Genomic DNA, 131,963 nt, shown 5'->3' with positions numbered 1-131,963 from the left:
AGAGAGAGGGAGACACAGAATCTGAAACAGGCTCCAGGCTCTGAGCTGTCAGCACAGAGCCCGACGCGGGGCTCGAACTCACGGACCGCGAGATCATGACCTGGGCCGAAGTTGGACGCTTAACCGACTGAGCCACCCAGGCGCCCCCCAACACATTTAATCCTGAACATTTCATCAGTTCTACTGGAAAGTTTATCAAGAAAGAAGCTTTCATGCACTTCTCAGTGGGTAAGGTCTCCTACTTTGAAACAGGTGGTTTAAAAAAATCTGGAGAGATTCTGCCTTGTCTGAGGATTGTGCTTAGGTTTTGTATTTTTTTTTCCATGTGGCACTAAACATAAGAAAAATGGGAAAGTGGAAAGAGACTTTCCTCCCCAGGCTTTAAATTGGCTGTTAAGACATTAGGCATTGGAATGGTATTTTCTTAAGGAATCCTTGAAGATTCCATGCGGCTGAGGCTAGTGTAGAGCCTTGGGAATCTCATGAGAAAGTGTAGCAAGGGTGACAATGTGCAACTCACTTCACTCCAACCAGAAAAGCTTTGCTTCAATATGTGTAAATACCTATGTTTCTCTTAGGATTTCTTGACTAGGAGAGGGAGGGAGGGGGCTTAGGAAAGGGAAGAGAGAAGAGCTTTCCACAAGAGTATATGTTGGAATCCAAGGAACTAAATGACTTTATAATTGTCTGGATCCCTAAGAACCTGAAATGAATTCTTCATTCCTGGAAAAGAATCTTAGAAAAACTATAAACCATAAGCAGTTTGTCACCGTGTGCCTTTCTACTTAAACAACAGCTTAGCATTCACTCCAGATACCCATTCAGTGATAGGTAAACAGCAGTCACCCAAAAGATAGACTTTCCTTAACTACTGATGACTCAGGGATACAGAGAGAGACAGAGTACAATGCATGCTCCAATTTTACACACACACACACACACACACACACACACACACACAGGATGATATACAAGAAAATGTAGTAATGACTCCTGATTTAAATAAAAACATAATATCACATTTGGAAACAGAGTGAACAGAAATGAAAAATAATCTACGTGTAATTCACAGTGTTGTGAGCTCAATTTTTCTTAACGCTTCCTTGCATTATATTTTGGGGGGAAACGAAAGCCATGGAAACAAACAATAATCTCTGGAGGGTTCTTCAGCTACATACTTCTAATTCTGAACCCTCATTTTGTAAGTGGAGAGATGGAGCAGTTAGTTTCTCACACATGAAGGTTTTTTTCCTAGTCTCCTTTATCAGACCTTGGATTTACTGATGTTTATGTTTATAGAGAAGAAACTGATGTTCAAGTTTAAACAGAAGTTTTACTCCCCTTAAAACCCCCTTTTCTCCATAAACAACAATTACTTTTACGCTGACCAACACTGTCTCCAGGTCCTCTGTGGTTTCTCACACACCTGGACCTGGAAGCTTCTTTGGACTATGAGACAAGCAGTAGTAGTTCAGAATTTGGCAGAGAGGCCCATCTTCAAACAATTTTGCCTCAGGAATTCTAAACATCTCCAGATATACTGTGTGTGTGTGTGTGTGTGTGTGTGTGTGTGTGTGTGTGTGTGTTTTCCTGCTTTAGGACATCTAGGAGTATTGATACTCTTTTTTTATCCTAGGCAAACAAATGGAAATATCCGTAGAGTATAATAATCACAAAACTATCACCATAAGAAAAAATATCATAAAACCAGTTTTGAGTGCTAAGTCCTCATGTTCCTTTAAGTTGTGGTGAAGTCACTCTTCCCCAGTTCTTTTCTTATCACTTCTTCCTTACTTTATTGAGATAGAGATGTTGCTCTCTGGAGGCCTCATTTGATCTTTGATCACCATCACTCTTAACTAATTTTGCATACAGCATTTCTTTTTAAGATAAACAAGATCATTTGCTATGTTTTCACCGATTTATCCTTAAAAACAAACGAAAATGATACATACTTTGTCTTGTTGGGCAGCTAGACTCTTAACCTTGAAACTGAATAAGCCTAAATATAGGGTAGATAATTCACACCCTAAGGTGCATTACATACCCATTTAGATGACACCACTCAATCATACTTTTCATTCTGGGCAGGTGGGAAAATCTGATCCCAAAAGGCAGATTAGGTGTTCCTTCCATGGGCTCCCTCAACACCCTATCATAGCTTGTGACACTGTTAGATTTACCTGTTTCCTTGTTAGGCTCACTTACTGGGCAGGAAGCCCCTTGGGAACAATAGTCTCACAGCCAAGTTTAATTAAATACCTGTATCTTGTTGACATTGCACATGCATTGGTGGATTGAACTGTTAGCTTTCATTCAATAAACATTTTTAGACAGAAGTAGTGGCCTTTCACCCCTAAAAATCTTGCCTTGCTACTAGGCACAGTGAAAAAATACCCCCCACCACCCCATTTGTGGAGTTAATCTGGTTCCTGGAAGTCCTATATAAACCAAAGTACTACTTTACCCTGTGTTGTAAATTATCTACATTTAAATATTTCTCTGAACTTCGAAGTCTTTTGTGACTCAGTATACTTGTGAGTTATTTTACAAATTAAATAAATAAACAACAACAAAAGAAATCTAGCTGGCACATGCGTGGCTCAGTAGGTTAAGCGTCCGACCAGCTCAGGTCATGATCTCACGGTTCATGAGTTCGAGCCCCACGCCGGGCTCTGTGCTGACAGCTCAGAGCCTGGAGCCTGCTTCAGATTCTGTGTCTCCCTCTCTCTCTGTCCCTTCCCCTGCTTATACTCTGTCTCTCTGTCTCTCTCAAAAATAAATAAATATTTTTTTAAAAAAGAGAAATCTAGCTGGACTGTCTACAACATTTTACTGGCAGGAATGCAAAGTATCAGGCTTAGGATTTATAGACTCTGGAAGCAGGGACGAAAAGACTTGGTTGGGCCTTCTGAAGGACTAGAAGCAAAAACTTGTAATAATGCTACATCTCAGTCAAATATGTCATCTTTGTTTTATAATATAACCACAAAGTCATTAAATTTGAGCCAGAAAAAAAAGGTGCCATCCTCAACACAATATATCTTAAGAAATATATATAAACATTAAGCCTCCTGTTTTTTTTTCTTTAATAAAAAACTTACCCAGAAGACTTCCTTCCTCAATTTTAACTGACTCCACTTTTCAGATACCTTGACATTTTCTCAAATAAGTCATGTTCCAAAAGCAACCAAGTCTCTGTTCTTAAAATGCTTCAGTATGACCTACTGTCTACTTATCCTTTGGCCTCAGGCCTTATGTTCCCTAACTCATGCTCTATGTTCTGGTCAGAGTCAAAGTTTTTTCAGCCCTGAAATATATCACGACCCCTTCCACATCTCACCCCATCTTTTTCTGGCTGACTTCTTCTCACCCTTTGCATAGGAGCTGTCTATGCAGCTTTGTGAGAGATACAAAGCTCTCACACAAAGGAGGAGTCCTCCCTGGCCCTTCAAATCACATTGGGTACCTTTATTATCTGTCCTCATGACACACTTGGCTTTACCTGCTGTAGCATTTTTCACATTGAAATGTTAATGTTTATTTAGCTGCCCATCTCCCTCTTGGGAGCTCATAAGGTAGGTAGCATGTGTAGTTAATTTTGTATTTCCGGGGCTTAGGAAGAGTCCATGAGGCTCAGAAGAGGTACATTCTAAAGTAGGAGAAATCACACATGGACAGCTTTTGTCTTTGTCCAAATTGTGGCTCAGATTTTTGTGCTCGTATATCTTATAATCCTCCACCATGTCCATCTCTCCAGGTCTCCAGATGTGCGTTGGTGAGTCACTGGCCAAGATGGAGCTTTTCCTGTTCTTCACCAGCCTCATGCAGAAGTTCACCATCCATCCATCCCCTGAGGTCTCCCATCTAGACCTGGACCTAACCCCTGACATTGGCTTTACCACTCAACTCATGCCTCACAAGATATATGTTCTGCTCTGAGCCTAGGCTCTGCAATACAAGACGCAGCCCTAGTTCTTGATGTGCCAGCTTCCCTTTTCTGCATTTTGCCAGCCATGATATTCTGCCAAGCACTTCAGCTTTATTTAAATCATCAGCCACATTATCACAGAGGGTTCTGAGTTCCTGTGCTAATCAATGTAGTGGAAACCACCTTACTGCCATTCTCTAAGACAGAACATTGGCACCTAGAACCTTCACTTCCTGCTCTAAGGTCTTTCAAGTCAAATCTGTCCTTTTCTTCCAGGGGATAGGACACATCTAAGTATCACCAATCAATCGTTTTAATTGGTTTGCTCAGGAAAACAATATAATGCTTTGTTCTAGAATGCCCAAGAACACCTTCAAAATTGCAAGGAAGAAAATTAAACTTAAAAAATTTTTTTTTAATATTTATTTATTTTTGAGAGAGAGAGACAGAGCATGAGCAGTGGACGGGCAGAGAGAGAGGGAGACACAGAATCCAAAGCAGGCTCCAGGCTCTGAGCTGTCAGGCACAGAGCCTGACGCAGGGCTTGAATTCACGAGCTGTGAGATCATGGCCTGAGCCGAAGTCAGACATTTAACCAACTGAGCCACCCAGGGGCCCTAAGAAAATTCAACTTTTGAGTGAGGAGCACACTAAGCATAAGACATTGGCTTCATTCTGTGAATAACCAAAAAGGGAGGATTAATAGCAGATAATTGCTTACGAGTACTGCCAGTTTGCTGAGCTCAGAAAGCGAATTCCCCTGCTCTGACATAACTGGAACTTGCAGACCCCAGTCCCCTGTGTTCAGTGCTCTGAAGTCCCAGTGAAGGCACATGCAAGCAACACGGCTGCAGAATAACAAAATCATCGGCAGTTCCCGAGACACAAAAACCATCTTCAGTTTTTATGGAGTCAAATGTATGTCCCCATCATCAACATAAATGGTTCTCCCCTGCTCTTACCTGATCCCTGTCAGAGCAAAACTGGCACTGGATAAAGTTATGCCATGAAGCAAGACTTTAAGGCTACTGCAATAGAGAAAAGATGCCAGAACTTAGTCTGAACTCAACTCTGCTGAAACAAGGCGGGGAAGAGTTTTGAAGTGTCCTGGTGAGCGAGTAGAAGAGCACAGGTGATGTTTAGTGTGGAGGCTGACCAATGGCATGTGTCCCCTACTCTGAGTTACTTCTTAACTTGCACATTTTTTCTCTAGGATTAGGCCATGAGTGTTTGCTAACTAACAGCATCCGTTGAAGCCAGACTTCTACCCTCCCATGGGGACTGGAGACAGGGGTGCTGTCTTCCTTGATAACTGCATTTCAAAGAGATGGGTTCCAGGTCCTTGCAAAAGACATCCTTGGGTTGTAAATCTGGCAGGAGGCTCTTTTTTTTTTTTTTTTTAATAATTACAACTCAAAGAGGGCAGAGAAAGAATTGATGTGAAAGTTTTCTAAAGTAAATGCCCTAAGAAAATGGAAGGCAGGAACTAAAGTCAGGAAAAAGCTGGTCTAAAGCTTAGTCAAACTGAGAGGAATGTTACGTCCTTCTTGGTCATCCCCCAAGCAGCACTGTACACAGAGTCCTTTTAGAAAGAGTCAGATGGGGAATATTCAGGTTCCCCGACTTTGTTGAACTAAATAAAGCCGCCAATGCCAAAAGAAATAGGACCTGTTAATTTTAACTTATTGTTTGAACACATTCAAGAAGTAGCAGCATTTTCTGAGTTACACTTAGTACCTAACTGGTGTACAATAATATATGTTAAATCTCCATCCAAAGTCAAAATTAATTTGTGGACTGCTTTCACTCATAGAGGGGAAAGACACAATTTTGATTAGAGATCAGGAAATATGAGCTTCAATTCCAAACCTTTAGTCCCCCATGTTTGTGACTTTATGACCACATGTTGGCAGTGGCATACTTAGTGAATCTGGCACCAAAAAGAAGTTAATTTTTAAAACCAGCATGAGTTGGGAGAACTGGACAGCAACATGCAGAAGAATGAAACTAGACCACTTTCTTACACCATTCACAAAAATAAACTAAAAACTGGATGAAGGACTTGAATGCGAGACAGGAAACCATCAAAACCCTAGAGGAGAAAGCAGGAGAAAACCTCTCTGACCTCAGCCGCAGCAATTTCTTACTTGACACTTCTCCAAAGGCAAGGGAATTAAAAGCAAAAACGAACTATTAGGACCTCATCAAGATAAAAAGCTCTGCACTGCAAAGGAAACGATCAACAAAACTAAAAGGCAACCAATGGAATGGGAAAAGATATTTGCAAATGACATATCAGACAAAGGGCTAATATCCAAAATCTATAAAGAACTCACCAAACTCCACACCTGAAAAACAAATAATCCAGTGAAGAAATGGGCAGAAGACATGAATAGACATTTCTCTAAAGAAGACATCCAGATGGCCAACAGGCACATGAAAAGATGCTCACCGTCACTCCTCATCAGGGAAATACAAATCAAAATCACCCTGAGATATCACCTCATGCCAGTGAGAGTGGCTAAAATGAACAAATCACGAGACTATAGATGCTGGAGAGGATGTGGAGAAACGGGAACCCTCTTGCACTGTTGGTGGGAATGCAAAATGGTTCTGCCGCTCTGGAAAACAGTGGGGAAGTTCCTCAAAAAATTAAAAATAGATCTACCCTATGACCCAGCAATAGCACTGCAGGGAATTTACCCAAGGGATACAGGAGTACTGATGCACAGGGGCACTTGTACCCCAATGTTTATAGCAGCACTCTCAACAATAGACAAATTATGGAAAGAGCCGAAATGTCCATCAACTGATGAATGGATAAAGAAATTGTGGTTTATATACACAATGGAGTACTACATGGCAATGAGAAAGAATGAAATCTGGCCTTTTGTAGCAACAAGGATGGAACTGGAGAGTGTTATGCTAAGTGAAATAAGTCATACAGAGAAAGATACCATATGTTTTCACTCATATGTGGATCCTGAGAAACTTAACAGAAGACCATGGGGGAGGGGAAGGGGAAAAAAAAAGTTACAGAGAAGGAAGGAGGCAAACCATAAGAGACTCTTAAAAACTGAGAATAAACTGGGGTGCCTGGGTGGCTCAGTCGGTTGCGTGACCGACTTCGGCTCAGGTCATGATCTCACAGTTTGTGGGTTCAAGCTCTGCGTTGGGCTTTGCGCTGACAGCTAGGAGCCTGGAGCCTGCTTCGGATTCTGTGTCTCCCTCTCTCTCTGCCCCTTCTCCACTCATGCTCTGTCTTTCTCTGTCTCAGAAATAAACATTAAAAAATTAAAAAAAAACCCTGAGAATAAACTGAGGGTTGATGAGGGGTGGGAGGGAGGGGAAAGTGGGTGATGGGCATTGAGGAGGGCACCTTGTTGGGATGAGCACTTGGTATTGTATGGAAACCAATTTGACAATAAATTCCATCTTAAAAAAATAAACAAATAAAGTTAAAAAAAAACCAGCATGAGAAAAGAATGTTCAGCAATAGTCATAAAGTAAAACAAAGAACTTTGATCCTTTGGTTAGTCTAATGATTTGTGTAAATAATTGTCAAGTAACCTTTAATAAAACTGAAGTATCTGCAAAAGAAACAACTACTAAATTACACCACTCATGCAATGTTTTATTTTCTTGACTCATTCTTTAGTTTTAAAATAATGAATAAAAAATAAATTTAATGTTAAATACATTATCCGAGTCCAGTAAAAGTTTATGTATGAACTAAATTTGCAGTTATCAAACAAAAACTATTACATTTTACTGTTTTCTTATTTTAAATTTTACACATAATATCACATGAAGTGTCAGAACTGAAGTAACTCAAGTTCATTTTCTTAATCACTATAATTGCTCTGTTAATGTTTATATTGAATCTTGAAATGCAGGAATATATAAGGGTTGGAGACAAAACGTGCACTCCCAGTGAGCTGAAAGTATTCAGAACCCTTAGGAATTTACTCTCAAAATGAACACATGTAGTTGATACCACATGCATGTGTGAGAGAGAGATATTAGGGGGACAACATTGAAGAGTTCTTTAAATGATCTTCCTCACAAAAAAAAAGAAAACTTTTAATGTGTTCATTTCAAGCTTACACTTGTATTATTCAAATTCAAGCAGTAATCAGGAATTTTTTAGAAGTTAGATCAACAATAGAATTTTTTTAGAGAGGGGTATTCTATCACTAAACACTTGGTGATGATAAAAAGCAGATAGACTTTTAGTTCAGGTTTATCCCTGTTTTAACAGCTCTAAAGATGACACACAGCTTTTGTTTTGCTCCTCAGGCCAAGTCTTTGGCATGTCATTAATTACAGGTCACAGAATCTCCTTTCTTCCACTCAAACATGTTTTTAAGTTCACTTATTTATTTTGAGCGAGAGAGAGGAGCAGGGGAGGGCAGAGAGAGAATCCCACCAGGCTCCACACTGTCAGCAGAGCCCAATGTGGGGCTCGAACTCACAAACTGTGATATCATGACCTGAGCTGATATCAAGATTTGTACGTTTAACCAACTGAGCCATCCAGGTGCCCCCTTCCATTCCAACATTTTGATTATAGAATTATTTCACTTGTACATTTGCACATTTTCCCACTCAGTTATGTTGGGATGGAAAGACTGCATAACCTAGTGTAATACTGTATGCTAATTATACTACAATTAAAAAAAAAAAAAAAAAGAAAGAAAGAAAAGAAGGACTGCAGAGCCTGAACCATATAACCTCAGGGATCTGCATTAATACTGAGGCTGGCTTGGAAAGTCTACAGGTACTCTCATGGCTTCTCTGAGACACGGAGACCAGCTGTCAGAGAACCAATCTTTACAGAAATTGACTGTGTACCGAAGCCCTTGCTGAGAGCTGTCTTGGTTTCGTAAAAAGTATCTGGTGTCCATTATACTCCCCCACCCTTCTCCCAAGTAAGCTGAATTTGGGAATTCAATTATATCCACTTTTCCAAAAACCTAGTAAACTTTCGAAACAACTTCAAAGTCGTAAGATTTTTTTTTTTTTTTTTTTTGAAGTTGGACGTGTGCCTAAGGATAATAGAGTGGGTATAGAATCAGCTTTAAGACTCAGGGTTTTGGGCCTGGGGCAGGTTGTCTAACAAACCAGGCTTAAGATCAGGCTTATGCACCCAGCAATCTCAGTGACCACTGGGAAATCCACATGCCCAGGTAGACTTCACACAGCCCTTACCTCAGTAAGGAGGCACTAATCCATTATACAGCATTTTGGGTCCCAACAGTCAGGGCTGAACTATGCCAAAGCATATTTCACCCCCATAAAGAAACTACTTGCAATGCTGTACTCTGAATGTTTCTAAGAAATAAATATAATGTGATTATCTCCAAAAAAGAATTCTGTGACTGGACCTTCCAGAATTCTGTGACTAGGTCTTCTGGTGTCTAATTCTGTCTTCAAGATTGTCCTAAAATTAATGAGAGACTGAATATAAAAGTGGACAATGACCAGGCCATGTATGATAATATGTGAAAAAAGACAGAAAAGCATCTTAGTAAAAGCCACTGGTTTGGTTTTGATATGATTTCTTATGTTGTATGTGTTCTGTTGTGTTATAAAAGACTGAAGCCTGGGTTAGGATAAAAAGTGAACTAAACGGTAATAATAACACAGATAATAGTAATATTATTCTAATAGCTAATATTAACATTTTTGTTGTTCCAAGTATTTTTAACTTACTCCTGGGGGAAAAAAAAACAAACCTTATGATGTTGATATTATTTATCTGGTTGTAGAACTATGACCACAATTTGTAAAGCAAATAGCTTGGGAACCACAGCCTCAGCAGCAATCAGCCCAGAAAGATCAGAACTTGGTCAGTGACTGCCAGCTTCCCTTTTTTTTTTTTTTTTTTTTGGTACCCTTCTAGCGCAGGATACACCAGAGAAAGCCCCAAGCCAAACATACAAGAAGTCTCTCTAAAAATAATTTATTTAATGTTTACTTATTTATTTTGAAAGAGAGAGAGAATAAGCAGGGGAGGAGTAGAGAGAGAAGAGAAAAAATTCCAAGGGGGCTCCAGGCTCAGAGTGGGGGCCAGACTCAGAGCTCATTCTCACAACTGTGAATCACAACCTGAGCAGATATCGAGTCAGTGGCCAACTGAGCCATCCAGGCGTCCCAAAGAAGTTTTTTTAGATAGCTCACCTCCAGCTTCTCTATGTTAATAGTTTCCAATCAGAGCATATATGAAGCCTTTTTTTCACTACTGTCAAAGAAAAATTGTACCGGACAGAATGGAACAGGCAAGGAAGAATTTATTTAACACTGATAAATAACTTTAAGAATTTATTGCAATAGGAGAGAGAAGATGAACTGAAACTCAACTCCTTTGAAATAAAAGGTGAGAGTTTTTAAGCACTGGCGTAGGTTAGTGGAAAAGTACTGGGGGGCACTGAGAGGAGGGTGGTCAATTCAATTAGGCCCTCTTGTTTGCTAATTGATACTTATTAAGGTAGGCTCTTACCTTCTCCCAGACACTGGAAGTTAGGAGCCCTATCTTTTTTTTTTATTACATTTCCAAGAGATGGCTCCCAGATCCTTGAGAAAGATGTTCCCCAGATGTAAAAACAGACACGAAGTTGAGAGATTTACATGCCAAAGAGGCAAAGAAAGAATTGACAATTTCAAGTTTTCTAAAGAAAATGCTCCAAGGAGGGGCACCTCGGTGGCTCAGTCGGTTAAGCGGCCGACTTCAGCTCAGGTCACGATCTCGCGGTCCGTGAGTTCGAGCCCCGCGTAGGGCTCTGGGCTGACGGCTCAGAGCCTGGAGCCTGCTTCCGATTCTGTGTCTCCCTCTCTCTCTGCCCCTCCCCCGTTCGTGCTCTGTCTCTCTCTGTCTCAAAAATAAATAAACGTTAAAAAAATTAAAAAAAAAAAAAAAGAAAGAAAATCCTCCAAGAAAAGGGAGGTCAAAAGCTTACACTCAGAAAGCAAGCTGTCTGGTTTAGTCAAGCTGGGGGTAACATTAAGGTCATGGTGGTTACTGTAAAGCATTCCCACTGCCTTGCCTGTCTTTGCTTCCCTGCCCAGTGCCAAGTGAGGCGGGCTAATTCCTTTCCTACACCGAACTCTAAATAAAGAACGTCTGCCCGTCCAGTTTTGCAAAGGCTGCAGTCTCCCCAAAAGTATTCATTCTATCATAACACTTTGAAATCTGAGTTTGAATTTAAAGTTAATTCCAAGCCTCAAAGCAAGCAAGTCTAACGTTTCGTTGGTCACTATTGGCAGAACAGTGCCTAAGAATGGATTATAACTTCTTACTCTTTCCAAAGTAAACAGTACTGTGTCACCTCTTATCTTCATCTGGAGAAGTTACAAAGATTTGCCCTCCTTAATTAAAGAGCAAAGTACCCACTAGAGTTCTAAACAAATCAGGGTGTTCAAGAGTCAAGGCCTTTGTTTTCTTATCTGAATCACTGATTCGTGGATTCAAATTGAGGCTCCACCTTCCTCCCCAACCCCTTGCAATTCATTAACAGGAGACCTGACTCAGCCTGTAGAAGTGTTGAAATTGTGTTTTCCTTAATGACTTCCTGCCCTTCCTCCCTTAAGGGGTTTTTTAAGTACTGTCTCACATTCTTAGGTAATAAAAGAACCACATTTCTGAACTCTAATAATCAATGTTTCATTATGAAAACCTCTAGACTAATGACTCTTTAAAAAAAACCACAGATTTTTAGAGATCTCCTTGCCAATTCACGAATCAATATATACCTCACTCTTTTGTAATCTCTAAATGCCTTTGTAATTCTACAAAGTGTTATTTCCATGGCATTGTTAACAATTGTTAATGGGGAATAGAGAGAAAATGAAAACGTTTTGGTTTTTGTGACAAAGTAGGACACAGAACTACATACAGCATATATATCAGTACTTCTCAAACTTTAATGTGAGCCACCCAGTGGTCTTGTGGGAATACAAATTGTGATTAAATATTTAGACTGGGGCCCGAGATTCTCCAGGTCTAAAAAAAAAATATTCTTAGAGATGCCCATGCTTCTGGTTCACCCTGAATAGCATCACTATATCTTAGTTTATGTAATTGACAATACTCAGATTTTATAATTGCTTATGCCAAGAAAAGTATAGTTCTGTAGGTATGGATATACACATAAAAAATAAAGTAAATAAAACAAGACTGGAAATGTATCAGATATGAACAGATTTGGGGTCATGGGTGAATTTTTGTTTCCTTTTACTCCAGTTTTCTTTTTCCTTGCAAACTATTTCCTCAAACTTTTCTGCAGTGAATATAACTTCTTTTAACAGGAAGATTTGTCTTTCTTTCTCCTTTTTATAAGCAAAAAGGCACATAAAGTATTGGTGATAAAGAACAAGAATAAGAACAGCAAGTCAAATGTAATGCATCTCAAAGTTGGCGAAGGATGTAGACAAAGGTTTTAAGAGAGGACAACACTTGCCTAATGGGGACAAAGGTTTTAAGACAGGCCAACACTTGCCTGATGGAACTTATGTGATATTTGCCTTATGGTCACTTGAGTGGCCACGGGGCTTCTGGAAGTCCTTGCTATGATTCATCCACCTGAGACAATTATAGATGATCATATTTTCCAGCAAGGTGGTGGTAAGACCAAACAGCCAACACCCAGCCATTCGCAGAGATTTCTTAGTATTGAGAATGCTCAAATTTCACTTTGGATTCACTCCCAGGACACTGTGAATGGGAAAAGACTCAGGCTCCTCACTCAAGAGGGTTCTGTTTGGATATTGAAAACCTGTGCAGCTAATTCAACAGTGCTTCAACTTACTACTTCGTATCAGGGAGACTTTGGTTTAATTAGAAAATCTGTAAGCGCATTGTAGGCAGTCAACAAGAAGGCTGGCAAGTGCTTTAAAAATAACCTTTATTTTAGGGGCACTTGGGTGGCTCAGTTGGTTAAGTGGCTGACTTCGGCTCAGGTCATGATCTCACAGTTCATAAGTTCAAGTTCCACATTGGGATCTGTGATGACAGCTCAGAGCCTGGAGCCTGCTTCCGGTCTGTCTCCCTCACTCACTGCCCCTCCTCTGCTCACACTCTGCCTCTGTTTCTCAAAAAAATAAAAATAATTTTTACTTGAGATAAAATTAACGTAAGTATACTTGGACTAAAAGAGTTAAGCTGACTTGAATAAATACATTTTTGTCAGAAAGGAGGTAAGATTAAAACGGGTATCTATTCTGCTTCTCTGGGACAATAGGGCATCAGATTTAAAACTCTAAGGGGAAACTAACCTGACACCTAAAGAAAGCATTCAAAACTCCTACAAAGGGGAACTAAGCAGACTTGAAACCTCTTCAAAGACTCTGTCAAGCATGATGCACCTTAGGCCTTTGAATCAAGATGTGGAGGTCATTTCTAAGAAATTTAAGGATGTACCTGAGATAAGTTTAAGCAAAAACCAGAGATAAGTTTTTTCTTTCAGGAATGCATAAGAGTCAATAAAAATCAGTGGTTTGGATCACAGGATTCCTGGTGTTGTATACCTTCAGCTGTTTTTCTTATTAAATAAAAGAATGGTTAGGATGAAAGTGAACTAAACAATCACAACACTAATAATAACAGCTAACTCAGCATTTTTACTGTGCCAAGCATTATTCTAAGGTTTCTTCATTTAACTTAATCCCAGGAAAAAAACTTTATTATGAGATTGATGCTATTTATTATTCCTACTTAACAAATAAGGACACAGAGGCACATAGAGATTAAGCACTTGTCCAAAGTCACAGTAAGAAATGGGACAGTTTTGAACCCAAAAGCTGAACTTCAGAGTTTGCCGCCATACAGAAGGCAACAAAATGACATTTTGGTCAATGTTGAGGAGGCTTTCCTTGTGGACTGTAAATTCAATGTTCAGTCACCTGGGTCACATAATGACTCACAACCAAATTCATTAAATTAATTTTCAGTCCTGAAAACTGTCTACCAAAGAAATTTAACCTCACATAGGGGCCAGACAAGTTTGTTGGAGTAAAGGATAATTCACTTTATGGGGCTTATATTACCCTTTCTATCTACCAAGAAGCTTTGAACCGAGATGAGGTCAGGTGCTGAATTCTTCTCTCCAGTGTGGGTCTCATGGTCCTAAGAACTGCCAGTGGTGATCCTCCAGCCAAAAGACCTTGTAGGACTCTGGGGCATCAAGGTGATTCTAGCACCTTCCATAAACATGAGTCAGAAAACCCAGGATGCTCTGTCATGTTTTGACTCCCTACAAGTTAAGTCCCTCTGAAGGCCATTCTCAAACCTTTAGAAGGGAGATTGTATTCTTACCTACTTAGTAAGTGTATGCAATTACTAGCTGTGTGACCTACCCAAGCCACGTGGTCTCTATACCTAGGTTAGGTCATCTGTAAAACAGGGATGTATCTTACCTATCTTGTCTGCCAGGAGGCAAGAGGATCAGATGATATCTGAGGACATTTCAAGCTCTAAATTGAAAATAAAGGGCAAAGAGGGAGGAATGAGGTAGGGGGCACTGTTCAACAGTTTACTCCTCAAAAGCCAGGAGTCCCATTTGTTTTGTTCATTCTTGAAGTAACCAAAGACTCCTTCAACACAGCTGAAGTCCAGCAGTACATCTTTGCTTCTCACTGATCTCCAAACCAGGCCACACTACTAAAGAGTTCATGACAACAGTATTTAATAAAAAAAGAGGAACAAATAAAATGAGTTATTTCAATAGCACCAGAAAAAATTTCTTTCTTTTCCAACACATCAAGAGAGACGTATTTTCAATCCAGTCTTGCATACAAATGTTATTAATAAGGAGCTAAGGACATGAGTAAGACACACAAATCATGTAAAGCAAACTATACATTATCTACCTTGAGATCCGATTTATCTACCGTATTTAAAACTTTAAAATAAATAACAACCAGATAAAAAGTATTTTTACTAGACTAAATACTTTGGAGTATAAAGCCCATTTAAATGGCATCTCACCTTCAAAGCTGGGCCTTCTGTTCTCCCTCTTCTTTTCCTAGTTTTGTTTTTTTTCCCTAACACTTAATGAAATAAAAAAGAAAAATGTGCACATCAGAAGAAAGTAAAAAGAAAATATTTTGTTTACTTGGTACTTTAATTTTCCCATTTCTTTTTACTTTATTTTTCAGCTTTAAAAGAAGCCGCTCTCCTCTTCTACTCCCACCCCCTTTAGGGGGCAGACCTCAAACTGCACTTCTGGTTTTAGTTCTTAGAGAGATCACGGAGGCAGCAAAGAGATCAATTGAGATGTATTGCAAAATGAGACTTAACAAAAGCATTTTCTTATTTCAAAAGGCTCACATTTTACCAATCTGAAAATACCTTTCCTGCCCCTCTTCTAAATGACTTAGGTCCCCAGGCCGTCACAGTATTTAAGACACAAAGGAGGTATTATGTTGCTCACTGTTCTTCATTCTGTGTGGAGTAACATCCGCCTCCCAGAAGCGCTGCCTCAGTCTTTCAAACAGTCCTTCCGTTGGATAACTACAGGCTGGCGTTCCCAGGAGAGAATTTTTCTTTTCTTAAGGATTATTGCTCAACCACCTGCTCGCAACATTCCTCAGGCTCTCCTTTCCTGTTTCATATCCTCGGGCAATCAAGTCCTCGGGGACCGCGAAGTGACCTCTCCGCAGCGTGGACGCGGGGTGCCTCCCCCCCCAGGGGAGAGAGCCCGGGGTTCTCGGGGGGCCTGGCGCCCCACAGCCGGCTTCATTCCCTGTTGGTGCGAAACGTGATCGCGGTCATGGAGTGCTCCTCCGTGCGCCTGGTCATGCGGCCCTGCGTCCAGGCGGTCCACAGGACTTCCTCTGTTACCTGATAGTCCACGATCCGCACGAGCACGGACTTGGGCGGGGCTGCGGGGTCCTGCGGCGGGGCTCCGAACGGAGCGTCTACACGGCTGCCAGAAATTCCCTTTTTTCCCGGAAAGAGGGAAGGGCAGTTGGGTTCCCGGTAGTCTCCGGTCGCCTGGAAGAAGTCCTCCTCACCGGCCGCTTCTTCCCGCGCAGGGTCCCCTGGAGTCCCCAACCATCTCTCTGGGTGCAGAAGAAAGAGCACTTTCTCTCTGACCCAGGGCTCACAGTCCAGGTTCTCCGCCACCGGGTGGTTCTCGGGAGCGCCGCCCTGGCTTCCGCTCGCCCCCGCAGTCGCCGCGGGATTCCGGGAGCCAGGAGCCAGGGGAGCCCCGCGCCCCACGTCTCGCGGGAAGGACCCGGCGCGCCCCAGGCTGCGGGGAGCGTCCGCGAGATTCTCAGGCCCGCGAGGCCCCGGGGCCCCCCAGCCCGGTGGGAGGCTCATTCATCCGTCGGCCCTTTCAGCGGTTCCGGCGGCAAACTCCCGCTGAGCTGGGGAAAGCGCGGGCAGCGCGGGCGCTGGGTGTGGTCCCGGGGCCGCCCGCCTCGCCCCGCCCCGCCCACGGCCAGCTGGGTGCAGACCCCGCCTCCTGCAGCTCGGCACCTCCCGGCGCGTCCACCTGGGGCCGCCTAGCTTGACCTCCCCGCAGGCGCTTCTCTTTCTTCTTCTTACTCTCGGCCCTAGCCCTGCTGCTTTTTTCGTACTTCTCTACCCCTTCTTACATCCCAGTTGTATTCTGGTTCCCACCTTCTGCTTTTCTACAGGGCAGAGGCGCAAAAGACACCCTCGCACAGCGCCCCCCTGAAGTGCCCGCGACGAGGCGCCCTCTTCTTTCCAACGACACGCCTCCAGGTGAAGGAATAGGGAAGGTTGTTTTGGTTTTGCTTTAATTATCTGAGTTAATCAAATGCTGTGAAAACCGTTTCGTGTCCACTCCAAATCCATCCCCATCATGCTGCCAACATTATTGAATGTGGATCTAGGGATCAGGCTAGAAAAGTTGAAGCCTTTGAGAACGCGGCTTCTGGTGGGGTTGTTCTTCTTTTGGGATGCCAGGATCTGCAGGACAGTGGTCGCTTCTATCTTCATTTTGGCTATAATCGATGCTTATCCTGCGAAGGGGGTTAGTGCTTTGCATGGAACAAAAACAAAACAAAAACATCACTAAATGAACGTCTTCAGGATTTAAAATTTGGTGTTTGCGTCATTTTTGTATTTTTTTATTTTTGTAGAACAAAGATCAAGGTGTCTTTTTTTTTTAAGTTTATTTATTTGTTTTGAGAGAGAGAGTATAAATGGGGAGGGGTAGAGAGAGCGAGAAAGGGAATCTCTGCACTGTCAGTGCAGAGCAGGATGCAGGCTCGAACTCACAAACCGTGAGATCATGACCTGAGCTGAAATCAAGAGCCTGAGGTTTAGCCAACCAAGCCACCCAGGCACTCCTCATTATTTTTTAAATCTATACCTTTACTCCTCCACTCCCTTTCTCTTTCACCCCAGCGGTTAAAAAAAAAAGTATATATCTGAAGTTCTGAAGGAAAAAAAAAAAGTATGTATTTCTGGGTAGACTTTTGGAATCTTCTCATTGGCCACCTGCTGACACCCTCATCCTTGACTAGGGTTAATGGGGGAAACTAGCTCATGGAGAAAGGGGAGGTCAGTTTGTGATTGCCAGTCCATCCTTAGTAACAGGTGCTTGTTTTACTAGAAAGTGCTCACTGTTTTCCTGTCTACTTAAGTAAAAATGACTGGGATGGTGGAAATTTCTACCCATATCTGAAGAACCAAGTGGTGTGCTTAAAGAGATATTTTGGAAAGAGAGGACCTTCTGCTGTTTATGAAGTCATTCATATGTATATGAGTGTTGGAGGAGTGAGAAAACCTGAGTCAGATCTGGCTGAAAAGATGCCTGACCTTGGGCTGGTTACTGCTAAATGACAAAATTTTTAAATGTTTTAGACAAGAATTGTTCTAAGCACTCTATATATTTAAATTAATTTATTCTTCACGATAGACTAAGCAAGTAGTACTATTACTCTAGTCTCCTTGAGAACTTTGAAGAACAAGGTTAAATTTTTGTCCAAGGTCAAGCACCAATAAACAGTGGAACCAGGATTCTAGCATGTTTTAATGCTTCTTCCTATTTCCAGTTACTCCTGTTTTAAGCCTACAACTTCATGTTCTTTTCTGTTCATTTACTTAACCACTAATTACTGAGTGTGTGGGAAATGTCAGCCAATATTCTAGGTGATGGGGACATCTGGGGGAACAAGCCAAATTGCTTGTCCTCTTGAAGCGTTCATTCTTCAAACCCTATGTCCAAAAGTAGGATATAATACCTTAACTTTAATGTACATGAAAATCTCCTGATGATTAATGTCTTACCCTACTCTCAGCAATTCTGTTCTTATAGAGTTGGATAGCACTCAGAATATGGATTTTGAGCAAGCCCCCCAGTAAATCTGATGCTCGTAGTCCATGGACAGCATTAGGAGAAACATTACCAAAAATTCATATAGATAAGCTCTAGGCCTTTTTTGCTGCTTTCAAGTGGCAATAACACTGAATTTCCCTTCCCTGCAGGAAATTGAGAGAATTTCAATGAAAGTGTCTGTATTCTTTTTTCTTTTTCTTTGTAGTTTATTTTTATTTGTTTTGAAAGAGAGAGAGAGCAAGAACTTGGGGTTGGGGGGCAGAGAGAGAGAGAGGGAGAGGGAGAGTATCCCAAGCAGGCTCTGCACTGCCAGTTCAGATTCCTCCCCGCCCCGTTGATGTAGGATGTAGGTAGGGCTCCATCTTATGGCCCTGAGATCATAACCTGAGCCAAAATCAAGAGTCAGAAGTTCAATAGATTGAGCCAACCAGGTGTCCCGGTGTCGGTATTCTGAGGGAAGTGTAGTGGAAACCACAAGTTTTATGACTTTTTATTTTATTTTATTTTATTTTTTGCCTTTGGAGATTGGGTGAGGGATTAGAATGGGAATGTAAAAGGGGGAAAACTTAATTGCTGAGAACTGAGGCAGATTCACCCAACATGTGGCACCTGAATTTCTAGATGTCAAGAAATATGTATTAATGCATAAAAGAATATTCACAGGAAATGCAGAATAAATTAAACTTCAAAGAGATAAAGTCTAAAAAGAATATAAAACAGAGAAATAGGCACTCTGCCTCCAGAGTAGTGGTGTCTGCTCTGTTTTAATATCTCATAGTGCCTAAAAGACTGAGAAGGGGTGCTAAAGTGAACCCATTTACTTCCTCTCTGAAGTGCCTACAACACTTGCAAATATACAGCCATGGAGGGGTAGTAAAACAATTTATATCCTGGGGTCTGAAAAGTGGTGGCATACTCTATACCGTGGTAAGGTCAAAAGAAGCCTGTCATTACTAATCCAATCTCCCAGGCACCTCTCATTTTGCCTGTTAGATTCAGAAGTTATTTTCAATACTAATGATATAGTATCACTCTCAGTTATTGTACTACTTCTGCTGTTAGAAGCTTTACCCTCCACTTGCAGGCTTAACCCCTAATGTTTCTATCTCAAGAAATGGGGTCTTTAGGAAGTAATTAAGGTTAAGTGAAGTCATAAGGGTGGGGTCTGAAAGGACTTTAAAGAAGAAGAGAGATCTGCCCACCTCCCCACCTTCCCTGTGAGGACACAGCAAGACAGTGGCCATCAGCAAGTCAGGAAGAGAGCTCTGGCCAGGACCTGACGGTGCTGGCACTCCAATCTTGGACTTTCAGCCTCCAGGACTATGAGAAAATACATTTCTATAGTTAAGCCACTCAGTCTATGGTATTTTGTTAAGGTAATATAAATTGACTAGTATATCTACTTCAAATGATTTAAGGAAAATAGGCTTTATCGTAAGGATACCGTTGTGTTTGTTTATATGAAATTTATTGTCAAACTGGTTTCCATACAACACCCAGTGCTCATCCCAACAGGTGCCCTCCTCAATAGCCATCACCCACCCTCTCCTCCCTCCCACCCCCATCAACCCTCAGTTTGTTCTCAGTTTTTAAGAGTCTCTTATGTTTTGGCTCCCTCCCTCTCTAACCTTTTTTTTTTTTTTCCTTCCTCTCCCCCATGGTTTTCTGTTAAGTTTCTCAGGATCCATATAAGAGTGAAAACATATGGTATCTGTCTTTCTCTGTATGACTTATTTCACTTAGCATAACACTCTCCAGTTCCATCCAGGTTGCTGCAAAGGGCCATATTTCATTCTTTCTCATTGCCACGTAGTACTCCATTGTGTATATAAACCACAATTTCTTTATCCATTCATCAGTTGATGGACATTTAGGCTCGTTCCATAATTTGGTTATTGTTGGAAGTGCGGCTATAAACATTGGGGTACATGTGCCCCTATGTATCAGCACTCCTGTATCCTTTGGGTAAATTCCTAGCAGTGCTATTGCTGGGTCATCGGGTAGTTCTATTTTTAATTTTTTGAGGAACCTCTACACTGTTTTCCAGAGTGGCTGCACCAGTTTGCATTCCCACCAACAGTGCAAGAGGGTTCCCGTTTTTCCACATCCTTGCCAGCAAGGGATACTGTTGTTAAGAAGAGCTCACAGGGGGCGCCTGGGTGGCTCAGTCAGTTAAGCGGCCGACTTCAGCTCAGGTCACGATCTCGCGGTCCGTGAGTTCGAGCCCCGCGTCAGGCTCTGGGCTGATGGCTCAGAGCCTGGAGCCTGCTTCCGATTCTGTGTGTCCCTCTCTCTCTGCCCCTCCACCGTTCATGCTCTGTCTCTCTCTGTCTCAAAAATAAATAAAAACGTTAAAAAAAAAAAAAAAAAAGAAGAAGAGCTCACAGATTTGTTGGGAAAGCGGGAATACCAGACTTTAAAATGGGTAGGGATCCAAGCTGTTGTGGAGGGATAGGAAGTTGGTACTGTAGGAACAGTTTCCATTATTGGGTTGAATGAACAACTCTGTCACTTGGCCTTGTGGCATTCACTCAGGAGTCAAAATCTCACTCAGAAGTAGCCAACTAGCTGAGTTTATGCAAAGTACTTACCCCTTGACAATACAGGACAGTAAAAGGAAGGATATAATCAGAGAAGCCTTTGGGCATTGCCTCACCTTCTACATTGGGAAAGCAAACAGCTGGTCTTACCACCTACCCAAACTGCACAGTTGGGAGAGGTAACACTCCAATAGAGACGTCAGTGTGTTCTTAAGAAGAGGTAAAAGAGTGCCTGGGTGGCTCAGTCGGTTAAGTGTCTGACTTTGGCTCAGGTCACGATCTCATAGGTCTGTGAGTTTGAGCCCTGCGTCAGGCTCTGTGCTGACGGTGTGGAGTCTGCTTCAGATTCTCTCTCTCTCTCTCTCTCTCTCTCTGTCCCACACTCCCTCCCTTTCTCTCTCTCAAATATAAATAAGTAAACATTTTTTAAAAAAAAGGGGTAAAAATATTGCACTAATGTGTACCATACTATTATGAACAGAATTTGGATATGAGAGTGACAAATAGGGCACTCTGGATAAGGGAACATTATGAGCAATGGTGCCATGGTATATACGGGGGCATATGTAGAGAATAGTTTTATTCTTTGCACTTTTCTTCTCACAAGTCTAAAATACTCTCTGTGACTTTATTCTCATGGCTTCAACTGCAACCTGGCTGCTAATGATTCTCAAACTTATATCTTTTTTATAGACCATGACCCACTTCCAAACTTGTGGTAGAGTGAATTATTGTCTCAAATTATTTACTTCCTCTTCCTGAAAGAGGATTGTTATTTCCTGGCTTGTTTACCATATGACTTGCAGTGCTTCCTCTATGGGGGTATACTTCCCTACCCCACTGATGTTGGCTTTGGCCATGTGACTTTTTTTCAGCTTATAGGATGTAAACTCCTGTGACATCAGATGCGTCTGAGCAAAAACTTGAAGAGTCACTGTAAGGTTGGCTCTAGGCATGCCCCAGATGAGGGCTGCTGTCTCCACCATGGTCAGAGAACAAAGACAACAAATAGGACAGAGCTGCAGCTAATACATATTCTCAGTAAGAAACAAACTTTTGTTGTTAAAAAAAAAAAACTGCAAATGTGGGGTTTCTTACCACAGTGTAATCTGGTGAAATATATTTCTCTTCAGTTTTCTATTGGACTCATCTTCTGAATGTTCCATGATTCCAAAGTACCTAAAATTAGACTCCTCATGTATTCTCTTAAATCTGCCCACTTTTTCTGTGTTCCTTGTTTCAAAGATGAGTAAGACTGGCAATTCTGTTATCTTCCTTTTTGTTCAGAAGCTAACCCTGCCCCACATAACTAATATTGAACCAAGTTTTGCAGAATCCACGGTTTTTTTCCTTTCTGACTCTTCCTCTCCAATTCCCCAAGCTACAAAAATAAAGTCAGACTCTTATGCATGGCATAAAAGAGCTTCATAATCCTACTTATCACTGTACACAGTTGAGTGAATTAAAAAAGACGGAACAAACATGCTGCTTAAATGAACACAAAGCACAGGTTTGAGAACAGTGTGAGGTTGGTTATTCTAATTCAGTAAAATCCAGCCTGGATCTTGAAAACTATCAGCCTTTTAAAAGAGACTTCTATCATATTTCGTTTGAAAACTGAGATTCTCATGACCCAGAGAACTTAGACTATGCAGAGATCACCACTGGACTGAGTCAGCAGACTTTGGTGGATCATGTTATCTTGGTCGAGTCTCCCAGTGTCTCCAATCCTATGTTCTCATCTGAAGATATGAATAATGTCTGTCTCACTTGTTTCCCACGGCTGTTGTGGAGATCAAATGAAAGGATTCCTCTGATAACATTTTGAAAATTATGAAGCCTGAAAAATATACTTTTAAAAATTTAATTCCAGCATAGTTAACATACAATGTTGTATTAGCTTCAGGTGTACAATATAGTGATTCAACAATGCTACACATTACTCAGTGCACATCAAGATAAGTGTACTCTTTAATCGTCATCACCTATTTCCACTGTCCCCCCCCCCCACTCCCTCTGGTAACCATCAGTTTGTTCTCTATAGTTAAGAGTCTGTTTTTTGGTTTATCTTTTTTTTTCTTTGTTTGTTGTGTTTCTTAAATTCTGCATATGAGTGAAATCATATGGTATTTGTCTTTCCCTGACTTATTTCACTATGCATTATACTCTCTAGATCCATCCATGTTGTTGCAAATGAGAAGATTTCATTCTTTTTATGGCTGAGTAATATTCCACCATCTATACATACAACATCTTCTTCATCCATTCATCTATGGATGGACACTTGAGCTGCTTCCGTAGCGTAGCATGGCTATTATAAATAATGTGACAATAAACACAGAGGTGCATGTATATTTTTAAATTAGTGTTTTCATATTCTTTGGGTAAATACCCAGTAGTGGAATTACTGAATCATATGTTAATTCTATTTTTAATTTTTTGAGGAATCTCTATACTGTCTTTCACAGTGGCTGCACCAGTTTGCATTCCCACCAACAGTGCATGAGGGTTCCTTTTTCTCCATATCCTTGCCAACACATGTTATCTCTTGTGTTGTTGATTTTAGCCATTCTGACAGGTATGAGGTGATATCTCATTGTGGTTTTGATTTGAATTTCCCTGATGATGATTGATATTGAGCATCTTTTCATATGCCTTTTGGCCATCTGCATGTCTTCTTTGGAGAAATGTCTGTTCATATCTCCTTCCCATTTTGCAGTTGGGTTATTTGTTTTTTTCTGGTACTGAGTTCTATAATTTCTTTATATATTTTGGATACTAAACCTTTATCAGGACATGTCATTTGCAAATACCTCCCCCCATTCAGCAGGTTGTCCTTTAGTTTTGTTGATTGTTTCCTATGCTGTGCAGAAGCCTTTTTATTTTGATATAGTCCCAATAGTTTATTTTTACTTTTGATTCCCTTGCCTCAGGAGACATATCTAGAAAAATGTTGCTATGACCAATGTCAGAGAAATTATTGCCTGTGCTCTCTTCTAGGATTTTATCGTTTCAGATCTCATGTTTAGGCCTGCAAAATATTCTTTTTTTTTTTTATTTTATTTTTAACGTTTATTTATTTTTGAGACAGAGAGAGACAGAGCATGAACAAGGGAGGGGCAGAGAGAGAGGGAGACACAGAATCTGAAACAGGCTCCAGGCTCTGAGCTGTCAGCACAGAGCCCAACACGGGGCTCGAACTCATGGAGCGTGAGATCATGACCTGAGCCAAAGTCGGACGCTTAACTGACCAAGCCACCCAGGCACCCCTAGGCCTGCAAAATATTCTTAAATTAGTTTTTTAAAGTTCAGTTTTGTTCTTTAGTACTGGGTACCTAAAGCAAAGTTTTTAATGAGGTCCTCAGAGAAAGATGCAAAAGTCAAGGGCTAGAGGTAGGAAATGAGAACCAGGCTCATCGTCCTGGGATACAGGAGCAAATGTTGGTAGTGATGAATTAGTGGGGGGAAAGACGAAGCGTGGGAAGGTGGCAATTCTGTGGATATCAAGCAGATTAGCCCAGTGGTCTGAGGCAAATTTTTAAAAGAAATCTTTGTCTTAAATTTTGAGTGACCAATATTTGTGTTCCTGGGAGAAGAAAAAAGAGCCTTAAGTTTACCTAATTTGTAGCTTGTGTATATATATATATATATATATATATATATATATATATATATATTTTTTTTTTTTTTTAATTTTATATTGTATATATATACTTAAATGAAATATTTATGCATGTTCCTTTTTCACTCCATAGAGAGCTGGTGACCCCTAAATGCTATTGGCCAGGTACTTTGAGATTTGGAGTTAAAAGACAAAGCATGCTAGGTTTGCCAGTTATCTGCAGGGGCTGACTCATGTAGCTCTGAGTAGTAGCTACTTAGAAGAGATGTAAATATTGCAACTCACTGTCAGCTGCCTGCATCATCCACAGTTTTAAAGTATATTCATCATCATTCTGTCCTGTCAGAGATCAAGATATAAGACTGAGCCCTCTCATTGAGTATGAGTAAACAACTTATTAAACAGGAAATTGAATCATTAGTGGTTGAGTCAGCATCTAATGATGATAATAAAGAACTCATGTTCTTTACCTTATATCCATCTTGAGCATAAACAAATTTGACCTGTTCAGCAACACGTGGTGTTACTCCAGAGATAATTTAATCTTTGACTCAACAGGGGTGAATTAATGTTTATGAATTATTTCAAATAAAATAATCACTTTGATTAGTAAAGGTTATGATCTTAACACCTAATCTTGATTAGGTTATAATAAAAACTTTTAAGGGGGCAAGGCAATTTTCTTCCCATTATGTGTAAGTCATGTATGTGCTATCTGGTTAGGGATATAACAGCTGTGGAAATCCTCAATATTGTGCATCCAGAAAGCCTGCATTCCCCATTTATATAACTGTTATAATGGTGCTACATTATATCAAGAAAGCAATAAGTGGGTAGAAAACACTGAGTCTCTTGCTTAAGCAAGTTTGCAAACAAGTTGACCTGGAATGTTCATGAACTCAAAGAAACTGTTAGTAATAATCTCTCTTTTTCTTAAACATACTTCATAATTCACCTCTCAAGGGCAAGGATTGGCTTGGGCAAAGGTTGAGTTAGTCATTGGTAATCCCAACACCTCCCTCCACTCCCTGCTTTTCCTCAGCTCTTATATTAAGGACAATCTTACGTTTTTATTTTCAATGCCATGAATTCATTAAGAAAGGTATGGAATTTCATCCTCCTTCAGTTTAATACCCCTGATAGCATACTTTCCTCTGACCTTGCTTTGTGGCTCTTTTACCTTTTCTGTGCCCTTTCTCCTCCTTTGTTTGTTTGTTGTCTTTTATGCAAGTAAATTCCTTCCTTTCTAATGTGATAAAGTGCAGAATCAAAGAGTTTGAATGCTGGAGTTAACACCCTGGATTTAGTTCCTACCGCTGCTGTGTGTAGCAGAGGGACTTTAGGCAGCATACTTACCCTTTCTTTGCCTTCCTTTATCTACCTGAAAAGTGGGGTAAGATTAGCACCAATCCCATAGAGTTGTTGGGATTGAGTTAGCATGCAAAGTCCCTAGAATAGTGACTACCACATAGTAAATGTCATGTCCTCTAGAATGAATGCAGGTTGGATTTTCCTTTATTTTGTTCACTGCAATGTAACTATCACTGCTATCTCCCCAATACCTAGAACAGTGCCTGACACCATTGTTGAATGAACCAGTTTTTTCTATCACATTACTTCCACATATTTTGCCTCTCAGGATCCCATCATCTACTGCTGACCTAAATTGTCACCTATCCCTGGGTTTAAGGATTTTGAGTAGAGTAAAACATGGCAAATTTGAAATTATAATTAGTAGTCATGGAATTACCAATGAGAAGACTGTCAATGTAATACTCTGTATGAAAATATTATATTTAAATTTGTGGTGACTTGTGTTTCCCATTTGTGCAGTTTGAGCTGCCTATAAATCTGCCACTTATTACCCGTAGTTTTGATTCTATAACAAAAATAGTTGAAAGAATAGTATAATAAACGGCTGCCATACCCTTCACCTGGATTCACTGACAACATTTTATCATATTTGATCTCTTTCTTTCTGAGCTAGATTTTTTTTTTTTAAATCCCAGGTTGCTACATTGTTTAAAAGACAAAAGTACGCAAATGGGATATATTCAAAAAAGTCTTATCCTCATCCCTGTCTCCATTGTTTTTAGGTCATTTAAGAAAAGTTAGTTTCTGATTATTTTTCCTGTGTTTCTGTTTGCAAAATAAGTAGAGATCTATGTTGACATATACTACTTTTCTCATTCTCCTGCATGTATAGTGTAAATTTTAAATAGTTTCTCCTAGTTTGTCATTTCTATTTTGACTATCAAACTTAATTTATTTTTCTTTTATTACCTCTGATTTTGGAGTTTCTGAGTTTTGGATGGTTTTTCTCATGTCCAGGTCATAAAGAAACTAAACCATGTTTTCTTTTCTTTTTTTAAAGTTTATTTATTTACTTTAATGTTTGTTTATTTATTTTGAGAGAGAGGAAGAGACAGAGAGAGAGAGAGAGAGTAGGAGTGTCTGCCTGTGAGCAGGGGAGGGGCAGAGAGAGAGAGGGAGAGAGAGAATCCCAAGCAGTCTCTATACTGTCAGCATGGAACCCAACTCGGGGTTCGATCCCACAAACCGCAAGATGATGACCTGAGCTGAAATCCAGAGTTGGACACTTAACTGACTGAGCCATCCAAGAGCCCCACCATTGAAAATGGCTTAGGATATGGCCACATTTACAGTTTTGAAAGAGCACTCTACTCTGGAAAGAGCACTTTCCTTTTTAAAAGTTTATTTATTTATTTCAGATCAGTTTGGAGTTTATTTTGGTATAAGGTGTGAGGTATGAATCCAGTTTTATTTTACTTTTATGCAAATTGCTATCCAGTTGTCTCCTTAAATAAATTGCCATTTATTTAAAATTTCATCTTTACTTCAGTGATTTGAAATGTAATTTTTGACGTTATTTTAAACTTTCCTAGGTACTTGTTATTTCTGGAACTTTTTTTTTCTATCTCATTGTTCTGCATAATCACTTACCATTACTATACTATAAATTATATCATCTTCATGGTATGTTTTATAATGGTGGGGTTAATCTCTCATTTTACCTTATATTTTCAGAATTTGTATTGCTATTCTTATGTATTTATTTTCCACATAAGCCCTATCATAAACTTTTCTAGCCCCAAGAAACTGCTGAAAGCAAATAGAGCAAAATGCAGCAAAAATTCTAATGAGACAACTGGCAACAATTCAAGTGTTGGCTCTTTGTGCAATAATCTGGAACTAAAACCTGACATCTAGTGTTCACTGAAATAACTTCATGGTACTAACCAAACATCTGATATTCTTATACTATAAGCAATGCTTTTTAAAACCTAGAACATATTTTGCCTTGGAAAAATGTAGATGTTAGTGAAAGAGAAAGCTTAACGTAAACTAGAAAGAGGAATACTGAGACACTATTCTCTCTTTATAATTTTTTAATATCACAAGGGCAGGAATAAGAGAAGTGGAAAAGGGGCACCTGGGTGGCTTAGTTGGTTTCGTGTCCGACTCTTGATCTTGGCTCAAGTCCTATCTCACGGTTCCTGGGATGCAGCCCCTGTATCGGGCTCTATGCTGGCAGCACGGAGCCTGCTTGGGATTGTCTCTCTGTCCCCCTCTCTCTGCCCCTCCTCTGTTTGTGCTTTCTCTCTCTTTCTCTCAAAATAAATTAAAAAAAAATTTTTTTAAAGAGGAAGTGAAAAAAATGCACTTAAGAAAAAAAAATTCTCTTGAGAAGTGAACAAAATAGAAATAAGTCTGATAACATACATGATTCCAGCACTGCTGAAGTAAGAGGGGGTGAAGAAAAGAGGAGAGACTGAGTGGTTACTTTCCCTCTTTACTTTCATTTTTCGGTGTAGTAAGAGCCACAATGAGAAAAGCAAGAGGGAAGTGATTGTTTTTTTTTTTTTTTTTAAGTTTATTTTGAGAGAGAGAGAGCAGGGAGGGGCAGAGAGAGAGAGAGAGAGAGAGAGTGGGAGAGGGAGAGAGAATCCCAAGCAGTCTCCACGCTGTCAGTGCAGAACCCCATGTGGGATGCCAACTCACGAATGGTGAGATCATGACCTGAGCCTAAACAAAGAATCAGATGCTTAACCAACTGAGTCACCCAGGCACTGCCAGTGATTGGGTTTTATAGTTGGAGCAAAGGTTTCTAAGAGAGATTGAGAAACATGGGCTATTACAAACTTGGGAAAATGGAACTATGCTGTTAATTCTAGCCGCACTAAGAGAACAGTGTCCCCACTGAAATAATTTTAATGCAAACATGCCAGCCTGAAAGGAAGAAATCATTTCTACAGTTGGTGCTACACTCTTCCATTGTACGTTCAGTTTTATTTTTCTCCCTGTCCCTAGTGTGTACTGAGGGTAGAGAACAGATACAAAACTTCAGGTTTTGTCACAGACAACTTAAGGACATTTAATTCATAGTTACTTCATATTCTTTCTCAAAATTCAAATCACCCAATAAAAACTAGTGATTAAAAATGCAAAACGAAAAGAATCAAAACTTGTAATATTAAATGAGATTCTGTTTTAGAGGATGTATAAGTGTCACCCCAAATTGCACTTCCTTATGTTGTTCCGAAAATTTGAGATTAAATTCTCAATCGTCCTTCTGTATTTTCCCCTAGTTGTTCTTAGGCAGGGTGAATATTCATTATTGCAAAACTACACAGACCCTTGCAAAACAGGACAAGTACCTGTCTTAGGAGAGCTGAGCATGTTACCCATATTGACTCCTTTCACCATGTGTAGCCATGGGCACACCATGAAGTACTTGCTACCATTCTTCAGACTCCTCTTTTCCCAGTAAAAGCCTTTATGCTGCTTTCAGAACTATTTGCCTACGATTTCCTCTCTTCACAGTTGAATTTTAAATAGATGATACAGACTTTTCTGTGATTGCTTTGCATTTGGTGTTATCATGTACATCTTTTCCATATCAAGCAGTTTTCTGGTGTTCTGTAGAGTTTCACTGAATGGCTGCCCTGTATTTAATCAGTGAGTTACTTAAAATATTTAGTTTACTTTTTAATCTTAATGAACAATGTATAATGAAATCCTTTTATTAAATCTTTGTAGACTTGCTATTATACCGGTAAGATACATTATTATTATTTTTTTAATGTGGACTCATTTTTAATGTGAACTCATGAGAAAGAGAGAGAGGGAGAGGGAGAGAGAGAGAGAGGGAGCAGGGGAGGGAAAGAGAGAGAGAGGGACAGAAAATCCGAAGCCAGCTCTGTGCTGACAGTAGAGAGCCAGATACGGGGCTCAAACTCATGAACCGTGAGATCATGACCTGAGCCGAAGTTGGACTTTTAACCAACTGAGCCACCCCGGTCCCCCAGTAAGATATTTTTAGAAGTGGAATTCTTGGGTGAAGGGAATATGTGTCCCCCTGCCCCCCGAATTGGTCTGTTTTCTGTTAATAGGTGTTTCAGATGGCAGTGTAACATACATACAGAAGAGTGCATAAATTATAATTCTATAGCTCAGTGAGCTTCCCAGAGTGAACATACTTTCATGACCTACCTGGGTCAAGAATCAGCACATTACCAGAAATAGAAGCCACTTCCATCCTCTTCTTGCTGCCATCCTGAAGGGTAACTGCTTCCTAAATTCTAAGGCTATAGATTTATTTTGCCTGGTTTTGAACTTTATACAAACAGAATCATACCGCATGTCTTCTTGTTTCTGGCTTCTTTTTCGTACATGTATTTAAAATATTTGATAGGGCAATGTAAACTTTTCATTCCTTACCTATTCTTGTCCTCTCAGCATAATTTGACACCATTGACCATCCCTGTTTTGATATTTTTCTCCTTTCTGTTTGGTGACAGTCACCTCCTGGCTTTCCTCCTGCCTTTGCTACTCTCTTTCCCATTCCAGAACCTTCCCCTTCACTCAACCTTAAATTGTTGATGTCCTCAAGGCCCCTTCCTAGGCATGCTCAGCCAAATACATGGCTTCAGTTACCATCTATGATCCTACTACTCGTAAATTTAAACCTCTGTTACAATTTCCCTGAGACACAACTTGAACCTATCACTTAATAGGTTTCAAAACTCAACATCCCCAGACTGAACAAACAATCCCTTCTGCTCCCAGTTGCTTCACATCTGGTGCTGTTTCAGCACTTCTTCCCTCAGTGAAAAACACCACCAGCCACGGGTTTCACAACATAGACACCTACCGTAGACACCGTAGACACCAAGGAGGCATTCTTGACATGTCTGTCTCAGTATATCCTGTGGCCATGAAATCCTGACACCTTTTCCTCCTAAATACCTGTGGTAATGGTTCGCTTCTCACCAACATCATTACCTACATCAAAGCCAAACTAAACTTGGATCACCTCTTGCCTAGACTATTGCAATACCCTCCCGATTGATTTACAAACAGATGAATAGTCTGCTTAAAACTCTTCAACACTTTGTATGTCATACTGAAGTTTCTTAAGTCAGCATTAAGGACCCAGTCCCTTCCTACTTCTTGAGTCTCTTTCTTCTTGCCGTTCTCTCCTTACTCCAGATATTTCTCCACACATTCCTTAAAAGAGCTAGAAACAGGGTTGAAAGTTGAACTATTATATCCAACATGGTTATCTGGAAAATAAAAGTAAAAAATATATATATAAACTTGCAGTGAAAATTGATGGAAAAAAATCTCTTTCAAAATACGGAGCCCATTTTGGGGCGGGGGTGGTGGTGAAAAATTCAGAAAGCAATTAGATAGATAAAAGAGTAATCGCTCCCAAAGAGTTTCAAGCTGTTTGGGGCCAATTAGCATAATGAGTAACAGTACAGGCTTCAGAATATGACAAAATCTGGATCTGATCATGATGTGGCCACTTAAAACCTATACAACATTTGCCGAGTCCTAACACCTCTGAGCCAGAATTCTCAAAATAAGATAATTCCTATCCTTCACAAAGATTAAGTTATATATATCTACATTTGGCACAACCATCAGTACACCGTTAAATTTTAAATAAACTGTAGGCAATTATTATTAAGAATAAAGTAAGGCTATAATATTATTGCCATATACCAGATAGGAATAACCCTTGTTTAATCAATGCTGAACATAATAAGCATCCCTGGGGCAGAACCTAGACCATATTCCCCCAAGAGCTTTATGGACTCTGATTCCTTGGTGCTCTTCCCTTGGGACCAAGGATAAGTTTCCAGGTAACCAGTCACTCAGGATGGCTGAGTAAAAATAAGCATATATTTACTCCCAAGGAGTCTTGTTTTTTTTATTAAAATGATTTCAGTTTGTTTACTTCTCTCAGAATAAACACTTAAAATTGAATCTCCCTTTATCTTTGTAGTTGGGATTCTATGACCTCTGTTGGGATAAGAAAATAATATTTTCTGTATGGCTAAATCAACTTTATACAGACTAGACAAATCCAACTATTGTATTTCTGCCTGCTTGTATTGCAAATGGGAGAACACAGCTTGTGATGCTTACCTCTTCCTTTGCAGTCCTTGGAAGATTTATATTTATGTATATATATATATGTATACATATATATATATATATATATATATATATACACACTCATACATACACACATACACACACAAGTAATTGGAAACCAAATTAAAAAAAATAATGATAAAAGACTAATGAAAGTATTTATTTAAGCATTTAAATTTCCTTTACGAAAAAGATACATGATTTAGTGAAAAAAAAAATAGATTGAAATCAAAATAAGAGGATTCTGGTTTGACATCTAACACTGATTATATTATCTTGAAGATGTAATTTATTTTCCCCGATCCTTAAATTTTTCATATTCAGTGCAAGTTTATCATCTTATCAAAATTCTATGAGTTTATACATATGCATATATAAATATGAAAGGAATGTATATATAGATGTGTGTATCTGTGAAAATGTTTATATGCGCATCTGCGTTCACACCCACAGACATCCTCTGTTTCTAGTATTTAAAATGCCCACATCTTCATTCCTCAATCCAAGACAACTGAGCAGTGGGAACTTTTTAGAAACGCAAATTCTCAGGCCCTACCCCAGAGGTACTGAATCAGGGGTTGTGGGGGAGACATTCCACCATCTGTGTTGCAACCTGCCTTCCAGGTGATTCTGAAGTGCACTAAAATGTGAGAACCACTGCATTCGAACATTCCCAGGGAAGAACCATAGGCTAGAGCTGTAAGCAGAAATGGAGAACCAGTAATTAAAGGGGGAAAAGCAGGATATTCTACAGACAACTTGGGTGAGAAGTGATAGGAACGGTTTAGGGAGACACAGCAGAGGCAGGCACAGGGGAGTGTTCTTTATGGTAGTAGGGAATTGGTATGGCTGTAAAAATACACTGCAGAAGCCGGAGGGGCAAGAATAGAGCTGTAGCCACATGCTCACATGTTAAATCACTGTTCTCATGCAGTCATTTCTGCAATTGTGCTAAGAATTGCTGGATTTAGAACCTTTTTCCTGCAGTGGGTCCCAGAGGAAGATAATGATCCTGTTCTCAGCCATAGCTATCTCTGACCCCTAGTTATTTACTGTAGAAACCTGAGACAGGAAGATTTAAGGCTTCTCAGGTTGATCCTGTGTATCTTTTCCAGAATGTTTTCAATAACCCAAGATTCTTCTGATTCCAGGTTGAATTTCCCCCTCATTGGCAGCTTGGGAATATCTGTGTTCAGGGAAAGGAAGAAAATTCCTGGAGTTTCAATGGGCTAGAGGTAAATTTGACCAGAGAAAGTTGCAGGGGTGAGAATAAGCCTATGAAAACGACAAGGCAAGAACTCAGCATGGACACTCTTCAGGAGGCTTATAGATGCTATGTTGTCATCCAGGACATTACCCTGAGAGGGGAACCCCTGGCTTTGTAACTTCCTGGCCAGTGTGAGGGCCACCAGCTTGCAATAACCTTTTCTGCGATGCTCTGGCAAGGTATAGCCATGGCACATGGTGGCAAACTGATCTGTGAGAGACCAAGAGACTGGGTTTCCCTTGTCATCGCGGACACATACACTGGGGAAGCAAGAGATGAGGTTCACGATGTACCGGAGACACTGTTCATTGCCACCCCGCGACCAAGTCCTGTTGAGAAGATCAGCGTCAGCAACACTCAGGTAAGTCAGTTGTGGGGAAGAACCCATTCTAGAAGAAAACAACATGAGAAGGAACGTGAACTTGGGATCATATGAATACAAACAGCTGCTTCACTTTCTCCACTGATTCAGACTGAGAAACCATTCCAGAGATCGTGCTTAACAAATACCAAAATATTTTCAATGAATTAGAATCTGTCACTTCCCACTTATGAACATCATTTAGGGTTTCATTTCTGATAGGGCAAAATACTCATATCAAATTTAAGTCTTTCCTTTCAAATTTATGCCTATTTCTTATTGTCTTCAGTGTAGATTAGGGCAAGTATTTCATTTTTCTGTAAAACAATTCTGACTTGTTCTTAATTTTTCTTTAATGTTTATTTATTTTGAGAAAGAGACAGATAGAGTGAGAGTAGGGGCAGGTGGAGAGGGAGAGGGAAACACAGAATCAGAATCAGGCTCCAGGCCCTGAGCTATCAGCATAGAGCTTGACATGGGACTTGAACCCACGAACCGTAAGATCATGACCTGAGCTAAAGTTGGATGCCTGACCAACTGAGCCACCCAGGCACCCCAGCCAACTTGTTCTTATAAAGTCCTAAGTCTGTTGACACCCTTCTGAAACCTGAACAACTCCAGATTCTTGGGCCCCTAATCTTTTCCTTGGTTAAAAAAATAAAGTAGTAGTATAAAACTTACATCTTTCTGCATCCATGGCCAGAAGAGAAATACAAATTGCTGAACATTCTAGGAATATATAGATGCTCAAGAAATGCTAGTTTTTCTTACCTTCCCCTGAAAGGTCTGGAAAAATGTCTAAAAGTTCATGGTATTGAGATAAAAAGATAGGAATTGGTACAATTACTAAGGACTGAGATGGGATTACTTAGTTAAGCCTATGGGGCTGGTTTTGCCTCAGAATTTGTTTTCATTCTTGAAGTTATCAATGTCATAAGACCATCCTGTATGTTCATTAAGAGACTGCTAATGCCATTCTTGATATGATCTTTATAAAGTACAAGTTTGTGTTTTCTTTTCATTAGTGGCTCTGCAGTGTTAGCTCACATTTTAGGCATACTACGGGCTCTGGAACTGGGCCAACTGTCAAACCACTAAGCTTGGGTAAAAAATAAATAAATACAAGCAATAACTGGCTTAATAGAATTCTTAATTTAATTTTTGAAGATGAACTTTATTATTTTTTTTAAGTTTATTTATTTTGTGAGAGAGAGCAAGGGAGGGGCAGAGAGAGAGAGAGAGAAAAAAAAAATCCCAAGCAGGCACCACACTGTTAGCATAGAGCCTGAACTCAGGTCTCAATCCCATGAATCGTGAGATCGTGACCTGAGCCGAAATCAAGAGTCGGTAGCTTAACCAACTGAGCCAGCCAGATGCCCGGAAAAACAAAGGCTGAGAAGCCTAAGGCAGAGAAGTCACTGTAAATAAAAACATTGCTAAGACCAGTGTTTTAGGAATAGTTGTCTTAGTAGTTACATATATGACCGTGTATCTGAAGGGCAGGGTATCCAAATTAAGAGTATATGAAGTTTGATAATGACTTAGGTGCTAAAGACAGTATCTTCCTAATGCAGAAGGGAGCAATTGGTTTAAATTTAAATTAAATTAAATTTAATTTAATTTTAAAGACAGCGAGCATGAGCCCGTGAGCATCTGTGCACGAACACCAGGTGAAGGTGGGGAGGGAAGGGTGGAGGGAGACCGAGAGAGAGAATCTTAAGCAGGCTTCATGCCCAGCATAGCACAGAGCCAGATGTGGGGTTTGATCTTACAACCGTGAGATCATAACCTTAGCTAAAATCAAGAGTTGGACACTTAACCGACTGGGCCACCCAACTGCCTCAGAAGGGAAGCGATTTAAATCAAAATCCGATTTTAAAAGGCCTGAATGGGGATGGAGAAAATTTTTAAATAACATTTCAGGGATATGACAGTAAACAGACTGGGAAACTCTAAAACTCTAAAGGAAAAATAGCCTTGTTTCTTCAGTAAAAAGTAATGTAAGAAATAAAAAAGATGAACGGGGAACCCATATATCAAAAAAAAAAAAAAAAACAACAAACCTAAAGAGAGATTAATCAATTGCAATATATGAGCTTTATTTAGGTGCTTATTCAAAACAAACTGCTAAAAGTATTATGATAGTTTGGGAAATGTAACTACTGACTGGTTTAAGGAAATACTGACAAAATTTTAAGATATTGTAGAGCAAAGGGCTGGTGCAGCAGACCTAAGGACTCTATCTTTAGAAAAGCCTGCTTGTGGGGCGCCTGGGTGGCTCAGTCAGCTGAGGGTCTGACTCTTCATTTCGGTTCAGGTCATGATCTCATGGTTTGTGAGATTGAGCCCCATGTTGGGTTCAAGACTGACAGTGCAGAGCCTACTTGGGATTCTCTCTCTCTCTCTCTCTCTCTCTCTCTCCCTGTCCCGCTCATGTTCTGTCAGTCTCTCTCTCAAAATTAATAAATAAACATTAAAAAAAAAAAAAAAAAAAAGGAAGAGAAAGAAAAGCCTGCTTGCCAGGTTGGCCCTTGGCTGGTATCTGGCAATTTGGATTTCTGCCGGTGTCCTGCCATTCCCAGACCTGATAGGAGTTGAAACTCACTGTGCCTGTTTGTAACAGTCAATGTGATTTATGATGAAAACCTGCCTTCCTTCTGGAAGTCTAAAAAATTGGTATGTGCTAGACAGAGGGTGCCTCCAATAGAAATCCTGTATATGTTGTGACAACTTACTGCTGGGGAAATCAAGTGTGTTTTGTGTGACTCCATTGGGGAGGATTCTGGAAAGCTTGTCCCTGGTTTCCTTTGGACTTTGCCAATGCACCTTTTTCTTTGTTGATTTTGCTTTGGAGTGTATGTATGCTGAGTCCTATGGGTCCTCCTAGCCAATTAGTGAGCCTGTGGGTGGTCCTGGGGACCCCTGACACAGAAGTGATATTAGTATAGTGTGTGTGTGTGTGTGTGTGTGTGTGTGTGTGTGTGTGTTTTAAATAATCCTTATCTTTTGGAGACATATATTAAAATACTTAAGAATTAATGGGCAAATCTCTGAGGTATTTCCTTCAGAATAATTAGCAGATGGGGTATGGATGAAACAAGATTAGCCATATATTGATGGGAGGTTCGTTATAGTAGTCTATCAGCCTTTGTATGTACTTGGAAATTTTCATAACTGAAAAAAGTAAAATAAAAGTAAAGTCCAGTTGCTTTATGTGATTTAAAGTGCTCATTCTTCTTTAGGTTTTGTCTTGTTTTGCTCAAAAATTCCTTCACTATACTCCATAGAAGAAAAAGTAACATTCACTGAGGTGGATACTTTTTCAATATATCATGTTTCATTTCTTTACATAGTACATGTAAGGAAGATATTATAGGTTAATTTTCAAAAAGAAGAAATTGATTGAGGCTCAGAAAGATGAAGCAGAAAGGAAAGTAACTAGCAAATGGCACAACAAGGGCTTCCCAGTGAGAAAGACAGAATATAGATACAAAGTAACAAATCTTTTGAAGACTGGATTCTGGAGACAGAATCAGGAATTATTTCCTGGCTCTGCAATTTACTCCTGTGTGTTACTTAAACTCTGTTCAAAAAGGGAATTCCACAGTTAAAGGGATCTAGACATAATATACATAAAACATTTAGTGCCTGGCATATAAGAGCTCCACACAAGTCAGTTATTTACCCTTATCCTTGAAACATGAAAAAAAAAAAAAAAAAAAAAGCACTTTGGGCTCAGACAACAGAAGCTAGTTAGAATTATCTGCAGGAGGAGCATACAGGAATGATTTTTCTGTGTATACTGTGAAAATACAGGACTCCTGAGTCTGTTTATCACTAGGCACAAAGACTCCGGTTTGATTTTGCAAAAAATTATGAGCAGTCAAGCACAGCAGAAACAATTAAACACACACAGATCCACAGGCGCATACACACACAGACAAATCTAGACCCCGTGGCTCTAATCCAAGGTACCCAAATGTTCCTTAAAAATACCATGTATTCTAGGTACTACTATTTGTACTCCTATATAGTAAGTCCCATCCCACATGTAGAAACTTAGTTTACATACAGGGAACTGGTGTTCGGCAGAGTTGAAAGACGAGAAAAATGAACGGCTTTGAAGGAGGTTAGCTTTACATCTAACTGCTTTGAGTTGGCAACAGCTTTGGAAACATCATATAATTCACTCTGCAGCCCTGTACATGGTAAGAAATAATGAAAAATGTGGGTATTTTATTTGAAAACACAAAAAGGAAATTTGTTGCAGTATTTTTATACTAATTATCATCACCACCACCAGTTTGCCACCTTGCATTATCCTAACCACTATATACTTACATATGAATTATTACAGTTACTCCTTGCCTGATTTTCAAACATTGTGTGGGATTTTCAAATCCCCATCATATTGTTCATCACGATCATGGTCTCCCATTAATATTTCTGATGAGAATATCCCTTAGGAATTTGGAATTGCTTGTGGGATTTTCTTGATTTTTCTGACTTTCCAGACTGATCTTACACTCTTTAAGGTAAGAGAAATTTTATAACTATGAAATTCTACAATCAAATATACAGCTAGAAGTATAAAAGAGCTCAAATTGATTTGGCATGTCATTCTGACTTAAAGACTCTTCCAGCCTCTTGTCCTAGATTCCTGTTACAGAAATATCAACGTATAGGGGCGCCTGGGCAGTTCAGTCAGTTGAGTGTCTGACTTTTGATTTCAACTCAGGTCATGATCTCACAGTTGGGGAGAGGGAGCCACATGTTGGGCTTTGCACTGACAGTGTGGAGCCTGCTTGGGATTCCCTCCCTCCCTTTCTCTCTGCTCCTCCCCCACTCATGCTAGCTCTCTTTCTCTCTCTCTCTCAAAATAAATAAATAAACTTAAAAAAATATATCCTCAATAACAAATCCCCTCCCCCAAAAGGAGTATCAAGGTATAAACTATACTCCTAAGGTATAAACGTAGGAGTATCAAGGTATAAACTTACTTGTATCCTACACATTTATCACAGCTATACTATATTATCTATAAATCTTTATTTAGTACTTGTCATATGTAAAGCCCTATGCTGGGCACTGTGTCACAGTGAGACAAGAATGGTACTGTCTCTGTTCATCAACGATGAAGCTCATTGCTTGGAATGTTAGCTTCTGTTTACTGAGAACTGACTTGCTCTCCTTTTCCAAAATCCTGTTGGCTCTCTCCTTTCCAGTCTGGGTCTTCATTAGTCGGATCCCCTCGAAATTGACTTTCCCACTTCCACCCATATCTAATGGCTTTTTCCCTCCTTCCAGTAAGTCACTTCTTGAAGAATACATAAATGCAGGAATGGAAAGCCATGTTGAACACAGTCTGGTATCAGAGCCTTGGCTTCTCCCTCAGGGAGTTAAGTCTAAGAAAAGATAAGCAGGTCTTCAAGTTAATGCTATTAAAAATTATAGATGCTGTGGCTAGAATCCCATAGAATAGCCCCAAATTACATCTAAGTAATTCAAAAGACTATGAGGAAAAAAAACAGCTTGTGCTAACCAAGGGTATGGTAGTTCAAACAGAATTTCTTTTTCCTAAATTAGACTGAACTAATTCTTTATGAAATTTAGACTAACATTTCTTTGAAAAACCTTTTTAAATTATAAGATGCAGCAGAGAAAATGATATAACAAACGCTTAGCTTAATGATTATTTTAAGTACTACTAATGCCACAAAGAAATTTACTTACCCCCTTCTATTTAATACTCTCCCAATCACAATTCCCTCACTCTCCTCTAATAATAACCATTATCATTTTTATGACAATCACATCCTTGTTGTAAGTTTTACTATGCAAATGTGAGTCCTTAAACACTCTTAGATTTTGTCCACTTTTTGTCTGGTAAATAATTTACAGATTTTCTTTCAGTGCCTAGCTCTCCTACACCCACCTTTAAAAATTCTTTCAATTTATTTGTAAAGAATCCAGTTTGCTGGGTAGAATTTCCATAGTTTGGATTCTGCTGATTATCCTTCCATGGTATTGTTGACCATGTCCTTCTGTCCATTGTATAGACTACCATTTTAACAAATGATTTTCTCCTTTCCCACAGAAGGAACTTTCACTAATTGTCCTGCCTTCATCCATCCTACCTCCTTCGAAAGGCAGGAGTTGTTCATTGGGTAAGACAGAACTCAGGCCATTTAACCACAGTTGATTGGAGTATAGTAACAGTGGGCAGGCTTCTGCAACTTTTAGCTCATGTCAACAAACTCTCTCATGTGCATGCAGCTAGTAGTGAACAAAAGGGCCTGGTCTGTCTGTCTGCTATATACTTCTTTATTCCTGGCCTTTGCAAGGCCAACACAAGGAATTTGGCTCTTTCTAGTAGGTTAGTGGGTTAACCGTCATTTAATATTGTTTATGGATGGCTCTTAGATTAAAAATGACAAAGGCATTCCTGGGCAGAGTGTGCTGTTGCTCTGAACACCCACCACTAAGGTAGCTACGCTGCCTAATGTTTAATCTATCCAGGCAGCCCAACAGTGGCTCTGTGGCATAAGATAAAAGATTGACCATTTCTATGGCAGTAGATAGGCTTCTGAAGTTGTTCATGATTTGGGGATGTTATGGAAGCAGCACTTTTTTAGATGCTTTGATTAAAAATAGATAAAGAGTGGATCCTGAGAAACGTAACAGAAACCCATGGGGGAGGGGAAGGAAAAAAAAAAAAAAAAGAGGTTCGTGTGGGAGAGAGCCAAAGCATAAGAGACTGTTAAAAACTGAGAACAAACGGAGGGTTGATGGGGGGTGGGAGGGAGGGGAGGGTGGGTGATGGGTATTGAGGAGGGCACCTTTTGGGATGAGCACTGGGTGTTGTATGGAAACCAATTTGACAATAAATTTCATGAAAAAAAATATAGATGAAAAAAAATAGATAAAGATACTGATGACTTCTCAGAAGCTATTCAATATTCTAAAGAGAGGGGCACCTGGTTGGCTCAGTTGGTTAAGCGTCTGACTTCAGCTCAGGTCATGATCTCACAGTTGATTTAAGCCCCGCGTTGGGCTCTGTGCTGACAGCTCAGAACCTGGAGCCTGCTTCAGATTCTGTGTCTCCCTCTGTCTCTGCCCATCCCCTGCTCATGCTCTATCTCTCTCAAAAATAAATAAACATTGAAAAAAATCAATATTCCAAAGAGATTATAGTTCGTACCATAGAAGTCTACAGCCAAGAGGCCACATCAGAAGCTAAAGGTGATGCCTGCACTGATTACATACTAAATGAGGGGCCTTTACCACTCCAGTTATTTTAGGTACTATTAACTTACATCTGTCCCCATCAAACTTCAGGAAAGATGGTTGTGTCAATTTAAATGACCATAACTGACTCATGATTAACAGCTCAGCCTTCTGGAAAAAAATACTGGCAAAAAAAAAAAAAAAAAAAAAAATACATCCTTCTGGATGTTCTCTTCCTAATGATGGGTTCAGGTGATTTAAGGATAGTAGGCCTATAACACCATAATGTATACAGTTACTGCCATGATTTTTCACACCAAGGAAGAGATACTCATTTTCACATTAAAGTAATAATGATGAGAAAATTTTCCTAGGTTGGCTAAGTGAGTGGTAGAACCATGTCTCACTTCTAACCAGCATAATTGGGGTAAGTCTGTAAAGCTGGGAGACAGTTTAGAACTTCCACTATACGGTCATTTTGAGCACTTCCAAATGGATTTCACAAAACACCCCAAGTCTTTAGGTTATGAATATGCATTAGTCATTGCTTGTAGGTTGAAGGGAGTAGTTAAGATGGCAGAGTAGTAGGGAGGCCCTGGGCTTGCCTTGTCCCTCAAACATAGCTAGATCAACATCAAACCATTGTGGACACCTAGGAAGTCATTGTTTGCAGGTAGATAGAAACTTTTCCTATGAGAGGGCTTCAGCTATTTGTTGATGAAAAAAAATTACCAGACTTTAAATTTCTAACATGGGGGACCCCGCCTTCCTGTCACATGATCAAGAAACTCATTTTCAATGGAATAGTTAGAAATAGTAACTTTGTTGATTGTATCACCCACCAGTCAGTATGAAAAGTTGAAAAAATGATATACTGAAGCTGAAACTGCCCATCTACACTATTAGAAACTCTTTTTTTTTAAATGTTTATTTATTTTTTAGAGAGAGAGTGAGCAGGGAAGGGACAGAGAGAGAATCCCAAGCAGGCTCCATGCTGTTAGTACAGAGCCCGACACGGGGCCTGAACTCATGAACGTTGAGGTGACGCCCTCAGCCAAAACCAAGATTTGGGTGCTTATCTGACTGAGCCACCCAGGTGCCCCCATCACACTGTTGGAAACTCTGAATGTATTTTTGTCTTGGCTAAAAGTTCTTCCACTAGCATTGATAACCATGCAGTTGTCTCCTCAGAGCTCAAATATACTCTTATTTTAATCATGTCAGGATAACCTATGCAGATCAGTTAACTATCTCTTTCTAGAATCATTTGCTTCAGAAAGAAGAGAAGACCTACCTATTGGCTTATACTTAAGTTAGAGTCATTTTAAAAGATTGTGACAGGAAATGATTAAGGGTAATAAATAAAAATATGCTGATATTCATTGATATCCATATTACAGTAACATTGAGGGAAAAAAAAGTCACCTAAAAGCAGCCTCATTTAAATGGCCTCCACATACCCCAATGCCAAGCCTCATTAGGAGTAAAACATGAGTTGTTTTTTTTTTTTCACAAAACTGTAGTACACAAATTGTAACTATATAAAATGTATATATGTATATATATATATGAATTTGTGTACTTAATATAGGTCATATCTATCTAACATACATGACAAAAATGAGAACAAAAAAGACTGCTTAGACTCACACCTATCTCACCTTGTATTTGGAAAACTTGATCCCAGTTGATAACATCATGTTCTTCCAACAGCCGTCGGTAAGCCCTGATATCCTTGTAGAACACAGCATAGGCATTAGTATAATGGTCCAGGTTATCCATCTCAGCCTAGGATGGAAGACATAATCATAAAAACATAAATATATCCTCTAGGTAACCCAAATCCTAGATAGATTAGATACCATTAGCTGCATATGTCTAGATAATTCCCATTACCAGAGTTAGCCATCTATAAACAATGGCTAGATGGGAATGTGGCTAATATACTGTAGAAAGGGAAGAAACAGAAATTTTGGAACTTTTGCTTGAGAATTCTTGTGGTATTTGGGAAGTGTTAAGATATTTCACATTTTTCTGGGATATTATTTATTTACAAAAATGAAATGCATATAATTTAATGGAGCCGCCTACAAGAATCAAATGGAACTCTCAGAACTTTCCTAGTGTGGTCAGAGCAGCACACCTTTGATCACGTGAGCTTCTCTTTGGTCTTGAGGCAGAACAGGGCAGATGTCATCCTTTTCAACCTTCTTAGATATTTATCCACATGACCCAGAGTCATCGGTCACAAGGAATCATCTAACCAGTGGAAGAACTAGTATGCACAAGTATGTATGCTTCATGCTTCTAGAGATTATGAAACACTAAAGAAGCACTTAACACATTTAGAGTAGTGGTTTTCTATGTCTGATACTCCAAAGCCAGTAAAATTAGAAACTAATGGTGACATGTGTAGCGTGTTAAGCTAACATACATGGCTATGATAGTTATAATATCCCCTTTACCTAATCTTTTCTTTCTAGTTGATGTCAACTCGTATATGTTTTGGCGTTTCAAAACTGTACCTCTTTCTGTCGCCGGGTGATAACAGCTTTGAAGTCTGGCCATGAATCCACTACCACTTCCTTTTGAAAGGGATTCCCACGATTTATGTTCATCACAGCTCCATAAACCTGAGCCAGAGAACCCAGAGAGACAAGCCAATCACATTACTAACTATTCCAGTTACATGTTACAATTTTCACTTCTTTCACTGAAGCCATGAGAAGGGAAATTATAAACATGTACACACACATATATATACAACACGCACACATACAAACTTTTCTCTTGTTATTTCATCACTGTACATGAAAACTGATAGTCTGTGAAAGCCTATGAAAACACTCCCCAAACTTAGGTTTTTACCATACAGCAGTGAGAAGTACCAAAACAACGGGGAGTCGATGGGTGCTTGGCACATAGGCCATAATAAATACTTAGAGAATGCATCAGAATCTGATGTATGGATTTAGGGATTATATATCTTTTAAAAGTTCCACAGATAATTTTGATCCTCAGGTACTTCTGCTGCTTATTATACTCTCTGAAAATAACCTGTTAAATGCAATGACTCCTTCAACCCTGAATTACAATTAAACATCACTGAGGGTAACCCCCTCTCCGAATAAAAGACCCCTGCATTTCAGATTTGATGGAGCAAGGCTCTATAAGCATTCCCGGAGGGTCATAACTATGTCTCATTCATTATTATATCCATGGAGTCTGATACAGTGGATCAACTACTTGTTGACTAAACGGTACTGAATATTCGAATTCCCTTCTGTGGCCTTTCATATTTAGTCTCCACTAAGAATCAAAGATGCCTGCCCTACAAAACAACTTCCATATGTTATGTGTGTTTACAGAGAAGAGAGAGTTGTGGAGACTGAGGAGAGTGAGCTATAGGCTAGTTCTCCTAGCAGCATCTTCATAACAGATAAAAACTGGAAATAATTGGAGTGTCCACCAACAGTGGAAAAAATGAATACATGTTGGCACATTTATACTTTGGATTACAAAAAAAGAAACTTAATGTTGAGCAAAAGAAGGTAGACACCAAAAGATACTTACTGTGATCCAATTTACATTATATTCAAAAACAGACAAAACCAAATTATGGCTTTAGAAGTCAAGATAGCGGTTACTCTTGGGGAACAGGGAAAGGCAGTGTTTGGAAAAGAGCTTTGCAGGGTAAGGAGAAGTCGTGCCTGAAGTAATGTTCTTTCTTGACTGGAGTGCAGGTTATATAGATATTTGTTCTATGGAAATTCATTGAGCTACATAATTATGTACACTTTCTAGTATGTGTTATACTTCAGTGAAAACCAATTTAAATTCTAAGGGCCTACATTTTACCTCTTTCATCACATCTTTATTCAAATCACTCACCTCAATGACAACAACATTATTCAACTGTCTTCTGTCTTACCCAGCCTGGGACCTCACTCAAGTCTTCTCATAGACCATCTCTTTCCAAATTTAGTCTGGCTAATACTAATGTGCAACATGGATCACAGTGAAAATCTGAGAAGTAAAGCCACCTGGAAGGGTCATGCTTGTTTCCTTAATCATTAAATTCTGGGGCTGCTGATCCTACATATATATAGGCATAAGCTTATTAAAATGTCTATTCCCATGAAGACACCATACATCTTTATTCAAAAATGGAACTTAGATGTGCTTGGAATGCTTAGAAGAATAGAAGGGAAAAAATCTTCCCAATATTCAGATTGTGAAAGAAAAAAGGCAACCAACATGACTTGTTTGTAAGAGATTTGCAACCAACTGCAAGATTTCGCATTGGTTGAAAACTAAGAAACAAACTCTTCTAACAGCTGTTCTGTTTAAAGGGTGAGTGTTGAGAGGAGAGGGAAGTAGCTAGGGGAAGTAAGGATGCTGGAGGAATGAACAGTTGGAGTTTGTGGAGAAAATTTGGAGGAATATTTAATCACTGAAATACTATGATGAAGTAGGTGGGGGGATGGGTAAAATAGGTGATGGCACCAGGCCAATAAGGACGGCATTTGTGATGAGCACCGGGTTTTGTATGGAAGTGTGGAATCACTAAATTGTACACCTGAAACTAATATTACACTGTATATTCACTAACTGGAATGTAAACAAAATCTTAACAAAAAGAAAAAAAATGAGATTATAGAATACAGAGCCATGGCCTCCAAAAAATGGAGGAAGTGTGTACAATAAGACTATTTTTTATCTTTTTTATTCTTTAAAGGCCGCGTGTAACTGAAGGGGTATTTTGAAAGTATGGTCACAGAACCCAAGTCAGGCATTACATAACAATGAAATAATTGAAGTAAGATAAAGAGTGTCAAAGAAAAAGAGACTTTAGTGTATAGAAAACGAGTAATTGAGAGTGCCAAGCTAAGCAGCTATGAAAGAGAAGATTATACAAGGAAGACGTTGATTTGTGCCTACATGCTTCATTTCTTTAAGTCTTACTTCAAATGGTGTTATGAGAGGCAAACATTAAAAACAAACAAACAAACAAACAAACACCACACAGTTTAGGATCTGATAACTTGGATTTAAATCTGAACTCTAGCACTTAGATATAGGGAAGGCATTTAGTAACATCATCTGTAAAATCATAATGTAAACACCTGCCTATTCAGAGTATTAATATTCTAGAGGGATTAATAAATTTTTATAAAGCTCAAATGAGATAGTGTGAAAGATATTTTGAAAATGATTATATACCATTCAGACCAACTCAACTAATCCGAATTCAGAGGTCTTTAAAAAATAAGATTTGAAAAGGTGGGGATTAAGAAGTAATTATTTTATAATGCTGCCAGTGACCAACCAACAAAAGTTTATTGAGTAACTATTTTGGGCAGAGCCCCATGGCAAGCACTGTATGAACGAGGAGTCCAAAAAAAAAAAAAAAAAAGACAACATGTGCACTTGGGCATCTGGTAGCTAAGTCGCTGTGGGAGAAGCAGTAGATATGAAATCAAAGGAACTAAGAACCGAGATTTAACTCGATTCTTTCCTTGCTTTAACCTTTTTGGACTCCAACTTTTGGAGTCCAACTTAATTTAAGTTTGGACTCCAACTTAAATCATTTTTAAAATGGATTAATAGACATCTTACAAAGCTGGTGGAAGGATAAAATAAATTGAAACTATCTGTATGCTAAAGTACTGTCCAAATATAATATTTATAATGTAGGGGCCCATTATTTGTCTTGATGATCATAACATCTTAGATGACCCTGTGAAGGTCACCAAAACCTTTTTAGTTCTCTCCGATGAAAGAGTTGGCCAAACATTTATTCACTTTTGTGTCTGCATTCAGAATGGGAAATTTTGAGTCAGATTGTCCATTTGGTACTCTTTTAGTCATAAGATTTCAAATTATCCCTCAGATTTTCTCTACCATGCACAGTTTAAGCATGATTGGTAGGGCAAGATGACTAAATTTAATCAACCCAGTACGGTGCTCCAGATCACTTTTGTTAAAAGTCTAGTGTAAATAAGGATTATCCAGCATGTGTGCTAAAAATACAGCTCCCTAGTCTCCATCCTTAGAAATCCTGATTCATTATATCTCTTCTGGGTTATTAGCATGCCACTCATATTTGCAGTTAAATGCTCTACCACTGAACTATAACCCCCGCCACTCACATTTGAAAACCACTATTGTAGGGCTATCTCCTTGGTCAAGAAACTCAGCCCTCACAGACGATTTCTTTGTATTCTGCATTTTTTTTCTCCAAGTGCTTAAAGTATTTTTAATCTCACATTTATTTGTAATCTTTGATTAATGTCATCTTCCACAGTAGCTCTGAGTTATCAGCAGGCCCTCATGGACTTTGAGAAGACTTCAACAGATAGAGGCTTAATGACCAATAAAGCCACTGAAAAGAAACTTCAAAAATAAAGATCTTGAAGTAATCGGAAAAACTTTATAATGACCCCTGAACCTCAGCTTCATCGTGAACCTAGATTATGTTCTTATGAGCAATACCACTTAATCCATACCCTTGTGCCATTAAAAAAAAAGTTCAGTTCAAAACTCGAGTTTGCTTTAGAAATAATCTAGTCCAGTACCCCCTAAATTTTCCTAGACATCATCTAAAGTGGCTGTCAAGAATATAATTACCTGGGCCGTATCTACAATGCACGGGATCAGTCTCTGGCAGGAGGGGACTGGGAAACAGTATATTTAATAAGGGCTCTAAGAAAGTCTTGACATCAGGAAAATTTGGGAAACAGCTATAAGTCTGACATTATTTCACAGATAAATAAAATAAAGAAATAAAATCAAACTCTTAAATGTGTCATACCTTGAGTGACTCAGGAAAGTGACTCTTCAGCATTTTTTCCAGTATCAGTAATTTGGTAGAACAGTTTAGCACCGACATCTTCTCCAGGGCTCTAGCAATTATTCCACACCTAATTAAAAACTTGAAAGTATAGTTTTAATTTTTGCTTATTACCATCTGAAGCTCCTGAGGAATATCCTTGAAATCCTCTTTTCACCAGGTGTAGTTCGGAATGCTGTGGCTCCCTTTGAAGAGGGAAGGAAACGATGGCAGTGGAATGGGTTCCCACTCAGGGAACACGTGGGAATAGAGAATGTTAATGACCTAATCCTGGAAAGAGGTGAGTATCTACAGTGGGTTAAGTCTTGCTATTATACACATTCTGTGTACACTCAACTCTTCCTTTAAGACACCATAGCAGTTGTGATTTCACATTTGTTTGTGTTTTAATTAAGTCTGTCTCAAGTAGACTGTGAAGGAAGGCAGTGTGGGGGCACCTGGGTGGCTCAATTGGTTGAGCGTCCAACTTCGGCTCAGGTCATGGTCTCATGGGTCATGAGTTGGGAGCACAGAGCCTCCTCTGTCTCCCTCTCTCTCTCTTTCCCCCTTCCTAGCTTGCTCTGTCTCTATCAAAAATAAATACACATTAAAAAAAAAAAAAGGAAGGAAGGGTTCATGTCTGCTTTGTGCTCCATTGTACCCCCATCACCTACAGGGCCTGGCATATAGTAAAGGGCATTCTAGGTAGTTGCTGAATGATAGGAAGCTCAGAGTAAGAGTCTTAGGGTTAAGTAGGGAAACTTCTTTTTACAATGTGGGGCAAAGACCAGAGAAAGACTTGAGTGGGTCAAGTGTCAGGTGGTTATGAGGAACAGCTTGCATAGAAACATCTAGATTGAAGATGAAGAATCACATGTGAGCAAAGGCTGAGGCTCATTTTATTAGTATTATTTTTATTTAAAAAAATTTTTTAATGTTTATTTTTGAGAGAGGGAGAGAGAGTGACTGAGCAAGCACAAGTGGGGGAAGGGCAGAGAGAGGAGACACAGAATCAGAAGTAGGCTCCAGGCTCTGAGCTGTCAGCACAGAGCCTGAGGCGGGGCTCGAACCCACGAACTGTGAGATCGTGACCTGAGCCGAAGTCAGACACTTAACCGACTGAACCACCCAGGTGCCCCAGTGAGGCTCATTTTAGTGAGATAAAATTAAGGAATGAAAAAAGGGTCTTAATATAATGTATGTAATCCAACCATTCATATACAATTATATTTTCTAGATTTGGGGGCTCCATATCACGTGATTTCTGCGTGCAAGAAAACTTTTTTTTCTCAACATCCCAATCAGGTCTTGACTGAATTAAAAAATATACATATTTTCTGTTTTTCTATATTCAATGTAGTAGAGTTTATCCACTTACTCTTAGCAGTCAGGCACTGGGATGGCAAAGATAATTCAGCTAGACAGGAGAACCTGGTGCTTCTGGGTTGTGGTGGACTGTTCCTGCACAACACATTTCCAGATAGAGAAAGCTACTACTTGATTTCCTTATGTGGCAGCTCTGTGTGACTATAAGATACTCAGAGTTTGATTATGATTTACTTAAAATCCACCATAAAACTCTACATATAGTTTATGTGAGTCTGAACTAGAATCATATTTCTTGTGACCAGGCCCCGTGGGCTCCAGTTAGCTGAGTGGCACACCTGAGGTATTTGTATTCTCTGTGGGAGTCAGAAGAGATACTGAGTGCCAGTACCAGAAAATCAGGCTTCTGGACCATAGCTTAGTACTCATAGCCTGGGTCAATATTAGAAGCTTTGCAGAAACAGTTTCCAGAGCTCAGGTTGAGCAAAAGAAGAAGTTGAGCCATCCTCTCTTCACCCTTGTATCTGCTTGACTTTTCATTCACTCATGCTATCTCTGAGTAAAATTTTAACTTCTTAATAGATCTTCAAGTTAAATATATCACTTTACTGTAATGCAATATTTTTTGAGAAAAGGTGAAATAACATATTTCATAGAGAAACTGATCATGTAGCTCTCATTACATTTGATGTCTAGAGATGTTTTTGTGTCCTGATACATAGCAAAGTAGCTAGTGCAAAGAGTAGGAATTCCAAGTACTTGTTGCTGATTTGCTGATTTATTGTCTGGTTTATTCCCCAAAGCATCTAAAACCCTTATACACATAAGTAAAATACATGAGGAAAATTAACTTTAAATGAACATTCAGGCAAGGGGAAAATAGAGGTATAAAAGTAATATGGGGTCAAGAGTGAGGCCAGTAGGCAAAGCATATGGAGTACAGTTCTCCATATAGAGTTGATCCTCTTTATTTGTGGATTCCATATTTATGAGTTTACCTACTTGCTAAAATTTATCTGTGAACCCCAAAATCAATATTGACAGTGCTTTCACAGTCATTTTTGGTTATTCCCAGAATGGTGAAAAATTTGAATTTCCAATGCCCACATTGTCAGCTGAAGTTGCAGAAACTGACTTTCTGTTCCAACTCTCATACTCTAAACATGTCCTTTATGTGATCTCTTTGTTCCACATTCTTTTGCAGGTTGTGCTTTTTGTTTTGGGAGTTCACTGTTTAAAATGGCCCCAAGCAGAGTACAGTAAGACCTTGGTTTATGAGCATAATTCATTCTGGAGACATGCTTGTAATCCAAAGCACTTGTATATCAAAGTGAATTTCCCCATAAGAAAGAATAGAAACTCAGATGATTCATTCCACAACCCCAAAATATTCATACAAAAATGATTACAATACTGTAATATAATACAAAACAATAAAGAAGATACAAAATATAAAGAAAAATAAATACATTAACATCCACTTACTTTGCAAACCTTTGTGGCTGGTGTGAAGGAGATAAGAGAGTGGAGGGTTATTGTGTATGACAACTTTCACTATCACTAACAGATGTTGACTACAATACAGTATTAATAAACTTGTCATATACTGTATTTAATGTAACTGGCAATAAGGCAGCAGAGGAAAGGGTCTATATCTGCAGGCAGCCTGACCTAGAATGAAGCAAAGAATTCATAAGCTTCTTATATGGAAAAGTAAAGGACTGTCCATAGGTGCTTTGAAGTAACAAAAAGTATACTAGTACCAGTTGGGGGCACCTTCCAATGTTCTGAAAAATCACTGATTTCTGCCAAACACCATGGCCAGAGACCGAGCATCCAAGCCATGGGAGACGATCACACACAACCCCACAGTGAGCGAGAGAGAGAAGAACCATTGGCTCAGTGGTGATCATGTGACATTTGGGATCCTGTACTACTTGTGTTGCAAGACATCGCTTGTTTATCAACTTAAAATTTATTACAAATGTTTGCTTGTCTTGTGGAATGCTCACAGAACAAGTTACTCACAATCCAAGGTTCTACTGTACTTAGGTGCTGTGTTCCTGAGTGCAAAAAGACTGTGATGTGTCTTACCAAGAAAATACATGCTTTACATATGCTTTCTTCAGGCATGAATTCTAATGTTCTTGATTGTGAGTTCAATGGTAATAAATCAACAATACATATTAATGTCTTTAAACAGAAATACATAAAAACCACGTTATGTGTTGGTCTGCTGATGAAAATATTGTGACCAGAGGCTTTCAGGAACCTAATCTTTTATTTTCCCTGGAAACGATGGTTCAGAACTCACTAAGACAGTGTTCCCTGTGTTTATTAAACATAGCTACCACAAATAATGAGAATCAAGTGTACTCGCAGTAGGTGATTTGTACTGTAAGCTTTCGAGCAGCTAACACAAGAGAAACAAATGTGAGTAGTTATGTGATTCAGTTTGTCCATAAAATTATCCATATGCTCTTTACCATAGCATTTGCTTGACTTTTCACTTGTAATATCTCGAAATGAATTTCTCTAAGTTCTACATTATCAAAACCCTCCTTGATCCGGCTTCAATATACCTTTATAGGCTAAGGAACTCTTTCAATCCACAAATTTTGCAGGGTGACAAATACTGGTGATATTAAAATCAGAGAGACATTTCTCCTTTGGGTACACACAGAGAGGGTACTATATTTGTTAATGAAGAAAGAGATTTTTTTAAAGCACTTGTGATCCAATGGTAGTAATTATTTTTCAGACGATAGGTTTTCTGTTTAGAGATTCCTCTCTTATCTGTTTCTCTAGTAGTGCCCCTATCAGTGCAAGTAATTTAATATTTTGCAATGCTTGTTTTCCACATATCAAAATTTACAACAGTAAAACAAAAACAAAAACACCAAAAAACAAAAACATCTTTTCCTGTAAACTTGATTATGATTTATTCCTCCTATATAATGCTGAATTTCACCTTCCCCCTCTATTTCTCCCATTTCTTCTTTCAATTATAATTAATGATTTGGAAACTTATAATTTTAACGAACAGATGCTTACCTGCTATGGAGAGTTCAGTTTGCATCAGGGTAGTGGTTTCTTTTCCGTAATTGGTGAGTTTATTCTTCAAGCCTACTTCCCTAATTAGTCCTTAGTGGAAAAAGGAGGTAGTGGAAAAAAAGTGTCCACACCTGTAGAAGGGGAGGAGCTTATGGTGTCAGGTGAAAATCATCACACATACAGCATGAGTATTTTTACTCCGTCTCTTTTTTCTATCACATTTAGACTTACAGTGTAGAAACCAGTGGATACTTATCTTGATTTAGAGATGGACATTTTCTAGACACAAAATCTATCTATCTGTTAAGATCCTGTGAAACAGAATAAAAAGGAATGGGACCCAGGTGAAGGGGGTACAGTAAGTAAATGACAGAGAGGCACTGACCCCTTATATATTTTTATCCGTTTTGAAGAAAATGATTTTGCTTCCCTAAACTTCCAAGGCTGACAAAGGGGTAGTCTCTAAAAAGGATACTTGTGGAATTGAGAGTACTTTTGGAAATTTTGATACTTTTACCCTATTCTTTTACATGAAAAGTCAGAGTTTACTCCCTTCTCTCAAATGGCTGCAATTTCAAGCGCCATATAAAACTTACACAGGCATGTCTTCCCACAGCACAATTCCTGAGCTTTGGGATAATAAATAGTACGAATGTCTCAGTGGTATATGAAGAATGTTTCAATCTGAATGTGGTCACATGGGAAGATACTGGTTACCAACTTATGTCTTATAAAGTCAAGATTAAATGAGGGGAAAATCAGGGCATTCTTTACTTAAAGATGCTTATTTAAGTAACACAATGGTTAGCTGGTACTTGAAAATGACTGGAGAAGTTGTATTAGATGACAGTTACTGGATGTCAAAATCAGACTGTTTTTGATCTGGCTATATTGATAACTTTTTTTCTTTTAAGATATTGACTGATGGCAATATATCTGTTCATGGCTGTAAGGATACTATATAAATCTAATCTCTTCTAAATATTATCTGAGGAAAATCAATTTTAAAAAAGGAACAGATACTGTTATTTGTCTAACGGAAACTGTTTTAGATGTGATGTACAATGTCAGGAAAAAAAAACCTTAAAAAGGATCAAGTGATTTATAGCCTCTGAGAGACATATAAATGTCTTCCCAGATTTACACCTCATCCTGTTCTCAAGTGTATCTGAAATAGAAACTTCTATTCTTTTTTCAAAGAAAAAATAAAATAAAATAAAAAACTAAGCAGAATAGGTGTTTTTTGTTTTTGTTTTTGTTTTTTGCCATAAGTAAAAATATCCACAGCATATTACCTTTCCAGGAAAACTACATTGGTTGAAGGTAATTAAATTTGAAATGTGTCCATCAAGCTAAAGTGAATTGTTAACCTGAGACTAAAAGGAAAAAGAAGGGAGGAGGAAGCTTGCTTACTAATATAAGATAAATTTAAAGAGATTTTCTTCTGCAAACCCACATTCATACATATTATCATTATAACACATAGTATCATTATACCTAGGAAAATAGAGGGATTTTTACGTTGTTGTAAACAGGATGCGCTCATCAGCCTCAGGAGCCTCTTCTATTTGTAGCTTATCAGAAAATCCCTAAGTCAAAATTACTATTTTTCACTTCTTAGTTCTATCACTTACTATTTGAGCAAGAGTATTTGAGGCAGGTATTTAGCCTCCCTGAGCCCCAGATTTTTCATTGCAGGATGGGGTAATAGTTGCCATTATAGGGTTTAATCGCTAGTGTTATTAGGATTAAACATTGGTATAAATGCACGTATACATCCAATTGGTTTAGAAGAGTGCCTGGCACACAGGACACATCAATAAACGCCATTTTTGTCATTGCTATTATCGTTATATAGCCCTGTTTCCCCATTTGAAAAACCTACCTTAATTTTAAGGTCTTCTTTAGGGCTGGAAATGGGATGAAATTGACTAAGGCACATTTACTTCTATTAAAAAATGAAATTGTTGGCCGGGTCGCAGCAGCTCGGGAGGCAGCAGGAGCGACAGCGGCCAGGCAGCCCAGCTTCGCGAAGGCTCTGGGCGTGCGGCGGCCCACAGGCACCTGCACGCACCGGCCGCGCCACCAGGATGCCCAGGAGGAAGGTCAATTCCCCCGAGGGGGCGGGAAAGGAGGAGCCCAAGAGGAGGTCGGCATGGTTGTCAGTTGCAAAACCTAGGGCTGCAAGAGTTGAAGCCAAAAAAGGCGGGAAAGGATAAATCTTGAGACAAAAAAGTGCAAAGAGGAAAAGGGGAGCAAAGGGAAAACAGGTTAAAGTGGCTCAGCAAGAAACAAAATGACTTACCTGCAGAAAACGGAGAAACTAAAAATGAGAGTCCAGCCTCTGATGAGGGAGGAGAGAAAAAAGCCAAGTCTGATTATCAGATCCCATGTCTTATCAGTGGCCACTGTCTCCCTTCCTGTACAGATCACAGGAATACTTTCATCAACTATTTTGTAAATCCAAGTTTTTTAGTAGCTCTAGAAACTACTAAAATATATATATATATATTTTTTTTAAGTATTTTTTTAAGTATTAAGAAGGAGGGAATCCCAACTTAGCCCATTTTTTAAGTGTAAATGCTTTTTTTTTTTTTTTTTTTTTTTTAGCAGTGAAGTCATTTGCTGGTTGTTTATTTTTTGGTACAACCAGGAAATAGTGGGATATTGAATATGGGAGGCTCTGATTGTCTTGGGTTTCAGCTTAACATTCCATAGATGGGGTAGTTTTTATATACTACAAAAACAAGCATCCTAAATGGCAATTTGGAGTCAGTCATGCATTTAATATGTCTTGAACATTTTAAATTATACTTCTATTACCATGTTGTTTTTGGTAGAATTGTTTCCTAAAGAAAGCCACTCCTTGATCTTGGCTCTCCCCGTCAGGATTTTGTGAATTCCGTAACATTCTTGGTCATAGTAGTCCAGTTTCCTAGTAACTTTGTTAATGTGCTGTGCAAGATTAAAAATTTGAGTATGTAGTATATCAAATTGTGAATTAATGGGACTTAACAATGTAACAGCATATCAATATTTGAAGATATTGGTACTTGATATACTGTTAAGGAAAGTTTGGCTCCAAATTTTAAGCTGGAGGGTCACTGGCATAACTTAGAAAAGAATCACAAGTACATGATTTTTTAGATTTTCGGTACATACATTCAGAAGTGTATACAAGTTGAATTGTCGGTACTGATCCTCAGAACAAGCAATAAAAACTGAAATATGAAAGAAAAAAATGAAATTGTCTATAGTAGTTTTATTGAATTTTGAAAATGTCATCTCTTCATCTTCCTCTTTGTCCAATTTTAGCAGCTATCAACCCATCTTTGGATATAGTTGCTACACAATTTCATAGCCTTGATAACAGCAGGTCACTTTAATGAGAGCAAACATCTAAGTCAAGATAAAGTGGTTGTATGTTGGTCTACTAGCAATGAAATACATTCAATGGCAGCAACTCTTAAGAAAAGCTGGTTAGAATACAAAAATGGCTCAAGTTACTTTGTACATGATGAAGCCCAAATGGGAAATTTGAACTTCTCTCTGCTCTTTTCCTTCTCTCCTCTCCCTTCCTCAAAGTTGAGTATTTCTTGACAATGAGTGAAACATGAGAGGATTTAGAAGACTTTTGTTTGAAAACTAAGCCAACCTGAACGATTTACATACTAATTTTGACAGGTGCACCTGCATTTATCTTTTGGTTGAGAATGCCAGGAAATTCTATCCAACCAAATAAAGAAAGTAAATCCTATAATTTTAGGTTCCAGTGCAGGTGAGTCATATTTAAACAAAACTTGTTTGTTAAACATATGCCCAACTGAAAGTTGAGGAAAATAGAAGGGCTCCTATAAGATAGGAATTTTAAATGACAGTGCACTAAGTTCTGCCACATATCTGTATAGGCTACCCATTCACCTTCCAAATCATAGTTTACCTTGCTTCTTTTATGCTATATATGAACACTATCTGCCATTCCAAAATATATATGTTTTAGCCTTGAAAGTTTGTGGCAAGTGGCACTCTCCACTTGTGGAGAGGAAGTGTTCCATAGCTGTCATGGTCTGTGCATATGAAAACTTACCTGAGTGAGGATACTACATAGGACAGTCATCTGAATTATTGGGACCCCACACAGTTAAATTTTACTTTTATTTGGGTCTGTGATTAACTCTTGAATTCGTCACAAAGGGTATACCAAAATTTAGTCTTCGAAGAAAATATTGTGTATGTTTTCGATTGCCTGCCACGTGCCAGAAGATACTGTAGACCTCTCAAAATTAGATCACATACTTTTCAAAGCTGTAAGAGGGTAATATGACCAGTTCATGCATGGTGAAGAACTGATTACTCAGTAAAAATGGTGAATAAAAATTCCAGCAGACATGCAATAACCTTGAATGGATGCTCTGAGATAAATAGCAGACATTTAATTAACTCGTCTTTCCCATCAAAAGCTATTATAAACATCGTGATTAATGAGAAAGATCTGTAAGTTGGGGCTCTATTTGTCACTCTAAAAGCAAAAGTTCCAAGTTTCCAAGTGAGGGGCTTTACAGATTTTGTATTACCTTGCACTTTTAGTTCCTTTGCCTGGCACTTAGCAGGCAGTCCCAAGTATAGCGAAATGTTTTCTTTAAACGCTGCACCGCAGGTTTCCTTTCTTGAAGACTTCCTCTAAGATCTATTAATGTTCTCCTTGACCATTATTTCCTAAAAGGATATTGCTTTTGACTCTTTCACTAAAGCTCCCTAGGGTTCCACATGACAGTGTGGTCTCCCTTACTGCAATGAGCTTTAGTTGGAACTTGTTTAACTAAGGTTGTGTTTCTGCCTGGAGGATATCAACACAGTTATGGCACCTTCTACCTTAACTGACAAGATCGTCTAGGCTAGAAAGAAAATTAATGAGAAATTGCAGTTATTTTAAAAAAATTTTTTACTGTTTATTTATTTTCGACAAAGAGAAAAAAACAGAGCATGAGTGGGAAAGGGGCAGAGAGAGAGGGAGACACAGAATGTGAAGCAGGCTCCAGCCTCTGAACTGTCAGCACAGAGCCCTATGTGGGGCTCAAAGTCATGAGCTGTGAGATTATGACCTGAGCCAAAGTCGGACACTGAAACAACTGAGCCATCCAGGTGCCCCAAGAAATTACATTTATTTGTTATTTTATTTTACAAATAAATAAAAGCAAATCAGACAATATACTGTAGTGTACAGAAAAGACTTTTAATATATTCAAATGATAATTTACTCATATATATATATATATATATATATATATACACACACACACATATACTTATTACTACAATGAGAAAAGGTTTATAGAAAGGGTTTTTTGTTTGATTTTTCTTTTAAGGGATAAATGTGCTTAGGTTTCTTTTAGATAAAGTATGCTTTGATGACAGTGGAAAATATTCTACATCTAGTCAATAACCCAACCAAAGAAATATGGTCATGCTACCTCCAAAGGCAAAGACACCTGGCAAATCTTAATTATGCCACAAAACTCCAGGGAGTTATGTAAAAGAATTAAGGCATTTCGGGATTTCTCAAGTTCCAGATAACCACACAGAAAATGCAAGTCATGAGCTAAAGGATAATAATGCTAGCAAACAATTGTGTTTCTATGTACCAGCTACTACACACACCTTATATATGACAGTACCACATTTCCACTGCACTAGCCAATAAATGAGTTCAATTCAGTCACTGTAAATCATTAGATTGTGACTGTTCCTTGTTTCATGGCTTCAGGCAAATAACCAGAGATACAGCAACAGAAATGTGAGTTCCCAGTTTTGGCAACTACTCAAAACAGTTTTTAGGACATTAGATGCTAACAGATCTATAAGGCTAATTTTAAGTGTGCATTGGAAATACATCCTGAAGAAGACTCACCCTCTGCAATATCATCACAAGTAACAGTTTTATAAATTCATAGACATTAAATTAATATGGACCAGTCTAAAAAAAAAAAAACCTCATTAAGAGGCATCCAGTCTCTTATAGGCTTCTTCAATGAAAGTTAACATATTTTTCATCTGGGATGAATTATGGAGAACATCCAAGTCCTTCAGAAGAGCATTATGGTTTGGAATTAACGTCAGAATTTCTTTCTGTGGGTATAACAGAATTAGTTTAAAATTAAAAAAAAAAAAATTGAGATATAATTGACATAGAACATTAATTTCAGGTATACAACACAATGATGTAGTATTTATATATTCTGCAAAACGATCACCACAATGAGTCTAGTTAACAATTATCACCATACATAGCTACAAATTCTTCCTGTGATGTGAACTTCTAAGATTTACTCTCTTAGCAACTTTCAAATATACAGTACAGTATTATTGACTAGTTACTGTGTTCTACATTATATCCTCACATTGATTTCATAACTGGAAGTTTATACTTTTTGACCATATTCACCCATATAATTAGTTTTTAATCTTTTATTATAAGAAATGTCAAATGTATGTTAGAGAAAATGGTACAAAGCCTCATATATCCATCATCCAAACTTCAGTACTCATCAACTTATTTCTGCTCTTTCAAATTTGTATTATTCTGTTTTCCCTCTGCCCATTTCCTCTCCTTTCACCCTAAATGGATTATACATAAGCCTATTTTAAATTGTTATTTTTTAAAGTTTATTTATTTTGAGAGAGAGAGAGGGAATGAGCATGCGTGGGGAGGGGCAGAGAAAGAGGGAGAGAAAGAGTCCCAAGCAGGATCCGCCCTGACAGGGGGCTTGATCTCACAAATCATGAGATCATGACCCGAGCTGAAATCAAGAATTGGATACTTAACCGACTGAGTCACCCAGGTGCCCTATTATAAACATTTACACTATAATACCTACTGGGAACCTGTGAAGGCAGATACCAGCGTATAGTCGGCTACAAATAACACAGCACTATTTTATGAAGAGTTATAGGCCATTTTTAGAAGCATAAACTCAACTATTGGAATTTACTTCCAGAAATCTATCCTACACTTATGACCACACAAATATGTAAAGATGTATGTATAAGGGTGTACTGAGCAAATAATTGCAAATAGTCTTCATTTTAGTAATTCACAAATTATGGAATGGTATATTCATATAATGGGATGTTATAAAGCTATTGACAAGAATGAGACAGATCTACAAGACGCTCACAAAGAAAGATGTTCAAACCATTTTGTCAAATGAGAAAAATAATGTTTACTAAAAACTTATGTATTTCATTTGTTTAAAAAAAAGAAAAGGATATTATGGTTTTATATATGCAATTCATAACTGGTGACATAGTTGATATGGTAAATTGGCATTTACCTGAAGTGTGGGAGCTTTGAGACTCTTCTGAGAAAGTTCTGGAAGACAGAGTACCCCACTATCTATCTGAAATTTCTAAAGTTGAAAAAGAAAGCTACAGATTATTTCAAAAGGCTGATTTCTCTCTTCTTACATTCAAAAGTTGTCTTGGTGGAAAGTAAGCATTAAAACTTTTATCCACACTCTAGCAATACATTATTAAGCAATTACCTGTTTTACTTTCTCTTCCTCTTCTTCCACCTCACTTGTCAGAATTTGAATTTTGTTCTTTAGGCTGTGAATACTCCCAGTCATTGACTCTATGGTCTCTAGTATTTTATCTATTTCCTCCTGAGTCCGAAATAAAAAGTTAATATTTTAAACTGAATATATTATTAATTGAAACCCAAATAGGTATTGATATACATATACATATTTAAAAAAAATATCTCATACACTGAAACACTTTTGGAAGAAACCGGTATATTTCTTTTTTTTTCTTTCAAAAAGTAGACTTCCTAGAAACTAATTTACCAATATAATAATGCATTGTAAGGAAACTTAATTTCCCTGGAACAAGGAGATATATATACCCCATGTACAAGAGTATTTCCTCAAAAACTAGGCAAAACTGCTACAATCAGAGATCCTGGAAGATCCGTGCAAATGTGGCAGAGCCCCAGGACTGATGGCCTAAAAATCTGTGCTTTGCCTGTTCATCTCTATCCCCACCACACAAACCTGGCAATCACTCATCTTTCTATTCTCCAGTTTTCCCACTTCTGGAGCACTGTCATGTTATATAGTTGCAATAATACAGTATGTGTAGCCTTTTCAGTTTGGTTTCTTTTATAATATGCATTTAAGGTTCCTCCATGTCTCATTAGGGCTTAATAGCTCATTTCTTTTTAGTGGTGAATAATATTGTCTGATGTGCCACAGTTTATCTATTTGCCTACTGAAGGACATCTTGGACTTTTCCAACTTTTGGCAATTATGAATAAAAGCTACCACAAACACCCATATGCAATATACCAAGGAGCGTGACTGCTGGATTGTGTGGTAAGAGTAGGTTTCATTTTGTTTAAGACGCTGCCAAACCGTATTCCCAAGTGCTGTACCATTTAGCATTCCCACCAGCTAGAGTTCTGTTGCTCCACATCCTTGTCTGCATTTATTGTTTTCCATGTTCTAGATTCTGGTCATTATAATAAGTGCATATGAAGGAAGTCTCTTTTCATCTCTTGTTTTCCACTCCAATTTTTTTGGTTACTTCCAGTTTACTTGTACTAGAAACTAGAGAGTTTGCTTTCTAGCATTTGCTGGTCAAGTTTCACCTGTTCCTCAGCCCTGAATTTCCTGTGACTTGGCTTTTGGATTTTGAAGAGTGCTGTCCAATACCACTATATGTAAGGTGCATGTATTCCCTTCCTGCCATAACAAACACAAAGTTGGTGGCTTAAAACAGAAATTTATTCTCTCACAGTTCTTGAAGGCAGATGTCCAAAGCAAGGTGTTGGCAGGGCAGATTCCAGATCCCTCTGGAATATCTAAGGGAGAATCCTCTCTTGGTTCTTCTGGCTTCTATGGCTACAGCACTCCAATTTCTGCATTTTTTTTTTTTTCCCCACACAGACATTTCCTCCACGTCTCCGCATAAGGCCACTTTTGTCTCTTTACTAGACAACTGTCTTTGGATTGAGGGCCCACCCAAGATAATCCAGGATGATCTCGAGATCCTTAATTATATCTGGGAAGACTCTTTCCAAATAAGGTCACATTCGCAGGTTCCAGGGTTAGGACTTGGGCATCTCATTTTGGGGGCCACCATATGACCCAACCCAGAGGAAATGAATAACAGCACTGAATACAGAAAACAGTATTAATAGGACTACAAATTTCCATTGTAATTAAAAAATTATTTTGTTGCATTGCTTTGGTTATCTTCTTTGGGTATTCCTACCCTACCTATGCCATATCTTCTTTGCTGAGCTCTTACATTTGTCACTTTTTCTCAATACCTTTAAAAATTTCCATGTTTCTTTTTGATTCTTAAAATTTTATCTTTATTTTGTTTATTGTAAGCATTATCTGTTGTGTTTAATTCTCCTTCTAATTTAGTCTGTACACCTGAAAGGTTTCTTTCTTTTACTTACTTTTAATTCTTCCCTGAATTCTGTAGCTGCAGTTTTTGGTATCTCTAATCCTGATTAATCATTTTTTCCATACCCTCTATAGTTTTTCTGAATTTCTTTGTTTGCTTGACAATTAGGTTAGTGTTCATCTGTTTTGTGAACACATGTTTTTGGTATGCTTTTGTTATCTGTGGATATTTTTTGTCCTTATTTGTATATTTTCTTACGTTAACTTTGGTTGTGAAATTCTATGGTTCTGTTCTTAGGCAGAGATCCACAGAGATTAAAACACTAAGGCCCAGCAGATCTTTTACCACCTTCTCAGAGTCACTCCAAGACTTTGCTGACTGCCTTTTCCCTAGTATCATCACGGAGTGAGAGAGCTCAATGAACACACTGTTGTTGCATGAATACAACTTGTTACTCATCAGCTGATACAGGTTTTGGAAAGTCACCATCAAGAATAACTCTAGGCTACAGTGGGGAAAAGCAGCGGTTCTAAGACACACAGCGGAAAACTGATGGATACAGACAAAACCTACAAACTCCTAGTTCAAAGGCTCTATTATATCAATGAAGAACTCTTATACCAAAATGCCAACAGTGCTTCCATTGAGTAACTGAATATTAAGCAAGCAAAACCAAGACTGTTGTAATGTTGTGATATAAAAAATATGTATTTGGTCTTCATCCCTGGTTTCTGGCACAGAGCCTCTAAAATCCTTGTAATCTGCTGAGTGATTGGGGTGACAGTAGCATCTTTTCTATTCATAATAAGCCCCTTTCAACCTTACCTGAGTTTATGCTAATAATGAATGATTTAGAGAGGACAGAGTCTGGTTGCCAGAGCAACCCATCATGTCAGTACAGGGTTGGAACTTTTAGCCCCACTCCTCGATCTCCTGAGAAGGGGAAAGGGGCTGGAGATTCAGTTATGCTCACGTGATGAAGCTTCCATAAAAACTGTAAACACTGGGTTCAGAGAGCTTCTAGGTTAGCAAACACGTTGGGGTGCTGGGAGGGCAACACCCTTCCCCTATACCCTGCCCTATGTATCTCTTCCATTTAGCTGTTCTTGAATGTATCCTTTATAATGAACGGGTAATAGTAAGTAAAGTGACTTCCTGAATTCTGTAAGCTGTTCTAGCAAATTACTGAAAGTGAGGAGAGGGTCATGGCAATACCTGATTTGTACTTGGTTGGTCAGAAGTACAGGAGTGGATGGCAACTGTCATCTGAAGTGGGGGGCAGTCTTGTGATACTGAGCCCTTAACCTGTGGGGTCTGTACTAATTTCAGATAGTGTCAGAATTGAATGAAATTGTAGGACACCTAGTTGGTGTCTGCAGAGAACTGGAAAAGTGCTTCGTGGAAAACCCACGCATTTGGTGTCAGGGGTGCTGAGTACAGAGAAAACAGTTTTTTCCATTTAACTCTATTTACCCTTTTGGCATATGGAGGTCCAGTTTTTGCTGTAAAACAGAAATGCTTCTAAGTATTATAAAAATCACAGTATCATTTACTATGTTTGATCACTTTCAAGTGGTTTATGCAAATATTAAATGTTAAGATAACATTTGCCATCATTTACTTTAAAATCACCTTAAAAAAAAAAAAAGTCAAACTCACAAAAAAGAGTAACAAAGTGGTTACCAGGGCCTGGGGGGATGGAGGAAATGGGGAGAGGTTAGTAAAGGGTACAAATTTTCAGCTATAAGATGAATGAGGTGTGACGACCTAGTGTGAAACAAGGTGATTATAACTGACAACACCATACTGTACACTTAAAATTTGCTGAGAGAACTTAAATGTTCTTACCACACACAAAATAAAAAAATCATGTGAGGTGATGATGTGTGAATTTACCAGATGAGGGAATGAATGCTTTCACAAAGTGTACATATATCAAGTCACTATAATGTACGCTTCAAATATCTTAAGATTATAGGCCAAGAAAGCTGAAATTAAAAAAATAACCTGTATAAATGTCATCCAGGTGCTCATTACATGGTGGAACTATATCAGTAGTGAAAATATACTCTTAAAAAGTAGTAACAGTGGGATAAAAACTTGGTTATCATCTCACACCATGAAGGAAGTGGAGTTTCTATTTAAAACGTATATAATTCATTAATTTATAATATATGTAAATTATATACATTTCATTAATTTATAATATATGTAAATTTGTTGCTCAGAATCAAATCCATCCAATGTTGATTGTATGGAAAAACCAGAATAAAATGTGAATTCTGAATTATTAGAAATCCTTGGACATGCACATTCCTTGCATAAACTACCACCCAAACTGTATTTTCTGAATTGCTAACAAAGACCTATGCGCCATTACCCACGAACTGCTCTGAAGTGGCTAAGGGATATAACGTCTAACTATTTAATAAGCCCCCTAAGTTTGCTTTTCTTAAATGTTCAAATATCGACTAATTAAAAGTCTGAAGTTAATCATGATACCCAATGTTATCTCCCATTACCTTCTACAAGAAAATGATCAAGAATCAGAATTTGAAGTTGGGCTAAGGTCTACATCATAACTTGAAGCAATATGTGTAAGTTTTAGCTAAAAGTATTGGATGTCTCCATTTTTCACATTTGTAAAATGAGATCACATGGCATAGACCTCTTTAAGTCATTTTTAGAATTAAGGGATATAACTATAAGTGCCTAGAGTAGTGCCTAGAACATAGAGAGCCCTCATTACATGTTAGCTATAATGATAATAAACAACAATAATAATGATGACCATGCTCTTCTTGTCAATAAGTACCATATACAGAATGGAAAAACTAATATGTTTTGAAATTCTATAGCATTTAGTGATGACCTCCTGTAATTTGATAATCCAAAGTAGTAGTTCAGTTAAAGTCAGATAAAAAAACAGAATTGCTAATCATTAATATATTAGAAGTACTTTTAACTTTAGAGGCCCAAAGTTTAGGCAAAGTTTCTGCTTTGACTAATAATAATAAAAATAATAATAATAATTTAATGAATTACTTGTTCTAATATCAGTATTCATTACTCAGAGAATATCATGATAATTAAAAAAATTTCTTGTTTTCTTCCCCTTTCTCCTAACTCTCTAATTACGGACTCCCTGTTCAAATATCATACCTGCAATAATGCCAGACCTTCTTCATTAGCTCTGTGCTCTGCCCTTTCCATTTTCAGTAGACTTGACACATTAGTTAAATCTTTCAGCTTTTTGGGAGGGACTTTAAGATTTTCACACAGTTGTAGCAATCTTAGGGATAAAATAAAAACATAATTATATTTACTTTTTTAGTACCATTATTTTTGGTTTTGTTCTGTTTGAAGTACTGTTGCCATCTCTTCTCTGACCTCATATTCCCAAGGGCTATAATATTCTTTTATTAACAGTGGCTAACATTAGCAGTGAGTCACCCATAAAAAGCCAAGACATCATCTTTAAACCTTTCAATTTATTAAGATTTATCTCAAATCATAGGGCACTTAAGCTGCTTCATAAAAGGAAAAAATTCTATTTTACATATTTAACAATTAATTGTATTATATACATTTATTTATACAATTTAATTTTTATACAATTTCATTTATACATATTTTAAAGTAAAACTTTCCTTGTATCTTCTGAAAGTGTTTCCTGGACTATTATAGCACATAATTCTATCGGTTATTGTGATTGTTGGATAAAAGATGGAACACTACTCTGTAAGTCATAATTATGACCCTGGATGCTATATTTCAGTTGTCTCAGACAATGTAACCAATGAAAAAGAACTTCTATATCAGTTACTCTAACAACGGCTTTGAAGATAAGTGAGTGCCATAGAGTTTAAGGCAAATAAAACATTAAGATTAAAGTGCTTTGTTCAGAGGCGCCTGGGTGGTTCAACTGGTTAAGTGTCTGACTTTGGCTCAGGTCATGATCTTGTGTTTCATGAGTTCGAGCCCAGTGTTACACTCTGTGCTGACAGCTCAGAGCCTGGAGCCTGCTCTGGATTCTGTGTCTACTTCTCTCTGACCCTCTCCCGCTATGTCTCTCTTTCTCTCAAAAATAAATAAACATTCAAAAAATAGAGTGCTTTGTCAAAAGTACTATCATCATAAATACTATTCAATATTAAAGTTAAGAAATCCTTTCTAAATATATAAAGGAAAAAAATTAAAGAACAAATTAAAAACAAAAAGATAAAAAAACATTAAAAACAGAAAAAAATTAACAAAACAAGGCTAAGAAAGCCTCCTTCAAACCAGGTTGATTAGATCACCAATAGAAACTAACCTATTACTACCCTCACTTGTAGCAGGGAGCAATACAGCTTTCCTAGATTTGATTCTTGAATTCGAGGAAGAAATCAAGGAGGAAAATCTAAATTTGGTTGCTTTTACCTAGCAGCAGCATTTTGGCATTCTCCAAAACCCTACAACTTAAGATTTGTAGGGTTTTAACAAGAGTGGAAACCAAAACTCATCTTCCAAAAAATACCAGATAAGAACGGTAAACTGCTAACTTCGAATTGCTCAACATGAAGGGAGTTAAAATTGACAAAATATTTTTTCAAATCCCAATACAAAACAATGAACTGTAGAAGTAGGCATTTTGTGATTTTCAGACTCTTCTTAATAAATTCTCTTAACTTCAGAATTACATGCAGCAGCAGTTTAGAATATACATTTCCAAATTGTTCATCTTCTTAAAACAATAGAAGCAAAAACAACAACAACAACGAAAACTCAGTATGAAAGAAAAACTTTATATCCCACAAATGTCTGTTCTGGTAACATAGGAACAGATCAGATTTTTACTAATTATGTTCTAACAATTTTCTATTGCATAACTATATTACCTTTTCTTTAGATAGTTAAGATGATACTGAACTTGTTCATGTTCTCTAATATTGTTACTCAAAATTGTTCTGGAAAAGAAAAAAGATATTGAATAAGTAGTAGTTTGAAATACAACTAATACAATGTTTACTTTTTTCTCTCTGATTTCTTTCATGTGTCTCTTACTAGCCAGGAAGAATCAATCACTTTTTATTTTATGTTAAATACATTTTAAGCAGAGATAGAATCAAAATTCTTTTTATTACATTTTATTATTGTAATTAATTTAGATGAGTTCAGTTTCTTGATGGCAGAATCCATCTTTATATCCCCTTTAGCATGATGGTAGCTTACATATAGTGCCAATTCAACTCAACTTCTTCCTAAATATCCCTAGTGAGGGAACAACTTTAAAGTTTACAAATAACAAGTTATGCCACATAGGCTTTGTTTTTCTTTCTTTGATGGAATGATAAGCTTTTGAAATTAATAAAGACTTCTTGCTTAAGGCTAATAGCATCACAAGACATTACGTGTATCTTCTTCTGAAAGAGAAAAATACCCTACCACCATAAAACAAATAATGACAGTTAAAAGGATACCGTTTGTAGGAAACATTTGAGTACAAATCAGGAGTGAAAAAATTTCATACTTACATTATTACTGATTCCATCATAGCTTGTAAATGCTCTCTGCTCCTCTTTGAAAGAGGCTGCCAGGTTTTTCTCTTGTTGAATGCTACCTTTACCCGTTTTAGATTAGTATGCTCTGTTTGTCCTGTTACTGGTGAGAAAAGAGACTCTGGTCAATCTCAAAGTTTTATGTTTTTACTTAGGAAGAGTTTCAAGTATAAATTTACTTTAAAAAGCTAATAGAATTACAAGAACCAAAATATTATAAAACTGCAGGAATCGTTTAACTTCTTTTTTATTGCACAGCCATAATATGTCAAGTGTCAAATATGAATATGCTGTCTATTATTATGTTAGCTAAAATATTAGTAGCTGACATTGCAGATGCAAACCCAAGACAATTCTAAATGAAGAACCAGGCTACACTTATTAGGATTCAATATAAAAGTCTGGTTCCCAGAAATGATATAAATTAAAGAGCTTCATTGAGAAGACTAGAAACTATTTCTACCAAATGTTGAATGGCAACTGGAACAAAATATTCAGGGTCTCCTAGGTTGTTGATGTTGTTCTACTTATAAGGGATAAACAAAGGAGATATGCTACTGGCTCCTCTGAAGATTAGTTCTGGAGAGAAGGGAGATAAAATAATTATAATTAGAAGTATGCAAAACATTACAAAAGAAAAAGTTCTATGTACTATGTGCACTACAGTAATATAAAACCAGAGGACCTAGCTTGGTCTTGGTGAGAAGACGCAGGGAATTCCTCAAAGAAGTGATGCTTAAGTAAAGATGACTGCTCCAAACTAATTTACTCCAAACAAAATTGGACAGTAGCTCCAAACTAATCTATACAATGGTGGTAGGACAGAAGCATATCTGTTTTAAAGAGAAATCAGTAGAGAAATCATGTGTCTCCATGTCACAAATCAGTAATAATTCAGACTATGGGACACCGGTTTTTTCTAGTTCCTATCAATTTAGAATCCTACACAATATTTTGCTAGAGGTGGTAAGTAAAATTTCAGTTGAAGAAAATAACTGACTAACAAGTACTACTTATTCTTGCAAAAATGAGAATGCAGCTGTTTATCACTATCTTTTCCAGAACTCATAAACAAGATGCTGAGAATTTTTTCATGAATACAGATAGTATTGAGACCGACAGACAAGTTAAATAAGCTAGAGAAAATAAATACCTTCAGAAGGCAGATGCTTTGGATTTTTATTTTTTGCTGTGTTTCTAACCTAAAGGAAAAAACACATGCACACATAATTAAGCATCAGGTAAAAAGATAGCGTTTTTGATATATATTTGTCATGTACGTCGAAGAGTATCCATATATCTTCCGACAAGATGGAAAAAAGTAGATTGCCACTTCTGCAGAACAAGAGTGTGTATTTATCACAGGCAGCAGATATACTAAAGCAATTCCTGGACAATGGTGATAATGTACAGCAGAATTCCATACAATGTCAAAGAATGTTTTAAAGAAATTGTTAGTCATTTTGCCTGTGAAATAGTGTTATATACTTCACCTACAAAAAAACATAGGGAAAAATACATTTTTAAAATTATTTTATAATAAAAATTTTGGAAGAGAGGGGCACAATGATGGTAGACAGAAGCTAATTTCTCCCAAAGTAATTTTTCTCTATGATTATAAATATATCTTCTCCTAACTCACAGATTTTCCTTTTAACATAGAATCTCTATACACTTTATTCCTAGTCTTCACATTTAAACCTTAGCAATGCCCCATTACCCCTTCCTGCAAATAATTCTCTGATCAATATCTTTGGAAATTGAAATACATAATTTTCATCTGAGAACTTTTACAAATCATATTGCAACAGCTCCCACATAGTATGAATTACTACAATTTGTAGTAAAACTGCCTTTTAGTCTTCACATATTCCTTCACATAGAACAGATGATACTTTCAATCACAAAGTTCTAAATGATAAACTCAGTATTTTTATTACCTTTCTCTCTGGTAACTCCACTTCTTCATCATCAGTTTTTCGTTTTGGGTTTTTTTTTAACTGTTGAGATCTTTTCTTGGAAGCCCCTGCTTTGTTAGACATCTTGATTAAACAGAACAATCATAACAAAAAGTCTGGAAAGATAAAAGGACACAGAAAAGCTTAAGCCTACATAACAAATTTTGTTAAAAAGAGCTACCTATACATGTTCCAAATTTGCTTTAAAAAAATCGTAATGGGGGCGCCTGGGTGGCGCAGTCGGTTAAGCGTCCGACTTCAGCCAGGTCACGATCTCGCGGTCCGTGAGTTCGAGCCCCGCGTCAGGCTCTGGGCTGATGGCTCGGAGCCTGGAGCCTGTTTCCGATTCTGTGTCTCCCTCTCTCTCTGCCCCTCCCCCGTTCATGCTATGTCTCTCTCTGTCCCAAAAATAAATAAAAAACGTTGAAAAAAAAAATTAAAAAAAAAAATCGTAATGAAAGTTTTGGGACAGTATTGTTTTTAGAACATTTAAACATATTTCAAAACAAACATCAGTTATTATTAAAGTAAGTGTGTCTAATTCAATTTCATTCTTAAAAATATCTTCCATTTTTATGGCTTTACAAAATTATGTGAAAATGCTTTTGCATTTCTTACTTTATACTTCCTCAATACAGTAACATTATCTCCATGTTTAGATCCAAGAAAATGGAAATATAAGGTATTAAATTGTCTTACTCTAGTCACAGATATTCTCCATTCTCCTTATGAAAGGAGATAATCTTTAGGATCATATTATGAATCTATGTTGTGGAAATTCAGGTGGAAAATTCACTCATAAGGATTTAAGCTCTAACTCTGCCTGGGCTATTTGCCTTTTAAAAAAGCACAGAAGTATACTGATTACCCTGTCCTCCCACAAATTACAAACAGGCACAGAAGTGGATGAAGATGTCAATGACAACATTTAGAATGACTCCTTTTCCCTATCTACTAACTAGTAAGTCACCAAACTTTTCACTGTTAAAAGGAACAGAGGAATAGGATGTTTATTCTTGCATTAGACCATAAGGAGTAGGTAGCATAGAAGTTAGGTACAGTATACATGGAGGGGTGTGTGAATGTGTTTGCAGACATACCTGGGAGATATTGCAGATTCTGTTCTAGACCACTGCAATAAAATGAATATTGCAATAAAGTGAGTCAAATGAAATTTTTGGTTTCATTTGGATGTAAAAGTTATGTTTACATTATACTGTAGTCTAGTAAGTGTGCAATAACATTATGTCTAAAAAAACAACCAATGTACATACCTTAATTAAAACATACTTTATGGCTGAAAAATGCTAACCATCATCTGAACATTCAGCAAGTCAATCACTGATCACCAAAACAAATATCATAATAGTGGAAAAGTTTGAAATATTCCAAGAATTCCCAAAATGTAACAGAGACAGGAAGTGAGCAAATGTTGTTGGAAAAATGGAGTCAAAAGACTTGCTGATGCAGGATTGCCAAACCTTCAATCTGTAAAGAACACAGTATCTGTGAAGTATGATAAAATGTGTGATAAAATGAGGTATACATATATGTGTGTGTATACATTACATATATATGTTTTCTAGGCATATACAGTTAGATATGTATCGGTCACCATTTAAAATTTTAGAGTTTAAATATACACGCAGATTGAGAGATAATAAAGGAGGTACTTCGGATAAATCTATTTCTTCAAATTTTAAAAGGTGGAGTTTCAAGCTTTTTTTCAGTAAGATTAACACAAATAGTGAGACATAATTAATTGAACAATCACCAACTACACTTGAGGACTACTTGTAAAATCGTTGACAAAAAGCCGTGGAAGTTAAAATACACTTTACCCTGCTCTTGAACAATGTGGTGATTTACACCTAGTCTCTCGTGTTATATTTCTGAGATGCCCGATTTTCTCAACTTGTCATCCATGCCCTTATACTTCCCCTACTTAAAAAAGCCAAACCACGTGAGAGTTTCACTTGTGGACCTCTCCTGGAAGGCTGCCATATATACAGCAGTACAGGTTGTTCACTGAAGAGTATCTGGGCGAGGGAGCAAGAGAGGGCTGGAATTTAGTACTCACTTCATCCGATAGGTCAAAAATGGTGCAAATTCCTTCTCACTCCAATTATTGAGAGATGGAGTCTATGTTCCCTTATCTTAAATCCTGGCATTCTACTGTTTGAACAATAGAATACGGTGGAAATGATTCTGTACCAGTTTCCTGGCCTAAACATGGAAAGAATAGCAGCTTCAACTTCATCATGTTTAGGATATTTGGTCTAGGAACCCAGCTACCATGCTATAAGGAAGGCTAACATGGGGAGGAACTGAAGCCCCAGGCAAAATCCCCAGCTGAACTCCCAACAAGCAGCCAGCACCAACTTGCCAGCCTGGCATGTACCTGAGCCAATCAATATGCCGCAGCTGATCCTGTATGGAAAAGATATGAGTCAGTCCTACCAAGTTGTTTCTGATCCCAAATTCTGGAACAAAATAAATTATTTTCTCAAGTTAAAAAAAAAAAAAAATCCTTCCCCAATACCTAGCATACCACACCCAAACTCTTTACCATGCCATTTACAGTCCTGAACAATCTAGCCCTGCCTAGCTCCATATTTTTCTCCCACTACTCCTTGTAAGACTCTCTCTCTCTAGTACATTTGAGGATTTCCTGAACACACTTTGAGTATGCATGCACTATGCCCTCTACCTGAGCTGCTCGCTTGCCTCCGTCCACCCTCCCAGAGCATGAACCACCTGTTCTCCATGCCTCCTAACCACACCACTCCACTCTAAAAGTCTGTGGGCTCTTATGGTCTCTAACTTTCAGCTGGCACTTATGTATAGTTTGGTTCTGTTTATCAATTTTTCTTGATATTCTTTATTCAAGAACATACAATTTACTGCTACTCCAAATTTAACTCACAAACTGTGACAGTCCTTTTAAATATAGAAACTGACAGTATCCCTTTAGAAACTTTTATTGCAATTTGGCAACAATTTTATGTATGCTGAACTTGATTATAAAATAATTGGCTGTTTTTTCTTTTTAAATGTCATTTTCCCAGTAATTTATTAAAAACAAACAAACAAACAAACAAACACCACTTTCTTTTTTAGAGACGTTTTAGGTTCACAGCAAAATTAAGCAGCAAGTATGTAGAGTACCCATATACCCTCTGTAACCACTCACTACCCCCAGCCTCTTCCACTACCAACATCCCACACCCGAGTGGTACATTTGCTACAATTCATGAACTTCCACTGATATATCATATCACCCAAAGTTTACTAGCATTCATTCTTGGTGTTATATACTCTACGGGTTTGACTAGTAATTAATTTTGGGTTGTACTGTACAAAAGAATCAGTTGTGACAGATTAAAAGTAAATAAATAAATAAATAAATAAATAAATAAAAGTTGGTCTTTGACTACTGGCAAGAGGAGATGCACCATTTTCATCGATACCTATTTGAGGCACTAAACCATAGCGCAAAAAGTTTCTCAACCTCCGCACTATCAACATTTTGGATGGTTAGGTAACTCTTTGTTGTGGGAGATGCATTGTAAGATGTTTAGCAGCAGTTATGGTCTCTACTTGCAAGCACCCTTTCTTTGCAGCCCCTCAAGTTGTGACAACTAAAACTGTCCCCTGGTGGGAATGGACATCAGATTGAGAACCACTGCCAAGAGCAAGTCAGGGATAAGGATAAATGGCCTAGTTCCCAATCTTGACTCTGCCATTTAACTAGCTGTACAATTTTAGGCAAGTAAAGTTGTTCAATTTCCCCACTGGTAAAATGGGTTAAGGTTAAAAAGCACCAACATTAAAGGTTTTTGTGAAGCTAAAATTTTGTACAGAATACGTAAAATGCGTAGAACATAGTAAGAATTCAATAAAGAACTGTCATAATTTTCTATCACTTTTGGGCTAATTGTAAAGGAACTAGAATAGAAATTTTAATATAAATGTAAAAGGAATAGAAATTTTGCCGTTTTAAATTTTTTTTTTTTCAACGTTTATTTATTTTTGGGACAGAGAGAGACAGAGCATGAACGGGGGAGGGACAGAGAGAGAGGGAGACACAGAATCGGAAACAGGCTCCAGGCTCTGAGCCATCAGCCCAGAGCCTGACGCGGGGCTCGAACTCACGGACCGTGAGATCGTGACCTGGCTGAAGTCGGACGCTTAACCGACTGCGCCACCCAGGCGCCCCCGAAATTTTGCCGTTTTAGATCCACAGGAAACCACAGCCTAGCGGTAGTGGGTAGAGACAGATATGAAAACAATTGCTATATAAAATTACATACCATGTGAAAAAGCTAGAAAAGACAAATAAGTGAATGACTCGAATTGATGTGTGTGGGGGTGGGGGAAGAATGCTACATGCTATGCAGAAAAAAAAAAAAAGTAACATGTGAGTTACATTTTGAAATATTTAGCCAGAAGGACCAGGAATGAAGTATTTGAGAGAAAACAGCAAAAGCCTGATGGTAGAACAGTTTAAAAGAAACTGGTCTGTTCAGGGACAGGGAAAAATGCAGCGATATTTTAATGTGTATGGGAGTAATGGACAGAAATAAGACTGAGTAATGGGACAGAAATAAGACTGGAACGGTGGTTTGCGGCCAGACACTATACTGCAGTAAAGAATTTACCCTTACTCTGTAGGAAACAGGGAGGCCTCCTACGCTGTCCTGTTTTCCTTATCGGTTTGCTGAAATTCGTGGAAACCAACTCTCTCATCTAGGGCTCTATATAGGCACAAAGGGCGAGCGCCAAGTCTGGCAAAACACAAAAATACTCTATGTTTACCTCCTGACAAATGCCTCGGGATAGCAACGCTGCCGACCGAAGTTACCTTAGTGCCCAAAGATACTAATCTCTACAGCTGCACTTCGCCCCAAGATGCGCCGCAGGATATTGTGGAAAACGAACGAGGAGGAAGATGAACTGGGGAAAGGAGGAACTGAGGAGCCAGGCGTGGCTTCACTCCGGCCTCGCCAGTCACAGTTCAATCCTTGGCCCCAAAAGTGATTTCCCTCTCACTGGAAAATCATCTCACGCTCCCGAAATACAAGCCGCGGAGACTGCCATAATCGCACTGGCCACAAAACTCATTCCGCAAGCTGGACGCACCGGCCGATAAAAAGCGTTCATTACTCACCAAAGGTGCCTACTGAATGCTCCAGGAGGCCAAGCTCTAAGCAATTGGCGCCAAAACCGTTGAGAATCAACAAGGCCCGGAAGTGGGCGGGTAGAAACCGGAAACCCGGGAGTAGAGAGGCGAGCATTCTAGCCCCCCCTAACGTCATCAGAGGCGCGCCCACGGGAGCGCGACGAGATTGGCTGCAGGGTGGGCGGTGTCCGCCTACACCCCCTGACTCCTCCAGCTGACTTTTGCGCAAGCTCCGTGAGGGGCTCAGCTGTGTGGATCTTTGACTTCTAGGGCTGGGTGGTCCGAAGCCCAACCGCCGTCTCTCACAGCCGAGGTCTGAGACAGGCAGGCCGTGAGTAAGACTGTGTATTTAGGGATGTCACCTTTCACTGCCCTCTATTCTTCTGACTCCTCTCTCCCCATTTATACTTGTCCTCTGAGCCTGTCCTTTTTCTCCTCCCGACTTCCTTATTTACCTTCCCACTGTGACGGCATCCCGCTCTCCCCTATCTTCTTGGGTTTAAAGTCTCGACCGACTTCTCTTCAGCGTGATCAGTGGGAATTCGGAGGTACTTCCGGAAAGAAGGTGTTAGTTCGCCTCGGGGGCCATGTCGCCATCTTCCCCCGGGTACCCGAAAACCCCGAGATGCCGCTAGGCAGAGGGCGCTTGCAAGATTGCAGAGGGGTGCGCGGGCGCCACAGCTGTCTCTCTTCTAGGCTGCAGCTCTTGTTACTGTGAGGTTGTTTGTAAAAGGTGGAGGACTGAAAGTGACTTTGTGTATACTTGTGGAGTTAAGGGTAAGAGGAGAAATAGGAAAGAGAGGTCTAAATTAGCATAAAATTATAGTTTACTAACTTGTTCTGTTTTATCTTGAAAGAGCAATCTTTGAGACGCTGGAAACCTTGGATAGTGTGTGTATGTGTGTAAAGTTTTAAATCACTTGATGATTTTCTCCCATCATTTTCTAATATTTAATGATATACTTATGCTAATATTAAATACAATTTGCATGCTGTGTCTTGTCATCTCCAACCCAAATTGGTTGAACATTGATTGAAGGTGGTTAGCCTTTCCTAAAGTATTAATGTGGAACCACATATTAACAGAACTTGAGAGTTATTTGATTCAGAACGGTAGGTATTTTACCCATATTTTGGGAGGGTCAGTAGGGATGGGCTTCATCATTACTCTTTAACATATTGTAATCATCAGTAACTTATATTTGTTTTACATGTTTTTTCTTTGGATCCTTGAAGCCTCTTTATGGCGAGAAAAGGTCAGAAGTCCTGTTGCCATCAGTAGTAGTTGTGATGTCTGTTTCCAGCCTTTGATTTTCTGGAATTTGCCATGTGATTTTCTGGAAGTCACTAAATAGAGGGCTCTTTCCTATCATTTGTCCAGGTTTGGAGAACCAGTATTTTAGGCAAATGAGTGTGATATATTTTGTCTACAATCTCATATCAGGCAGTTTTCAAATTACCTTTTATGTCATTGCTGTAATGTTTCAGTTATAAATTATTTCTCTCACCTATTTTTAAGCTAGTACATGTAGTTTATGCTTGCATTATGCTTGCAAGAAGATGGATGACAAGGACCCCATGGATATAATAGAGTAAAAATCATAGTAGCTTTAAAAGAATAAAGGGAATTGTTTTGTTGTATTTCTTTTTACATTTTGTTCTGTGTACTTTGTACCCAGTTGAACATACTGCATTTACAATGTTTTATCCTGATTCTTTCACTTAATACTTTTTTTTAAAAGATTTTTTTTAATGTTTATTTATTTTTGAGAGACAGAACATGAGTGGGGGAGGAGCAGAGAGAGAGGGAGACGCAGAATCCAAAGCAGGCTCCATCTAGACTCTGAGCTGTCAGCACAGAACCCCATGCAGGGCTCGAACTCATGAACCGTGAGATCATGACCTGAGCCAAGTCAGACGCTTAACCAACTGAGCCACCCAGGCACCCCTCACTTAATACTTTTTGAGCCTGTCTCCTTTTTAAAGAAACTGCATAACATATTTTAAATTTGACTTATGTATAATAGTATATTATGTATATATAAGTGCATATAATTGTACAATTTGATGAATTTCCACAAACCGAATACATCTATATAATCAGCATTCAGAGCAAGACCATCACCCCAAAGCACCTCTTTTGTTTGCTTTCTGCACTAGCTGCCATGAGTAACCACTCTTCTGACTTCTGACATTAAAAATTGGTTTTGTCCATTTTCTTTTTTTTTTTTTTTTCAACGTTTTTTATTTATTTTTGGGACAGAGAGAGACAGAGCATGAACGGGGGAGGGACAGAGAGAGAGGGAGACACAGAATCGGAAACAGGCTCCAGGCTCCGAGCCATCAGCCCAGAGCCTGACGCGGGGCTCGAACTCACGGACCGCGAGATCGTGACCTGAGCTGAAGTCGGACGCTTAACCGACTGTGCCACCCAGGCGCCCCGTTTTTCTAAATATATTTTAATAGCTATGTAAAATTCTATCACTTGTATATACTATTATTCACTTATTCCTACATTGTTAGACATTGAAGATGTTTCTAAATTTTCTTTATTACAAATAAAACTATAGGAAACATGCATTTTTATATGGTAACTTTCCTAGGAGTGTTGTTCCTCAGTGGAATGGCATAATCAGTCCTGACACTTTTTGTGCATATTGCCAATTTGCTTTCCAAAGTAATTAAAGCAGTTTATATTCCCACCAGTGGTTTCTCTTTTGTTTCACAACCCTCTAACAAATGTTGAGTATTCTTATTTTCCTTTAAGTTTCATTAAATTGATAGGTAAGAGATGGTATAGAAAATAGAGTTTTAAGTTCACTTTACTTGTTACTTTATACATTATAGAGCATGATGAATATATTAATAACATTTGCATCCCCAAACCTTTTAAAATACTAGGCTCTATATGTTGAAGCTGTATGACTCTAGCAAGTATTTACGTAATTCAGATGAACAGTGGAATTTTGATCCAATTTCTTTACTCATTTATTTCTCTGGATCTTAATTTCTATGTGTAAAATGGTGAAATCAGACTTAGTCACTTAGTGTAAGACTGTGCTAGTTATTAGGAATATACAGCTCTAATGTTGGGTCAGTTAATAAATTAGCAGAGAAATATGTATATATGTGTATAATTTTATACACCTTAATATATTTTATATAAAAGTTAAAAACAGTATTTTAATATGTTGTAGTGTGGGAGATGACAGATGTCTAAAGAGAGAAACAGTGCTGTGGTATGGAATACTGAAGAGGTCATTTAGCCCAGCATGTGAGTTCAGGGAAAATCTTTGAATATATTATTTAAATGCTAGGACTTTGAAACCTAGTGCTGCCTAGGTTTAAATGCTGGCTCTTCTGTGTCTCAGTTTTCTCATCTGTAAAATGGGGATAACATTAGTACCTATCTTGGTGGTGTTGTGAGGATGAAAATTGCTACTCTGTGTAAAGCCCTTGTAGCAGTGCCTGGCATGTAGAAAGCCCTGCGTATTGGAGATGATGCCTTAGCCAGATTAGCCAAAGAAGAACATTCTAGGTAGATGGAAGAGCAAGAGCAAATCACGGAACTTTGATACAAGCAGGGAGCTATAGGTTATCCAGTATTTCTGGAAGAGTGATGAGTCTGAGAAGTAAGCAGTGATCAGGGCATAGAGACCTTGAATGCCTATTTCTCTTGTTCTCCACTATTATCTCCAGCACCCAACACAATGAGTGTCATAAAGTAGATGTGAAAAATGTTTTCAATGGAGAAATAAGGAGGCTGTATGTTATCCTCTAAATAATGCAGAACCTTTGAAAAATCCTAAGTGAAGTGTGACATGACCATATTTGCATTGGTGTCAGTGTGTAGAATGGACTAGAGACCCTAAGGCTGGCCAGTAAAACCAGCTAACAAAGTATTGAGTTAGAAGACTAGAACAATGATAGTAATTGTGGAGAAAAAGATCCAACGTTACGAATTATCAGGTATAGGAAGCAGGAAAGAAGAGATGAAATCATACTAAAATGCCTTTTTTTCCCTTCTCACCAATAGTTCCCATTTGGCTTTTGTAAACACATATATACTGTACTTCTTTTTCTAGGCCAGTTCGTGTTCCTTTTAGGTGTTTTCCATGCTCCATCATGTTGAGGGCTAAGACTTGGCTTCTTTTGCTTTCACCTCATCACCTGAAGCAGCTCAAAGAGTCATCAGGATCCAGGCTTATATGGCGGAGACTTCTGCACCAGCAACAACCCCTTCATCCAGAATGGGCTGCCCTGGCCAAAAAGCAGTTGAAAGGCAAAAACCCAGAAGACCTGATATGGCATACTCCAGAGGGGATCTCCATAAAACCCTTATATTCTAGCAGGGATACCAATGACTTACCTGAAGAACTTCCAGGAGTGAAGCCATTCACACGTGGACCGTATCCCACCATGTACACCTTTAGGCCCTGGACCATCCGCCAGTACGCTGGTTTTAGTACTGTGGAAGAAAGCAATAAGTTCTATAAAGACAATATTAAGGGTGAGATTTTTATGCAAAACATTATATTTATGATCAACCATACATTTCCTGTTCCTGGCTTCTTTTGAAGGGAGACTGGTTGATCTCTGTAAAAATGATAGTCACTTTATAATTTTGTAGTTAAGACTATACTCTGAGAAATATGAATGTTTTTCAACTTCCGTGGTCAAAAAAATGAGTGATCCAGAATAGGGTGCTAAATTCTTGAATGCCAATAGCAGTTACATACATGTTACATAAAAAGGAATTAGTTAAACTCATATGACATGAGAGACATTGGCTTTTTCTTTGAGAAGCTTTTTTAAAATTAAAGTTTATTTCTTTTTATTTTAAATTTATTTTTATTTTTTTAGAAATAGAGAATGTGTGTGAGCAAGGGAGGGGCAGAGAAAGGGGAAGAGAGAATCCCAAGCAGGCTTCACGCTCACTGCTAGTGCAGAGCCCAATGCGGGGCTTGAACTCACAAACCATGAGAATGTGACCTGAGCCCAAATCAACAGTCAAATGCCCAATGAACTGAACCACCCAGGCATCCCTCTTTGAGTTTTTACTTAACATTGTTAGGATAGGAATTAAAGAGGACATGGTTTAAATGGTTTAAAGAAAGTAATAAACAAATGATAATGTACAAATATATTTAGTGCAATCTGGCACTTAGGTCTCTAAAAATCATATTAACTACTATTTCTTTCTGATCTATATTAAAATTATATTGTTTGCTAAATTTGAGGATCTGTACATTTATATTGCAGATGGAGGATCTCATATTTAGTGTAAACTATTTTTATTGTTTTTTGCATGGTGTTTATAATTCTGTTTTCCAGAATATTTGAATAGCCAAGACATCTTGTTATGACCATATTAAACACAAGAATAAAAATAAGTGAGCATACAAATACCAAGTTATGTTAACTATTTGTGAACAGCCAGATCTTTTCATGAATCTTAGAAAGTATTTTTACTGAGGGGCGCCTGGGTGACTCAGTTGGTTAAGCATCCAACTCTGATTTCGGCTCAAGTCATGATCTCAGATTGTTGAGGTTGAGCCCTGAATCTGGCTCTGTGGTCACAGCTCAGAGTCTGTTTGGGATTCTCTCTCTCTCTGCCCTTACCCTGCTCATGTGCACATGTGCTCTCTCTCTAAAAACAAATAAATAAACTTAAAAAAATATTTTTTTACCTAAAATTGTTAAGATAAGGGCAAAATAGGTTAAGGGGATTAAGATATACAAAGTTGAAGTTATTAAAAAAAACAAGGTTAAAAAAGTCCTCAAATAGACATAAGATAGTGAGATGTTTTGTTCTTTTTGTTCTGGAACCCAGTTTGTACATTTTGCCATATGGGAAAACAGTTTAGGAGATGAAGTGTCTTTATTTAAATTTGTTCTGACATGTATAAGCATAAAAATAATGTTTGTTATAAAAGTATCCTATGATGAGCTGAATCGACACCGTTAGTAGTGTTAACATAAATCAGTTTACTTTGATGCCAGACTCTTTAATTCTACATTGTTTTTCCTTTGTGTGTTTAGCTGGTCAGCAGGGATTATCAGTTGCCTTTGATCTGGCGACACATCGTGGATATGATTCAGATAATCCTCGAGTTCGTGGTGATGTTGGAATGGCTGGTGTTGCTATTGACACTGTGGAAGATACCAAAATTCTTTTTGATGGAATTCCTTTAGAAAAAATGTCAGTTTCCATGACCATGAATGGAGCAGTTATTCCAGTTCTTGCGACTTTTATAGTAACTGGAGAAGAACAAGGTGTACCTAAAGAGAAACTCACTGGTACAATCCAAAATGATATACTAAAGGAATTTATGGTCAGAAATACTTATATTTTTCCTCCAGAACCATCCATGAAAATTATTGCTGACATCTTCCAATATACAGCAAAGGTATTTTCTGCTTCTTGTGGGTTTTGCTTTCCTTCTTTAGATGCAGGAATTTTTATAAAATATCATAACCTAATTTGAATTTGATAAGTGAGTCTGAATAATAGTATAAAGTCAGAGTGTGGGTTTTATGTTTATGTGTGTTGCTAGTTCGTCTTTTTTGCTTTCAATGTACTCATAGTGTGTTGTTACCTATAGGAATCTTGGCATTAGACATTTACTGTATTTTACTTATTTTTAAATTTGTATCCTCTGATAGTTGTTAGAATCAGGGAGGGCTCATAATTTATACTTTGTTTCTTACCAGAGTTCAGATTCAGTTTTGAAGTGCATACTTGTGTCTGACAGTTGGAGATCAAAATATCAGCTGTATTTCTATTAGAAACTAGATTAGAAGATGTCATTTATACCTGCATCCACAATGTGGTCCCTGATATTTCACTCCTGTGTTAGGTTTATCTTCCCCAATCAGAGTGGTGGAAAAAGAAGGTTCTTGCAGTGTTCCTATCTTAGCAACAATCCCTCCACTGGGAAACATAAAACTTCATTTTCCTCCGAGTAACTAATATGTATTTTCCCTCATCATTTACACTCTGCTTCTTGCTGACAATGCTCTCTGTTTCTTTACCTACCTTAAAGTTAGACTGTATTATTTCATGGCAAAAGGCCAGTCTCTCCTCTACCATGAAACCTTTTTTTAAAAAATCTCTTTTATTTCTTGTAATTGCTATTACCTCAGAACTCTTGCAAGCATTGCCTACTCTTCTCATTTGATATTCAGCTTTTACACTTTGCAATTTTATGTCTTTTCATAGATCTCGTTTGTCCCTGTGAACTATATTGTATAGAATTGTATATTTTTATCGCCCTTTTCAATTTCAAGACCATATGTGCAGGATTACATTTATTTTTTATTTTTATTTTTTCAGTTTTCCCAAAACTTTTTATTTTGAATACTTTAAACCTTACAGAAAAGTTAGAAGAATGGTTTTGTGTGTGTGTTTTTTATGTATTTATTATTTATTTAATATAATTTATTGTCAAGTTAGCTAACAACAGTGTATACAGTGTGCTCTTGGTTTCGGGGGTAGATTCCCATGATTCATCGCTTACATATAACACCCAGTGCTCATCCCAACAAATGGCATCCTCAATGTCCATCACATTTTCCCCTCCCCTCCTCCCCCCATCAACCCTCAGTTTGTTCTCTGTATTTAAGAGTCTCTTATGGGTTCACCTCCCTCTCTGTTTGAAACTATCGTTTCCCCTTCCCTTCCTCTATGGTCTGTTGTTTCTCAAGTTCTACATATGAGTGAAAACATATGATATCTGTCTTTCTCTGACTGACTTATATGACAAACACACGTACAAAGATAGCAGTAGCTTTAACTAAACAGGAGTCGATTCTCTTTCATATGAAAGAAGTTGGAAAGTAGGTTATCAAGAGCTTGGTTGTAGGGTTGCTCCGCAGTCATTAGGGTTCCTTTTACCTTGTGCTACCTTACGGTTGAGGAAGTAGGTGGGCTGGATGTGTTTGGCATGGGGAGGGGGGCAGCTCTTCTGATTTAAGGTGAATTTCCAGAAGGAACAAATGAAAGTTCCACTATCTCAATGGACACACACAGTAGTGAGAGGAGATTGGAAGTACAGTTCTTGCAAATCGGCACTCTGCATTTACAGTTCAGGTATTACGGGAAGAGAGGAGAGAATTGAATAGTTGGTAGCAGGTTGCTTAGTTTGTGCTATTATGTACTTGGGCATTTCCCCTTTTGGAAGGTCCTAATGTCATCTGCAAGTTCAAAATTGTTTTATATAATCCTTCACGTAAGTGTAAAAGTTCTGGTTTCACATACTGATCAAATAATGTTACATTGAAGTACTTTGTAAACTGTAAACTTTTCTATTTTTAAAAAATTTTAATTGTAGAAAAATACACAATGTAAAATTTACCATCTTCACTCTTTTGAAGTGTACAGTTCAGTGGCATTAAGTATATTCACACTGTTGTGCAACCATCACCACCATCCATTTCCAAAACTCTTTTCGTCTCGCAAACCTGAAACTCTGTGCCTGTTAAATAATAACTCCCCATCCTCCTCTCCCTCCAGCTCCTGGAAACTGTCGTTCCACTTTCTATCTCTGTGAATTTGACTACTCTAGGTACCTCATATAAGTGGAATGATAAAGTATTTGTCTTTTTGTGACTGGCTTACTTCACTTAGCATAATGTCTTCAAGACTCATCCATGTTGTACCATGTATCAGAATTAACCTCCTTTTTAAGGCTGAATAATATTCTAATATTCCAATATTTCTATTATTTTTAAAGAAATTCTGCTACTAAAATCTCTTTGTAGAGAGGCACCTGCTTCTGTCGTTGCTTCTTATTTATAAGCTCTAAATGCACTCAAATTGTCTCTCAATTCCATGTAATTCAGTTCCCTTACTGTTTTTGCAATGGAACATTTTTCAAGACCTTTTGGTTAATTATAAGTATTAAAAAATGTAAATTACAGATAGTCCATAGCATACATTAGCAACAGCAAGTAACATTTTTTGAATGCTTCCTCCGTACTGGAATAATACTAAGTGGTTTAGGTGAGTCATTTCATTTAATCCTACAGCAACTCCATGAGGAAGTACCTCTATTTTATATTTTAAGAAACCAGGGAATAACTAGGTTGAGAATCTTGCCTGTAGCCTTATGACTAGTTAACTGACACTAGCCATCAACTAGACTTTGAGTACTTTGACTCTAGAGCCCATGTTCTTAACTACCATACTCAGTTTCTGTGATTTAGCTTTTATTATTTTATTTGGCCAATTCTTGGGAAGGAGGATAATTTTGGGGCTTGGCAGAATATTTGTGCTATGTACCCTCTCTAATAAATTTTAGGGGAATGGTAGAAATGCCATCTTTTTAGTGATTTGGCAAGAAAGAACCTGTCTGGGATATGCTTAGCATTAAATATCACAGTAAATCCAATTGAAGTCTTTGATTTCTAATCCATGTATCTTAATCCTGTTTTATTTCAGTATGTAGTCATTTTCAGTGACTTCAAAAAGAACTTCAAACAAGAAAATTGATAACTAGTAAAACTTAAATGTATTTATCCTTAGAAGATTAGCCCAAAGTTATGAGATCTTAGGATCTCTTAAGAGGTCACAGTCCTTGGTTTGGAATTAAAGATGTTTATTCAGTTTTCGGACTAAAGGTTCATTCCTACTTTTAGCTAATTAATTTCAGAGTTTAAACTTTGACTCTAAAGAATGGTTACTGCAAATTCTTTTTCACCAGAAAAATAAAACAGGTGCAAATTTTACAATGGTTCATTGAATCACCACTCAAATTGAGGAGTGAATTAAATATAACAAAGTAAGCATTAAATATTTACAGTTAATGGTAAAGACTACTTAGTGTATCTGAGTTGAACATCATTTAGAAAATAATAGTCTTTTAGAAAATGAGTTTAATAGAGAACCTTTAAAATTTTTTATTCACTGTTGTATTTTTTATTATTTTATGTAGCACATGCCAAAATTTAATTCAATTTCAATTAGTGGATACCATATGCAGGAAGCAGGGGCTGATGCCATTCTGGAACTGGCCTATACTATAGCAGATGGGTTGGAATACTGTAGAACTGGACTCCAAGCTGGTCTGACAATTGATGAATTTGCACCAAGGTGAGTAAATTGACCTCAGAGATTGTTTCAGTGTTAGGAAAATTTTTAGGACCAATTTATGAGTATATAGTAAATATATTGATAAAATGAATTTGTGTATATAAATGTCATACTAGATTCTCTTATTTTTTATTTTTTTTATTTTTTTATTTTTTTCTCTTATGTTTTATTGGAGTAATAATAAGAGAATAAGCCAATACTGTTTACAATTAAAAATTAGAATTAAATTTTACTCTACTTCTTGGTAAATGAGAGGAATCTTGTTTTTCAGTTGTTCACAGAACACAGTTAACTGGCGTATTTTGACAATTAAACTGTAAACATATAAATGATATTGACTTTTATTCTTTATTTTTCCATTTTAAAAAGAAGTCATCTATTACATTTTTTTCTGTTGCACTTGTAATTTAAGTGTTTTGGAATTCACAGTGCTATTAAACATTTCTGTTTTAAAACAGCTTATTAATAAATTTATATAAAAAATATACTTGATTGAAGTTTAAGAATTGTTTAAATTTGGTGATTAAAAATTGGACATATGAGTAATTGCTAAGTTTTGCTCTGGGCCAAGCACAAACTTACTTACGTGCTGGGAATAAAATTTGTAAAAACATGACTTTTGCCCTCAGCGAGTTCATAGACTCTATATCAGAGGTTGTTGCATACATATTATGACAGCAGTTCTCAAAGTGTGGTCTAAGGACCCCTCAGGGTAACTAACCCTTCCTGGGATCTTTCAGGTCAAATTGTTTTCATGATTGTATTAAACTTTATGTGCCTTTACCACTTTCATTATTTCAAGAGTGTACATTATTTTGCAGAAGCTACATGATATGTGATGTTGCAATAGATTGAATGTAGAAAGCAGATACTTATTCCAACTGTCTTCCCTTAAGCCACACATTAGATTTGCAAAAATGTAAAATAGTGACTTTTTTATTACAATTTTTTTTATTTTAGCAAAGTAATTGCTTTTCATAAAAATGTTACTTTTGTTAACATGTATGTTTACTGTTTCTAAATGAATTAATATATACAATATTGATAGATATTATCCAAATAAAAATTCTTTGGGATCTTTAGTATTTTTAAGAGTGAAAAAGTATCCTGAGACAAATATTTGAGGAGTGCAATGTTAACAATTTCTTCCAAGGGCATATCAAAAAATTTTACTAGTTTTTAGCTTAATTAAGGCTCACCTTGTTTTATTTGAAGAAACACAGCCTTTCTGCCTTTCGGCATGGGCAAGTAAACTAAATGTGTAAATCAGTGACAGAATATAAGATAAAAAGGAGTAGTGGGTTTGGGGGCAATTGGAGAAATACATTCCTAGACCAAATATACTATAATTCTTTCAAAACAAAACAAAACAAAACAACAGGAAAACTTTCTTGCTATCCAAAACCACAAGTTTGTGGTTTTATTCCCTTCATGGGTTACCCCTGACTTACATATTGGTTATTCTTGAAGTATTTATTTTTGGATAGTGATTCATTCTATATTTAAAGACACAAGAGGAACTTCTTTTCTATAGAAGACCAACTGTGAAGTGAATAATTTCTACCTGAAGCAGATAACCAGAGCTATTTCTTCTGTGTGCCTAAAACTGTACTTTTATCTGTTAGGTTTAAAGTTACTTATGTATATATGCTTATGCTTTGATTTTAATTCAGATTAAGTTGTTTGAAATTAAAATGTGGATGCTGTTTTGTTTAGTGTGTGGTACAATTAGTTTTATTTTCCATTTTAGATTGTTAAGTATAATCAAATAATGGACTTAACATTACTATTTTAGGTTGTCTTTCTTCTGGGGAATTGGGATGAACTTTTATATGGAAATAGCAAAAATGAGAGCTGGGAGAAGACTCTGGGCTCACTTAATAGAGAAAATGTTTCAGCCTAAAAACTCTAAATCTCTTCTTCTAAGGGCTCATTGTCAGACATCAGGATGGTCACTTACTGAGCAGGTATGTGTATAATTTAAAGTGTAGAATTTTAGTAAAGTCATATATTGTCTTACAAGCAAGATAGCATAGTCAGGAAGTAGGTTTAAGAAGCTATCTGTTAATATTTGAAAATTATAATTTTTCTAAAGCATAATGCACATTGATGGTTTTTACGCATGTATTATAATAAATGAAGTTGGCTCCCTCTAGTGGTGAATAATATAAAATCATTTAAACGTTAGCTTGTATGCAGTGCTGTTTTACCTTTTTAAAAGTAAAGAAAAAATATGATGAGGAAGAAGTAAAAACCACAACTTAGTTAATATCGCCTTAAATAATTTTAAGAGTTTAAATTATTTTTTTAATATTTATTCATTCAGAAAGAGAGAAAGAGAGCATACAAACGAGGAAGGGTCAGACAGAGAGGGAGAGATAGCATCCCAAGCAGGCTCCCCACTGACAGCACAGAACCCACTGTGGGGCTTAATCTCACAAACCGTGAAATCATTACCTGAGCCGAAATCAAGAGTTGGATGTTCAACCGACTGAGCCATCCAGGCACCCCAAGAGTTAAAAATTCTTAACATAAAATCACCTAATTAAAAATTTGTGCATCTATATTATTTATTTTAGTTATATTTATTTTAGTTTAAATAAATATGCATGCAAACATACCATTTAAATGCTATTTTCATTTGCATAATTTAATTTCATTCTATTAAAAAACTGATCTTTTTTCATGCATTTTCTTTACATATAAAATTATTTTGATATATTAAAAATAATTCATAACTTTAAAGCTACATTTCTTTTATACACCTAAAAGTAAATAAAAACTAATATATCTATTAAATATTGCTTCAGGTCCTTATAAATGGAGAAGTAGAGATTTCAGGATTGGAAGGAACTTTAATAATCATTTTTGTCTTAACCTCCTCATTTTTACAGCTAAGGCAGCTAAAGTTCAGAAAGGTCCAATGCCTTGCCCCAATCATAATCAGGAACAGAATGAATCCAGATTTCTTATCTGGATTCATTGTTCATCTGTTTATTAATCACTTATTAATAAATCATTTATTGAGTGCCTATTAAGTCTGGCTTGTTTACTAATTCGTCTTAATTTGTTGGATATTCTGAAGCCTAATGTAGGCATTGGCAAAGTAAGTACACAGTAGCCACTGCTTAATCATAGCATCCTTTATCAGTTGTCCCCTTGTTTTGACTTTTTGCTTTTCTCTAAATGTTTTAGGACCCTTATAATAACATCATTCGTACTGCAGTAGAAGCAATGGCGGCAGTGTTTGGAGGGACTCAGTCTTTGCACACAAATTCTTTTGACGAAGCCTTGGGTTTGCCAACTGTGAAAAGTGCCCGAATTGCCAGGAATACACAAATCATTATTCAAGAAGAATCTGGGATTCCCAAAGTGGCTGATCCTTGGGGAGGTTCCTATATGATGGAATCTCTCACGAATGATGTTTATGACGCTGCCTTGAAGGTCAGTTTCTCCTCTTTGAAATTTTGGTTTTAAGATTTACAGATTTATAAAGGTTTGTAGGTATTTTGATATGTAAATCAAATCATAGATTTATATCAAGATTTATAAAATGTTCGAGAGAAAAAAATTTTAGGTTTGACCTTCTAGTATACAAAACTGAGACATAATTTAAAAATATAATTGTATTTGTATTAAAGTATTTTATTCAAAGAGTTAAAAAGAGTATTAGTATTAAAAGGCTGTAACATAAAAAAGCAGTCCTTTGTCTTCTACTTGCTTTTTTTCCTGCTTCTTTGAATCAAATACATCTTTTTTGTTTGTTTTTATCTCCATATTTAAAAATTATACATATACAATAGTTCTAATTCCATCAATTTTAGTCATTACCTATTGCTTTGTAGTATGGTAGTTTAGTGTTTTAGCTGATTCTTACCTCTTCTTTCTTTTGTCTCATAATACTACCAATATAATTACATCTCAATAGTATACATCCTTCTGAAGTCCTCCAGTGCTGTCATTTGATTTAGACTAGTTTCTCTCTAGACCTGCTGACCATTGCAGTCCTTTGACTAACCTTTGTCATTATCCTGGGAATTCTTTTCACCTCTGCTATGTTGAATCTGTATCCTGAATGCTGTGTCTATCTCTGTTGATTTATCCCTTGTTATTTTGAACGATACCTCATAGGAACCTCTCAGAAGTTGTACATAGGTGATGAATTATATGAAACTTGGGATGTTTGAAAATGTCTTTATTCTACTCTGGTATTTGGTTGATAGTCTGTCTGAAATTATTTTCATTTGAGAGTTTGTAAACATTGATCTGTTTTTTATTCTAGCTTCTAATATTTCTGTTTAGAAATCTGATGCTATTTCTACTCTCAGGACCTTTCTTTCTAACAGTTTTAGGATCTCTATTTTTGAGTTGGGGGACATTGATGTGTATATTTTTCCTATATTGGACTAGACCTTTGGTGGGCATTTTTTATCTGGCCTATTTTTCATATTCTCATAACTCTGGAAAATTGTCTTGTGTTATTTTTTTGATAGTTTTGTCCCTGCCATTTTTTCTGTCATTCTCTTTCTATAACTCTATTCTCTATTCTCTATTCTCTGTTCTATAACTCATCTTTGAGATTCTGTTTTGTTTTCTTAGGGAGTCATCAACTTTAAATTTTTACTCACTTTAAAATTCATATATCATATTTTTAATTTCCAAAAGCTCATTTTGTTTTCTATGTTTTATGTGTTATGTTACTTGTTTCATTAATATAGAATATAATCTTTTTTTCTGAGGATATTATATTTTTTGAAGTTTTCTTCTCTATCCTGTATTGTCTCTTTTCTCTGTGTGCCTTTTGTCTTTAATCTTATTATTCAGAATACAGGTTTTTATATCAAGATATCTTACTCTTGCCTCTCTATGTACTTGGTGTTTGATAGCCCATTGCTTTTCTACAGAGATAAACTTTGGTCTGTTTTTTGCAGATGTAAGCTTTGGTTGTCCTGACAGAATGGGAGAGGGATCGTTCTAAATTCTCAAGTAGTCTTCCTCTTTTTAGCTTCCTATCTTAGCTTTGGCTTCAACACAAATTCTAATTTCTTGAATTCTTCTGGAAAAAAACAAGTTTTACTTTGTTCCTTTCTGCTGTGTCATATACCATTCCACCATTCATTTTCCCACCACCTCATGTATAAATAAGGCTGTGATTGAAGGTTTAGATGTATGCTGGTGTCAGGAGCAGTAGAGTTATGTTATTATTGTGCTGATCAAATAAAAAATGAAGTTGCATTTTGAAATACATTCCTTAAAGAGTATTTATTTATGTATCCATGAAAACTTAAGTAACTAAAAATAAAGACTATTGACGTTATCTTTAGTTTTCTCCTAAGACCTGAGTGACAGGTTTTGTGCTTCCAGATATACATCTTAGTTTTTCTGTTGTCTTTTGAACTTTAAATATATAATTTCTATCTTTTTTGAGATATAACAGACATATAACATTGTATTAATTTAAGATATAAAACATGATGATTTGATATATGCATGAATTGTAAAGTGATTACCAGAGTAAGTTTAGTCACTTTCCATACCACACAGTTATACAATTTCTTTTTTCTTGTGATAAGAACTTTTAACATCTACTGTCTTAGCAACTTTCAAATATACAGTACAATATTGTTAACTCTATGGAACTTTTTTCCTCTTTAAAAAAAAAAACAATGTTTATTTTATTTTTGAGAGAGAGAGAAATAGAGACAGCACAAGCAGAGGAGAGGCAGAGAAAGAGGCAGACACAGAAGTGAAAGCAGGCTCCAGACTATGAGCTGTCAGCCCAGAGCCCGAGGTGGGGCTCAAACTCATGATTTGCGAGATCATGACCTGAGCCGAGGTCAGACACTTAACCAACTGAGCTACTCAGTTACCCCATTTTTCCTTTTTTTTTTTAAAAAAAATTTATTTTATTCATTTAAGTTATGTCTACACCCAACATGGAGCTCAAACTCACCCCAAGATCAAGAGTTGCATGCTCCCCCTGACTGAGCCAGCCAGGCACTCCTAACTATAGAAAAGCTCTTGATGTTAACTTAATTCTTTTCTTATGAAACATTAAACTTACCACTAGAATAGTTTAGGATTTTAGTAATATTGGTAATTATGTAACATAACAAATTTGTATAGTTTATAAAAATATCATTATATTCTTTTCCAGTTTTATTAATCTATTTTTCTTAATAGCTTATTCATGAAATTGAAGAGATGGGTGGAATGGCCAAAGCTGTAGCAGAAGGAATACCTAAACTTCGAATTGAAGAATGTGCTGCCCGAAGGCAAGCAAGAATAGATTCTGGTAAGATAAAATGAAAATGTTTATATGTGAAATCCAGTACTGTATTTAAAAAGAAATATTAATTTCTGTTTAAAGATAACATACATAGTTAATAAAACAAAAATAATAGAAAAATGAAACTTAGATGTTTCTTTATCTATCTATCTATCTATCTATCTATCATCTATCTCTTCCTGTTTGTATTTTTGCATGCATGTATGCATATGGGCAAGCATATGTACAGAGTATGTGTTGAGGTATGCCCGTGTGTGTGTGTGTGTATGTATGTATATGTGTAAGTGGGTATCTCCAGTGTTTTGAAGATGGTATTATTAGTCATTGTGCTCTGCATTGGAGTATTTATTCATTCAGTCAGTGAACACTTTTTTTTAGTATTTACCATTTGGGGCACTGTATTATGTCTGGGATACAACTGTGAACAGGAAAGACATGATCTCTTCACCCTTAGAGTTTACATTTTAGTGACAAAGAGACAGAAAATGGGCAAGTGAACACATAATAAAATAATAGATTGTGATGAGTTCTGAAAAGGAAATAAGGAGAAGAGTTGGGTGGCAGGATGTCTTTAAATGGTAATAATCTGGTAGTTTGAGGCAAAATATATTCTTATTATGTTAAGGAAATATCTTTATAATTTTGGTTTATTACAGATTTTAAAAGTACTTTTTGTTAAAAGCTATTGGCTGTAAGAGAATACAAGAATATATTGAAAACATTATTGGATGTTAATTCTCTCCCTTATAAATCTTTATTTGCTGCTATTATTTTAATTTTGTAGTTGTAGAAGAGGATTTATCAGAAACTCTGGGAAAGTATATAGTTTGAGAGAATAATAAAAATCCTCCCTTAAAGAGATCTGATATATACCAGTTCTTTCCCCTCTCACCCCCATTTTGTTGTGATTTGCTGATCTATATTGAAGTTTCATTAAGATTTAAGAATACTATTTAAAAATATTAACCTTATAAGCAAAGTATGTGATGATCAGAGCATTACTATTATGGAAGTATTTATGAATAGAATCTACATATTATTTTCCTCTGGGAAATTGATAGGTTCTGAAGTGATTGTTGGAGTAAATAAGTACCAATTGGAAAAAGAAGAATCTGTGGATGTTCTGGCGATTGATAATACATCAGTGCGTAACAAGCAGATTGAAAAACTCAAGAAGGTAATGATAGCTATCATTTTTTGAGTGCTTTCTGGGCATTGTGTAAACCCTTACATTGTCTTGTTTAATCCTTACAACAACCACATGAGGTGGGTATTATTTCCCAACATTTTAAAGTTAAGGAAACTAAAGATAAGGGAGATTGAGAAACTTGCCCAGAATAAATAATTGAACAGCTAAGACTCAAATTCATTTTAAACCAAGACAGCTGCCTCTGTAATACTTATATGTTATTATTAAAAATCTCACTGTAATAACACCTCACATAAATTACAGATTAAAACAAAGGCTTAAATGATTATATAACTCACTCAAAACTAAAAATTAAGTTCAGAGTATATGAACCCAGGGCTTCTCACTGATTTGTTTCCATTAGCCCATGGTTCCTGATACCACTATGAAAGAATCATTTGCTTTCTGTTTTTTTCTTTTTTTTAATTCAAATACATTTTAATAGTGCTTTAGTAAGATACCATTTGTAAATGAAATAATTTATTTTAATTGAAACTAGATTATTGTCTTAGCTTTACTGCCAATTTCTCACTGAGCTGAATCAAAATATATGAAATACTAAAATAGATAAAACATTCTTATAGTTATAATCTATGTATTTATTTTGTATGAAGCTACCGTGGTCTTTTAATCTCTGGCTTTTGTAATTACTGTTATTTCCAAAGCAAGAAATTGAATTTTTTTTCTTAGATTGTATTTAAATTCAAGTTAGTTAACATATAGTGTAGTATTCATTTCAGGAGTAGAATTTAGTGATTCATCACTTACATACAACACCCAGTGCTCATCCTAACAAGTGCCCTCCTTAATGCCCATCACCCATTTAGCCCATCCCCCACCCACCTCCCCTCCAGCAACCCTCAGTTTGTTCTCTATAGTTAAGAATCTCTTATGTTGTGCCTCCGCCTCTGTTTTTATCTTACTTTATTTTTCCTTCCCTTCCCCTGTGTTCATCTGTTTTATTTCTTAAATTCCACATATGAGTAAAGTCATGTGGTATCTGTCTTTCTCTAATTTATTTTGCTTAGCATCATATACTCTAGTTCCATCCATGTTGTCGCAAATGGCAAGATTTCATTCTGTTTGATGGCTGAATAATACTCCATTGTGTGTGTGTGTGTGTGTGTGTGTGTGTGTGTGTGTAAATATGTACATCTTCTTTATCTATTCATCAGTCGATGGACATTTGAGCTCTTTCCATAATTTGGCTATTGTTGATAGTGCTGCTATAAACGTTGAGGTGCATGTGTCCCTTTGAATCAGCATTTTTGTATCCTTTGGATAAATACCTAGTAGTGCAATTGCTGGGTCATAGGGTAGTTCTATTTTTAACTTTTTGAGGAACCTCCATACTGTTTTCCAGAGTGGCTGCACCAGTTTGCATTCCTACCAATAGCGTAAGAGGGTTCTCTTTTCTTGGCATCGTCACCATCATCTGCTGTTTCACAAGTTGTTAATTTTAGCTATTCTGACAGGTGTGATGTGGTATCTCATTGTGGTTTTTGATTTGTATTTCCCTGATGTTGAGTGATACTGAGCATGTTTTCGTGTGTCTGTTAGCCATTTGTATGTCTTCTTTGGAGAAATGTCTGTTCATGTCTTCTCATTTCCTAACTCAATTACTTATTTTTTTGGGTATTGAGTTTAATAAGTTCTTTATAGATTTTGGATACTAGCCCTTTATCCGATATTTCATTTGCAAATATCTTCTCCCATTCCTTAGGTTGCCTTTTAGTTTTGTTGATTTTTTCCTTCACTGTGCAGAAGGTTTTTATCTTGATGAGGTCCCAATAGTTCATTTTTGCTTTTGTTTCCCTTGCCTCCAGAGACATGTCTTATAAAAGTTGCCGTGGCCATGATCAAGGTTGCTGCCTGTGTCCCTCTAGGATTTTGATGGCTTCCTGTCTCACATTTAGGTCTTTTATCCATTTTGAATTTATTTTTGTGTATGGTACAAGAAAGTGGTCCACAAGAAACTTGAAATTCTTTAGTTATCATTAATGCTTTTTCTGTGTTTACTTTCTCTGTGATAGTTTAAGATACGACTTTTTTCTCTATTCTGTTTAGATATTCTTTAAGAATCATGGGTACCTTGGTGATTCAGTCGGTTGAGCGTCTGACTCTTGATTTCAGCTCAGGTCATGATCCTAGGATTGTGGGATTGAACCCTGCATCGGGCTCCACACTGAGTGTGGAGCTTCTTAAGATTGAAAATCTCTGTCTGTCTCTCTCTCTCTCTCTCTTTCTTTCTCTCCCTCTCTCTCTCCCTCTGCCTTTCTCCCCCACTCCAGTGTGCTCTCTCTCTAAAAAAAAAAAAAAAGGAATATAAGAGTTTGTTCAGTTAGACTGCATGCAGCACTATCATTTTCCATTTTTCTATTACACTTAATGGCATTATTTCCATTTTCACCCTCAAGCAGAAGATAATAACTCCTCTCTCACATTTTTATCACTTTTTTAAAAGGTCCTCCTTAGGATATATCATTTTATTTTGAGTCATCACAAAAGTCTCAACATATATTATATTTGGAAAAGCCCTTTTATCCCCTCTTATACTTTACACTTTTATTAACTCTGCACTCTTACAGCTTGAGGCGTTCCATTTACCATAAATGATGTTAAACTTTATTTCAGGCAAGAGAGAAATTCGGTAATGTTAATGGAGTTGGGTTTTTCCTTGCCTTTAGTGTAAGATTTTTGATCCATTTCTGCTTATAGATATTATATGATTTTAGTAGCTTCTTGAGTAGTATCATATTTAGACTCTTTTATAGGTGGTGCAAACTTGTAGAAAATTGGATTTTAGGTAACTTTGTTTAGGCAGATTGTTGGCAGAGCAGAGTAGAGCTAGGATCTGAGGGGAGAAGGTTTTGACTGTGCTTTTCATGGTCTTTCTGTCTCCACTGCAGTATTTCTCATCATCTCTCTTTTTCTTTGAGAAGAAGAAAAACAATATACATACATATTATTACCAATATATTGTTAGTTAGCTAGGGAAAACAATGTATAACAAATATTCTCTATGTTGTAATCTGTTATTATTTTTTCTTCCTTGTCACTATTATTCTTTAGTGTGCCTTCCATATAAAAGACCTACTTGTTTTTGATGTCTTGTTACATTAGTAAAGCCTAAGTAGCATGTACTAACTACTTCAGAGAGGCTTCAGTATTATTTATCATTGCCCTGTGTATTTCTGATTTATCAGGGCTATGCAGAATTCAGTATTGTTTTAAATGTTTATTGAATGAGTAAATGAACAAATTGAATGAATATCAGACCTAGGATACATATTATTTTCTCCTTTTGTTTTATTTTGTTTTTGTGGTTAAGATTATGGAACAATTTCCATATGACGTATATCAGTGTCTAATCTCCTGATCTCTGTTTTGTTCTTTTTTTCATGTAAATTGACCCTTTTCTTGACCTTTTCCATAAGGTCAAATCCAGCAGGGATGAAACCTTGGCTGAACGATGTCTTGCTGCATTGACTGCATGTGCTGCCAGTGGAGACGGGAATATTTTGGCTCTTGCAGTGGATGCAGCTCGTGCAAGGTGATGATATTTAAGTTCGGAGATTTCCAAATACCAGAAGTTGACCAATTTAGGGGTGCCAGGGTGGATCAGTTGGTTAAGCATCTGACTCTTGATTTAAGCTCAGGTCATGATCTCAGGGTGGTGGGGTTGAGCCCCTTGTGCTCTGTGCTGAGTGTGGAGCCTGTTTAAGATTCTCTCTCTCTCTCTCTCTCTCTCTCTCTCTCTCTCTGTCTTTGCCTCTGCCCCCCTCGCAGTCTCTCTCTCTCTCTCTTTTTCTGAAATAAAAATTTTTAAAAAGTTTACCAGTTGAGATTTTCAAAGTGTACTTAAATAAAAGGTTGCTTCTATAAACCTTGTGAGCCTAAAAGAAAATATTGGAAATGCAAATGAAGTTAATTTTTGTTTTTCTTAAATATCTGTGCACTTGCGACATTCATATGTTTTTTTAAACATGTAAACATTACGAGGCTTTAATCCTTCTAAATAAAGTTTAAAAAAATGAAACATTAATACTTAAAAAAATACCAAGCACACAGATGTCAGATTTTGAGAAAGTCCATCTTACTAGTAACTAGCTAAATAGATCTAAACATTTCTACAGTTAGATGAACAAAACAGAGCAGAAGTGATCGATTTTTGTCAAATTCAGTTACTGGCAAAATAAGGTAGTGAGAACTGTTCAGGTGTGTGTGCTCATTTCTCATCTCCAGAGTAAAGCTGAGGTCAGTCATCTCAGCAGTTAGATGGTAATGAATTATAAGTGAAGTGACGTATGTTCTTCACCAAGGGCATCATGAAACTTCTCTGAGCAGGAGACATGGGTAAGCCCTCTCCTTTCCTTCATGGGATGAAAGGTAGTGGGCTCACCACCCCAGGAACTCGAGTGCCACGATGTGGTGCAGGGCGCAGTGCAGCCGGTAGGCCAGCTAGCCCAACAGCGGGGCCACCGAAGACTTTTTATTCATTTGCAATACTTGGATGGCACCAGGGTTCGAGCAGATAGAGCATTCGTTATTCATGATACTCTAGGGTCCAGTGGTGTCCCGCCGGCCTATTCTGGAAGCATGTGGAGCTATTAAAGGTGTATAAAAATCAAACAGATTTTGATTTAGAGTTCATTAATGCATAAGTACCTAATTTTCCGTTTAGTGACCAGTTACTGAAGCTTTCTAACAAGGTTTGGGAAAGGGTTAAAAGTATTCATAGATGAGAAAGGATGAACCAGCCTTTCAAGAATTTCAGCAAGTGATAACAGAAAAACCCACCGAAGCCCTTCAGAGGCAGCTAAGCCTCCTTCATCACCTCCTGCAGGATGGGTAGAGTGTATTAATCCTGTGTATTTCCCCTGGCTCAGGACGTTTCAAGCTGTTGTAGTGAATCCATGTCACTCATCTGCAGGTTGAGAAGTTTGATGTATTTTCAAGCATAGGCATTTTTATTTTTGACAGTACACAAAACTACTCTTTGTCCAGAGGTAAGCAAGGCTTCCAAAATTATTCATAGATATCTTTGAATGGATACCCCAAAATAAAGGTCAGTCAGTACTTTGCCTCATAGGACATACAGAAAAGCAAGTGAACCACAAAAAATTTTCTCTCCATACATGATGTCATTGGTGAATTATTTTTGCTTTTGTTATTTATGAACTTTTTTTTTTAACATGTTGTTTTAAGTACTTAAGAAGTAGGATAACTAGTATGTGGGTTGGGTTTTTGTTTTTATTTTTGTTTTTCAGTTTTAACTTCTTAAATAAGGTGATTTCTGTGCTTAAAATCCTCCAGAGGTTTCTCATACTTTTAAATTAAAACCTAATCTTACAGTGGTGTGCAGGATTGTGTGAGATGTGACTCTGGTTTCTCTCTCTGACTCAACCTTATTCTACTTCCTTCATTATGCTGTGTCCCCAGTGTCCTTCTTTCTATTTTTAAAACATAGAACATGTTTTGGTTTTTTGTTTTGTTTTCTTTTTTTACCTCTGAGAACATTTGCACTTAGTATTTTCTTTTTCAAACACTTTTCCATTTTCCTTTATGTTCCTTTCAGTTTCTCCTTTTCACTACTTAGATCTTAGTTCAAAAGCTTTATCTTCATTATCTTCAGAATAGCTTTTCCAGACACCACATTTCACCTTTTTAGTGTGTTCATAGTACTTATTATCATATGAAATCCATATTAATTGATTTGAGTTCATATGTATTGTCTGTATCATCTGACTAGATGGTAAGCTCTGTAAGAGCAGGTTTCTTTTCCCCCTCCCCCAGTCTTGTTTATCACCATATGTCTGGCACTTACCATGCTTGCCCTATATTAGACACTCAATAAATGTTGAATGAATTAATAAACAAATGAATGGAATATGCTAAAATTCTTTTTATCAAAAAGTATCAATGGGAATCTTGCTCTTTGCCCAGTAGTATTTAAAAAAAAATTTTTTTAATGTTTATTTTTAAGAGAGAGAGACAGAGTGTGAGTGGGGGAAAGGCAGAGAGAGAGGGAGACACAAAATCCGTAGCAGGCTCCGGGCTCTGAGCTGTCAGCACAGATCCTGATGCAGGGCTCGAACCCACAAACTGTGGGATCATGACCTGAGCCAAAGTTGGATGCTTAACCAACTGACCCACCCAGCCCTCCCCAAGCCCCCCACCCCCTGCCCTAGTTGTATTGTTAATTGGTGAATTATTCAGTAATCTTTACATGCTTGTCTATTTATAATTTTTAAGTCAACCATTTTTTGTTTCAAAAATGTTAAATTCCCTACTGTCCTAATGTTAATGCTGTGCTAGAGGGAAAAACAACCTTAGGTTGACAATGGCTAGGCCCCCTGTGATTCTTCTTTAGCATATGAAAATCCCTTTGGAAACTTCCCCCTTGACTTTACCTCCCCAACTCCCAAGTATATAATCAGTCTCTCTTTACTATCCCAGGGCAGCTCTTCCTGCCCATGGGTCCTGTCCCCATGCTTTAATAAAATCACCTTTTTGTACCAAAAAAAAAAGGGAGGGAGAAAGATTACTATGTATAGAGGCATCCAGAATCATTTTTCATAAGTATTCTGAGGAAAGAAGCTTTCATCAGTGCAGTAAAAAACATTTTTATTTAAGTGAAATAAATCAGTGAGAGAAAGACAAATACCATATTTTTTGATAGCCTACTTTTTACTTAGGTAGTAAATTGTGTCTAATTATATTGAATATTAAAGTAAGTATTTTTTATCTCAAATAATGATATTAACAGAACCTCTATTTTATTATTTTAATATTTTAGATGTACAGTTGGAGAAATCACAGATGCTATGAAAAAGGTATTTGGTGAACATAAAGCTAATGATCGTATGGTCAGTGGAGCCTATCGGCAGGAATTTGGAGAAAGTAAAGAGATATCATTTGCTATCCAGAGGTAATAAATGAGATTTCTTAAACCAGAATGCCATCTTTTCTGTGAACATAATCCCAATGAATCAGTTGCAGGCTTAATTTTCTTACGTACCATTTGGAAAACATTTTAATGGACTTTCCCGTTAGTCTGTAGGTTTACTAAAATAATATATTCAATTTTCACTATAGTTCCCTTTAAGAGTTTCTAATTAAAACAAATGTTTGTTCAACTAACATTGATACTGCTTCATACCCCCAGGTACTTAAATTTCAGTCTCCTTATTATAGTATACTTACATTCTTAAGTTTATTCAAATTGTTTAATTGTCAAATAGTTATAAAATAATTTTCATGTTTGAAAATAAATAATTTGGTTGCCATCTATGCATAAATTAAAAGCAGTCTCACTGAATGGACAATAAATAGTATTGTCAAGCATGATTAGGAACTATAAATTAATACAAATTGATCATGCTTTCCATGTGTAAATGTAGCTTCCTGATGATTGTTTTTCTCAACTTTTATAACAAATTTTCCACTTTTTATGTCACTACTTATAGATGAGATAAATACCAAAACATCCAAGGTGAAAGTCATCAAAATGGATTTTTTTTTCTTTTAACAAAAGCAAATGTATTTTTTCATCTGGGCTGTAAATTTATTGGTTTAAGTTAGAAGGTATTTTGATTATATGTCATTAGAAATCACCACATTGCAGTCAGCTTGAAGGAGTTCACACTTGTGATGGGTAGGTGAAATATGGACAGCTCAAAGCAGCCAGTGCTACATACATACATACATACATACATACTACATTCATACATTTGTATGAATGACTCTGAAAGGCACTTTTAAGCTTCTTTTTAAATATTTATGCATATTATACGCTGGAGACTTGTTTAAGAAGGCAAAAAATTGTCATTTTCTCATCTTCGCTGTGATGTTCTCAAGTATTATGGGCTTACAGGCTGGGCCATCTTTCAGACTTTCCTCTGTTGGGGAAGGTGGTAAGCATATCCAGGCTTTAATGGAATTCTCAATGTAAAATAGAGATATTCATAAAATGTAAGTAATGGATGTAAGAAGGTATTTTTACATAAACTTGAAAGATTTACTGTGAATACATTATAGATTTTATATCTTACTTTTGGACAATTAATATATAACTGTTGTATTTTATTTTATTTTATTATTTTTTTAATAACTATTGTATTTTAAAATGTTCTTAGGGTTCATAAATTCATGGAACGTGAAGGTCGCAGACCTCGTCTTCTTGTGGCAAAAATGGGACAAGATGGACATGACAGAGGAGCGAAAGTTATTGCTACAGGATTTGCCGATCTTGGTTTTGATGTGGACATCGGTCCTCTTTTTCAGGTACTGAAAATGTTGGGATAACTTCAAAAAGAATGTCGTAAATCACTTATATTTAGAAAAAATAGTAAAAAAGACGATAAACCATGATGATGTTTTTCAAGGTGTAAAAGAAGAAAATGAATTCCACAAATTCCTTAATTTATTTTTGAATGCATATAATCCAGTTAATTATGACAGAAATAAGAAAGAAATACAATTTATATTCATGTACTTGTTTCTCACACTTTGTAAAAATCAGTGTCAGTAACTAAACTGTTATTAGGTTTCTAAAACTGAAGATTACTTTCAAAGATCTCATCGTACCATTTATTGAGATTTGTCTGATAATTTGTGGAAAAGGTAGCCCACGTCAGATTGATGAAAAATGTTTTGAAAGGGAAATCAACCATCAGAGTGAGAGCTTGATTCATAGTTAGGTTTTCTTTTTAGTTACTCTCTAATAGTATTTTATTTAGTCACAGAATCTTTGACCCAACAGGATAATAATTTGTTAGAAGTAAATGAAGCTGAAATTCTCTATAGAATGATACAACTTTAATCTTCTCTACAAAATATCTTTGGTTGAGTACATTGTAATAACTTCCATAGTAAAAGTTTTATCCACTACATACTTATTGATCATCTACCAGAGGCTAGGTTCTGAGTTGAATAAGATATGATTTTTGTCTTCAGGGAGGTTACAGGCTTCTAACAGAGAAAGATTTACTTATCAGTAAACACAGCAGAGTAATAATTACTGTAATTAACATTTGGACAAGGAACTTACCCAAGTATCCTAGGAACTTATGTTTGAGCTGTGCCTTTGGAAGTGTAGAGAGCAAGGCAGGGAAAGGCATGCTAGGAAAAGGGTTGGCTTGAGCAGAGGTGCAGAGGTAGAGAGCCGTGAGAAGGCATGATGCCTTCAGGTAACTGTAGGACGTTCAGTAACATTAGAATACAGTGCTTGGGGTGGTGTGTAGATTATAATGAATATAGCCTTGTATGCCATTCTACGGAGTTTGAACATTATCCCAAAGGTGTCTAGGTAGAGTGACAATCAAATTTATACTTTAGAAAGCTCACTTTCCAGGAAAATCACTTTCTTAAGCAGATTGAGAGGAGCTTCCTAGATGCAAGGAGTCCAGTTAAGATGTTCAGTAATGAGTGAGAAGCAATGCAGGCCTTACCCACAGGCAGTGTCAGGGTCTTAGCAGAAGTTGGCCAGGATCGTGAAGAAAATTTAATAAAGGGGTTATTTATGGGGAATGGAGGTAGGCTTAAGAGAATCAGCTTATGGAACATTCAGATGAAGACAGCTATGTAAATTGGATATACATGTCTGGAGCATAGAAGAGAGGCCTCTGTTATAAATAAGATTTTGAGACTTCTCAGTATGTAAATAGTACTTGAAACCATGATAACTCATTTAACTTCTCATGAAGAGTGTGTGTAGCAGTATGAAAACTTGAACATTAAAAGGAAAAAGAGAAGGAGGCAGCAAAGGAGAAAAAGGAAATGGAGTGAGTAGTGGGATGAACACTAAGGAGGAAGGAGAATTTCAAGGAAAAGGAGGTACTATTATTCCATGATGTGGATGAGTCAGCTAAGATGAAGACTAAAAAATTGATTACATTTTTGCAAGTAATGAAATAACCTTCCTGAAGAGGCGCGCCCTTTGTAGAATCTCCCATAAGAGTTTTCCCTTTTGAATTTTTAAATAATACTCTAGAGTGTCTAGAAGAAATTCAGTTAGCCTGAACTTATGGAGATATGTCCTTGAACTGTGTTCATAGGTAAATTTATAAATACATTTAAGGTAGGTTTTGTTAAGCATCTCAAATATATTTTAAATTAAGTAAATACATATATTGAGATTGCTTTCATTCTTCCTTTAAGTTGACTACTTTCTCATTCTAGTTTTTTATTTATATGCTACTTCCCTTTTACTTCAGCTTTTTGTTTGTTTTAAATATTGACCAAATATAATACATTTCCAATATTTAAAAATTAGCTTTTGGGAAATATATATATATTTTTTTATAAAATGAAAGTAATTAAAAACTATGGTCATTCATTGGCACTTAAAAGAACTTTTCAAAGAGTTAAAAGTTCATTTCCCTATTGCATGCCATCTATAAAAATATAATTTGCCTTTTAGTACCACAAATTTGTTAATATAATACTATATCATTTAAAAAAAAGAAAAACTTATCTGTGGATGAAGGTAGAATCCTGCAGTTCTGTGTCTGATTTCATTAAAATTAGATCTAAAGTTGGGGCGCCTGGGTGGCTCAGTCGGTTAAGCGTCCGACTTCCGCTCAGGTCGTGATCTTGCTGTCTGTGAGTTTGAGCCCCACGTCGGGCTCTGTGGTGACGGCTCAGAGCCTGGAGCCTGTTTCGGAATTTGTGTCTCCCTCTCTCTGACCCTCCCCCATTCATGCTCTGTCTCTCTCTGTCTCAAAAATAAATAAACGTTTAAAAAAAAAATTAGATTTAAAGTTTTAAAATGTTCACTATTTGTTGACATAAAATACAGTTTAGTGTATCTAAGCATAAAGCAGGAACCGAATTAAGTGGAATTTTAATCTAATACGTTTTGGTAACATGATCAATCATATAAGTCAATTAGGTTTCTTACTTTTAACAACTCAATATCAACAATATGCACATTTTCTTAATGGTTTTAATTTCATAGGCTATATTTCTCACAGACTAGGTTTTACCAATCTGCTGTGTGATTTTCTTAGAGATACTCTTGCATATGGCTTCATTACCAAGAGTGTAGAATCTTTTGTTTTCACACTGAAATTATGAGGCTTAAAATATTGCCAAACTAAGAAAATTCTCAGATTTTGGTAATTTTTTTGAGCTTATTATTGTGCAAGTGGTTTCTGAGATAGCCTTCTCCTTCCCCAATTTCTCAGTTTACAGTGTATTTACAATGAGAAACTTGTATGTGTCTTTTATATGAAGTGATTTAAATGCATGTAAATTATCAAGAGCAAATATTACAGACTCATTGCAGGGAATGAATATGGTTCTGGGTAACTCAATTCATAATTGAATACATGAAAATACCCTTTATGACTGTGTATGCACACTGGTTAATGCGTGAAAAGCAGCCTTCTTGACACCATCTTTTTTCTTGCTTATGCATTTGCCTGGGTATTATAGCTCCTTAACTAATTTCTAGCGTTCTTACATTATTTCGATTCATATGTTGCTGTCAGTTCAGTGTCTCCGTGGGAGACGGAGGTCCTGGAGCTTCCTAGTGTGCCATCTTGCTAACATACCTCTTTCCCATTCTACTTTAAAACCTGAGATTCACTTTTCACATTGAATCGTATGTTTGGTCTTTTACCTCTTCATAGATACTATAACATGTTGTCTTTTACTGCATCACCACTCAATAAATGTTGATAATGAAGACAACAGATGTATTTTTCAAAAATTGTAATGAATAGATAATGTATTTCGCCTATATTCTTTGTCTTAAAAGTTTTTTGGGGGACCATATTTTGATGTAACAAATCTAATTGATTAATTCTAGGGCTAGAAGCGATACAGCCCTGCTGTTTATTGCATCAGTTGGATGAGTTGGTATTTATGATTTGAGAATGGTGAAATATGAGGTTATAGTCACTTCAAGATTTTTAATGAGGAAAACCTTGGAATGCTAATTTACTAGGTAACAGTTTTAAAATACTTTTTGGAATAACTTGATGATTTGTCTCTTTACTTTATAATTGTTTAGACTCCCCGAGAAGTGGCCCAGCAGGCTGTGGATGCAGATGTGCATGCCGTGGGTGTGAGCACGCTCGCTGCTGGTCATAAAACCCTAGTTCCTGAGCTCATCAGAGAACTTAACTCCCTTGGACGGCCAGATATACTTGTCATGTGTGGAGGGGTGATACCACCACAGGTATTTTTCATCGCCTGTATTTTTCTAGTGCTATGATGGGAATCCTGAGTAACATTAGTTTATATAGTTTATATGTAGTTCCAATTTACTGTATACTTTTACTAAAGATAAAATTGTTGTAGATTTTGATCTAAATTATTTCCTGGTGATTTTACTAAGTAAACTGTAGTAAGAGTCCAAAAGTGGGCAATGTTATTTTCTGTTCAAACTATATTGTAATTCATTATGTATAATTTAACTTAACAGTATGCAAAGCTTCTCTTTATGAGAGAATTACTTCTTTGCAAACTAGTAACCTAGATAGAGATGTACTTCCTTCATATTTGGTATAGAATGATGGAAAAGGAATAGGATAAAAGTAATAAAATTTCACAGCTAGAATAGAGAAGAATGGTAAACACACAGTGCATATATTAACCCCTAGCCACAGATAGAGTGAGCACTCTTTGTCCTGGTAATGAAGTGAGTCCTTTAGTTAACCAGTCAGCAGCACTTGCTTCTGTTGTCTTAGAGTAGCTACCTTGTTCATTTTTTTCATGTTTCCATCCATACATACTGCCTTAACTCAGAGCTGTATCATTTACATGGTCTTATAAAACCTCTTTTTCATTAAAGCTAATTTGATTGGGGTATAGTTTTCTTAGAGCCAAAAATACCCTAATTCAGAAATAAATAGAATCAGCCTGGTCTGAAAATTATTGGCTGATTGGGGAAGAGGTGGATTCTTGAACAAACATGTGGATCCTCTTAGAAAAGGAGAAATGAATGCTAGGTAACAATCAATGATGTCAATTAATTTATTAATGGGGTGGGGGGATACTTTCCACATATTACCTTATATGTCAGTTAAAATAATTAGTTAAGATCTAAATTTGGTCTGTTTCCAATCCAGCTTTTCATTATGTCAAGTTTTCTTTTTTTATTGAGAACAGAAAACATACAGAGGTAGAAGATATATGTGATTGCTCTAAGTAAATAATTGATAGATGCTACAAAGACAGTAGCATAAATTCTTGGTGAAATATGATCTTATGTTGAGGTCTACTATTTTTTTTCCTCCATACCACTCAGAATATACAATAGTTACTTATATACTACTTATGAAATCAGAAAATATATGCATGAAGTTGTGACACTGATAACGTAGGACTAGCAAGCAAGCTGTGTTATTTATTCTTTCTAACAACACTAAAGTGATATAGTCAACACAAAACTGTTTTTGTTAATTGCCTATTATTTTCGCAAATATAGTTGACTATTTGGGAATATAAAGGACCTTTATTCTTTATTGTCTGTGTATGGAAACTTACATCTGTATTGCAGTTTTAGAGTCTATAATATCTAAGCTCTTAGACGTGATATTAAAACTTAAGAACCAAAATAGTTAAGCTGCACAAAATATTGAAATTGAAATATGAGTTGAGAAAAAACAGAAACCTGTTATCTAAATGAGCTGATATTTTCAAGAAATATATTTCACACAAGTTGTATTAACCCTCTGGATATTTGAATTACTCAGAACATTTGTAGGTATTTTACACACTTTTTTTCCCTATGAGTTTAAAGACTAAAGATTATTTTCTGTAATGACATACTTGTGTGTTAATATGAGTATCCTTTATAATATAATTGTAGCAATCAACATTTACACACTTTTTTCACTATTTGCAGTAAATATATAAAATAATGTTCTTACTCAGTTGAAAGTCATTTAGATTTTAAATTAGGAAACACTAATATATAGTAGTTAATCAAGCTGACTTAGCCACTGCCACTGTGGAGCTCACCATTTCTGCAGCCCAATTAAATAAATATGGTCTGTCCTCACCAGTGTGTGTTAGTATAGTCTGGATTTTCTAACCTTCTTAAAAGCAGTGGCTTCCAAGTATTTTCAGCAAGGTTAGCAGCCTTATGATGCCTGCTTCTTTCATGAAGGAGGCAATATGATACTCCTGGCCAGTTCAGTGGAGGATGTTTTAAAATACCAACTTTTTTTTTTTTTTTAATGTTTATTCGTTTTTGACAGAGAGACAGAGACAGTGTGAGCAGGGGAGGGACAGAGAGAGGGAGAGAGAATCCAAAGCGGGCTTGAGGCTCTGAGATGTTAGCACAGGGCCCAAAACGGGGCTCAAACCCACAAACCTTGAGATCATGACCTGAGCTGAAGTCCAACACTTAACTGACTGAACCACCCAGATGCCCCTAAAATAACAACTTTTTATTTGAAAATAATTCCAAACTAATAGATAATAAAAATAGTACAAAGGACACCTGTATACCCTTTACTCAGATCTACTTGTTTCTCACATTTTATCCCCTCACTAAAGTATATTTTATAAGACTGTGTTAAGGCTTAGGTAAGTCAAGAAGCCTTTCTCCATTTGCAATATTTCACGGTCCTCTTCCAGGTGAGTTCACCTTCCAAATCCACAAGTCAGGTGAGAGAATAAATGGTGCATAGCATTACTAGGAAAGATAGAATGAAATAACTTACCCATTTGGCCATCCCCAATTTGGAGATCATTGTTATTATTTCACAAGTTTCTTTATGAAATCTTAAATCTATAGCACCTGCCCAAGAATAATGATGTGTTTGGGGTATCTTTAATGTGTCAAATGTTGAGGTTATAAAAATGATTAGAAATGTTCTCTACCCTTAGAAGTTCAGACTTAGAAGAAGAAAAGTTAAATAAGATGTGTTAAGTACCATTGAAGAATTATAATATTGTAAGAGTATTACAAGGAGATAATAGAAACAGCAAAAAAGTCATCGGGGATAATTAGCACAACCATTTAATTTATCATCTAAATGTGACCACTTTTGAGAACAAATATGGGTGCTATTAAAAAGGGTGCTGTAAAAACAGGGTAATTAAAAAAATGAGCAGAGGATCTGAATAGACATTTTCCAAAGAAGACCTACAGGTAGCCAGCCAGGTACATGAAAAGATGCATCAGGGAAATGCAAATCAAAACTACAATGAGTTATCACCTCACACCTGTTAGAATGGCTATTCTTCTTTCTAGAAGGAAAGAAATAACAAATGTTGGTGAAGATGTGGGAAAAGGGTACCCTTGTGAGTTGTTGGTGTGGATCTAAACTGATGCAGCCATTGTGGAAAACAGTACGAGATTCTTTAAATTAGAAATAGAACTGCCATGGGATCCAGCAATTCTATTTCTGGGTATTTATCCAAAGAATATGAAAACACTAACTCGGGGCACCTGGGTGACTCAGTCGGATAAGCATCAGACTTCAGCTCAGGTCATGATCTCTCAGTTTGTGAGTTCGAGCCCCACGTCAGGCTCTGTGCTGACAGCTCAGAGCCTGGAGTCTGCTTCGGATTCTGTGTCTCCCTGTCTCTCTGCCCCTCCCCCCACTTGCACGCGCGCACTCTCTCTCTCTCTCTCAAAAATAAATAAACATTAAAAAAATTTTTAAAAAAAGAAAGAAAACACCCAAAGAGATACATGTACCCTCTGTTTTTTCCTGCATTATTTACAATAGCCAAGATATGGAAACAACTTAAGTGTCCATCCACAGATGAATGGATAAAGAAGTGGTATGTATACACCATAGAATATTATTTGGCCATAAAAAAGAATGAGACCTTGTCACTTGTGAAAACATGGGTGGAACTAGAGGGCATTATGCTACGTGAGATAAGTTAGACAAAGATAAATACCATATGATCTCATTTATATGCAAATCTTAAAAAAATGCAAAAACCGAAGCTCTTACATACAAAGAACAGATTGGTGGTTACCAGAGGCAAGGGGAAAGGGGATGGGCAAAGTGAGTGGAGGTAGTCAACAGCTACAAATTTCTAGTTATGAAAATAAATAAGTGATAGGGATGTAACATACACCATGATGACTATAGTTAATAATGCTGTAGGGCATGTTTGAAACTTACTAAGAGTAAATCTTAAAAGTTCTCAACACACATACACATGCACAGTTTTGTAGCTATGTGTGGTGACGGATGTTAACTGGACTTACTGTGCTGATCATTTTTCAGTATATACACAAATACTGAATCATTATGTGGTACACCTGGAGCTAATACGTTAAATGTCAATTACACCTCAATAGAAAAAGGACTCCTAAAAACAAAGAGGGTACTGCAACAATAAGCACAAACCAGAATGTCCTAGGATATGTGATCACCCTTGTGGATAAGGATCAGGGATTTAGAGGATATCCTAAAACTCAATGTTATAGCTACAGATACTCCAACTTTTAAACAGACTACAGCCTGGAGCAGTATTTGTGTCCTGGGAATCTTTTCACTCAGACTGTTTAAAATAAATTAACAAATAGCAACAGCAACATGGGAGAATTTGTTTTTAAATGAGCTAATCTTTGTTTACAGAAAATCTGATTTCTTCACAAAGCCAAATTTAAAGCAGCATCATTCACCCAAAGAAAACAAAAACACTAATTAGAAAAGATATATGCACTGCTATGTTTATTGAAGCATTATTTGCAGTAGCTAAGATATGGAAGCAGTGGGGTGTGAAGGGCTTCATTTTCAAAAGAAATCGTTATGACACCTAAATATGTCACATGAGTAATATATGGCTGTAGTCTCACTGAAAAAGATTCAAATTGTATTGAATATGTGTGCATGTATGTATGTGTATATTAAAAACATGGAATATTACACAACCATAAAAAGGATGAGATTGTGCCATTTATGACAACATGGATGGACTTAGAGGGTGTTATGCTAAGTGGAATAAGTCAGACTGAGAAGGGAAAATACCATATGATTTCACTTATATATGAAATCTAAAAAAATATGTGAGTGAGTAAAAAGCAGAATGAGACCTATAAATACAGAGAACAAACTGGTGGTTGCCAGAGGGGAGGGAGTAGGGGTTGGGTAAAATGGGTGAAAGGGAATGGGAAATACAGGTTTCCAGTTATGGAATGAGTAAGTCAATGTAATGAAAGACACAGACAGCATAAGGAATATAGTCAATGATATGATAACAGTGATATAACAGGACAGATGATAGCTACATTTGTGGTGGGCATAGCATAGTGTATAAACTTGAGCCACTACTTTTTACATCTGAAACTAATATAACATTGTGTGTCAACTATACTCAAAAAAAAAAAAAAATTAACAAAATAAAACACTCTCCAAAAGAAGAGTATCACCATTCACAAGTTGCAGACAAAATACCTTAGAGGAAATAAATAGCCTTGTAAGCTCAAACCTATAATGTGATACTGAATTAAACACAAATAATGACAAGTAAAAATTTAGGTGAGAGAAAATTATACGGCTTAGGGCTCAGAAGTTCTCAATCAGTGGGGCATACAACTTCTACCACATACCACACACTGGGGTATTTGGAAAAGGGGCAGAGTATGCTTTGTTCTTTTAATGACTTCAAGTACAAGGGGTGCTGGCAGCTATTATTAGCTATCCCAGTGAAGGAAGAATTTTTCAACCCCAGATGCCATTAGTGTACCAGTTGAGACAGTTGGGGGCATCAGGGACAAAGAAAGGGCAGCATTTATTGCCCTTTAGTTTCATTTCCTTGAAATTAAATATTGTCTCTTTTATTAATTAAACAAATTCTTTCAACAGGATTATGAATTTCTGTTTGAAGTCGGAGTTTCCAGTGTATTTGGTCCTGGGACTCGAATTCCAAAGGCTGCCGTTCAAGTGCTTGGTGATATTGAGAAGTGTTTGGAAAAGAAGCAGAAATCTGTGTAACATCCTCTTTTTGAGTTAGCTTTTTTTCTAGAATAGTCTTTCAATGATGGTCAAAGAGTAAAACTGTGTCTTCAATTTAATTCAACCCCTGATACGTACTTTCTTAAAACTACATTAAAATACCTGACTTAAGAATTTTGTGATGTTATAAGCGTGTATGTACAGTTTCACTTTAAAAATTAAATATACTTAAAAACTCTATAATACATGCTCAGTACTTCATCAGAAACTCTAGACAGTGGTATTATTTCAGAAAATCATGATATTTATTTGAAGTATTTCTTACAAAACTATTTTTCTATTTAAAAAAAATTAAACTTTACCCTCCCCCAAATTTCTGATTAGTCTCATTCTTCAGTTTAGCATTGTATTGACTTGAGCATGATAAAATAAAATTGATATATGAATAAAATAATTACACCTATCTTGGAAAAAATAAGGAAGCATATTTATGTAGAGAAACATATTGTGGTTGTGGTCCTCAACCAAACTCTACCAGAATTATTTCAATAAGAATATTAAGTTAGACCCAAAAGTTGGAACAGGGGAGAAATGGCAGAATATTGCTTCAAATCTGACTTTACTTTCTTCTTGGGCATGAACATGTGACTTTGTTATTGCTGGGCTTGGCTCAAGACCAGGAGAGTGGATGCTTATAAATATTTCCTAAGATGAATGTGCTTAGGTTGTTAATATATGACTTTCTCCAGAATGATGTTGTAAGCTGGGAGTATAGAAGCTAATGGTACAGTCCAAGGCTTAAGACTTGATAACCAAGGGAGTGCATGGTGTAAATCACAGCCTAAGGGCAAGAGAAGCTGATATGAAGTGTCCCAAATCAGTTAGTGAGGCAGGAAATAAAAGGGGTGAATTCCTCCCTCCTCTGCCTTTTACCTGTTTTCTTTTTCTTTCTTTCTTTCTTTCTTTCTTTCTTTCTTTCTTTTTCTTTCTTTCTTTCTTTCTTTTTGAGAGAGTGAAAGAGAGAGAGAGAGAGAGAGAGAGAGAGAAGTGGGACTCACTCAAAGCAGGGCTTGTGTTTTACCTGAAGCAGGGCTCTTGCTCACCTGATGTAGGACTTGAACTCCCAAATCACAAGATCTTGACCTGAGCTACCCAGGTGCCCCTTTTGTTCTATTCGGGTCCGCAACAGATTGGAAGATGCTCGCACACGTTAGGGAGGGCAACCTACTTTATTAAATCCGCTGATTCAAATGCTAATTTTATCCAGAACCACCCTAACAGACACTCCCAGAAATAATATGTAATCAGGGCACCCCATGACCAGTCAAATTGATTACCTGTTGTAAGTACCTATTACCTAAAATTATCACGGAGCCCTTGTACATTGCTGGTGGGAGTGTACAATGTTGTCGCTACTGGAGAAAATGATACAATTCCTCAAAAACACTGAACAGTTACCAAACAGTCCAGCAATTCCACTGCTAGGTATATATGCAAAAGAACTGAAAGTGAGGTCTTGAATAGATATTTGTGTACCCATGTTCATAGCAGCTTTATTCACAATAGCCCAGAGGTGGAAGCAACCCAAGTGTCCTTGAGAGATAAGTGGATAACAAAATGTATACTTAGAATACTAGTCAGCCTTAAGAAAGAAGGAAATCCTGACACATGCCACAACATAGAAAAAGCTTGAAGACATGCTAAATGAAATCAGCCAGTCACAAAAGGCAAATGATTTTGTTTATATGAGATTTCTAGAATCGTCAAACTCACACAGGCAGAGAGTAGAATGGTGGTTTCTAGGGCCTGGGGAGAGGGAATGGGGCATTAGGGAATTGAAAGGTTATAGAGTTTTAGTTGGGGAAGATGAAAAGTTCTAGAGATGGATGGTGGCAATGGTTGTGCAGCAATGTGAGTGAACTTAAAGCCACAGTACATTTAAAAATGGTGAAGAAGGTAAATTTTATGTATATTCTACCACAATAAAAGTATTTAGGACAGTCTTTCCATATGGTACATATTTTATAAATGGTATTAATATTGTTATTGTAGTATTACTATTGTTAAAAAGAATGGTAAGGCATGAAGCTGGGAAGGTAGGCAGAAGCCAGATTGTGTACAGAGGCAAGTTAAGGGATTTGAACTTTATCTTGAAAACACAGAATCCTATAAGGGTTTTTACTAAGGAACTAATCTGACAAGGTTTGTGTTTAGCACAACAGCTGTGTGGAAGATGCCTTTTAATGGGGACAAGACGAGTTGAGAGAAGACTGTTAGAATAATGTAATAGAGATATTCTTGGTATCTAAACTTATCTGCTCAGGTGCTGCTCGGAGACGACAAACATGGAGAGGATAAGATCTTATTTTGGAAGACTGAATTGACAGAATCTGTCTTCTATCTTAAAAAAAAAAAAAAAAGGTTCTTGATCCTTGGGTATTCACTGTGTGGAATCTGCTATATCCCCTCACCTATTATGGTGGTTCTTTTGTGGACCATTTTTGATGTGCAGTGATTTCGAGATTGGATTTACTGACATAACGTCAAAATCGGGAAAAGATAAAATGATGTGATTTGTTTTCCAGTGATCTTTTTGTCAATACTAGAGTTTTTCTGGCTTTGGAAGCATGATAGAATGATGTCTTTAGGGTGCATCAAAATCCTTTCCCTGCTAGTTACTGGAAATGTCATTGTTATATAAATATTCTCAAATACAGGAAGTGGAGGAGATGTTTGAAGAGGCATCCCTTCTGAACAAAACCTGCCTGGAGGTAGAAGAGTTAAAGTAACAAAACCAAAGAAAACAGGATGAATTCTTCCTCTGATTTCCATTTCAGGGAACAGGGACTCATATAACAGAGAGGAGAGGTGAGGGGGCTGTTAAACAGCTCTATCTACCCACAGACAAGATTATGCCATGTGTCACCGCCACCCCTCACTGGCATCTTCAAATTCCCACCTGCTTCATACTACTTGAAAACTTTTTCTTAACACAAAGGGGATCTAATAAAACTATTTATGTTAAGACATAAATGTCTGCTACTGTAGAATATGTTTATTTTACCCGGTATATTTTTAATTTAAATGAGAAAAAACTTATCAAAGTGATGACTAAAAACACTTGTGACTATCTAGTAGACACTCAGTAAAAATGATGATGGAAACAACTAACATTATTTCCACCGATAGACAAGTCCTGACTCCTTTCCAAAGAATTATGAACCATCCATTAGACAAATATTTGTGCCTAACTGTGAAAAATTCAGTAATCAAAAATCTTTTCAAAGAAAAATCGTTTTGGTTTTTCTCAATAAACATAATGCTATTGTTTTCTGTTTCTTAGATCCTCTTTTTATTTTTTTCTGCTGTACCTGTAGGTGTCTCCCTAAGTTCAGGATTATTCTGTTTCCCTGAAAAAACATTCTTGAACTAATGCCCCATCCTAGAGACCCATAGGCTCTGCGAACACTGTCAGGAAAAGCACATCTCTTTAATAATCTGCTTAGATGCACCTAATGTCATCCTTTTTGATTGTGGTTTGTGGTCAGTACAACTACGTGTTGATAATTGTTCATGAACTGTGCTGCATTTGTGCTAAAATGATGAGTTCATTAGCAGTGAAGCTAGAATGTGACCTTGGATATGAGATTATTACTGAATTCTATTTAGTAAATCCGTCTCTAATTCACATTAACTCATTTTAAGTCTCTAATTATTCACGGCCTATTTCCTCCCTCTGCATTCAAACCCCTTGTTATACTGACCTCCTTTACCACTTAATATGAGATCAGGGCATGATATTAAGAGTATTTACACACAACACAAAACACAAATTACCCTGAAGCCCTTAAAAAAGAGCAATGCAGAATTTAGTAACTTCTTTCAGGGTTATCTGAAATAACAATACCCTCTAATAATACCCTTTTGGTTCTGAGATCATTGGCAAAATATAATTAAGGTAAATGTCATGAATTTATGTAATATACACTTTTATTGGTTGACTACCATTTGTTAAATTCTAATATGCTATTACTTTTGGAAAATAAAAACATAGATTTCATTGTGTTTTAGCTAAGCTGCACATAGCCAGTAAGCATTACATATGTGTATAACAAAAAGACATCTTTGTTGTTATTTCCTTCTGTGAACAAAAAGCTTAGCCTAGAGCTTGCTTAGGAGGGTATAAGAGAAGAGTAACAGTAATGACATTCTTAGGCTTTCTGGATTGTCTTTACTTGACTTTAAATAGTCTGTCCTATTGCCTATTTAGTTTTGTCATTTTATTAGACCATATGGTCATCAGGGCAATTTAGTGACAATTTTCTGTCAGAATAAATGGTTATCTAGACAATAAGTTTAAAAGGACACCAGGCAGATGACTCTCTTTGCCTCTAAAGTGTTCTTTGGTTTAAGGCATCAAAGACCTCTAAAAATATGTTTTTAAATTGTAAATACATCTGCTAAAAGCCTAATATTAAATTAAACATTTACACTCAATTCTAAAAACATTGACTAAGAGGCCATTGCTAATCGTGCACAGGTTGCACACTGTCAAACTCCAGGGGGAGCCATTTACTTTGCAGTCTTGCACTGTCCTAGTCCTGCATGTATTCTGCTGCAATTTTCTGTCTTAAAAGAGGGATGATGAGAGAGCCCATGTCAAATGTTTGTTTTAAAGATTAAATGAGATAATGCACAAAACCTGCTTTGAGTTGTGCGGCACACAGTAAAAGACTAATAAATGTTTTCCATAGTAATTATTATTGTTATACTTTATGCTAGCCTCACTTCTAGCCCTTGGAAATAAACATAATATATGCATTTGACATGATTCTTATTCTCAGGGAGCTAGTAGCCAATTTGCAGCAGATGAGCTCATGAGGAGGCTATGACTACAGTGTTGTAAAGGAGGTATCCATGTAGTGCCATGAGAACACAAAAGGAGTTTCTAATTTTCTCCTGTGGGGGAAATGAAAGCTTCAAAGAGGAGACAACATCTGGACCCTAAAACAATGAGAGAGATTAAGTGGCCAGAAGTGTGAGTACGTAAAACAGGTATGTGGAAACAGCTTATTCAGGGAAATGGGGGCAGTGAATGTAGTCGAAGCATGCAATTCATGGTAAGGTTGAAATACAGGGTATGGATTTTATCATTTATTAACATCTTACTGTGAGATTTTTTAAAAATTGTAGTTTTAAAAACTATAAGAATTTTTCCTCTCACATCCTTTTTATAACTAAGGGCTTTGTGATAGATAATAGCTTTTTTAAAATGACAGTGAGATAGGAGGCAAAGGAGATATTTTGCATTTCCCTTTTTGCCTAGGATTTGCCAAAGTGTCTGTGATTAGGGAGATATTTCTTGTTTTGGAATCTAATTATTTCTTACTAAAAATGTGGTTATAGCTAAGAATACACCTCTTAGTTTCAGACCATTTTGTAAACCTCACACTCAAACCCAGGGTCATTGTACTAAATATGTATCACAAAGGAATCTGCCATCACTGGCAAATCATTCCGTAGTTTGGGAGAGAAAACAAAACTTTTCAGGTATGTGCTGTACATGTATACCTATCTTGTCAGCACCATTTAAATAAAATGGCACAGAGAGATGGTGCCTGCAATAGGCCTGAATATTAAGACAAGCTGTGTTTGTTGCCTGCCTTTTTAGGTGAGAGAAGTTAATCACTTCTTATTTTGGCTTGCCCAAACAATAAGACAGGTCTCATTTTCAAAACCCAGGCTTTTTGACTAGAATATTTATTTTGATTATGAAGCAAAGACTCAGGACTAAAAAGGATTTTTTTCTTTTTTTTTTTTTTTTTTTGTCCAGGATTCAAAGTATCCTTTTTGTCCTACAAAATGCCAGAAAACATTTGAGATAATTCTAGACTTATATTTGCTAAGAACTCTGCTAAGGGTTCTTTAAGGGTTCTTTAAGTGAATTTGTGGGTATGACTCACTCCTCACTGGAGTAAAAATTTTTCAGTGAGATCTCTTTCCTGAGGATATGACTAATTGGAATTACCATGGTTTACTCGACAAAAAAATGACCTTTTACTCATTCAAAATTTCTGACTCTCATCAAGTTGCTATTCAGTTGGACAGTAAATTTGTAGACCAAGAGAAGAAATAAATACTATGATTCCAAAGATGCTGTCCCCAAATACACTTCCCTGCACGCTTAGTTATGCTGGAAATTACTTTAACAGGAGACTGCATCTCTAATTCCAGTAGAATTGAGAGTAAACTGCAAATATCTTGGAAAAGGTATTGACAATCCATATCTGATCTTGTTACACACATCATTTTGATCTGTATGAGATTATAAAGGAGCTAAAGGAGAAAACAGGGTATTTGTGTCAGTACTAGAATGGGCGTAGGGGCAGAGAAAAAGAGAAGATTCAGGCATAGTTTGCAATGGATTTTCCTGCATAATGGGAAGTTGGCAGCCAAGGCCTTTTTTTGTTTTGTTTTGTTTTGTTTTGTTTTGTTTTGTTTTGTTTTGTTTTTTAAGTCACCTGTGCACAGCTTATGCTCTCATGCACCCTACTACTCTCCCACCCTTATCCCCAGTGAAAATATGGCTTTACTGAGGCCAAATTTAGTTGAAGAACCAGGAGAGTCCAACACGTGTATGATAGAACACTTCCTAAAGAGATATCAATAACAGAACTCTGCGCTCTGTAGGGAACCAAGAGTGGAAAGCAAATAGTGTGCTAAGGAATGCTGCCTGCACCCTTTTCTCTGTATGGGTACATTTCCTCTGTCAAATTATTTTCATTAAACAATTTGAGTATTTTTAACAGATGCATATGTGTGTGTTTGAGTGTGTGTCCTCACACATACTCATGCACAATCAGGGCTAAAAGAAAAAAATTTCACTTTGGGTGTCTGCCGAAGGTCCACTAAATGATAGCGAAGATGAGCCAGTGTTGTGGAACTAACCGAATTGTGGGTGTTGATGGGTATAATGACTTCTAAGATTCTTATTCCGATATGAAAATACATTTTCCTTTTCTGTTCTCTGTCCCATCAATCAAGCTTCCTCTGTAGGCTTTTATGGTTATGCACCCAGGATGTGGTCTCTTGGCTCAATCTCAGTGTCTCATGTTGAGGTGTGGAAAGAGCATAGACTTGGGCATTAGACTTACCCAGTCTGTTTCAGCCTCTTACCACATGTTGGATTCTGGGCAAGTTATCTATTTACTACTGAGCCTCAGTTTAAGAAATACTTTAATATCCTCCTTGAGTTTTTTTATATGAATGTGTATCTCAGAAAGAGTAAACACCGAAGAATGTTGGTTTTATTTCCCTTGGATAGACAGAAAACAAATGTGCAGGTTATCCAATATGACAATGGACAAATTTTTCATTCAGTTAAGACTGGAAGGAAAAATATCAAATTTTCTATTTTACTTTACTACAGATATCAGAGGACACTAGTACATAAGGTCTGATATTCAGTTTGTTTCTAAGGTGTGGATTTGTGATATCTAGAAATCTACAGCAGCACATCCAAAGTAAGTTCTATAAATGGATTTGATTTGAGTCACCTTGTCAGTTTAGAAACAATATCATAAATATAAATGACAAAGTCCCAAGGAAAGGCAACAGGCATGCCACTTTGCTAGCTTTCACAAAACCTAATTTTCCATGCAATCTCTAGTGCATTAAAAAAATGAAATGTAACATCATTGTTGAAGGCAATCTCCAGATGGCCTTTTATTAGCTACTGAGGAGGCCGCTTCTATTCTCCATCAACTGTACACACTGCAGTGACAATTTTCACCTTTACATGCAATAAGCTATCATCGTTGCATGAGACACTAAATGACACTTGGAGGACTGGTCCCTAAAATATATTTTGAAATGCCAGGTGCAGGGCATAGTTCATATGATCACAAATCTGGATTTTCTCTACTTACTTGAAGGTCAGACAATGTTGGTTTGCAGTCTCAGGAGCTTTGGTAAAATATGAAATTGGCCCTATATTCGGAGGGCAGGGAGAGACTGAAGAAGGGGCAGACCACTTCAGACTGGTAAGTGGTAGTTTTAATCAACAAGGGAGCTTACATATGAGACTTGTCTTGGGTGGCTGCAAGATGAGTAGATCTCGACACCTCCCTGCCAGAATCTTAAAAAGTTTATATAGAGGTCTTAACTGGGTTCAGTCATGAATTTAGTCCAGATGGTCTCAACAATATCTTAATCTCTCAAGGCTGTGCCCTTGAAATGGCTCCGGCTATGGGAAAGGCAGACAAACATCCATTCCAAGGACAGGGGAGGGGTGAGGAGCCTCAGATTGGCCAGGTCCAGCTCTCAAGTCATCTGGCAGTCATGTCCTCTCCATGACCTCTCCCAGCAGACAATGTCAGCGAGTGATTTTTTGTTTACTTGTGTATTTTTTTTTTTAAATTATTTCTGCTTTTGACCTCTCTTATGAGAGAACTCATAAGGGAACTCTTATGAGTTCCATTGAATGGGATATACCTCATAAGAATTTTAAATTGGAAAAAAGAAATTATTGAGACTTTATTCAACTAAGCATATCCCAACTGTTTAAAACTAGAAGTTCCTTTGTAACAGTAGATCATGTTAATTTCATTAAGAATACTGAGCATACGGGAAACTCCTAGCTTCACTTTACATTAGCTTACAGAAAATCTTTGTCTACTTTCTATGAGCTTCTCTGTCATTTTCCAGTGCTTTTCTATGTTTCTAGTTGCGTTACTTCTATAAGGATCTGCTTACAGCAACTTCATTCAGGTTTTCCTAGTGATAACAGATATAAGGGGAAAAAAAAAACCTAGAAAGATGAAGAAGAGTTAGGGCTTAATACATATATTTTAGGTGAAACTGTGGATGGAGCCTAGATCCTGACATTATTGATTTACATGGTTATTAAGGATATGAGAGCCAGGTTATGATAAGCCCTTGATCTAAATGGGAGGGATTAAAGATAATCCAGAACAACACACATAATGAAATGGAGGCCAAGGACTCTTCTAACTGGGTCATTCAGTCCTCCAAGGAGCCTACATGAGACCATGAGATGTGGGTCTCTCAACTCATGCTCTCTGAGGCATTAAGAACATGGCATACTGACCAATATGCTGATTGGTTGGTATTCGCATCAAATGCTCTGGTAACCAAAAATCATTCTGTAATAAGAGAATAAACTCTCATTCATAATGAACATCGTGTGGAGGGGAGAAGACAGCTGAATAAAAGGCTATGGCACCCTGTGAAAAGGAAGCCCTCAATCAAAAGAAAAGATGTGGAGGAGACTGAGAGGAAGAACTGGAGCATAGGTGAACAAGTGGTATTTGTTCTTGTTCTGGCCACTTTACATTTTACAATGACAATCGCTCTGAGAAGAACATGTTATGATCCTCAATTACAGATGAGAAATGGTGCCCAGGATGCTTAAATGGCTTTTCAGTCAAGTGGTGGAATCAAGCATTGAAATGAGTGACAACACCAAAGACTGCTCCATTTCCACAGACAGTTGCTTTGTTCTCCATGTTACTCCCATCCTCCTCCCTGCAGAACCATTCAGGACTCAGCCAGGCTATTTAAGCTGGCACCAGAGACACTTTTCTTTTAGCTACCTTTGCTGTATTGATTCAGTTGAGATTTGTCTCTCATTAGCCTCTAATATATACTGTCCTCACCTACTGTGCTCTCTTGTACCCTGCTCTAGGTGACCCTTGTACCAAAAGCCTTTTATCCAAAAGTAAAAATTATACTCCATTTAGAGGCAAAAACAAAAACAAAAACATTTGTCACTGATTCAATTGCCAAAATGGAACTGAGTCTTGTCCATCAGGAATTAGGGGAAGGTGGGTGTTGGTTAGCAACCTTGGGAGTTCCCAGACTTATCTTGGGTGGCTGCAAGACCAGTAGATTTCTATTACCTGCCATCAAAATCTTAAGAGTTTATATAGAATCCTTAGTGGGGTTCTGCCATGTACATAATCCAGATGGTCTCAATAACACATTACTTTCTCAAGGTTTTGTCCTTGAAGTGATTCCTAGTAAGGGAACAATGTGTGAAACATACATTCTGAGGACAAAAGAGGGGGTGAGGAGCCTCCAATTGCCCAGGCCCAGTTTATGGGTCAACTGGTGGTCATGTCTTCTCAATGACCTCCCAACAAGGGTATAGTCTAGAAGACCCAAGCAACTGACTAAAACACAGTGGAGAAGGCTCAGGACACTCTGAACATCCTTGGAAAAAAAGAAAAGTCTATGTCTTCATTCAGGGAGCTGTGATTGGGTACTCCAAGTTTGGATGGAGCCATGAAGCTGAAATGCATAAGCACAGCTCTCTTGAATTCAACTTTACCAAAGTATATGACATTTACTCTTAGTCAATCCTTCCCATTTCCTAACAGATGACAGAACTGACACTTAGAAAGGTAAAGTAACTTCCTGAAAGCCTCCCAGTCCCATTGTGGTGAAATAATGATTAGTCCCTCAGCACCGGGCAAATTGTTGCTAGTGTTTGCTTGCCAGTGGGACAAGAATTCACCTCACTATCTTCTGTTCATCCTAGGAAATTCTCCCTTGCTCCCCTTCCATTCTCTCCCTAATCTTCCAGGTTAGGCTCTCCCATCTGAATTCAGACAAGCCAGACTCCTGGATGTGACCCTCTGGGTCAGTCTTGCTATGCCACTACTTACGGACAGACACAACCTTTCTTTCAGGTTACACAGTAGACAGATGATTGCACGCTATGAAATGGAAGTGTGTAGAGAGAAATGTGAAAATACTACTTCATTGAATTCTCTGGATGTATTCACTATGAAATGTTACATGTGTATCATTTATATATGTTTTTATATTATATAAGTGGGACAATTCTATACTATGGTTTTGTGAATTGCTTTTTATAACAATGTATTATGTTTTATCTTAGTGTGTATGGATCTACCTCATTCTTGTTAATTCTCCATGACATTTCAAAACTGTACTTATGGAACAACTCTTCTATGAATGAACATTTAGGTTGTTTCAATATGAGCACCAATCTTAATGTTAATTTCAAACTGAGTTCCAGGATTGAAATTGTTGGTTCAATGCTTTTCAGCATCAATATTTATTCTTCTATTAAATAGTAAAAGTCTCCTCTCAGTGCTTTAAATATGAAAAGAAAAGCTGTAATTGTATGCCAGAGTGATCATTTATCTTGATCATAGAAGAGAGGGTGAGGTGGCCTTGCCTCAGGTGAGCAGTGGCCAGGTCATATCCATGGAACTTTCCTCAGATGGCTTTATCTGTGACCACCTCTCCTAAGACAGGTAGGGTCTGACCTTTGAAGTACAAGAGATACTTCACTTATGGAGGCCTGAAAAACCAGGGCAAGACAAGTATGATTATTCTTTAATATTACCTTGAGTTGGAAGCAAAAAGGGATTGTTTTGGAAACACACTTTGGTCGAATATTTGTCTTTTGGAGTTCTGCAACTTGTATTCTCTGCTTTATAGGAAGAGTCAATAAAACAACAAGACTGACAAAAAGAAGGGAGTCTAGAATTTATTTGGTCCAGAATTTCCCAAAACATCAAGATGATTTATTCCTGATATTTTGAGCTTATGCTAGGGATTTTATTTCATTAGAGAGACCAAAACTCTATAGTCAGAGGCATTATTTAGGCAGTAAATACAAGGGAAGAGTCTCACTATCTAAGTGGATTGACAGAATCCTGTAGGGAAAAATTGACTGTAGTCTAGCGGAGTTCAACTCCTCAGCATCAGCTCCCAGGGACCTCAGAGTTAGGTATATTTAAATGCCCACTCTTATTAGGCTGCCTCTTTTCTATATTTTGTTCCATGGAATTGCCCCACCCCATCAGCCAGAGGGCTTGACTATATGCCTGGATCACTTAATTTCAAGAACATCAACTGATGTTTATGGTGGCACACATAAAATGACATTCTCCATCCTCTCTCATGCATCAGTTTCTACCTGTCTAGTCTACCTGTTCTCTTAGGCTCCTTTTTCTATTCTTCCATATGCTCTAGTTCTTATTATTATTTCAGTGGTAATAATGTTGCCTCTACCTGTAATACATGTTCTCCTGATCTCTATCCTTTCTTCAATGTTAAGCAAAGATGCTGCTTCCTCTCTGGGACCTGCCTATATTCTTTCATCTTTCCCCAATTATTCATGAAATATTGTGATTCATTTGCTGTTAGGGCATTTGCTAATTGGTATTATATTAGACTCTGCTGTTAATAGCATAGAAACTAAATCTAATTCACACTGATTTTCTCCACAGTCTAAAATTTGCACAGAGAGTAGGTGCCCAGTAAATACTGTGGAATTAAACTTCTCAGCTAATCTTGCGTTTGTGATCCCTGTCTTAGAACTTTACCCATTCATTGTGTGCTAATATTTCTTGTTTCCTTATTTCCTCTTCTCCTAGACCGTGAGCTAATCTTTGGTAGTGATCTGACTATGAAGTGCCTGCTTTCCCTGACTCAGTCTCTGGGTCTTAATATCTCCATTCCAGTTCTAATTAATGTCCACGGTTTCTAAGTTTGTATGCTACTACATTTGCAAAGTTGAAGGAGGTTTAATTTGTGTTCTATGACTAGTATTTCTGCATACTGAGATTCACATTCCTCATTAAAAATATGGGAAGAGTAATTTACCTTGCAAGGTAAGGTGAAGATTAAGAGAGATAATTTATTTGAAAGAACTTTGTGAACAGCCAGTCATCATACAAAATGATGTTGTTAGTGTTATTAGTAGTAGTCAGTTGTAAGCTCTTTGAGAGTAAAATTATCTTACACTGTTGTATGGCAGATTGTGTTGACTGCTCATCCACCAGCTTTCTATAAGCTCCTTTGTGTTTCCTTGCCAGCAGAATCCTCATCCTGCTGTAGAGGTTGAAAATGCCTAGGCAGCTAGGACTTTGGCAGTGGCCCCAATTTTGGCCAATCAGACCTGAGCGGAAGTCAGCTCTGTGGTTTCTGGGAAATATTTAAATCCCTGATTTAAAAGAAAAAAAAAAAAAAGACGGAAGAGAAAATCCCTTGCTGCCTTGCTTTGCTGTGGTTGCTGGGAGCTATTAAGGCTATCTTACCATGACAAAAGGAGAAAAGCCAAAAATGAGAGCCAGTAATTTAAAGGTGGCAGGGGTAGAAAGTTGTCAGGAACAGGTGTCTGTGATCCTATTGTTGAGCAACTACACAGACTTTAGAAGTGCCTTACCTCCAGGACTTCCACAGTGGGGTAGAAGAACTATTCTTATCAATTAAAGCAGTTTTAACTGCACATTCTGTTCTTGCTCCCCATGCATTCTAATTAATATATACTTCTATTGTATCCTTCACGGCGTCAAGACCAAGTTCAGGTTCTTAAATACTCTCTCTTTGATTGTAATTATATTTATCTTCATTGCATGTTTTTGTGAAATAAGTCTTGGACTCCTTGCAAAGGCAAACAAATTGCACCCTAGGAAAACAAAGACAGATTGTTCAGATTATCTGACCATGTTATTAGCAGGACTCCACAAGCGGAAGGCCTGAAATAAACTAGACTTAAATTGAAAGCAGACATGCTGGAGGCAAGATACAAAGATTCAATGAAAATGAAAGCTGTGATCAAGGGCAGTGCTCCCAACTGTGGCTCTGCAGACTGGCCATGCAAAGCTTCACAGCCTTTTGCTCAAAGGGCCCGCACCTTGCTTCATTGTGTTAATTGCTCAGTTCTTCTCTACTTCTTTCTTCCCCTCTTCTCATTCCTGGAGCCAGTGTATTAATTTATGTAGTTTAATGAGCTCTCTAATCATTTGACTTAAGAAAGACTGAAACACAAATATGCTCAGAAACACTCCAAATTGTGTATATACTTTCTAAGGAAACTGTCCTTAGAAATATCCAAGGCTGTTAATGAAAACCTGTGTTGCCTAAAATAATCCATCTAGAATTGTTTATCAGGCCACAACAATAATATAAATGGCATCAAATCCATTTTACCAGTTGGATGACCTTCTTTGTTAAAGCTTGCTTTCTAATTCTATCCTAGCCAGCGATTAACTCTCAGCATGAAGAGGAAATATTGCTTGAATGACTGACAGATGCCCTTATCAAGTGATTGTACTGGTCTGGCAAAAGAGCCGGCTGGTCATTAGTGGCTACAACAGTTTTATGACCCGTGAAATTGTGTAGTAGTATAGTGATTGTCCATAAGAACTGACCAAAATGAAGGTTCTGTTTTTAACCACAGCTGGAGACCTCTGGAGCCTCTTTTCAGATATTAGGACAGAGCCCCTTCCATTGAAATTTCCTATAAGTGACAGATGGAATTACAGTGGTCCAAGAGCCCAGGCTTCCTTCTCTCATAATTGGTATTGCTGCCACATTTAGTTGTTTTATTGTCTAACATGGAGACTCACAATTATCGAATTGAGTCTTACTGTTCAGTTAGGCAGAGGGAGGACACAGGTGGGAGCAGAAAGGTGTAAAACCAGGAAATCGAGAGTACTTGGATTTGGATAATAGAAATACTGACATCAAGGAGATTTAGGATTATTGGCAGTGGGTCCCCAGTAGTGATATCCTCTCAGGCACCTCTGATCATTTCAGCTCATCTCTGACAGTGAAGAGAATAGGCTGACTGCTGCCTCGGTATTAAGCGTGCCAAGGTTGGAAGGACTGCAATAGCAGAAATGGCCAGGAGAGGTCAGCATTCAGGAAGACTTGGGAGGACTCAGCAATTTGGGAAAGCTGTGGCAGCCACAAGCAATTCAAAAGTGATAGGCATCTTTGACACAGAAAGAAAAGGTGTGGTTTCCTCTCACGGACTTGATTGTGAGATAATTATTTGGTAAGTACAGCATAGTAGGATTGCTGTGGACCAAGTCTTTTCCTTCATGGTCCAAGACTAGTTATTTGTTTCCTTTATAATTGACTATTTCCTGCTGCCTCTATTTCTCCTCGAAATGTATACTGTTTTCCTTATCTTTTTGTTATTAATGGCTAGCATGTTACACAGTATTTATGAAGGTCTTCTGGCACACACATACACACACATAGTATAAGACAAACACACATAAGCACATATCTGTTTGCACAAAGCACAATTCACTTTGTTTCTGGCAGTGTTTATTCTAAAATTTCCAAACAATATCACATTAGTTTGTCATGGCATTAAATACTTTTGGAAAACATAACTGTTCATGACTGCTGCCTATTCCATTAACAAGTTATAAGTAATTCACATAGCTACTCCTCTATCTTTGAGCTTTTAATAGTGTTTAGTGTGGGATCCACCTGACCTCAGTGGCGTCCTCGTTAGGAGAGTCCAGCTAACATGCTTTCTGTGTTTTGAGCACACAAAATTAAAGTAGAAATTACCTGGGATATGTGCTTAGCAGACCTAGATTTTCATCTGTACTACAGACTCTCTTAGACAACCGTGTGACCTCTTTTTTTTACTTTTTTTTAAAATTATTTTACATTTATTTTTGAGAGACAGAGAGAGACAGAGCACTAGTCGGGGAGGGATAAAGAGAGAGGGAGACACAGAATCCGAAGCAGGCTCCAGGCTCTGAGCTGTCAGCACAGAGCCTGACGCGGGGCTCGAACTCACGGACCGCGAGACCATGACCTGAGCTGAAGTCAGACACTTAACTGACTGAGCCACCCAGGTGCCCCCCCCCCCCCCCCCGTACCTCCTTTAACTAGTTTTTACACAGATAAAAAAAGATTAATAATATATATGGTTTATAAGGTTATTATTATTAACTTGTAAGATTATAAGGTTATTATAGAAATGAACTAAATCTTGGGAAAGCAATGGAACTAAAAAGCGCTAAAAAATACATTCTAAGAATTACAAGGACTTTTTCCTCTCCTAAGCAAAATCATTAGAAGAGGACGAAAACCAAGCAGCGATAATACCTACACTAGCCAGGATTCCTGGTCACAAAAAAAAAAAAGAAAAAAAGAAAAAAAAATAGAAACCAGCTCTGACTGAATAAAATGTATTGAAAGGACAGTACATAAATCTCTGAATTTAAGGGAGGGCTGATGAAACAGACTCAGAAAATGTGCCCAAATTTGGAAACACATCACAACCAACATTTTATTCGGTAAACAGGAGCAATTCCTTGCTGCATTGCCATGAGACACTGGTCATGAGGACATCAGTCCCTATTGTCACCAGCATCCTCACGCCTAGGTACTCTGCTATTACTTGACTCTCAACTTCACCTCATCCGCTCTAATTCATTCTTTAATTAATGTTTTTGTAGTTTTTATAGTGTATGTTTGTACCTCTTCCGTTAAATGTACTCTTAGGTATTTTATTTTTATGATACTATTTTAAATGAATTGTTTCCTTAACTTAATTTTCAGATTGTTTATTGTTAGTACAAGAAACACACTTGGTTCTTGTGTATTGATCTTGTTTGTACTTTGCAGAGTTACTGAATGCATTTATTATTTCATTTCTACTTTTAGTGGATTTCTTAGGATTTTCTATATGCAAGATCATGTTATCTGGAAATGGAGATCGTTTTACTTGTTCCTTTCCAATCTGGTTGTCTTTTTGTTCTGTTTTTCTTTTGTTTTTGTTTTTGTGTTTTTCATTTTCTTGCCTAGTTATCCTGGCTAGAACCCCCAATACGATGTTAAATAGAAGTGGCAAGAGTGAGCATATTCGTCTGGTTCCTATTCTTTGGGAAAAGCACTATGTCTTTCACCATTAAGTATGATAATAGCTTAGTTTTTCCATAGATGCCATTTATCAACTCAAGAAAGTTTCCTGCTATTCCTAGTTTGGTGAGTGTTTTTTTTTTTTTTTTTTTTTAATCATAAAAAGGTACTGGACTTTGTGAAATGTTTAGTTTGTTTTTGTTTTCTTGTTTTGCTCTTCCTCCATCTGTTGAGATGCTCATGTGACTTTGTCCTTTACTGATTTTGGTGTATTACATTGGTTTTCATGTGTCAAACTATTTGCTAATGGTGTAAAATTCCTTTTATATGTTGTGGATTCTATTTGCTAGTATTTTATCGAGGTCTTGATTTTCTCTGAAATATTTTGTATTACTCTTTCAAGGTTCAGAGGCACGAGTTCTGAATTGGATGTCTGCTGGCTGATGCTATTCCTGACACTCATGCCCTAGCGGCCAGAGGGCTGGGAAAGATAAGGGTCTTTTTGTTTTTGGTAGTAAGAGATAGAACCCACCTCTACTTTGAGATTGCCCTCAAACAGGAAAAATTTTTTCCATACTAGCCATCCAAAAAATGACAAATGTCCATTACAGCATTCCATACAAACATCCACATTTTGGAAGTTACTGTGTTATATGTTAATTTTCACATTGATAAGCCTATAGTATAATGCCATGAAAGGGGCAGGATTTTTTTCAAAAGGTGAATTGTGCTGCATTTTCACTTTGATGTGCAGCCTCTTTGCTGCCTCTGGGCTAACAGTATAGGCATGGGGAGAGGCTTACTACCTAAATTACAGATCCAGTCATAGCGTGATGGGAGGGGGGTGATTTTTGATGGAATAAATAAATTTAAAGTGCTAAAGAGCCTCTCTGTCTACTTTTCTTCTTACTGCTATTGCTGCTGCTGGGTGAAGATGGTAACAAGCTATCTCAGGAAGGTCAGAGGTCCCCGTTTGTCCCCACTCAGTTCTGTGTTTCTGTATAATTCCTCTTTACACGATCCTTCCATTCTTGGCACACATACCTGAGTGTACTGGCAGAGCCAAGTGTGAGACCCCACCAGCCCCAACATGGGATTTGGAAGATGAGTCAGAGAGAGGTAAGTGCCAAACCTGGGCCCCTCTATCTCACCCAGTGAAAAATCACCAATCAATGTGTTCCGTGTCTGCTTGTGAATTGATTATCCAAAGCCCATGATTTAACACAGAACTGCCTTCCCACAGCACTAAGGAGAGAGCAAGACATTGCATATTGTGCTGAGCAGAATTTCCTTTTGAGCTTTGGTTACAGAACCACCAGCTCTCTGAGAAGACATCTCCTCCGCTACCCTTCAGTTTACACTCTACTGGGGGCAAGGCATCGCTGATGATTGAACACATGTGTCCCTTGATTACAGGCTGATGTTGCATACCATTCAGCCTCTCTCCCAGTGTGCTATTCAGAGTGAATGAGCTCATCCTCTGATTATAGAGGCATGCAAGATAAACATGCTCTTACATTTTAAATTAAGTCCTGCATTTCTTCTTGGAAATTAATTTAAAGCGATCAGATACGTGTTTATTTGATATAAGAAATGCTTCTGAATCTTGCTGGAGTGACATCAGATGAGGATTTCATCATCATGATGGAACAGGGAACAGGGTCATGACTCAACCAGGAAGCTGCTAGTGACAGCTAAGAGATGATGATCAGGACAGTTAACCTCTGGGGACAGATGGTGGGATTTATGGGCATCATCACATTCTGAAATGAAAGTGGGAGATTGTGGAAACCCTTTTATGGTCATTTACAGTTTTTGCAAACAGAGTCAAGTTCATGTTCTGGCCAATAGGAGGAGCCTGTTCATGGACTGGGATTTGAAAAAAGTGAAAAATGGCCTCTGAACTCTGTGAAATCCCTTTAGCTCTTTATTAATGATTCTAATACCACCATGAACAGCCATTTTTGTGCGTTTCAGGCATAGCTCTTCAGTAATGCTCTTTTAATGTTAAAATATTCCTGGGAAAACAAACATGTGAAACCAGACTCAGCTTTTCTCCACTTAACTTGAAACATTTTTTTCCCCCTCATTTATTTAACATATCATTATTTGGCACCTACCACATAATAATTTTTTGGTAGTGTGTATATTTGAGGTAGAGAATACATAGACAAAGTTTAGAACTTTTCCTCTTTAGAGCTTAAAGTCTAGTTAAGAAAATAAAACATGCAAAAATAACTTTAATATAAGGCACACAGCGACATATACCTTGAACAAAGTGAAGGAAGATTTCAGAAAAGAGAAAAAATTACTTTTTTTTTGTTTTTGTTTTTTTTACCTTGAAACTATCTACTGTTCAAAAGGATACCATTTGTACTCACTGAGGGATTGGATATGGAATACTTTCCTCTCTTTTTGTATATCCTGATGTGACAACAAGAATGTAATAGTAACAAAACCTGTAAAATACTTTAAAAAATCAAGTATGTTAGTTCTAGCTTTATTTTTTTTTAATTTATTTGTTTGGTGTGAATTTTTATTTTATTGATTTATTTTTATTTTTTTGTGGTACAGCTATCTTCTTTTTTATTTTTTTTTTCTTTTCCAAATTTTTATTTATATTCTAGTTAGTTAACATATAGCGTAATGTTGTCTTCAGGAATAGAATTTAGTGATTCATCACTTACATGTAACACCTAGTGCTCAACACAAGTACACAGCATCCATTTAGCCCATTCCCCACTCACCTCCTTCCATCAACCCTGTTTGTTCTGTATCATTAAGAGTCTTTTATGGTTTGTTTCCCTCTCTCTTTTTTCCCCCTTCCTATATGTTAATCTGTTTTGTTTCTTAAACTCCACATATGAGTGAATTCATGTGCTATCCTTTATTCTTATATCCATTTATCAATTTAAAACCTTTATACAATAAATATTTTCTGAGCCATACTATGTGCAAGTCACTGTCCTAGGCACATGTGAAAAAATAAAAAAAGCACAGTCCTTTTCCTCATGGAGCTGCAATCCAGATGGGGGACAGAAGTTAAATATATAGTTCCATCATTGCACACATAGCTACATTGTGTGTGTTAGCTACAGATAAAGAAAACAAAGTGTTATACATAGGAGTAATAAGGTGGTCTTAGTTAGCCTGGGATGGTGAGAAAGGCCTTTCTGTTGAAGTGGCATATAAGTGAAGATCCGATATTAAGGAGGAGTTAGCTGGACAACCAGGGAGGGAACAATACTTCCTAAAAGTTAAAGTTGAGGATAAAACAAAAATAGAGAAACAAAGCTTCCTCAAAACATTGGAAACTTGAAAGTTGGCCACTGGGGTATAGGAATTGAAGAGATTAGGGCAAGCATGGGGAGGCAATTACTGGTGGGGTGGGCAGTATACATGGAATATTGTGGAAAGTGATTTAAAAAAAAAAAAAAAAGGAAGAACTTCTCCCTTCACAACACTGAGGTAAAATCACTGAGTAACCGTGAACCTAAAAATGGAAATTATGTTCCTATGAGGATATCATGAGGGCTTAATTAATGTGGGTAAAGTACCTAATAAGTGTCTTGGAGTATAGTAGCTCCTCAATAAATCTTAGCTCTCTTTCTGCCTCTTTTCCCTTTACCTCATTTCCTTGCTCTCATTTTTCTTTCTGGATAAAAGTGGAAGCACAGTTGGATGGTTTAGCAGGCATCGGATGTTGTTGGGCACCTAGAGTTAGAAAGATATACAAAAATGGGAGCAGGAGTCATTGAAGGCCAGGTGATCATCCTACTGTGGCCTCGGGAGGCAGTATGTGCAGTGGGTAAGAGCGTGGGCTTTGGAGTGTGGGCTTCACTCTGGTTCCCATGAGCCATGGGATTATGATCGACTAAGCCCCATGTGCAAATTAAGATGAATATCTATGTCAATATGGTTGCTATGAGGACAAATATAACAAGTATCTAGCACAGTACTCAGCACATGGTATTGTAGCTATTTAGAACTTTGTTGGGACTCAATCGTCCTTAATTGATGATGCCCTGCTTCTTCTTGTATGTGGACTGCACATGCCCTTCCTTCATGGATCCTTCTCCATGGGCATCAGGAGACTAGCATCCTGGTCTTATGGCTTCTAAGGTGCAGTCGTCCCAGCAATTAAATTTGGGTGAAGAAAGAGAAAGGAGAAGGAACAATCAGGTAAAGAAAAAAGGTGACTTCAGAAGAACTGCTTAACACCCCTGCTTCAAAATTACAGGTGTTTTAATTAAATATATCTTTTATATAAATTTTGTATTTTAAAGCACTTAAAGATTTAGAGAAAAATTGAGATGATAGTACAGAGGGTTACTTTTATTATCTCTATTATTAACACCTTACATTATTATGGTTCATTTATTGCAATGTATGAACCAATATTGATAATTATTAGCTAATATCCATATTTTATTCATATTTCTGTAGCTTTTACTGAATGCCTTTTTACAAAATTTTCTGGTATCCCACCCATGATGCTACATTCCATTCTTAGGCATGTCTCCTTAGGTTCCTTGAGACTGTGATAGCTTCCCGACTTTCTTTGTTTTTGATGAACTTGTCAGTCTTGAGGGCTATTGCTCAGATATTTTGAAGAATGTCCTTCAATTGGGATTTGTCTGATATTTTTATCATGATTAAACTGGGGTTATATGCTTTTGAGAGGATACTGCAGTAGTAAAGTATGATTTTTATTACATCATATCAAGGGTATGTACTATCAACATGATTTATCACTGTTGTTGAGGACAGAAAGTACTCATTTGAAGGGACTGCAAGGAAATCACCTTTCACTGAGTGACCATCGAGGTCTGTTTTATTTATTACTTATTTTATTTATTACCTGTTTAATGTTCACACTTTAAGAATTATGGTTTAATCATCCTTTTTCGTAGTTCAGGAAACTGATATTGAGAGAAGTTGAAAACCCCCAGCATGTACAGTATAGACTTAGTATTCAGAAGACTCAGGTATGTCTGATGCTAAAGTCTACTTTCTTTCTACAATACCAGTTTGTCTTCCTTGTAATTGGGCACAACCTCCATTGCTGGTTGGACTTGACATTTATCTGACTAAAATTAAAGGAGTTGTGTGATATGCCTTTTGATAAATTGAGTAGGAAATATGTGGCTTCTTTGATATTGGATTCAGGTGCGTATTTTACCTGGAGGCACTTGTTGTTAATTTAAAGTTACACTTCATACTAATTTAGTCTCAAGTGAGATCTCCTTTATGAATTGAAGCTGCTGGGTACTAATGAAATGTGAACAGGCAGAGGTGAGCAAATATGTTTAGATATCATGTGCTGCTCCCATAAATAGATGAACTTCCATAGATTTGATCTAGAATTTTGATGAGCAGTTGATGAAATATTCAGAGGAAAATAACCCTGTAATTTGCTCATGCCAATTTGTTCCTTTGGGTGAGGGATTTTCATGGTGCCAGGAGAGAGATTGAAAAGATTGACCATGAGTCACTATTTAAATGTTCTCGGTGCAGTGACCTGTCTCCCGGCTGCTATTAGTTTAATCAGTGAGGCACTGATATCCAGGGAACACAATATAAATGAGTTTCTGAATCTCATTTCTTTCTAGGCTGGATACACATGCCTTTAACAAATTTTAAAGTGTTGGTTACACAACGAAAAGATATCTCATCACTACTAGTTACAAACTTGACATAAACATTTAATAGAGATAGTCTAGAATAGTGTTGATATCAGGGGTATAGGAACTTAATTGACCTCAGAATGAGTCATACAGATATAAGTACCAAGAAAAACAAT

General features: G+C 37.2%; 4 protein-coding genes and 1 pseudogene across 7 annotated transcripts; 2 read left to right on the top strand and 3 right to left on the bottom strand.

Moving 5' to 3' along the window:
• Positions 1 to 10,934: 10,934 nt before the first annotated feature.
• On the bottom strand, positions 10,935 to 16,323 carry CB2H6orf141 (chromosome B2 C6orf141 homolog). Its single transcript, XM_049653794.1, has 3 exons — positions 14,916 to 16,323; positions 14,345 to 14,401; positions 10,935 to 13,014 (listed from the first exon to the last, which is right to left on the bottom strand). The coding sequence occupies exon 1, from the start codon at positions 16,251 to 16,253 to the stop codon at positions 15,666 to 15,668; it is 588 nt and encodes a 195-aa protein (XP_049509751.1). The 5' UTR covers positions 16,254 to 16,323; the 3' UTR covers positions 10,935 to 13,014; positions 14,345 to 14,401; positions 14,916 to 15,665.
• Positions 16,324 to 33,032: 16,709 nt separating this feature from the next.
• Positions 33,033 to 47,619, bottom strand: GLYATL3 (glycine-N-acyltransferase like 3). Its single transcript, XM_049653793.1, has 5 exons — positions 47,542 to 47,619; positions 43,253 to 43,360; positions 42,389 to 42,515; positions 37,573 to 37,699; positions 33,033 to 33,528 (listed from the first exon to the last, which is right to left on the bottom strand). Exons 1-5 carry the CDS (start codon positions 47,617 to 47,619, stop codon positions 33,102 to 33,104), a joined length of 867 nt encoding a protein of 288 aa, XP_049509750.1. The 3' UTR covers positions 33,033 to 33,101.
• Positions 47,620 to 54,029: 6,410 nt separating this feature from the next.
• Positions 54,030 to 55,325, top strand: LOC125938206 (non-histone chromosomal protein HMG-14-like; annotated as a pseudogene).
• Positions 55,326 to 56,917: 1,592 nt separating this feature from the next.
• On the bottom strand, positions 56,918 to 72,807 carry CENPQ (centromere protein Q). The gene is made up of 10 exons (XM_049653797.1): positions 70,932 to 72,807; positions 70,126 to 70,339; positions 68,834 to 68,967; positions 68,047 to 68,095; positions 66,870 to 66,996; positions 66,234 to 66,302; positions 64,516 to 64,645; positions 59,481 to 59,600; positions 59,271 to 59,345; positions 56,918 to 58,065 (listed from the first exon to the last, which is right to left on the bottom strand). Exons 3-10 carry the CDS (start codon positions 68,933 to 68,935, stop codon positions 57,934 to 57,936), a joined length of 804 nt encoding a protein of 267 aa, XP_049509754.1. The 5' UTR covers positions 68,936 to 68,967; positions 70,126 to 70,339; positions 70,932 to 72,807; the 3' UTR covers positions 56,918 to 57,933.
• Positions 72,808 to 74,220: 1,413 nt separating this feature from the next.
• On the top strand, positions 74,221 to 112,823 carry MMUT (methylmalonyl-CoA mutase). Of its 4 annotated transcripts, none has more exons than XM_049653786.1 (13): positions 74,221 to 74,346; positions 78,119 to 78,543; positions 80,076 to 80,443; positions 83,969 to 84,126; positions 85,922 to 86,093; positions 87,322 to 87,570; positions 90,310 to 90,421; positions 91,477 to 91,592; positions 95,042 to 95,157; positions 98,404 to 98,535; positions 99,743 to 99,890; positions 103,624 to 103,791; positions 109,397 to 112,823. In XM_049653786.1, the coding sequence occupies exons 2-13, from the start codon at positions 78,159 to 78,161 to the stop codon at positions 109,523 to 109,525; spliced, it is 2,253 nt and encodes a 750-aa protein (XP_049509743.1). In that variant the 5' UTR covers positions 74,221 to 74,346; positions 78,119 to 78,158; the 3' UTR covers positions 109,526 to 112,823. The 4 variants fall into 4 exon arrangements, with proteins under 4 accessions (XP_049509743.1, XP_049509739.1, XP_049509742.1 ...); XM_049653782.1 differs by having other exon boundaries at positions 74,221 to 74,364; XM_049653785.1 differs by having other exon boundaries at positions 74,221 to 74,368.
• Positions 112,824 to 131,963: the final 19,140 nt, after the last annotated feature.

The sequence above is a fragment of the Panthera uncia genome (genome assembly GCF_023721935.1).
Source record: "Panthera uncia isolate 11264 chromosome B2 unlocalized genomic scaffold, Puncia_PCG_1.0 HiC_scaffold_24, whole genome shotgun sequence".
NCBI classification, from domain to species: domain Eukaryota; kingdom Metazoa; phylum Chordata; class Mammalia; order Carnivora; family Felidae; genus Panthera; species Panthera uncia.
This window is presented reverse-complemented; position numbering and strand designations above follow the sequence as displayed.

Excerpts from the sequence above, each read along its gene's own strand:
- CB2H6orf141 (XM_049653794.1), bottom strand. The coding sequence starts at position 16,253 with ATGAGCCTCCCACCGGGCTGGGGGGCCCCGGGGCCTCGCGGGCCTGAG.
- GLYATL3 (XM_049653793.1), bottom strand. The coding sequence starts at position 47,619 with ATGTCGGTGCTAAACTGTTCTACCAAATTACTGATACTGGAAAAAATG. Across the intron at positions 43,361-47,541 it reads ACTTTCCTGAGTCACTCAAG|GTTTATGGAGCTGTGATGAA; the intron begins GTATGACACATT and ends TCTCTGGCTCAG. Across the intron at positions 42,516-43,252 it reads TCACCCGGCGACAGAAAGAG|GCTGAGATGGATAACCTGGA; the intron begins GTACAGTTTTGA and ends CTTCCATCCTAG.
- CENPQ (XM_049653797.1), bottom strand. The coding sequence starts at position 68,935 with ATGTCTAACAAAGCAGGGGCTTCCAAGAAAAGATCTCAACAGTTAAAA. Across the intron at positions 66,303-66,869 it reads ATGATGGAATCAGTAATAAT|AACAATTTTGAGTAACAATA; the intron begins GTAAGTATGAAA and ends TTTCTTTTCCAG. Across the intron at positions 59,601-64,515 it reads AAGGTCTGGCATTATTGCAG|GAGGAAATAGATAAAATACT; the intron begins GTATGATATTTG and ends TTTCGGACTCAG.
- MMUT (XM_049653781.1), top strand. Across the intron at positions 86,094-87,321 it reads GATGGTCACTTACTGAGCAG|GACCCTTATAATAACATCAT; the intron begins GTATGTGTATAA and ends TAAATGTTTTAG. Across the intron at positions 103,792-109,396 it reads GAGGGGTGATACCACCACAG|GATTATGAATTTCTGTTTGA; the intron begins GTATTTTTCATC and ends TTCTTTCAACAG.